At 48.1% G+C, this 144179-nt stretch overlaps 1 long non-coding RNA gene across 1 annotated transcript; it reads left to right on the forward strand.

The window, feature by feature from the left end:
- Window positions 1-79957: 79957 nt before the first annotated feature.
- Window positions 79958-81338, forward strand: LOC144168887 (uncharacterized). The gene is made up of 2 exons (XR_013322278.1): window positions 79958-80242; window positions 81186-81338. It is a non-coding gene; the product is annotated as an uncharacterized LOC144168887 (long non-coding RNA).
- Window positions 81339-144179: the final 62841 nt, after the last annotated feature.

Below are 144179 nucleotides of genomic sequence, written 5' to 3' on the forward strand. Positions count from 1 at the left end.
CGGTGAGGCAAAGTGGCAGCATGCCCTCGCCTATTTGGACGACATTGTCGTCTACTCCCGCACCTTCGAGGAGCACCTCTGCCACCTGAGAGACGTCCTGGGACGACTCAGGGCGGCTGGCATAACCATCAATCCTGCCAAGGCGCAAATATGCAGCGCTCAAGTGAGCCTGCTCGGCTATCGGATCGAACGCGGACAGGTGTCCCCCGATCCCGAGAAACTCCTGGCCATCTTGGAGTTTCCCAAGCCGAAGGATGTCGCCGGAGTTCGGCGCTTCCTAGGGATGATCGGCTACTACCGCCAGTTTATCCCCGCTTGCGTGCGCCTGCAAGCACCCTTGACAAAGTTGTTGAGGAAATCCGCCCCTTTGGAGTGGGGAGAGGAGCAGGAGAGCAGCCTACGCCAACTGGCGAAAGCTGTTGCAGACACTGCATAGCTGAAACTGCCGGATCTGAACAGGCCATTCGTGATCCAAACAGACGCGAGTGACGTCGGCGTAGGGGCAGTGCTCCTCCAGGTGGATGGAGAACAACAGCGACCCGCGGCTTTTGCGAGCCGTGCGCTGACACCGGCAGAGCGAAACTACTCGGTCACCGAGAAGGAGTGTCTGGCCATAATCTACGCACTTAGAAAGTTCGAGATGTACGTAGAGGGGGTCAAATTCACGATCGAGACTGATCACATGGCCCTCACATGGCTTTCCCGCCTCCGTGAGCCCAGCGGGAGGCTCGCGCGATGGGCCCTGACATTGCAACGCTTCGAATTCAAAGTTCGCTACCGCAAAGGTGCCACGAATGTGGTCGCGGACGCGCTGTCACAGGCGCCGGTGGACGACACCCAACCGGCCGGAGAGGCCGAGGAGGTCAGCGACCCTTCTGTAGGTCAGCGACCCTTCTCGGCGCGGGGAGAGCGCGGAACGCGGGAGGACCCAAGTTTCGGAAGGTCAGAGCACGTGCATCTCGTCGGGGGAGGAGTTCCGCTCGAGGTTGCGTTCAGTCGGGAAGAGTTAGTCGAGGCTCAGCAGGAGGACGTGTTTTGTCGGGAGGTGATCGCCAGTCTTAATGAAGAGACGGACCCTCAGGCAAATCGAACACCGGTGAATGACGGGCGCCGGGAAGCTGCTGGTATTGCGGCTGGCGCTTGCTCTAATGCAGCTGGTATTGCTGCGAGCGAGTTGGAAAGTTACCTGCTTGACGCCGATGGAGCTCTGCTGAAATACGTGCCCGGCAAAAATGACTCAAGTGAGTGTTTTAAGGCCGTTATCCCGAGCAAGCTCAGGTGTGCTGCATTGCAGCACTACCACGACGCAGAGGGCCACGGTAGCGCGCAAAAGACATGGCGGAAGCTTTGTCGGTATGCTACCTGGCCCGGCATGAAGGCACAAGTATGTAGGTACGTACGCACATGCCACGTCTTCCAAGAGCGCAAACCGCGAGGCGGTAAGGCGCCAGGCTTGCTTCAGCCTATCGTGAGCACAAAGCCATGGGAGGTCCTGGCGTGCGATCTGATGGGCCCGCTGCCGCGCAGCAAGAGAGGGTACAAGTTTGTACTCGTGGTGACATGCCACTTCAGTGGGATCGCTGAACTCTATCCGCTGCGCAAAGCGACAGCACAGGAGGTCCTGCAAAAGCTGTCTGAGGTGTTTTGTCGCTACGGATTTCCGGAGCGGCTGATTACCGACAACGCCACGCATTTCACATCAAGGTTGTTTCATGAAGCGTGCGCGGCAATGGGTGTCAGGCAGCAAACAACATCGTGCTATCACCCCCAGTCTAACGTGACGGAGCGCCGAAATCGCGACATAAAGCCACTGCTTGGGGCATATGCCCGGCGGCAACAAGACTGGGATGAGCACTTGAGCTCGATCTCCTTCGCTCTGCGCACAAGCGTGAATCTGCGCACAAGCGTGCACGGGCTTCACGCCCGCATTCCTGGTGTTCGGCAGGGAGCTGAACACACCGACGGGCACGGTTCTGGCCAGGAGGTCGACCGCTGTCCCCGCGAAAGCAGCAGATGCTGCTTACGCGCGGCACTTGCGCGAGCGTTTGGCAGAAGCCATCAAGGAGGCGAACCGCAGCCGCGGTAAGGCCAGGGTCGACCAAAAGGCGGCCTACGACCGAGCTCATCGAGACGTGGCGTACCAAATTGGCGACACTGTCTTGAAACGTAGCCACGCGCTGAGCGATGCCAGCGCCGGGTTCGCGGCCGGTCTCGCACCCAAGTGGGTAGGACCGTTCGTAGTCGCCGAGATCTCGCGGCTGAAGTACAAGCTGAAAGACCCGAGGTCTGGTCGAATAAGCGGCCCCATTCACGTGGGCGAGCTGAAGCAGTACTTTCCAAGAGGAGAAACTGCCGACGCTCCCACTTCGGACTCGCGAGGTCGCGAGCTAGAGGGAGGTCCGGAAGGAAGGTTCCCGACGCACCGCTACAACACCCGCAACCGGCGAGATCGCTGACCGGGTCACCGCCCTCCAGCGCGCAAAGTTGCGCACAGGAAGGGTTGCCAGAGGAAGCTCCTCGAGGCGCGCCAACGAAACGCGCAGCCTACGCCGTGAGGTCCGGCAATGCGTTGCACGGGGTGACTCCAGAGGCCGCCAGCCGGCAGGAAGCCACTGCTGACGCTCCCACTTCGGGCTCGCGAGGTCGCGAGCTAAAGGGAGGAGGTGCGGAGGGAAGGTTCCCGACGCACCGCCCCAACACCCGCAATCGGCGAGGTCGCTGACCAAGTGGGCCACCGTCTCCGGAGGGTTCAAGACCGCACGCCCAGGGTTCGAGCGACCCTCCAACCACGACGCCACCACACCACGCCAGGCCCGCAGCGAGCCAGCCGGGCCAGCCGCCACCGCGGGGAGAACGAGAGCCCAGCGGTAGGCCAAAACAGCAGCCCGTGCAGCGAGTGAGCTGCGCGGCGGGCCGGCTCCCGCGGTCAGCTGATCGCGCCCCTTCCTCCATGGTGGCGGAGGCGCTCGCCCGAGGTGCGCCGAGCGAAAGCCATCGCCGAGTGCTGGGCTAACTGGCCACCTGGGAGGCAGCACTACGAACGCGGCCTCCACCCCGGGTCCGGGCATCAGAGGTGGTCACTGCTGAACCCGCAAGCAGCGGAAGCCACCGGCGGTGCGGCAGGCAAGCGCCCCGTCGGCGCGGGGCGAACCGCTGCGGGAAGTGACCGCCTGGGAGCAGCCAGCTGCCCGGGCCCTGTGCTCAACCGGCCCAGCCTACTTCTGCGGCGGGGCCTGCGGACCTTGGGTCGGCCGACGAAATCAGGTCAACCGGCGTACTGTGGCGAACTATGTGGTGATTGTGGCGAACTATGTGGTGGCAGTGCGGTGCAACGCGGACGTTGGCGCAGTTGCGCATGTTCGGGATCGGACTTTCTTGGACTTGCTCAAGGAGGTGTGCCAGGCAGCGAAACGAATGGGGAGGTCATCGTTCGCCGGAGCCCCCGAGGTCGAGCGGCTTTCGTCAAAGGGGGGAGGGATGTGGGAATTGCGGAGCTCCGCACTCTTTGCTATCCCTCTCGGCCCGCCGCGGAGGCGAGAGGGGTGGTACCTCTCTCTCCGCGGTCGCGCGCTTCCCCTCCGGGAGGATGCCCGTGAGAGCGAGGGGGCGCGGCCGACCCCCTCACGTGACAGGTTTGCCCAGAAGCTCCGGCGGCCTGGTCCGAGGCGGGCGACGCAGGTAGGGCCTCTTTGGACACGAACGATCGTCGGGAGCGGCCGTAAGTACGACTCGCTCCTTTTTGGCCTGCCTTTGTCTGCCCTCGCGCCTGTCTCTCCCGCCCTGGCTAAGGTGGTCGGCGGTGTAGAACGACGCGCCCGACGTTTCCTTTATTGCATTGCAATAAGCGTCGGAGTGGGCGAATTCTGTGTCCTGTGTTCCTTGCTGTTCGCTGCCGATACGCCAAGTTGGTGATCCGTGGCGGTGTTCAGTGGAGCTAGCCTTGCGGCCGGATCTCGAGGATCGAGCTAGGCCGCCGTCAGAACCCTGGTCCCCACAAGCTCTACCAGGCTTTTAGTTGCGATAAAATACGCTAATAGCTTACTACACTAATTATTATTTTTTAGCCCAGCAGTACTTTATATAAGCACACAAACTTGAAAGGTGACATTTTACGTGATTGGAAAGGTCCCACACAAAAAAAACGTAATCGTAAAGGGCGAAACCTACTTCAGGAAATATAATGGAAACGAGAAAGTCAGCGTCTACAGGCCACTTTTTGCGATGAGAAGTGCCATTTGAGCTCTCATCATTGCCCTGAGCTTTCCCCTTTTTCAATCGCACCTTAGGTGCGCCCGCTCTCTGAAAGCGACTGCGACCGGTCGAGAGGACATCGGCATTCTTCCGAGACGTATCTCGAGCGCGCGGAGGAAACTGCTCAAATTTCCACGGCTGGAGGAAGGCGTGCGCTTTCGTTCTCGTCAGCTCCGAGGTCTGCTGAGACGCGGTGCAAAGCGTGCGCGTGGCGCTGCCACTCGGCAGGCCCGCATGGAAGACCTTGGCGCAGTTTTTTGCGACACTGTCGGTAAGCGAACACCAGAGGGTGTTTTCGCTCTTGTTTCCGGCTGTCATGGGCAATTTAGGCACGGGTGGCCCGGTCTCAACAGACGGCTCAACCCTAGGCGACACCGGAGTGGCTACGAGCGTGGCTGGCCGTTGCTCGACATCGAGTATCTGAGTTTGAGGAGGAACGCTAGCGACTCGCTCAGTGGCGGCGTCGTCGTTAAGCTTAGCTTCCCCGTGAATACCGCTCAGTGTATCGACCGCCGGCTCTGCCACGGCGTAGCTCGGTTCTGAACTCGCGTCCGAAGAAACACCTTTCGTTTCAACGGACTCGTGTTGCCTCCTTTCGCTAACGTCACGGTTTAGGCTTTCCCGCGGAACGTCGTTAGCCTGCGAACTGCGCGCGTTCGGGTCGGTAGCCGTTTTCAAGGCCTCCCGTGAACCTGAGCACTCCGATCATGATGACGCAGACACATCTCCGCTCACAGCAGGGGCCTTTAAGGTCTCTAAAATTACTAAGGTAGCCCTAACTGCTTCCTCCTTCTTCGCTGCCCTTCTTTTTTTTTCTTTCCCCTCACCCGCGCCGCCTCTGTCCCTAACTCCGCGGCGGTCCCGCCGTTTTTCTTGGCTGCTTCAGAGCAGACGTCCTCGCAACGCTTCGAACAGCTCACTGCAGTTTTTCGTGCAGTTTGCTCCTGTTTTCGCGCCACATTCACTATCTGATAGCATTTATAGGATTTCTGTAGACTCGTTTTACCAACACGCAGTGAGTGAGGCTGTTTTTTGTCTACAAGGGGATGTTTGCAATGTGGATGCCGCTGGCGCATACGCACAGCGCGGTTTTTGTTTACGTGTGCAGCATGCTGTAACATCTCAGGATAGCTCGTGAATGCGAAAGGATCGAGCGTGGACATTTCGAACTTCTCTGTTACTGTAGTTCCGTTCTTGTATTCCCGTGACTGTAATCGTGCGATCGCTGCACAGACTGCTTGCGCACGGCTCGCGGCAGTATACAGAGCGCTTCATTCGCAAATGCCGTCGTTCGAGCACTGCGCTGGCGTCCTTGCATACGCCTTTCTTGCGATGGTTGTGAATCATTAGCGGCGTTCACTCTCCACCCGCTTTTACTCACGATCGACCTACATTCTACCTTAATCCCGCGCAGTTTAGAGTGCTTTGCCGTTTTTATAGAAATGTTTCTTTCACCTTCATATCGTTATAGGCTGCTCTGAGTAGATTAAAAAATATATACACATGCTGTTGTGCGTGTGTGCATGTACAGCGACGTTACAAGTCCCTGCTTCCCCGACTTCGCAGCCGGATACACTAAACTACAATTGCGGCCGTAGGTTCATATGCAAACCGAGTTAAGAACGAAGGCTTGTAATTCTGGGAATAGGCGCCATAGAAGACTGCGATCAATCGATCGGGTAAACTGAAATCCCAGATTTGTGGCCTCTTATTTATCATAAGAACCAGAGATCGAGTCCTCTAGGTACAAATTATGTATCTTATTACTACAGTTAATTAATCATGCAATACGTTTGCTTTACTGGGCGCGGTCGTTTACAGCCGTTATTAAGGGAGGCGCCTGGACAGAATGGTTTTGTGCAGGGATATATTCTGGCATATTTGTACATTGCAGCAACCAAGGAATAGACCCGAAAGGAATTCGAAAGAGAACCAATGTCACGATGATTATCAAGAGAAAACAATAAGGTATATCACAAAAATGAATTGGTGTCACCAAATAGATATTTTATTGAAAAAAACGTCCGTAATGACGCCGTGCAGGTGACATGCGCTGCTGACGTGGCTTCCTGTGAGAAAAAATGCTGGAAGTGGCATTTGGGTTTAGTTTTTTAGCGCCAAGCTTCTACGATATCCGTTGCTCGAATTGATCCGGAAATAATCCTATTGAGAAAGGAAAAAAACGTCAAGATCGAGTTTGAGATGCGCCCCAAACACTCCGCAAATATAGGCAATAATAGAGAGTTTTAGCATAGCGTTAGCGTGTTTACGTTACCATTTACCGTGTTTGCAGTAGTCGACTGCGCAGCCTGAGAGTTACCGCAAACAGTAATTGGCACAGGCTTCACCGTCGCCAGTCCCTTCCGGTAACACGGTAACGCAAACACGGTAATGATATGCTAAAACTGCCTAATGCATTGCAAAAGAGAGTTAGTGACCGTAGCATGGTCAAATTCGTGTTCGCGCATCTGCTCAGTGCCGCGTCCACGCTCAACTCGCTTACACTAAACCCGTTTAACAAGTGCTTTGCTGGACAAAAATAGGTCTGCTGAAAATAATATAATCGCTCAGTTTGTTTTGGTTCAAACCGCAATGACTGGATACGCTGCACCATTGACTACTAAGATGAAGTAAGCGCGCACACGGCAAATGTACAGCATCAGGTGTAATGCAAACGTAAGATGTAATTAATGGTCCTCTGTGCATACACGGAAGCAAGGGCGTACAGCCGTTGCAGTGCGAATATGCATTTCAAGTGCCCATTCAAACGTGCGCGAATTTAACAAAGTGAAAACAGAAATTGCGAATCAAACTTACGTCAATGGTGCGGTGACTAGATTAGGTGGCCTTAGATTGTTTTACATAGCCGCATTTTTTTCTCGTAACAGCCTCAATTTGCGAAGCACCGACCAAGCACATATTACGCAGCAAATCACTACAATATCGTAACAACGGGATTATAATACCGCCAGGGTCGCTAACACACAAAATATGACTTCACGCCAAAAAGAGCGTACACGCACTCCGAACGCACACGCTACATGGTCAGACGCAAGCTGCCGTCGGCCAAAAACAAGCCCGAATTCAGGTGAACAATTCTCGTGTCACAAAAACCTTACGACAACCGACTGAACATGCTCCGCCGCTGATAATTATGCTGGAAGTTAAGCGCGCACATGAAAAATACATGGCCTCCTTATCCAAAGCAAAGCTTACGACGGGACGAACTCCCGCTGTGCGCAATACCTACTCGGAACAAAGGGTGGACGACAGTCACGGAAGGAATACGCATTTAAGTGACCGCTCAAGCTTGCGCAGAATTTAACAGAGCAAGAACAAGCATTTAGAAACTTACCTCGCAAAAGAGTGATGGCAGCGTCGGCCTGAAGTACGCCCGTTCAAATCTATGCAATCAAACTTTTCTCCTATCTGCGTCGGACGGAATAACGAAGTCTTTTACCCTCCTTTACGGTATTCGCGCTGCCTACGGCACAACATATCGGCACCGAGAAGCAACGTAAAGCGACACCGATGTGACATTTGTTCGGAACGAGCAGCTAATTTTTACTTTGCTATTAGCTGGCGCGTACGATAAAGCCGACACTGAAGCTCCGTGGCTCGACAGCCCGGAATGGCGCAGCAGCGGCGGGGCGACCCGGCGAGGCATCGGCGAGGCGACCCGGCGGCGGAGGCAGAAGAAAAATACCACGTGACTTTTCTGTTGGCTCTCGGCGGGCGGTGAGGGCCGGAGAAAAAGCAAATAGCAAAACACGGAGGCGGAAAGGAGCGCGGGGTAGGGCCAAAAGCGGCGGCATCATAGAAATGCGCTACCTTAGTAATTTTAGGGACCTTAGGGGCCTTGTAGTTACGGTGCCCTCTGTAGTGAGCCTCCGGAAATGCCCCATCCCCGCTATCTGTCTGAGTCTCGCCATTCCTCTCAGAGGTGGCGACACTGTCGTTACTTTAACCCTTTGCAGCGAGCCCAGCTGATTATTTCCTCGGGAGTTTCTCGAAATCGTACCCCTTGTCGTGTAACAGCTGATCCAACCTGTTCGGGAATAGGTACCTGTATTCTGGAAGTAGTTGTGGGGATACCGCCGCCTGCGTGACAATTTCACCTAACGGACCTCCGATGCTGACCTTGGCAATCGGCAGGCGCACCTTTCGTGCTGCTACGACCTGCATCTCCCAAACACACTGTCCCTTCAGCTGATCCGGTTCAATGTACCGGCGCCGCGGAGTGGCGAAGAACTCGGCATGGTTTACCGTTGACCACGAGCTCACATACGTACGGCTCTAGAAACTGCCTGCTGTCCTCACTGATCTAGCACGTGAAAGACGAGTTTGCCCTTTTTGCAACTCGCAGCGAAATGCCCCGCCTCGCCGCAATTGTAACACGCAGCCTGTCTGCGCGCTTCAAAAGCTTTCTTTCTGCGCTGCTCCTCAGCGTCTGCTCTCTTTTCGTTTTCCCGGTCGGTTTCACTACCCGAGAGAACGACTTTCCTAGCTGCATCGTCTTCCTGGGGAGCTCTGCCTTTCGGCCCTGACTTATCAGGCCTCTGCCTGAACTCTTTTTGGCCCTCTTTCGTCCCCTGCTCACCTCGTCGTACAACGAACTCGTCGGCTAGCTGAGCAGCATGATCCACAGTATTTACCCCTGGCCTATCTTGCACCGAGAGCCTCACGTTTTGTGGTAGACGGCGGTAAAACGTCTCGAGACCGAAGCACTCAACTACCTTGTCGTGCTCTCCGAAAGACGTTGCCTCTTTGAGCCCCTCTTCTATGTTAGCCCTCAGCTTATAGGCGCCCTTAGCTTTCTCGGCTTCACGGAATTTCTGGCGAAACGCTTCTGCCGACAGCCTGTACTTACGCATGAGGCTCGACTTGACTTTTCCGTAGTCATCCGCCTCCTCCTTTGGCAAGCGGGCCATTACGTCAGATGCCTCACCTGGCAAAAGCGTAAGGAGCTTTTGCGGCCATGAGTCTCGGCTAAACTGGGCCCTCTCGCACGTACGCTCGAAGTTGACCAAAAAAAGTCCGAAGTCTTCTCCTACCTTGTAGGGTCGAATTACGTCACTCATTCGTAACGTAGGTTGCTCAGTCGCCGCAGACTGCACGCTTGGCGCGCTGCTGTCACTCTCACGCCTAGATCGAGATGCCTCGATGTCAAGACGCTTCATTTCGAGCTCATGCTGCCGCTTTCTTTCCTCCTGCTCGACTAGGAGTTTCTCATGCTCTCGTCTCTTTTCCTGCTGTTGTTCCTGTTTCTGCCTCTCGAGCTCCTGTTCACGCTTTTTCTCCTCGCGTTCTGCCTCTGCAGCCTGACGTTTAGTGGTCTCCCTGCCATTCATCAGCTCAATGCACTCAGACAGCTCGTCATTGCCAGCCCCAACAGCTAGTATAGCCTGTATCAGCTCTGGCTTTTTCAGTGCGTCCGTAACATCCAAGCGCAACTCTTTTGCAAGCTCCAACAACTGCGGTTTTTTCAACGCCTTCAAATTCATGGCCGGTCTAGAGTGCTGCTTTACCACTGCTCCAAAAATGTTTTGCGCGAATAAACCACGCGACAAAAACACGCCCTACCAGCTATCCGCAGAAGCCTGGTAAACTCAGTGAAGAAAAGTCTCGCACTCACCATTGATTGCCGTGAATTCTGCGAAGTCCAAAGCCCCCTTGACGTCCGTGGTGTTGGATCTCGCACCGCTGGCTCCAGGTGTTACGAAGTTGCCATCCCACCGCTGCCAACCAGTTGTTGCAACGTTGTCATCTCACCATTACCAACAGGTGTTGCGTACGTTGTCATCCCACCGCTGACAACTCGTTGCTGCATGCGGGAAGGCCGACCCGAGCCGAGCTCCGTCGCCTCCGACATACGTGTGGTAGCGTGATTTGAAGCAAACGGCCAGTTAATGTTGCAGCCGTGAAAAAGTCCAGAAGCCGTAGGCGAAAAGTAACTCGTTTACTTCATAGCGAGAGGTGAGGCGAAGCCAAAAAACAATGCCACGATGGGCGAAGTTACAGTACAGGACTCGAGCAGAGTGGCAGCATTGATTCACTGCTCAAACAGGAATAAAATACAGCGTTTGGAGGGGTCGTATTTATACCCAAAGCGCTAACGGTCGAAACAAGCGTTCCCTCTAGATTGCGCACCCGACACGAAGGGCACAGACACACACAACACTCATTCTAGAGTTCGTGACCAGTCGGTCGTAGCGGCGCACGCTGAGTCCGAGAGAGGGGAGAGAGGACGTCTCTGCAGCGGACGCGGGGCTTTTGTGTCCTTGGGGCGGGTCTCTACGTGTTGCGTCGGCACGCCATCGAATGTTGATCGCGCCGATAGATAGGCGCCAGAAATTCAGACCAGTCGAGGCCTGCAAGCGTGAGTCACCGACAGGGGGGGGGGGGGGGGCAGCTTGAAAAGCGCACGTAGTGGAGTCTTCGGTGCACAGCCGAGGAGTGTTGAAACAAAGCCCAGCGGCGAGCTCAATGGTAACACGGAATATATGTCTGCACCGCGTCAAAAGCAGCTACCGCAACGCGGCTAGCCATAACGCCTGATCCCGCCCCTGTCCCGTTTCTCTATGATAGCCTCCACAATGTTTTCAGTTGTCAGTTCAGAGCATGGTCGTTTATCCAAACGTAACGTCAGCCGTCACAACAGATGCTGTGCTGCAACACGCGTTGTACTTGACAATAAAAACTGGCACTGACCAAGAATGTTTGAAATCCAAGAGGAGCCGAAGCGTCTTTTTTATTCTTGGTCAGTGCCAGCTTTTATTGTAATGTGTTTTCCTGACGAGAAGGATTCCCGTCCAACCGTCGATTTCACGCATTGTACTTGTTCATCGATTCCTGCAGCTCCATGGCAAAGCTGTATGACCCATGGTCGTCGGCACACCTATCAGTACTGCGTTACCACGCGTGCGGTTTGGTGTATTCGTTATCAAGCAGCCATAATTCGATGCGGGACCCATGAATTTCTTGGTTAAACAGGCGAATTTGCTGTAGTGGTCTTCTCTGTTGCGGGATTCACAATAAATAGGAAATAAAGAAATCTTGCTAGGCCGTATGACATGCTTCATTGTAGAGGCTATTTCGTAGTGCGAGCGTTCGTTGCAGTTTAGTTTGACCGTACCGGTGGGTACGCCGTACCTTTTCTCCTCTAGAAGGGCCAAAATGGGCGCAGTGGTTCGTATTTGCAGAATCGCATCAGTAAGAACGTCGTCTGTTCGGCTGTTCAAGAAAACCCGATGGATCCTTTCGTTGCTAATGACCTGGAAGGTTACAATGCCGTATGGCAAAGGAAATGTAATGTGCGCCCTGTTCACTGTTGTCTTTTCCTTATTTCCTTTATTATTGCTGTGGTATGCATTCGCTTTACGGTAATAAAAAGTAAACGGGAAAGGTTTTTCGTGTGTATGTTCCCACTTGCATGGATTCGATCTGCCACGTCCCGGATACAGGATTTTTTTATCGCTTGTTTAAATTCTTCCCAGTTTCTCTATTCCTTGCACGATATCACCACTATAGTGAAACTGTGTTTAAGTAACGAAGCGGTTGCAGGTACAGTCTTATAGTGCGCCTACCTACCGCTGTGGCTGAGTGGCTAACGCGTTGTTGGGCTGAGCACAAATACGCGGATTCGATTCCTGGCCGTGGCGGCCGCTATTCTGATGAGGCAAAAAGCAAAAATGGCCCTGTGTTTGAGGTTTCCGAATACGTTAAAGATCCTCCGCTAGACAAAATTATTTCGGAGTCATCAAATACGCCGCGCCTCATCACCTGTATAGTGTCGGCGCGTTAAATATCCCAATCAATAAAGCAATCAACCTTTTCGTCCGCCTGATATACTCGCACGTCACGGGGGTGGAATGGAGGAAGATTATAGATATATAGGAGGCGAAAGGGCCTATTGCGGTTATCGCGGGCCCGCAACCAAATAATACCACAACGAATATGGAACTGGGCAACGAATCTTCGAAGCTGGGAGAGCGAAGGACGGGGTATTTGCATGGGATAGGTGAAATGATAGCTGCCACAAATCTTGTCGGGGCTGTGCAGTGATGCAAGCGGGAAGACACGAAGAGAGGCGATTGGCGCGGGCCAAAGCTCTGGCCCGGCAGCTGGAAGAGGGCCCTCGGGTACTCTACGTCGACGCCGCGCTCCCGAAACACGGCACGAAGGCAACGGCGGTCGTCACCACCATCGGAAAGCTGGTCACCAGTGTGTCGGTGCTAACAACGGACCCGGCCGAAGCAGAAGAGGTGGCCGTGGCCCTCGCCCTGTCTACGCCGGAGGCGAAGACCGTGGGAACCGACTCCAAGGCGCCATACACGCGCTACCGGAGGGAGAGAGTCTCTCCCGCGGCACTAGCCATTTTAAAGAAACGAAGACCACACGGACAAGCGATCAAGCTCGTGTGGGTCCCGGCTCACTCGCAGGTGGAAGGCAACCTCCTCGCCGACCATCACGCCCGAGAAATGTCGATTCGCGCCGAGGACGAGCTACCGCACCCCGACACGAGCTACAAAGACATAGTCCAAATGTACCGAAGAGAGCGATGTAGGCTTCCCGGTCCGCATCCGCAGCTGGACAGACGACAGCAGACGATCGTTCGTCGCATGCAAGCGGGGTCGCTAGCCCATCCCGTGTTCCTGAACAGGATGTACCCGGCTGAGCACGACAGCTCGTGCCCGTCCAGCAAGGTGAAGAGAGGCACTCTCCGCACATCATAGGGGAGTGCACGAAACTCAAGACCTTCCCTTCCCCCCACCCCTATCCCCAACCCCCTCGAGCGATGGGCGACCTTGCTGTCTAGACCCGACCTCGCCACTCAGTACAGACTGGTGGCCAGGGGCCAGGAGCTGCTGGACACATATTGGTCCCGTGACTAGGGAACCACCCCATCTGGTGCCTGCGCGCACACACCTTCTTTAAAGGACTCAATAAAAGTTGATTCTCTCTCCCTTCTCCTGCAACAGATGCCGCCGCTTGCTCAACCTTGGCCAAAAGGGAAAATTTGGCCAAAAGGGCCGGATTATTTTTGACCACGTGCGCATCTTTAACGTGCGCCAAAATTTCTAACCTATGGATATTTTCGCTTTTCATCTCCATCAAAAAAGCGGCCGCCGCCGCCGCCTGGAATCGAACCCGCGTCCTTCGGCGCAGCAGTGCAACGCATTAGCCACTGAGCCAGCGCGGCGGGTCCAGTACAATTTTGCTAAGTTTCTTAAAAATCCAACTGCGCGCAAATTAACGAGGACGTGAACACACTGAAGACACCACAAGCGCAGACTCACAACTGGTTTATTGTTACAAAATCAGAACATTAAATACCCAGGCGCCCCACATACGTCACATTCTCAGCGCTATCGGCTGCACACACAAAAATTAAAAATAAAGAATAAATAAAAACTCAGAAGCACACGAATGACAGATAATTCCGCGACGATAACACTATCACACATGAAATATCCTCCCCCTCTTCACCACGCATGCCCTGAAGAGGCTTCAAATTCATGTTTAGTGCCCATCTATGTAGGCAACTTCGCGACTAAGCAAGGCAATAGATGGGTGACTAATACAATCTGAACCAGCTTTTAAAATGTGTCTGGCTTCGACAATTTCTCTTGTCTGCTGATTCTTATGCCTGAATAAAATGGTTGTGCGCTCAAACACAGGGGTACATTCAGGCACGCATGCGCGGCAATGGGAAGACATGTGGCTCAGGTCCCATTTTTCTTTCGAATAGTTATGTTCCTTAAGTCTTGTATTTCAACAACGCCCGATTTGGCCAATGTATACCTTGCCACATACAAGGGGTCCAGAGTGGCCCCTGTTCTCAGTAATATCTTTTTGGGAGGTGTGGATAGGTGTCTGAATGAGAAGCTTGAGGGGCTTGTTGTAAAAGTGTTCCGGTATGTGAATGATTTTCTGGTGGTGGTAGACAGGCCCTCCTGCAGAATTTGCCCCGACGTACTAAAGGTTTTCAAAGAGTGCGGTCAGGGTCTTCGATTTACCTTCGAATTACCTAGAGATAGAGTGCTCCAGTTTTTGGATTTAAGGATGACTTTCGGAGAAGGGCACATGTGCTACGCGTACGCTCCCAGGTCTGTAAAAGCCCTTTTAAGCTTTGAGTCGGCGCACTCGAAAGTGGTGAAGCAGGGTATTGCACTTTCCTGCTTGAAGTCGGCCATTTCAAAATCGTGTGAGCATTCAATGCCCGATAGTGTCTTACAGCAGGTGGAGAAGCTTAACAAATCCGGGTATCCTGATCATGTTATTTCTAGAGCAAGTGAAAAGCTGGTAAAGTGGGTAAAGTCGGATAGGGAGGCCATACCACCAAAAGAAAAGCCAAAAACTTTGCCGATAGCGCTGAGAATGTGACGTATGTGGGGCGCCTGGGTATTTAATGTTCTGATTTTGTAACAATACACCAGTTGTGAGTCTGCGCTTGTGGTGTCTTCAGTGTGTTCACGTCCTCGTTAATTTGCGCGCAGTTGGATTTTTAAGATGCGTCAATACCAACTTGCCCAACTTTCGACCCTTTTGCTAAGTTTGTCCCTTACTACTGCAGTGAAAGTTTTGTCGTTTAAAAGCTTTGCGTTTACTTCCAGAGATCCAATGTAAAACTACTGCTTTTTTTCTCTCACCCCGTTCTGCACACAACAAGACAACGATTGAATATGAGGTTTAACACGCCGACGCTACACAGGCGGTGAGGCGCGCCGCAGTGGAGGGAGTCGGATTATTCTTGACCACTTGGGGATCTTTAACGTGCGCCGAACATGCGTTACGGGCATTTTAAAGACGAAAGTCTTTCTTGGGCTACTTAAACCCAGAAATTTTGGTCTGTCTGTATGTCTGTCTGTATGTTACTCGACTCAGCCACTCGGCCAATGTAAAATAGACATTGCGCAGTAACTTATATACTCACAGCCAAATGTAAACGTCTAAGCCCGGTTTATATGTTCATACTTGTCAACCTTGTTGAACAAGAATAAGACATTACGCAAATATAAGACAGTAAATTAGTACACAAGGGATATTTACAGTGCCACTTTATTAAAAAAATAATGGATACTTGATTTTTCAATAGCAAATGATATTCTACATCTACTGCAGAAACCCACAGCCTGCTGTTGCCCGCGCCACCTCTTGGTGGCGTATGAGAAATCACTTGGCACCAGGACAAAAGGTTCCACTAGCTAGGTTCCACGTTCTGCTCGAAACGCACGTGTACCACGGCAACGCGGTTCTATAAACTTTCAAGTCGGCCGCCCTGATTCACTCGCGTCTCCACCGTACTGCAGCGCTGGCATCGAGGAACCCACCTGTAGCAGTGGAACGCGGTAAATTCAAATCGCCTTGAGCAAACGTTTAGTGTGTTTACCTTGGGATGAGCGCGACGGTACAGGAACCAAGGCGCCAAGAATACACTTATGCACTGCATACTTCGCCCCTCACCAGGTTTCACGTTAGTGGAGATGGCCCGGGATTTTTTTGCGCTTGCTTTCATCTCGCACGTACGAGAGCCTTCCCGCGCAATTTTGAACGCCTCGCTTTTTTTTTCTGACACGGCCACACTTTTTCGCTTACTATTGCAAAAAAAAAACACAATTATCACTGCCAACTAAATGGACGCTTCTACTGCCGGTTAATTACATATATTTTGCCTTAAAGGCACCAGCACATTTTTGTTGCAATAAATAATGGGGACATGGACAACAAGTACGAGCCATCCAGAAGTTTTGAATGATTCTGCCTACATAAACCTCTTGATAATGTAACGTCCTAACTCTTGGCCTGAAGTTTAAATCGAGGGACAAGCGAGTATCTTTTCCAAGCCTCTCCTTGAGAGGGCGAGTGCGCGTCGCTGCGGTGGCTATGTAGCGTGACCGCGGACGCGCTATAAGGACAGGTCAGGCCCCTCACGTGTTCTGCACTTAAAAGCAGGCCGCACAACACAAGTCTTCCCGAAAAGCTCGCTGTTACTGTTTTAACTACTAAACGCGTGGCAGCAATCCCACGAAAAGCACGGAACCTGCCGACGTATAGACTCCATGACTAACGCTCGCGCATAGTACCTCGACGTGAAATGTAGCATCATGATCTCGGTCCCTGCATTCCCCTTGAACAAGAGTTTCCTGAGCAGCCAACTCGTCAACGCCATGCCCAGCTAAGTCCGTAAACTCGCATGGTAAATCGTACTACGGATGGGACGCAGGAACAAATGCATGGCAGTACAAACGGGTACACCTATCTTACCTCCCAATATCCTGACGTTCAATGCATAAATGTTCAGTGCGGAGTGCTGAATCACTTTCCTTTATGTAGAGGCCAAGAGCACAGCGCTTACTTTTCGCGTCTCGGGACGGACTACGCGCTCCCGCCCTTCACTGCATTAGACAGCTTTGTTTGTTTGTTTGATTGAATGTTCATTTGCATTTGTCACATGAAGTTTACAAACACCGATTGGACCCTTAGCCAGAAGCTAGTGCAGGGTCCAGTAAGAAAAGTAATGGACAGAAGCGGAAAATATCAATTACACATAATACAGATGTAGCTATACAGACACTGTAAATATATACTTCCACGTAATTATGCGCATACTCATTTACAAAGTAGACAAGTCCCTCTCTCCTTAAACAATCGGGTCACAAAAAACAAAGCTACACTACGTGTGCATACAATCAAAACGTTATGACAGATCCCTTTGTGGACACACCCAGAAACACCAGTTAAAACACAAAAAACACTATAACTATCACGGGTTTTAGGAAGAGGAAAACAAGGTTAGGTTTACAAGATTCACAGTGTATAATTATACAAATATAAGCGTTTACCACCAAAAAAAAGGAGCAGGTACTGCCTGATAAATATTGATTTTTTAGTTTTACCGCAGCATTGTGTGCTCTCTTCAATTCTGTGAGCAAACTATTCCAGATCTTTATCCCTGTGAATTGCAATAATCTCTCCCCATGAACGTTATTTCTTGGTGCTAAGTTAAAGTTACCGAACGTGATACTCGTATCAGGGCGAGAAGAGGAATAAAATAACGAGATATCAAATGGATTATTGTATTTTACAATACTATTAACACATACAGTCGTCTTATATTCACGCAAAAGATCGAAGGGTAGTATTTTTAGCGATCGAAATAACGGCCGGCTTGGCTCGTTCTGGTTACTGTGACTTATTATTCTTATGGCACGCTTTTGTAACCTCCGAAGGAGATCCAGATAAGAATCATAAGTCCAGGCCCACGATTCCATGCCGTAAGTTACATGGCTATTGATGATGCGAAGTAAAGCGCCCGCAGAATGCTTTTACCGAAGTAGCCTCTTGCTTGTAAAAGCGCGTGACAGCCGGAAGCGGGCTTTACACCGACGGCATTTTTTTGACCTGCCCAGTGGAAGTGATTATCTAGTATAGTCCCTAGGAATTCAAACGCGTCCGTACGCTCCAGTATGCAGTTGTCAAATTTTAATCTGAATATCTCCGTAACTAGTTAATTTCCTGCGGGAATGAAATATAATGTACTTCGTTTTAATGGCATTCACCGTTAACCTGTTAGCAAAAAGCCACTGGGAAATTTTTTTCAATACTCAGTTCACTTTTGTTTATAATTCAAAAACATTGTCGGCCGTACAGATTAATGCTGTATCATCGGCAAACATAATAATTTCGGAAGAGATTAATACATGAGGCAGGTCGGTGATATAAAGTGGAAAGAACAGCGGCCCGAGAACCGATCCCTGCGGCACCCCTGAGTTCTGATATTGCAGTGTGGAAGTATTATCGGTCATCACTACAGCCTGCTTTCTGTTTTTGGTGTAATGAGAAAATAACTCATAGGATTGATTACGTATACCGTAGTGCTTTAATTTATGGAAAAGAATTGAATGATCTACCGTATCGAATGCTTTTTGTAAGTCAAGGAAAACAACTCCCACTAGCTTATTGTTGTTAAGGGCCGTGTTAATCGATTGAGCCAATGTCAACACTGCAGATGACGTAGAATAATTAGACCGAAATCCCTGTTGCTGAGGACAAAGAACCATGTATTTGTATAAAAACTTATTGATGCGGTTTGATAGGATTTTTTCAAAAATGTTATTTACAACGCTAAGAACAGATATCTGTCTGTAACTAGATGGATCGGAAATGTCACCGTTTTTGTAAACTGGGATTACTTTTGCAATTTTTAGTGTGGCCGGGTAAGTTTCGTTTTGTATACAATGATTAAATAGATTGCATAAATTTGGGCCTAAAATATCAACATTTTCTTAAAACAACCGTGCTGTAATTTGGTCTAGTCCAGCATATTTGTTAGTTGAAGGATTTTTAATAGTGTGAACAACTTCAGAAAGTTCGATATCATACATCACAAACGTATTGACAACTGCTTTTGACGCAATGTAGCTGTCTACAGAGCGGGTAATTTCGTCTGCTAGAGCTTTGCCTATACCAGAAAATAAGGTGTTGAACGCTTCGATTGTGCTGTTGTCAACGCTGTCAGGAGTAACGCGCTGTCATTGACGGCCCCCAGTAACCTAGTTTATGATACCCCATATTTTGCGTATATCGCGAGATGCCTCCGGGATGCAACGTGAGTAGTATTGTTTTTTACGGGCTCTGACTATCATAACTCATTTATTGCGTAGTAGCTTGTACTGGCCTAAAAAGTAAATGTTTGTCTTTTGACGTTGCCATTTATTGTACCAGAAATTCTTTGTTTTCAAAAGTTCCAAAATCTCTTCATTCATCCAAGGGCAGATTAAGAATTGTTATGAACGTGCAGGAAGTACGCGACAGCACTTAACTGCGTTTTTAAGGACTCCTATTAGGTTCGAAAACTCAGTATTAATATCATTGTCGTATATATCGTATAAACTGACTCGCAAGAGGCTCTGTCTTGGCATCGTGTAATCTGTCTTGATAATATGTCGTCGATGTCCCTTCTTATTTTGGGTTAAGTTATTAAGTACAGTAAAGATTGGAAGGTGATGCGTAGTGGGTTCATTGAAAACGCCAGCGTGAACGTCGGTATCTATATTTGTTAGGGTGTTATCTATATTTGATGAAAACACACTTGTAACACGCGTGGGGGTGGTTATAACATTTCTGAAGTTGAATGACTGAAACAGGAATCAGTAATCCTTATGAGAATCATGAGTAGTATCAAGGTTAAAGTCCCCAACTACCACAACGGGATCAGTGTACGTTGTTGATATCGTCATGAAAATCATTTCCAGTTTAGCAAGAAAAGCAGGTAGACTAGAATTGGGAGGCCGATTGATGACACCAACAATGAGAGGGAGTTCTAACATTACGAACAAGGCTTTCATAAAAGAACAACTGCACGAAAGTTATGGCAAGGATGTGAAACATAAACTTCTATGAACGAAAAGGGCGACGCCTCCACCATGATTTTGCGACTCTCTTGGCTGTTAGGTAAACCTATAGCCGGTATTCGTTAAAAAGTTTAGCGGTCAATTTCTTCGCTTGGGAACACTGGAAACGGCCACAGACATGGCCGATGCGCCACAGGCACGGCGCACCCTGGGCCACTGCAGCCGCACGCCGAAGAAAAAAAAGACACCGGCGTGCGTCATCTGCTCCGTTCCAATCCGATTCTAAACTGTGGCGACAACAGGGATGTTATTAATTGCACTCACAGTGAACTTGACGCAATTCTTTGTGTTCGACGAAGAGTTCGTAACGTGAAACACAGTCACGTGTTTCACAGTCGTGCTTAGCTGTACAAGTGCCGTCATCCCGCGGAGCCCGACGTAACGAGTGACGGCGCACTCTGGCGGACTCACACAGTTGCATGGAGGAGAAGAAGGGGGCCTGACCTGCGGGCCGTGCGCACAACGTCGCCTAGCAACAGACGCTTGGCCACAGATATGGCGGCGCACACTTGGTTGCCTGCATGCATTCCACGCAATTGAATACCCAGGATAATCAGTGATTACGACCTCCTCACTTTCTTGCAGCCATGTTTCCGTGATTGCAATGACATGAAACGGTTGCGCATGCTCAGACAACGGTGCTACAAGTATATCTAAGTTCTTTCTGATACTTCCAACATTGCAAAGAAATATTGACGAGCTCGTTTGGCCAGCAAGTTGTTGAACCTGAACATTATTCATTGTAAAGGTAATCTTTGGTGCCGTATTAAAGTGTTAGGGCTGGGTGAATGACTATTTTGACGAGGTCATCTTCACAAGTTATGTGAAGAACCTCCGCTTTTTCCGATTTTCTCATTAGGATCCTGCCGTCAGAAACCCAAGCGAATTTCCAGTTTTTGTCATGCTTTGCACTTATCGCTTTGCAAAGCAAAAATTTGTTTTCAGGGCACAGATGTTCGTTGATGTAAACTGGTTCGTCTGTTGCAAATCCGATCATCGCCGTGTATAGTGTGTTGTTTAAAGCAAAGTTTTTTAACTCTAACCCCCAAGGGTTCTTTCGCGACCGTTGGTGTCACCAGAAAACTCCAGCGAACAAATAAAAGAATTTACTGGCACCACCGGCAATCGAACGCGGAACTAATAGACTAACAAAGCGAGAGCCCGTTGTCTTACCGATTTAGCTACGAAAGACTGGGAAGACAGGTTGTCTACTCACCAAGCACATCTCCGGGTTTACCCCCTGCGTTCTCGCTGAATGCCACGTGAAAGCGTCATGCGACCACTCACGCCCATCTAGCGACCACTCACGCCCATCTAGCCCCTTGCTCATGTGCTAAGAGTTACAAAAATTAAAGGAAGCTTACACCAATGCATGGCATCTCACTTCTAGTACGCCAGTATTCTAAAGCCTCTGGCCTCCAGTGTTCACATAAACAATCACAGCTCCTTGTCGTCCGCCCTCACGCCAAGCCAAGGAATACATTCAAACTTGATGGCCAGGCCATCACTCCAAGCCCCAGCATCAAGATCCTGGACCTAAATCTCGAGGCTAACTCCAAGAGTGACGTCTCTTTGCAGCGCCTCAAAAACAACATTTATCAAATCATACACATGATCAGGCGAGTTGCCACCAAGAAGCGAGGCCTAAAGGAGTCCGGTACCTTTCGATTAATTGAAGCTTTTGACCTCTCCAGAGTTACTTACGTAAACCCCTTGTCTTCTTCTCGAAAAGGAAAGCATAGAGATGTTTTATATAATGATTAGAAAGGCGGTCGAGCCGGCCATTGGTCTTCTCCTGATTGCGTCCACACAGAGGCTGTTAAAGGGACCCAGAAAAGCCTTCTGTAAAAGTTACAAAAGGCCTGTGTTGCCGCGTAGCACCAATATAGCGATGCAATGCCATTGGAATTATTGATCTACATTCAGTATTACCTGCGCCAGAAGCAATTAAATGCACCTCTCCCCACTTTCCGATCGACTCCTCCTCCCTCTCTGCCTCCTTCAAACCAGCTAGCTACATTCCTGCGCCTAGGCTCGCGTCAATCACTGCCGACCCGCCTTTGCCGCCTTTGCCTCGGGATCGCGCAGGAAGGAGGAAGAGCAGCCGGAAGCCAATGGCAGTGACGCCGCCGGCGGCCTACCTTGCCGGCGATTGGGCGAATCAGGGGGCGCCTTCGCCGTTGCGTCAGCAGCGATCGCCGTTGCGTCACCCGCGGTCGCCGTTGCGTCAGCCGCGGGCGGCTCGCTGCGGCGTCGCGCTCATCGGCTGAGAAAGGCGGTCTTCAAAAATTGTTTACAAATTATCTGTGCAACGTATGGGGCGTCAATCACTTGGCTCAAAAATCCCCCGTTATGTGTTCTGCCACCTGAATGCATTTGATTGCCACCTTCACAAAGCTTTTCGGGGTCCCTTTAAGCACGGGGCTCCACAACACGGTGGAAGAGCTGATAGAAGGCCATCTTTCTAACCAGAAGGTCCGACTCAGAACTGCGATGGGTAACCGCATGCTTCACCAGATTTGCTGGGCAGCCCAGAATGTCACTCCGCCTGACGTACTCCCAGACTCTTCGCGACTAAAACTAAAGATGCTCCCTTTGCTTAGAAATATGAGCCCCTCACATGACGAGGGTCACCGAAAAGCACGGACTCAAGCGCTAAATACCATCCTTGGTGGGGATCACGTAGTTAGCTACACAGACGCCTCCAAACATCCAGGGCAGCAATACGCCACCATCGTGGCTACCTTCAGAACCAATCTCCTTGTGTGTACCTCGCTTAGGACTCAAGAAATGACGGCAGCAGAAGAGGCAGCCATCACCCTGGCTCTCACTCAACCAGGGATTCGGAGGGTAGTCATCGATTCCCAGCAAGCCTACTGGAATTACCAATATGGTTGAGTGTCCTGACCTGCACTGCGCGTGCTAAAAAACCACTTCTCAAACGGTTACATTCAGCTCATCTGGAAACCCCCTCACGCTTCAATGGATAGCAACAAATACGCCCACCCAACCAGCCTGCGGTTTTACCTCCCGTGCTATGGAGCTTCACGACGACAGTCAGCCCCTTGTCACGTTCAGGGAGATAACCCAGCATTATCACCTTCTGAGACAGACCGTACCTTCGCCTTACCCTGATCTTTCCAGAGAACAACAAACTACCCTACGGCTCATACAATCCGGGTTCCTTCCCACAGCCTACGCGTCTTCACTTATTGCACCCGAAAGTGCTACTACGCTGAATGTAAATTTTGCTCAGCAGTAGGAACACTCCGCCCCGTAATCGGGGTGTGCGACTTTAGCCTTGAGCACCCTCCTCTCTTTCCGTCAACTACCCAACAAGAGCGATGGGAGATGCTGCTGTCCAGGCCCTCTCTACCTACCCAGCTTCAGCGGGTGAACAGAACACAGGCCGCGCGGACTGCATATGGGCCCCACAGAAGAAGGAATCACTCCCCGGGGCTGCACTCGGGGCCGTTAAAAAATCTGAACTGAAGTATTCCTTCCTCTTCCTCCTTGGCTGCCGCAAATCTCGTCGCCTCCGTCCGCGGCGCATAGACGGAGAAGACAGACCGTCTAACACCGGGTTGAAGCTTACTTTAATTTTATATAAAGTTTCTACTCTTGTGCTACACCAATACAACTCAACCAAACACCGTTCATGCTTCATGCAATGATTTAACCTTAACAAGAATATCTCTTTGAAGAAATAAATGGTGTGGTTATGTGCATTTCACTTCTCTCTGCTCTTGCTATTTGTAGAGCGATGTGAGTGAATTTAAGTGACGTCGCATGGGTAATGGTTATGGGTGCTGTTTACAGCTTTGCTTTCCAACCACATTCACGGGGTGGATTGGCTCGATTTTTTTGGCAGCCTGCAGACACCATTTCGAGTCGATCTTGAGTTAAACTTAACAATGACGTTAGGAAGCCCCTTTGAAGCTACTCGATGCACTACGTCAATTTCCTGAGAAAGAACGTCAACACCTAAACGTGTAGTGATTTGCTTCAGCGTTTCCATTAGGTCCTCGTTTTCTGTAAACGGGACACCTATCAGCTCAAGGTTATTCTTTCTTTTGTACTGCTTCAGCTCCACAAGTTGCCTTCTGACGTCCTTCATTTCCCTGTTCAGCCTCTCATTTTCGCGGTGACACTCAAGGCCCCGATTCTTGACTTCAGTGAGCTCCTCCCGGATAGACTTTACATCACCCTTTAATTCCTCGAAACAGTCATTCATGAATTTCATTGAACTCGTGACAGAAATATTGATAAGTTAGAGCGCGTCCAAAAACGAGCAGCACGCTTTGTCACAGCCAATTACGATTTCACTGTCAGAAGCTCGAGCATTGTTGACGGGCTTGGATGGAAAACCTTAGCAAAACGTAGGAAAGTATTGAGGTTAAAATTTTTATGTAACATTCTAAGCGATAAGACAGGAATTAACAAAAACATTTATATAAAAGAACCTCATTACATCACTACTAGACGAGATAACCCAAGAAAAATTAGACCGTGTCAGTGCCGCATTGATGTCTTTAAATACTCATTTTTTCCTAAAACGATCGAAGATTGGAATGCTCTACCCAGTGAAGTAGTTGCCGCATCTGATGTTCATGCTGCCATCGATGATTTTGTGATGTAACATGTAACAGTTGTGTATTATGCTCCCCCAATGTATTTCTAACTGTTGTTGCCCTTTTGTGTATTGCCCTTTTTTGTGATTGCTTTATGCACCAAGATTGTAACCCCCCTACAATAATGCCATATCGGCGCTGTAGGTATATGTAATAAATAAATAAATAAATAGAAGTAAGTTCCGTTTTGATATCAGTGGTCGAGGAACTAAGAGCGGTTACCGTGGCTGTCAACTTATTCATGGCCTCGATGAACCTCGACATCATTTCTTCCAGGACCATCGCGATTTCTTTGTTGCTAGTTCGTGCTTTATCGCCGAAGCCCTTTTCGAACTCGGTCAAAGGATCAGTTTCCTTGCTATCTTTTGCCATCCTAATGCGTCAAGTATTCCTGGACAACAGAGTTTCAACCAACAAAACTCCCAGAACAATCCAAGGAGCCGCAGCATATCAGCTTGTATCGTGCACATAAACGTATCAACAGTACCTGCAGTGATACATAAAGCAGTTGAGCGACGTTGTCGTTCGGCTGTCCGGACCGCTCTTATGTGGCGCAGCTTTTGGCAGGGCGACGGGGGCGTCAGCGAGTCCTCTCGGCATGCGTAGAAGCCAGGCCGATGTTGCACAGAAGCCGTTGAAGCCGCGTGCCTTTGCAGCGACTACGACGGACCAGCGTGCTGACGGGATGGCGTCCCTGATTGCGGAAGGAGATGACACGCCCGGCGCGTACCGTTTGGCCGCTATCCTGCAGTGATACAGAAAGCGGTTGAGCGACGTTGTCGTTCGGCTGCCCGTACCGCTCAGAGTTGTGCGTACGCTCTCGAGTAGTAAGCAGCGCTCCCAGCCATCCCGTGCTGCTTCCGCGATGTCCATGACGGGCTCAGACGCTTATTCGGCGTTTAGCCGACCCCGTAATCGACGTGTACGAGGGCACCTGTCAATTTCGACGCTGTGCGGCCAAGTGTCGAAATCGTCGTCACTGGAAATAAGCAGGCACCTTAAAGGGGTACTGACACAAACTTTTGAAAGCGAGATAACTTCGGAGATAGATTGGTGTGAACACGTATACATCATCTGCAAAATATCAGCGGCGAATACAGCCTAGAACATATTTAAAATCCATATTAATGTCTGCGAAACGCAAACGAGCAGCCAGCCGAGGACCACGCGCAATGGACATCCCGCGGATATTTTGTAAATAAACAACATCCAAACACGTCACGAATTTGTGTTTGCCGCTTCCGCACTGCCGCTGTTTTTCGCCGGTTCGCCTGGCTAGCTGCTCTAATCGGAGGGCCGGAGGGCGGAGCTTCTGCTCTCGAGAACGAACGACCAGATCGTTGGCGGCGGATGCGCTGTGATTTCGTCAGCTCATCCTGCAGCTGGCCGCGACCAAAGTTCTACAGCGATTCCAGGCACTCTGTTTCTATTACTGTATATTTACATTAGACGCGGAAACGCGCCGGAGACATGAAAAGCCCACTGAGCGAGCCGCACGGTCGCTGCGCAGGCGGCGGCCACGGCCGCGAAGTGGCCCAGGCCGGCGCAGGTAGCTTGAGTGATAGCTTGTTACCGCTGCACAAAATTGTACCCAAGTCCCCACCATGGTAGCATATATGAGAAAGCGGTTAATGATGCGATGGCCGGTTGCATTAAAAATTGTCACCTGCACCGGTTACGAGAGCGGCAATCGAATATCCAGCGCTGTGCTAAGCCAAACACATCTGTAGGCGGACCTGTAGGCATTCCGGCCGGCTGCTCCCAGCGCGTGTCTTTCCACCCACTGTCTCGAGCGTGGCGCGTCGTTCTTTAGCCGCGGTAGCATTTGCACTCGCAGCGCCTGCGTCACGTCAACGGTCGCTTTTTAATTAAGCGGCTCACGATATCGGTACGTGAGGGCATTCGCATAAACTGCCGGCGATGCGGATTCGACAGCGCTACGGCAGCTCTGCTCAGTGATATCCCTCCGACGGTCACGTGGTCAGCTTTGTTCACACAAAATTCATCGGTTCGCGGCACCCGCTGAAACCGAAACTGCGACTGGCCGCATTGAAAATGCCTCAATTAAACAACCTCGCACAGTGAAGGAAATGAGGTTTCTACAGGTGATAAGTGCGTCACTAGCTACTCATCGCAACAAAAAAAAAACAAGATGCGAACTTTTTGTGTCAGTGCCCCTTTAATTTCTAGGCGCACGTGTCCTTTCCAGTTGCAGCGGAGGCACTGCAGAGGCCGGCCCGGCCCCACCATGAGGGCGAGCTCTCCGAAACTCTTATCTGATGTGACGGGTCGTCCATCTTGAGATCCATTTTCAGCTTCAGCAGCAACGTCTTCGTTGTTGACCCGTTGTCCGTAACGCCGTGGACACGCCAGCGCTCGCGGTTCAGTTCGGCCAGTTAGCCGTACGCCGCGACGGCGGCTGGAATATCTTCGTCCGTGACTTCCGCCCCTGAACCCGTCCCCTTCCCCTGAGCAGTGGGAGATACTGCTGTCCAGCTGTTGCGTCTGTTTACTCGCATTTGTCTATTCGTCGTGTGGAACAAAGGAGCAAGATAATACAGGAGCGCCGACTCCGCACTCTCCGACGGGCCATTAAAGGGACACTAAAGTGAATTTGTCAAGCTTCCGATTTTGCTTACATTGCGTAGACTGGCTCAAAAAACCACACTTCTCATCGTTTATCCGGTTGATAAGTCGGTAATTATTTTATAAAGCGGGAACGAAGAAAAACTACCATGCGCGGTCTGTGTCTGCCGCACCAACGAAAGGCTGTGGCGTCGGGAGGGGGGCACCGTGATTAGACGTTGTCTATTAGCATTCAAAAAAGTGTCGGTTTCGGTTCTGTAAAACAACATGCTTGACATACGACGGCATCGTTGGATGGGCATTCTAGATATCTCAGTAATCGTCGTACCGCGCTTCTGCCATGTTGTCGGCTGTAATATGCCTAAGCTAAGCCTCCCAGGATGGCTTGGCATCGTCGAAATCACTAGTCGAGGCCTACGCAGTGCATGAACGCCCTCCACATCACCGCAGACGCTCAAATGCCATGCGCTTTTCCCGTATATTCGGAGCTTGCCTTACTCATGCCCGTATCGTAAAAAGCATGTTCGCACCAGGCCAAGAGTCTGTTGATTCTGGCCTGTGCCCACTGCCCGCAAGCAGTCGGTGCTTCTGGCAACAGCACGCCAACGAGAACCGCCTAGCGCGTCAGGGTCCGTCTGCGCCCGTTCTGCGAACTCGCTTGTGGAGCAGTGAACGTTACGGCCCAAAAATGGTGAACTCAGGTTAGAAAACATCGGGCCACTATCCATTTTTTTTCTTTATTGCATGGGAACCCAGCCCGAATAGCTTAAAATCCAATTCTAAGTACAATACAGGCACATTCACTAATACATTTTAAAACTCAGGCAGGCACACACACGCTTCAAGAAGATGCAACCAGTCCGGCGGCTGCGTTTGCGCCGCGTAGACACTGTACACAAGCGCACATTGTCCGCGAAAAATTGACTTAGTTCCACGAGATTCCTCGGCATGGCGGTGAATCATGTGACTTCCATAGGCTAAACAGTCCTATCAGCACGAATAGGTCATATGGCAGGGAACAGTTCTTCATCACTGGCAGGAATCGCATAATGTAAGGGATAATGTCTATGTCCTTTTTAAGAGTCCGCTGCAGAACATCCAAAAAAACACAGCATGCCGACATAAAACAAAACAGTGATCCATTGTCTCCGGCTGGTTACACAAGTGACAGTTAACAGACCAAGGCACATATACACCTTTACTATTGAGCCATGTTTCAACAGGCAACGTTGATGTTTGCAACTTAAAAAAGAAAGTTTTTGCAGCCGCTTGGATGCACATCTTCTTGACGCGCTTCAACACACTGTCATCTAAAAACATCAGATATGGTTGACGGTAAACGGGCACTGGAAATAAACTTTCAATTAAAATACCCGTCAATTCTTTCCTGGAGAGACCGTACAAATACTCGAGCGAAAAACGCACAATAAGAAAATTGAAAGTGTCAGCAAGATCTTTCAGAAAGCCCCAAAGCGGCCTAGGATTTGCGGGGTGGGTTGGAGCAAATAAAAAAGGGAAACGAGCACTCAATTTATGCTGAATAAAGGCTTTTAAAAACGGCTGATCAGCCGTTCTGATAAAAAGAACCGCGAAACGAGCTGGTGTACAAACAAATGCACCAATCCAACACCACCAGACCTTAACCGGAGGAAGAGGTTATCGCGGCACATGGGCTCCCTTGGATCGCAATACGAAGGTAGCCAACACTCTGTGAAATGCTTGAACGTTTTTTGGTGCTCAACTAAGGACCTGCAGAGCATAAAGAAGTTTGGAGACAAGAAATACATTACACAGTTCTGCACGCGCAAATATACACAGCTCTCGCACCATCCATGCCTGCGTTTTACGTTTCACTGCAGTAAGTGCAGAAGCCCAACGAGGTCCACTGTTCCGAATCTGATGCAGAGGAACCCCAAGGTACTGTATTGTTTCAGAGTCCCATGTTATGTCTCCATGTTGACGTGGCTGCGACCCCACCAGCCCTAACAAAAACCTCTTGATTTTTCAAGGTTCACCTTAGCACAACTTACATCGCAAAACCGCTGTGTCAGCATTATTACCTCCAAAACACTTTTCTTGTCCGTACAAAAAAAAGGCAAGGTCGTCTGCATAGGATAAAGCTTTGACTTCATAGTTGTCCAGTGAGAAACCATGAATGGCACTGCTTTGGAGAATATAATGTACAAGGTCTCAAGGTACAAACCGAATAAAAGGGGTGGCAACGGGCAACCTTGCCGTAAGGAAGATCTAATGGGAATATGTCTAGAGAGCTGGCGATTTATAATCAACCGGGTCGTACAGCTTTTATAACAGAGAGATATGCCTTTATACAAGGCTTCCCCAAGCCCACCTGACTCCAGAACAGCAAAAAGAAAAGGATGGCTAACCCTGTCAAATGCTTTGGCAAGATCAATTTGAAGGAGTGCAACCTGCCCAGCACCATCGGATACGCACTCCAGGACTGAACGAACAATATGGATGTCGGTCTGATTGCTCCGCCCTTGAATACCGCAAGTCTGGTGCGAACCTATCAGACTTGTGATTACAATCTGTAACCTGCGTGCCAGCACCTTCGCGAATATCTTGTAATCCACGTTACACATAGATATCGGCCTGTAGCCATCCACGCTGTTCAACTTTTCTGCGTTGTCACGTTTTGGGATTAGCACAGTATAACCTTGGATAAATGTAGGCAGCCTTACCGAAGTAGGATATATAAGGTATATAATGTACAACCAGTTTGCACTTTTATTTAGTTTTAGCAGTTTGAGTATTTTAGGCGACTATTTGTCGTATAGCGCTCGTGCAGTAAGCGTCCCCCAAACTTCCACAATATCTTCCGTCTAGCAATTTCATTTCTCAGATGAAAAAGCGTTCGCAGATATGTCGTCGTGCTGCTGACCGCTCTGCTTGTTCACCCAGCACAAAACAGCGTGGCCGGCTGTCTAGTTTTGCGCTGTACGGAAAATGTTTCGGTTGATTTTATTTCATTAGTACCTATATTGGCTTCGCTGACTCTTCTCCCGCCTTCAAGTGGCATAAGATTTTCCTACTAGCGTAAGGTCAGCGAAGCGTCCCATGTGCACTTGTGCAGCGCTTGTGTGGAGCGACCCGGACTCGGAGATTGATACAGTGTACAAACAAACAAAGTAAAGAAAGGCACATTCTTCCATTCACAAATGTGTTGTGGCTTAGTGTCAACTGATCGAGCGAATTGCGACGACCCGTCGGCGGCCGGCAGACTAAAAACGTTGGGCGATGCGTTGGGCCGACTGACTCGGTCGCGGAAGGTCGGCGAGCCGTGCAGTAGTGCAGCCAATTGCCAGCTTTTCTCCTGCTGACGTCACACGAAAACGCCACAGAAAATGGGCGAGGGTGCGGAGAGGAGGACAGCAATTTTGAATTGATTTTTGTATAAATAAATTCGTGTAAACGTTCTCAGAGTGGTCGAAACATGGCCTATGGACTCTGGACTACAATTGGCGCTAATATTCCCGCAATGTTTGCAAATCACTTCAGTGTTCCTTTAAAGTCCCTCACTCGCGGAGCACAATGTACATGGCGCTACGAATGGCGCAGCGATCCCCGTGCTCCGGAGCTGGACAGTTCGCGGAGCGCGACAGCGAGGCGCATTCCGGCTGAATTTGTCGTATGCTTTCAAGTCGGTTTGTTCGCCGCAGCTTCGCGTCCGTTCGACAGCACCTGCTGGGTAACCGGTACCCGACGAAATTAAGTTGTCGTACAGCGAAAATACCTTAAGAATTTGTTTGCAGAACGGGAATACGAAATGTAGCTACCAGATTCAGACATCTGGCCGCTAGAGAAACGCTTCCTTTTCCGCACTTCGGGCCATGAATGGCACTACACACGAAACTCAAGTTAGCCTGAATGGGAGTTTTTTGGCTGGAATACGTCTTTTAAACTCCTCACGGCAGGCGGCCTGCTCCCAAGTGTGGTGCTATGATGGTGGGAAAACTGCCAGTTTACACCGGGGACCACAAGCCGTCGTAAATAAGCGCATTTACCACGATTGTACCTCTTCACAAAAAGCAGTATCTAGCTGTGAATACTGCGTTTGTCCCAATGGGAGTATGAAAAACTCCCACGCGTCCTCCATTTCCTTCTCCTCCTCCTTCCTCCCTTCCTCCTCTACGCCTCCTTACAAAATGGCTGCCAGTTGGTGTCGCGTGTCGTGTGAGCTCCAGCATCCCCGAAAATTTATTGTCGATGTGAACTTGCGGCCGCATGAATTGATGTTAAGTGCTTCCAAACGACCGAAGCTCGTTGCGAACATTGTGGGACCAGCCTGGACTGACGTGCGACGGATTGCAACGTCGCCTCCGTGTCACCGACTTTCGAACCAACGGAATACGCCACCGAGCCGACGCGAAGCCTAAATGCAGTGATCGCCGAGAGTGCCTCGTTGTAGCTACTTCTGGCCTTGTTACCTCGTTGTTGCCTCGTTGTCCCACTTACAGCAACAATGCCTTACCAATTCGGATAGCCGAATTGGTAAGGCACTCGAGATCTAATTTAAAGGCGTGGGTTCGGTCCCCACTCTGGGCGCGTGTTTTTCTTTCTTTCTTTCTTGCGTCCATATACTTAAAAATGTTAACTTCATTAACCGTTGTAAAAAAATAGCCTAACCACACCCCTATGCCTCGTTTGGCGTTGTATACTGCCGAGCTATTTTTCTGTATTTCCTCAACGAGCCCCTCATTTCCTTACTATATTATTCTGCGAAAGCCTAGTGAGGGTCTCGGTTGTGGCAGCGTTGATGCCTAGGTAGCATAACAAGGCTTCCCGCCAGTTACCCGCTCATGAGAGGCTGTAGACGTTCGAGTCACGCCGGGGGGGTTGAAAAGAAGGTCCCCTTCTCCCTCTGTAGTCAGAGTGGCGCTGGCTACCACCCTCAAGCGTCAGATACACTTCTAGTAAAATATAAATAGCCCAGAAAGTGAAGGAGAACACAGTCGCCCCGATAGCCGAAGTGGTAAGGCATTCGAGATCTAATCGAAAGGCGTCGGTTCGGTCCCCACTCTGGGCGTGTGTTTTTCTTTCTTTCTTTCTTCCATATACTTAAAAAAAGATGTTAACTTCTTTAACCGTAGTAAAAAAATAGCCTAACCACACCCCTATGCCTCCTTTGGCGTTGTATACTGCCGAGCTATTTTTCTGCATATAAATATATATATATATATGTAGGCGGCCCATGAGGCGGCGCGGCCGAGCCCACATTTATTGCGCTTGCGTTGGCTGTGCCATGGACAGGACGCGTAGAACGAGATTGCCGTTTCCGAGGTGTGTCGGCGGCCCAGTGTGTTCCGCTGTGCCAGCTGGCCAATCTGCCGATGATGATGGTGGCGCTTAGGAAGATGATGATGGTGGCGCTACAGGGCTCCCCCCCCCCCCTAGCGTGAAGCGCGGTGAAGTGAGAAAAGTAAATGACAATGCAGGAAAATACACTATGCACTATGTACAGGTATATACAATTTGTCCGTTGTCAGGAAGAGTCCGTGGGCAGTCAGTGGTCAAGGGGTAGGGGTTGAATAACGGCACGGTCCTGGTCGTCGGCGAGGTAGCGTCCGGGAAGTGGGGAAACCTCTGGTGGACGAGGCTGGGAGTGCGGCAGCGGACGCGTGGGTGGAAGTGGTGCAACTGGATCTTCCGTAGACGGTGTGATTAGCAAGCACAGCTTCCACGGGAGGCACATGAGCGGCCGATATGCAGTGTAAGCGGAGTTGAAATACCTGGGCGGGTGGTCTTTAGAGTGGGGATGGTGGCTGCATCGCTGTCTTTGCAACTCGCGCACACGAAACGGGAGGCGGCATCGCGGAGCCTTTGCAAGCAGGGAGGTCCCATGATGAGCTGTGGTTGCTCTGCCGTGAAGTCTCATTCCCGTTTTGCGCGCTAGTTTTTTGTGCCTTGCTCGTAGTCGCACAGTTGAGCTAATGTTATAGTGTCGACTGAAAGTTCTCTTGCAGCAGGGAATTGGTAGAGGTCTGGTGGCCAGTTTGTGAGGCGTCTCGCGATGACACGGAGACGCGTAATGCTGCTTTTGGCCACGTTTGTTGGGAGGCTTGTCCCGCAATCCTTGTTCCAGTCTTGTCATCGTAGGTAGGACGTCAGGATTGTCCGGAGCAGTCTGATCTGCTTCGACGGTAAGTTGGACTTCCGTGAATCTCGGGCTGTCGTCGGCTGCTGGAGGCTGCCGTACATCCTGAGGCGAGGAAGACGGCTGTCGTACAACGGGAGTGGAGTGGTCTCGGAGTTCACTCGTACACCTGCCCTGCGGAGGTGGTGCAGTTTCCCAGTTAGGAATATCATGGGAGTCGATGCTTGCGCGGGTCTGTGCAGCAGATGCGCCAAGCTGTGGTTCGGCGCCAGGATGTACTATCGAGTTCACGAAGCAAAAGGTCGACTCTGTCTTGCTGCAAGTCGTAGCAGGGGCTCGGTGTTTCCTGGACAGGCGATGCTGGACATTCCGACGCATTGGAATCGACAGGTGCCGTTAGAAGGCGTGGTGGTGTAGACAATGGCGTTGGTTCAGCCGCCGTTGGCGTCCGCTGGGTTCCCATACCGCAGTGGTTTAGGACAGGGGCCTTCAGATTGTCGTATGCACTAGGGCCTGGGGCCGGCAGCTGGATGCGCTCAATTAGGTCAGCAGGTAACTTCTCTAAAGTGATGAGGTACCTGATTTCCTGGGACTGGATATCGTGAACGTAAAAATGGCTCTCCAGGATGAAGAACCATGCAGCGTGGTTTCTGATGGCGTCAAACGGAATCAGTAAGGGAAGTTCTGGGAGGGCGATGGACGTTCGTCGCGTGCCGTTGTGCGCATTGTGGCTGGGGAAGCAGCGGTGTGATGCCATGGCGAAGCCGCTTGTCTGGGTCACCAAATTGTAGGCGGCCGATGAGGCGGCGCGGCCGAGCCCACATTTATTGCGCTTGCGTTGGCTGTGCCATGGACAGGACGCGTAGAACGAGGGTGCCGTTTCCGAGGTTTGTCGGGTGCCCAGTGTGTTCCGCTGTGCCAGCTGACCAATCTGCCGATGATGATGGTGGCGCTACATATATATATATATATATATATATATATATATATATATATATATATATATATATATATATATATATATATATATATATATATATATATATATATATATATATATATATATATATATATATATAAATATATATATATATATATATATATATATATACGATAGAGAAGTCAAACTGAAAAACATAACAACAGTTATTCTAACGTTTCGACCGGGGGGCGGTCTTTTTCACAGATACAAATAGTGCAGATCAGTTGGGTTTAAATACATTTCAGTTGTAGGCAGGGCAAGATGTATCAAGCAAAAACGTAGGCTCTACGCGACAAAAAAGCATACGAAGCCGCAGAACGCAAGGGGTTGGGGAGAAAAGGGGGGCCGTTGAAGTGCTGCCGGGGAACAGAGGGAAAAAGGGGCCTAATCAAGGCAGGCGAAGCTATGGGATAAGAGGAAATCATTGAAAGATACTGAAGTGACGTCGGGAAAGCAAGAAGGTGATAACTAAGGAGGGGCTCGTTTCCTGCTCGTTTGTTGACCTGTTTCTGGCGGCAGGTGCCTGGTAGGGCAACCTGCAGGGTGTGGGAGTTTCAAAACTACAGAAAATATGCAAAGAACCAGAGGAAATTGACTCGTGAGGAGAAAAGGGTGGGAGAGCCAAGAGGTAATTACGGATGCCTAGTGCAGCGCTAACATACACACACACAAACGAAAAAAAAATGAAAAAAGAAAGCGAAGGAAGGAAGAGGCCACCCTTTCCACGCATTCACAGCCACAGTGCTTCAGTCCAATTTCAAAACGCATTATGATCGTAAAGCCCGTGAATCGTACCTGATTTACGAGTTGAACACTGTCTTGAGCGGCATAAATGAAAACACGGGCCGGTTGTCTTGCTTACCCAATCAGGCACCGGAGAAGGCCGATGCAGCGAGCAACTGAGAAACTTTTCCCTGATAGAGAAGCGTTCTTACTTCTTTTCTCTTTTTTCTTTTTTTTTTAAATCTTTGTATAATGTACTATGTAGGTATTGTACTTTGTACTGTGTCAATGTATTGCTGGTGTATAGTTGCCGTATCACATAAGCATGAATGTACATAGATTTCACCATAGTACCCCTTGGTTTATTTTTTTTTATTTTTCTTTATTTGTATGATTATTATTTTGTGTCGTTTTGCACTGAACAATTGCAGACAAAACCGCTTGTCTTTTTTGTGGTGATGTTCTGTTTATAGTTTTTTCTGTGTGTCTGCATACGTGTGTGTAAAGAAATATGATGTTGCGTGAATGTTCTTCGAAAATTTCACGTGGCACTGTATATCTCCTTTTTTCTATGTGTTTTTAGCCTTACGTCCATGTAATTTTCGGTATTTATGTGATCAAGCTTAAATTAGCGTTACTTTGCAATGTGTATTGTCCTTTCATTGCATGACCTCGTGGACGCCTCGTGGACGGCTGCCACGTTTTACACAGAAAAACGTTTCCGCGATTTCACGCCATGTGAAACCACGTGTCGCTTGGGTCTTTTCTTCGCACCGCTTACATCCCCGCATTCCTCCCCTGCGGTTTCCGCGCCCCTCCCAATAATCTCAATCCCCCTCTTCCTTCGTTCGCTTTCTTTTTTCGTTTTTTTCTGTTTGTGTGTGTGTATGTTAACGCTTGCACTAGGCATCCGTATTTACCTCTGGGCTCTCCCGACCTTTTCTCCTCACGAGTCAGTTTCCTCTGGTTCTTTGAATATTTTCTGTATTTTTGAAAATCGCACATCCTGCAGGTTGCCCTACCAGGCACCTGCCGCCAGAAACAGTTCAACAAACGAGCAGGAAACGAGCGCCTCCTTAGTTCTCACCTTCTTGCTTTCCCGTCGTCACTTCAGTACGTTTCAATGATTTCCTCTTATCCTATAGCTTCGCCTGCCTTGATTAGGCCCCTTTTTTCCTCTGTTCCCCGGCAGCACTTCAACGGCCCCCCCTTTTTTCTCCCACCCCTTCCGTTCTGCGTCTTCGTATGCTTTTGTGTCGCGTAGAGCCTACGTTTTTGCTTGATATAACTTGCCCCGCCCACAACTGAAATATATTTAAACCCAACTGATGTGTACTATTTGTATCTTTGAAAAAGACCGGCCCCCGGTCGAAACGTTAAAATAAATGTTGTTATGTTTTTCAGTTTGACTTCTCTATCGTACAACTAACCTCATAGCCAGGAACCTTTTCTCTTAACTATATATATATATATATATATATATATATATATATATATATATATATATATATATATATATATATATATATATAACGGGCAATTCTCCGTATGTGGGTATGCGCAGGATGACGACGAAGAAGAGGACGCTCTCGTTCATGCTCAGCCTCGCGTAAAGCTCGTCGCTTCGGCTCGCTCCTCCTGTGTTGACGCCTCGTCCACGAACAAACGAGCCGATCCTCCTACGGGAACGTCGAGTATCTCCTTTACAATTTTTGGTGGAGGTTGCGGCCCTGCTCCGGTCCCCATCTGTCTACCCTGGAGCTGCGCAGTCGGACACTTCCCTCGACGATGTCTCACGGTAACCACCACGAGTCCACACCTCCTGTGGCACCTATCATCTTCCCCTTCTTCAACGGCACGGATGACCAGTACACTGAGGACTGGCTCACCACCTTCGAACGGGTGAGCACCCATAACAACTGAGACGATAAAATGAAGCAAAACAGTGTAAGTCTCTCCTTTACCGGTGTTGCAGAGACGTGGTATAAGACTCACGGGTCTGATCTCCGCACATGGTCAGACTTCAAGACCGAATTTACCAAAGTGTTCGGGCGCCCAGCAGTTCGGAAACTGCGCGCTGAACAGCATCTGCGCGAACGCGCTCAGCGCACGAACGAAAGCTTTACATCTTACATCGAAGACATCCTTGACCTAAGTAAAAGGGCAAATAACGCTATGGCCGAAGAGGGAAAGATCAAGCATATCCTTAAAGGCATAGACAACGACGCCTTCCAAATGTTTTTCGCGAAAAACCCTCGCACTGTTGCTGAAGTCATCAACGCTTGCCAAGAGTTCTATGAACACCGCAGAGAGTTCATAACTCACCTCTCACTCCTAAACCAGCGGTACAAGACCATTCAATTTGCAGCTTAGCCTTTGATGATAGGGGTGTCCTCTTCGCCCGGATTCAGCAGATTGTCCGCTAAGAAGTGGCTCGTCAGCTTTCCCTCGTTAGCGACGTAGCGAATCCGCCTCAGTCCGATTTAGCCCCAACCCTCAAGAGCATAACACAACAAGTCGCTGACGCGCTTACATGCACCCGGCAGCCCAACCTCGCGGTAGCTCCAGTGGCTTACGCCGACATCACGCCGCAAACGTCAATGGCCGCTCCTTTGACTTTCGCCGACCCAATGCCACATACGCCGCTAACCTATGCCGAGACCGAGGCGCGACCTTTTAGTGGAGCCGTACCGCGACTCTACATTGCGACTGCTTCAAGCTCTGGGACTCATGCCACTGCCGGAGTTCAACGAATCCGGCCCACGCATGTCGTGCGGCATCCGGCGTCTCCATTCGCAAATCCTTGGCGCACGCCCGGTAATCACCCTATCTGCTATTTGTGTGGGATTGCGGGACATGTGACACGCTACTGCCGCCGTGGCATGACGGGTACGCGCAACTCATCGTGGTCCTTTCCCTATGCGCCCTCACCGCCCATGACGCACGCTCCAGCCCCCTTTCCGACGACACCTATCTAGTCCGATGACGGTGACTTCGCCAGCCGCCGCTCGCAGTCTCCTCGACGCCGCTCACTGTCTCCGATGCGCCGTCGCCCTACGACTAGTCAGACGGAAAACTAGACGCCGCAGTTTCGGAGGCAAAAACTGCGTCACCGTCGAAATGCCAAAGTCCTCCTTCTTCGCCGCCTAATTTAATCGAATTGTATGTTGATGGTGTTTCTACCCTGGAGCTCATTGATACTGGAGCTGTGGTTTCTGTTATTGACGACAAATTTTGCCGATCGTTACGAAAGGTGACGACACCTAATATGGTGTTACTCTGCGCACCGCTAATGCGCAACCCCTGGAACCGCTGGCCGCATGCACCGCTCGGATTACAATTCAAGGGGTCGTCGATATCATCGAGCTCATTGTCCTGCCTTCGTGCTCTCACAATCTCATTATGGGATGGGACTTCTTGTCACGCCATCACGCCATCATTGACTGAGCACGCGCTGAAGTAGAGCTGTTTCCGGCACTTGAAAACTATTGTGCAAAAGGCGCCGCAAAGTTGCTTGTTGCCGACGACACAGACATTCCACCGGATGCATCTGTGCTTGTGCCGTTGTCGTGCAGCAGTGTTTCGAATGCCACAGTCATATTCGCTCCTTCTGGTCTCTTTTCGCTTCGCAAATCCTTTGCACTGCCGTTCGCTGTCCTCGACATCAAATCCGGTTGCTGTTCTGAGCCTGTCTCAAACTCTAATCCGTGCCCCATCATACTCTTTCGCCGTGAATGCGTTGGCCTTATAGAAGAAGTTGACCCTTTCGTTCTTATCGACGTAGCCGAAGACGTTTCTCCCGTCGATATTACCGCGCTTAGCTCCGGTTGCCTACGTGATATCTCGCCTGATGCGGCTATGTTGCTCAACGCCATTGACGACGCCCTTACTTCGACCCAACGTGACCAACTATTGACTGTTCTACGACGCTTCAATACATAATTCGACTGTCATCACACTCTTTTGGGCCGCACGTCGACTGTTTCGCATGAGATCGACGCTGGCGCCCACGCACCATTGCGACAGCGACCGTATCGTGTGTCCTCCACCGAGCGTCGTGTCATTGAGGAACACGTGGAGGACATGCTAAAACGCGATGTCATTCAAAGCAAATCAAATCAAATGAAAGAGAAGTTTATTTTTCGCCATATATACAACGAAAAAAAGGTGGTCGGAGAAAAAAGTCGCACTTTCGCAGCTTGACGAAGCTCCATCCACCCGTACACAGCAGTGGTAGGTGCGAGAAAAAAAAGGAGAGAAGAAGGGGAAAAAAAACAAGAAAAAAAGGAGGAAAAAGGAAATAAAGAAGGTAGACGAAAATACAGATTGTAAAATTCGTTTAAAATTTCGATTAAAAGATTCGCTTAAAAATTTCACCCAGGATACAACACGATAAAACCGCGATGATGCACGTAAATGCACATTTCACACGTCAAAATTATATGTAACTCACTCGTGAAGCGAAGCATTCTCTTCAACGCTGAAGTAAAAAGTTATATATATACATTATATATCTACATACACACATATACATACACACATGCGCATACGCACACACACATAACAGGCACACATATATGTGTATACATATACTGCAGATGCCGCAACTCACACGTCATACAAAAAAGCAATATTGGAGAATGACACAGGGCGCAAAACTCACAGCACTGCATTAAATAAGATATAACCAACCAGACAACAAACGAAACAAGGGCAGTAAGTAAGTACCGTCACAAGGCCAGGCTACTTGCGGTACAGCAAAGTATTTTGAGGCATTGTACATTCTTAGAAACATGCGATGGAAGCATAACTTGGTAAAAATAAAAAATGACATTTTGTGCTGACAAATGCCCTCACAAGAGCAATGCAAAAATACCTTTACGAGGCATGTTTAGGATGTCTATGTGACTTACATCCAGGTAGTTTAGTGTAGCGGGTAATGGGTGTCGAATTCGTTTCGTCTCGTACGTAGTATGAGAAAGTGGTATCTTCCATGGTGGTCTGTAGCGTAGGGGATATATATTATTTTGTATATTGAGATGAGCATGTTCTAGAAACATGTACATCCTTCCCTGGACGGCACTTTTGTAGGTACACAGCAGTCTGAATATGTAGATATTTTGCGCTTTCATTATTGCATGTTTTTCAAAAAGTGGCGCGGTGTGCTGTAGGTATGAAACATTTTCTATAATACGAATAGCTTTTTTCTGGAGTAAAAAAATTCTGTGTAGGTTAGATGTCGTTTTAGCCCATACTAGTGCGCAGTAACAGAGTTGTGAATAAAAAAGCGTGTTGTAGAGGAGCTTTTTAATCCTACATGGTAGCAATTGCCTGTTGCGGTTTAACATGCCGATTATTTTGCTGAGCGTTATCGACAAATTTCTAACGTGATCATTCCACGACATGTGCTGGGTAAAGGTATCGTCCAGTGTTTTTATGGATTTTTCTACCGCAATACTGAAGGGACCTAGAGTAATCGTGTCTGGGTAGATACACCGGTATTTTGGGTCCTATACAGTACGCATTTTGTTTTTGCTTCATTCAGAATTAAGCTTTTTTTTCTGCACCATTCTTGGAGATGGTGGCAGAAATTACCGGCCGTTCGTGTTATTGCTTTTATATCCTTGCCACTAGTGAACACTGCACAGTCATCTGCGTAGATAACAAATTTGCAAGTTTTATCTAACATGACAATATCATTAATATAAAAAACAAAAAGGATCGGTCCAAGAATACTGCCTTGAGGGACGCCTGATTGAATGGGTCTCAATTCTGATTTGCATTTGTTTATTTCAACAAACTAGCAACGGTTTGAGAGATAAGATTGAATTAGGTTCTGAGCTAATCCACGAAAACCGTGGTTTTCTAATTTGGCAACTAGAGTTAAATGATCCACACGATCGAATGGTTTGCTAAAATGAAGGGACACTCCTAGTGTCAGAAGTTTATTTTCGAAATTTTCCAGTATTATTTCCTTTTGGGCCAGTAGAGCGCTTTCCGTGGGGAGGCCTTTTCTAAAGCCAAATTGAGAGTCGTTTATGAGCTTATGCTTACCTAAAAAACTGTCAATGCGAACATTAATGATCTTTTCTAGACATTTCGAGAAAACTGGCAAAATTGAGACCGGACGATAGTTGCTAAACATGTTTTTGTCTCCACCTTTGTGGATAATTACGACCTTCGCAGTCTTCATTTTGTTAGAAAAGACGCCTTTTAAAAGTGCCGCGTTAAAAACGTGCGTTAGTGTGGGGGCGATCAAGTCCAACATATGCTTAATTGGTCTGATTTCCAAAGTCATCAGCATCGCAACAATGGCTGTTTTTAACTTCTGAAACAGCGTTATTATTTCATAAGGGTGGGTCGGGCAGAAAAATAAGCTTTCTCTTAAACTTGAAATGTGGGCCGCAGCTTCGGGAGAGTGTACGCCTTTTCCTATTTCGATGAAAAAGTTATTAAAACGATCTGCAAGTTCTTTACCGCCTATCTCTTCGTTGTCAATAACAAGGCTATTAATCGGATCATTGACTTTGTTGGGGTTAATAACGTTGTTTAGTTTTTTCCATACCACTTCAGAATTCCGTAAGTAAGTGCTATCAAAAACGCGGTTGTAGTATTCCATTTTAGCTTGTTTTAAAGTTTTATTTAACTTGTTTCGGGACACCTTAAACTTTTTCGATTTAGTCAGGTCAGGTGATTGAATAAAAGCTCGATAAAGTCTTAATTTCTCATTTATTAATCGGATGTGTTCCCTCGTTACCCAGGGCTTCCGGGAATTCGTGTGTTGGCGGGTTTTGATAGGGAAACAAGCGAAATAGTGGGTTTTAAATATTTCGAGAAATTTTTCATATGCCTCATTTGCATCACTTAGTGCCGTTACGGCCTGCCAGTCGACCTGCATAAGCGTATCACGGAATGTTTGCAGAGTGGATGATGATATATCGCGGTAAACGTTTCTCGTTTGTTTTTTTTTTGCTTCGAGAGATTTCTTGCGCTCTACCATTAGAAAAATAGGCAAGTGGTCACTGATGTCAGCGCATATTGTGCCTGACATGGTTTTATCTGAAGGTGCATTTGTGATAAACAGATCAAGCACAGATGACGTCATGGAAGAAACACGCTTGGGCGTAGCTATGGCGTTACGAAAATTATTGCTTTGCAAAACGATAAGAAAGTCAAGAGAAGCGGTGTTGTCTTTCGTCACATCGATGTTTAGGTCTCCCCCAATTGTTAACACATACTGATTTTCGGCAGCAAAAGAAAGCAGACTGTCAATGTAGCTTAAAAATGCTGAGAAGCTTCCGTTTGGTGGTCTGTATAGGACCGTGAAAATAGTTTTTTTGTTCCTGATTGATAGCACTTCGTAGTCATTGGTCATTGAAGTGTAATCTTTAAGAAGTTCAAAGCCTGAGACTGCGCTTTGAATGGCCACCCCTCCACCCCTCGTGCCTTTCGACGATCGATGAGTCCTTGGGCTTCTCCAGTGGTCCTTGTCAAGGAAAAAGATGGATCCATCCGGTTCTGCGTGGATTGTAGACATCTCAACAAAATAACTCGCAAGGACGTTTACCCACTGCCCCGCATGGATGATGCCCTCGACAGCTTGCAAGTGGCCGAGTACTTCTCGTTATTAGATTTGAGGTCCGGCTACTGGCAAGTGCCCATGGCCGACGCCGATCGCTCTAAAACGGCATTTGTAACACCAGATGGACTACGAGTTCAATGTCATGCCATTCGGACTGTGCAATGCGCCCGCGACGTTCGAACGAATAATGGACAACGTATTGCGCGGTCTGAAATGGAAAACCTGCCTTTGCTACTTAGATGACATCGTCGTGTTTTCAGCAGATTTTACAACCCACCTAACGCGCCTGGAACCAGTACTGAAATGCCTGACTTCCGCCTGTTTGCAGCTGAACATTAAAAAGTGCCGCTTCGCTTCTCGGAAACTCACCATTTTGGGCCATGTTCTTTCGAAAGATGGCGTACTCCCCGATCCAGCGAAAGTTCGTGCCGTGGCGGAGTTCCCAAAGCCGACTACGATGAAGGACCTGCGAAGCTTTATCGGTCTGCTCCTATTTCAGGCGCTTTCTACGGAACTTTGCCTCCATCATTGCTTCCCTCACGCAACTTCTTGGTGGACGTGGGGAAATTTCTGACTGGTCCGCTGACTGTGACAACGCTTTTCTGAGGCTACGCCGTGTTCTTACGTCGCCACTCATACTCCGACATTTCGATCCGCGCGCACCAACCGAACTCCACACCGATGCCAGCGGTGTGGGATTGGGTGCAGTCCTCGCCCAACGACAGGACGGCTATGAGGAATTAGTAGTCAGTTATGCGAGTCGTACATTGACGAAGGCGGAAGCGAACTACTCTGTAACAGAGAAGGAATGTTTGGCTATTGTTTGGGCCATCAGCAAGTTTCGCCGCTACCTGTACGGACGACCGTTCGACGTCGTGACGGATCATCATGCTCTTTGTTGGTTTTCTTCACTAAAGGGTCCCTCCGGTCGCCTCGCCCGCTGGGCCCTCCGCCTTCAAGAGTATGATATCCGTGTTGTGTACAGGTCAGGACGCAAGCATAACGACGCTGACGCCCTTTCTCGCTCTCCGCTTCCATCGGACGTCGCGAGCTTGTCGACGGCAAATAACACCCTAGCGCGTCTCGCCATAGCGGATATGGCCGCTGAGCAGCGTAAGGACCCGTGGATCACCTCGATTCTCGAATATCTCTAATGCCCGCCGGGAAACGCTGCTGCAAGATCACTGCGCCGACAAGCTGCCCACTGCACCGTTCGTGACGAACTCCTACACCGCCGCAACTACCACAACTACGGTCGAAGATGGCAGCTAGTGATTCCTCGCCACCTACGCAAGGTAATTTGCTCTTCCTTTCACGATGGCGCGCAGTGTGCTCACGCAGGAGCTCTGAAAACATACGAGCGCCTTAGACTTCGCTACTACTGGCGTGGGATGTATACCTTTGTGAAAACGTTTGTTAAATCCTGCCCAGACTGTCTACGGCGCAAGACTTCCCCGCAGCACACCAGCGCTCCACTTCAGCCGTTTCCCTTTCCAGCGAGACCCTTCGACCGAGTGGGCATTGATCTCTACGGCCCACTTCCCAGCACAGCTGCCGGTAACCGCTGGATCATCGTCGCCGTTGATCATGTAACGCGTTCCGCCGAAACAGCTGCACTACCGGCGGCCACGGCTGGAGAAGTAGCGTCATTTCTCCTTCAGCGGTTCATTCTCCACCACGGCGCTCCTCGCGAGCTACTCAGTGATCGAGGTAGCGTGTTTTTATCTGACGTCGTGGAGACCCTTCTAGCTGAATGCAACGTTGTTTACCGCGAAACCACATCATACCACCCACAGACCAATGGACTGACACAGCGGTTTAACCGCACACTGGGGGATATGATCGCAATGTACATTTCCTCGGACCATTCCAATTGGGACCTCGTTCTTCCTTTCGTGACGTATGCTTACAACGCCGCTAACCAGACAACCACAGGATTTTCGCCGTTCTTTTTGCTCTACGGTCGTGAGCCTTCATGCATGCTGGACAGTATACTTCCGTACCGACCCGACGCCTCCGAATTCATGCTAGTTTCAGACGTCGCTCGACGTGCCGAGGAATGTCGCCAGCTTGCTTGTCGCTTTACATCGGAAGACCAGCAGCGCCAGAAGGTACGTCACGATGTTTCGGTATCAGCTCCAACTTTCCCGAACGGATCCCTTGTCTTGCTCTACATACCGTGGCCGACGCCCGGACTGTCACCGAAATTTGTGTCGCAATACCACGGGCCCTACCGTGTTGTGGAGCGAACATCGCCGGTGAATTATGTTGTTGAGCCTGTAACGCCCACTTCAGATCGCCGCCGTCGGGGGCGTGAGACAGGTCATGTCGCGCGGCTCAAGCCCTACTATGACCAGCTCATGTCGTGTACACCTTAGGTCGCCAGGATGGCTTCCCCTTTTCGCCGGGGGTATTGTGCAAGTATGTGTGTAGCGCAAATGTACGAGCAGTTGTGACCAGCATCAGTCATAACGGGCAATTTCCCGTATGTGGGTATGCGGCGGATGACGACGAAGAAGAGGACGCTCTCGTTCATGCTCTGCCTCGCGTAAAGCTCGTCGTTTCGGCTCGCTCCTCCTGCGTTGACGCCTCGTCCACGAATAAACGAGCCGATCCTCCTACGGGAACGTCGAGTATCTCCATTACATTATATATATATATATATATATATATATATATATATATATATATATATATATACATATTAATATTGTGATGAGGTGTGTATGCCGCGTTTCCATAGCGGCCAATCTCGTGAATAGTATGGGTGTGACCCACGAAGAAGAAGAGGAGAAGGGGTTTGTTCTCGGAGGCAGCAAGACGGCCACCCTCGCTGTGTAGGCCCGAAGACCATCGCCGGCTCTCCCGTCTGAGCCACTGCCCGGACTGCCAACAAGACGACGGCCGACGAGACGACAAAAAGCTGTTGCGTCCGGTGGAGTGAGCGGTGTTCCGGTGGCGTGGAGCGCGGCCAGCGAGTCCTCCCCGTGGTACAGGCCTAAGCCCTACCGTCCGCCGCTAGCCATCGGCCACCGTCACGCGGTTGTCCAGTGAGACACCTCCACAACGACTCTAGTAACATGGCCCGTGGCCAGCCAGAGAAGTACTGTTCCGAGTCGTCACATCCAGACCGACTCATCTCTGCGATCCCCGTCTGTGAGCGTATGACTTGATGACTTTGTCCGCAAGGATCCGCACCTGCGCTTTCCGCGTGTAGTTCGCTGCTTTGTACATCAGTCCAGTTATTACAGTTGGTGTGTGTGCATTTGCGAAAAAGTAGTCCATGCTCGTGACTTTCTACGCGGTGCGGCCCAACATTCATTACAAAAGTGGCGAGCCTCTCTCACTGTATGCTTATCTGCTTCATAGAGGGTCAGTGACGTGGGTGACGCATAAAAAGAAGTTACATGTATAACGAACAATTATCGCTGAACGACACGCGTTGTTATAGAGGCGTTTACCTGTAGTCTACAATATTGGCTGGGTTTATAACTCGGTGCCTCAAGTGCGTCACGGTACACGTTTGAAATATTCTGGGTTGCTGGCTTGCGAGCGTTATAGAAGCCCGCAATATGTCTTTTTGAGCGGCTGCAATGTAGGAATAGTTCATTGAGGGTTTAGTGTCCACTTCCGACGTCAAATGAGAGGGGTCGGCGCAGTGCGTTCTTTCTGAGGCTTGTCAAAGAAGTATTCTCTGGACAGATTCAGCGAAATAGCGTCCATTTTTTTCGCTAGACAGACTCACAGTATTGACCAGTATGTGTGTCCGCGGAAGACTACCGGCCGTTTATTACTGCTTAGCTGTACACAAGAAACATTAATTATGTTTTTATTATTGCTCTTTTCTGCCGTAGACAAATTTCAACCGCCAGCTCCAAAGTGCGAGTGAATTTACAGGTTGTTTGCAATATCTGGGTGATATATTTCTAGACTGCTTTGAGAGAGCTTGTTAGAGATGGATTTTTATCTTTCAACAATTGTTCATGCATATCCTCCTTTGCAGATTACCCCACAGCCCCAACAGAACGCCCCCCCCCCCTATTTGCAGAAAAATGCTGAACTGCCATAGTTAACACATTAATTCGTTGTAATGACGTAAATTGAGACGGTCGCGCAGAATAAAAAAAAACGCATAATGAAAAATATATAAATTACAAAATTACAAAACCCAACTTATTAAATTGCAAACATTCACCTTATACATCCCCCTACAATAAGAAAGGCCGGAAGAGAATGGCGAAAACGAATAACAAAAATTCCGAGAACGGACCAACAATGGTTTTTCGTCTGCTGAAAAATACATAATTGGCGTTATTAAGTCACTTAATCGCTTTAATTGTGTAAGCGTACATCAGTGTCGAAACGAAACAGAAAACAAATAAAAAGCCCCAACTTATCTGGCTACTAATCGGGAAATTGGGCTGTAAAGAGCTCAATAAAGACAGGCGGTGTAAGAATGCTACGTATTATTAGTGAACAAATCTGTGAGTTCCTGCCGATTTTAAAATTTTCTTTCACCAATTCTTCGCTATACTTGTTCATAAAATACCCTATTTTGGTGTCCTCCTGTGTAGAAAGGACATCATAAGGATCTTGTGCCCGCAGGGCCGTGACCACTTCATCACAGTCGTTAACACGACTTTGGTTTGCTGAATGGAAGCGGATTTAAAAGGTTCGTGTCACTTTTAATTTTGTTTCACGTTCATTAAAGCTACGCTTTTATGGCATTAATGATTTAAGAATGTTTGAGCCACAGATCTGGAGGTCGTAACTCCGCTTTCCCTTCCTGTGTACTAGGATAACTTCGTAATTATGGAAACTGTGTGCGGCTGTGCCCGCTTCCCGTGCGCTTTTTCTGTAATAATGCTAACCATTACAACTTGCGTGCTACTGAGGCGGTTTTTTTGCGCACTCTCCTCGTGTTGATTATCTATTGGAATTCTCATATATTACCAGCGTTCCTCGAACGCCGCTGGTTTGCTTGTCACCAGCTGATCTAGAAACGTTTCGTACCTTCCCGAGCACCGACGAGTGGTGGGAGGAGAACGACAATTTCGGTGCGCAAACTTTTTGGCGAACGAATTATTGAGTGCTTATTTGTTGGAAGCAGCCGTTATATCTTTATTTTCGTAACGTGGATTATGGAGAAGAATCTAGTGATTGTATTTTTAGCTTAGGTTACGTATCATTTTTGCCGGTTATATTTAAAATTTTAACATTTGTATATATTTTTAATACTTCATTCAAGAAACACCTGTTTTGCAGCCAACTGACTAACTTTTTTGGCACACCTTAATTTTCGACAGGGCGTCCAGCTATTTTCGCTCGTTTTTGTTGCTTGTATATCGTCTAAGACAATTAGCCGGTGTTTATTATGGTGTAAAGCATTCTACAAGTAATTTTCTCGCACGAACCCACCATCCAAAGAAAGCAAATTTACATACACGTGGTAAAAATGTAGAAAATCTTACGAAGAGTTTCATGCTGTCTGCGCTGCCACGCTAAAGTGAATTTGCTAACACTGTTGTTGCGAGCATCGTTTTTTTTAGTGTGCGGACAGATCTGGGACATTCTAGTAGAGGAAGATCGGGCCTCTTTGAAAACAGCTGCAGCTTCTATATCCATTACATGTTCGTAAAGCGCGTAGGGGTTGTGCGTAGAAATACCAGTCATTCCCGTATTCGGGCAAAAAGCGCGATCTTACTCGCCCTCAGAGGGAAGAAAAGACAACAAAAATTTAACAACCTACAAAAGTATCAGCTATCAACACCCGGCTTTTGATCGTTATAGATTACAAATAATGGGTTGGTTAGAAGAGAAAAACTGCAATGGCCCTGTTGCTGGACATTGAGCTGTTCGTACCCCCGAGAACTTTTAATCTGTACAGTTACTTGTTCCTCACCTAACTTCCATTCATGCTTTTGCACTTATTTTCATTTCAATTTATTTCTTTATGCAGCTACATTCCTCTTCCAAGTTTATATAACCCCTTGTTTTTTTGTCAGTTATATTATTCTCGATTTCCTCTGAAAATCGGACAGGCCGAGTGAAGTTCAAGGTATTCGACGCTTCACGCAGACGGAAGAAAGAGCTATACATTCACCATGACCTCACACACCCTCACGTATACGCAACAAAAAGCCACTGAAGGCCGCTGCAGACACAATAACCAGTCTCGTTGGTCCCACTGTCGCCCTCCTCGAGAATACAGCATTATGCTGTATTCGGTTGGTCTGCCTGATACTCCGACCCGGATTACGCCGATGCGCCGCTTACCCCAATCCGAGCAAGAGTCACCGCTCCCCAACCGAACGCGTACCCTATATTGGAGCAGGACGAGGCCGTGGCGCCACAGTGCGGCCAACACGACAATGCAAACATCCAGGTCGGCCTGGGTGTTTGAACAAATTGCGGCTTCCAGATCGGACGCCTTAGCTTCAAGCCAAAGTTGCGGACGTATTCCTGCACTTTGAACACAGGAAGCGGTGCGGCGAACAGTTCGGCGAACTTTTTCGCGTAAATATGAAAGTAGTCGTCTGACCTGCTGTCCTCGGCGTCGATTTTGAGCTTCAAAAGCAGCGGAGACAGTTCCCCTACACTCAAGAGGCGTCTCCGTTTCAACATAATGCGGAGATGCCTTCAGTAATAGTACGAGAAGAAAAAAGCCGCCCGCATCTTCCCACGGGGGAAACTCGAGTAAATGCGTCGCATCTACTCGAGTCAAGCAAAGCGTCACGTCAAGCGAAAGCCAAGCAAAGACGCCCTTGACTGAATTCCGAACGCGCGCTCCGCCGCTTATATACGTTGAGGGGACTGCGTAAGCCGGTCCCAGTCGACGACGTTGGCGTACTTGTAAAGCGGCGTGGACTCTAGGTGTTTGAGCCAAGCGCGGATGTTGCTTCGCCGGAGAACGGCACAGCGGTTATATGCGCAGCGCGCCCGAAGGAGAGGAAACCGCGGAAGAGAGAGTACTGCAAATGCGGCGGCCCCAGAGCGTCTGCCGCGGCTATACGCAACGTGCCGGGGATATGACGCAACACAATCCAACACAATCCACTTTAATCCAATCCAATCCAATCCAAATCCAATCCAATCTAAGCTAAGCCAATCCAATCCACGCCAATCCAATCGAATCCAATCCAATGCCCCTCGGGAGAGAGTGTTCGAATCCAATCCAATGCCCCTCGCGAGAGAGTGTTCGCTATCGCCTCGACTCGACGCGCATGCGCAGTGAGCGTGCGGACTACGTACGCCAACGCGGGTGACATCGTGAGTTACTGAAATGCTCTGCATTTAAAAACGTTGAAATACTCCCACAACAAACCGCTGGCTAGGCCTCAGCGAACGCCATTGACTAGGCAGGCGAGCGGGGCGAGCCGCGGCGGCCGGGGTCACGTGAGCCGATCGCCTCCACATTTCGGCGGTGCTGGTACTGTGGAGTCAGAGCAGTCGGAGGCGCTCGGAGTGGAGGACGACGCTCTGAGACGACTAACCGAACATATGTCGAGCGCTCGATTTCGACCACCCGAATACAGCATAACTTACTCGCACACCCTTCCGTGCTCCGCCCTCATACCGAAGGCGCCCCTTCTCCAGGAATCGCCCTTCCTTCGCCTCGAGTCACTCCTTCGGCAAGTAGCTCTTCACAGAAAAAGAGAAAATGTTTACTGAACGGGTAATATTTAAAGGAGGCCTCAAAGGCGCTTTGAACACACTAAATGAACTAGCGCTATCGTTAGATTGGGTCGTCAACGTCAGCTGTGCCACGTATTACTCTTTTACGCGTAGCAGAAAGCTCACACCTTTGTTGCAAAGTTTGTAGCTTTTTCTCTCCTTTCTCTTCGTGTTTGTGGGCGCCGCCATCTTCGCATGTCTACTTCATCGATTCCCAGACGTTCCTCATGAGCTAGACATCCCGCTATTGACGGCTTTTTCACGCACTTCCCGCAGAGAGATGTGTCGTCTGCTCAGCGTCGGCTCGCCGGCTGATCTGCCAGCGGAGTGCCGGAGTGGCTGGAAATTTTACGACAAACGAAGCAAGTGTAAACAAACCCTTAACCGTTTGTATTGAATGCAACACGGCCACAACACGACATGTATATTATCTTACCTGAGTACGTTCCATAAAGAAAGCGTTGAAGCCCCGTGGCACTTCTTTCGTGCACTCGCAAGGAACGCGCTGAGTTGAATGCCCGGGTTTGACGCATACCTTTTATTCAACTTCAAAAGAATCCAGATATGCGTTTTGAACGAACACAACGTCACAACATGCGTTGCAAGTCTGAACCGCGATTGACAGACGATGGGTTGCCTCCTCCTGCCCGTCGTAAATTCGGCGCTCTCCACGCGTTCGGTTTGCGGGGACGAACAGCAAGTCACAACTCTGACGCACAAGCCGAGATGGCTTTTAGCCACGCACACTGCACTTACCCCATGCAACGTTGAGTCGTACGTCGCTCGATAAAGATAATTCAAACCATTGGAAGCACTATCCACCCGCAGAAGCACAACATTGCATGTCATCGCGAAACAAAGGCGTCCACAACACACACACCATCGCCTCCTGTAATGTCAAACGCATCTCGCACTTCCCAATAAGGGTGAGTGGTACGCCTGCAGTGCCCACATGTCGCGAGGTGGGGCCCCGAGCTGAACTGGGATCACGCAACCGTAACTGACTTCTAGAGTGGTTTGTGCCTTGTTGCCAAGGCAACCGATGTTTGAGATTGTCAAAGAAATGGCGCTCGCTCCAGCGCTAGAAAGCTCAGAGCCGCAGCGGAGCATGTTTGGCCAACTTTGCCGCTCTCCACCACGCGTCGTCTGAAGCTGAACCGGTCACATGATTGAAGCGTTTTGTGCACGAGTTGTGTATTGCTTTAAAATGTCTTTTCACATGCCGCCGGCAGGAATTCACCGCCGCAACATAACACCCGGCACCAGCGGGGCCACATCTGATACGTCGCTTTTTAGATAAACAGTGCGCAGTGCATCAAAGCGAATGAGTGCACGATCCTCCCCGTGCGGCTGCGAGTTCGCCGCCGATAGAAACTGCAGCAACGTACACCGCGAAAGGGCAAGACCAGGCCGCCACACACATGCGGCCAGATTTTTCGTTCCCTTTTCCAGCCTTGAACGGAGTGCGAGATTCATGATGTCGACAAAGCTTGCCCGTAGCAGACGGCAGTCTGAGGAGCACAATAGCGGGAGTACGTCACCGCTGAGGAGCGCAGCATCATGGGAGAGAAGGCCTGCGCGCCGTCAACAGCGAAGAATAAGTTGAAAGGAGGAGGAAACGCGGCGCGACGATAATCCGCGGTTGTTGATTTACGATTTCTCAGCTAATACTCATCGCTTTAACAAAATTCTTGCGGGAGGAGATTGGTAATACATTGCTTTATTTGGTTACATGTACATCGATGCATCGGCGGAAAGTATTCCAGGACCCATTCAAATGGCGAAGCTTTGCATCTCAGCAGAAGGCATAGGTCTCGCCGGGGAACAGTTTAGGCCGCGTATATCATCGACACCCTAGACTTGGATAAGGAATTCTCCTCACCTTCGTCCATTACAATAGGAAGATAATTTAAATATAGGCTGCTGTGGCAACACCTGCGACAGTCGTCTTGCAGGTTCCGACGTATGCTTTACGGATCAAAGAGGCACACTGGTAACCCTCCCCCTCCGGAGGAAGCTGGTACCCGGTGCCCGGACCGCCTTTCCGAGTCCCCTTAGCCACGGCCCTGCACGTGCGACCACTGGTTATTTTTCAGTAGAACCGGCACCGAACGCAAAAAAGACTACGGTTCTAGAGAAAATCACAAAAAGTGAATGTACTCGCACTTAGGCTAGCTCGATTCCCTTTCGTTTTTTCTCCGGCGGTTTGGGAGGAGAGGAGAGGAGTTTGGCTGGACTAAAACCAGCAGCGTCTTCAAAAGGTAGAATGAAGTAAAATTAAAGCCCTTACCCGCCGCGGTGGCTCAGTGGCTAAGGCGTTGCGCTGCTGAGCACGAGGTCGCGGGTTCGATTCCCGGCCGCGGCGGCCGCTTTTCTAATGGAGGCGAAAAGCAAAAACGCCCGTGTGTACGAGATTTCGGCGCACGTTAAAGATCCCCAGGTGGTCAAAATTAATCCGGAGCCCTCCACTACGGCGCGCCTCATCGCCTGCGTTGCGTCGGCGCGTTAAACCTCACGATCAATCAATCAAAATTAAAGCCCTTGAGTAACACTTATATAAATGAATTAGGGCTATTAACTTCATAACAAAATAAAGGTTGAACGGAAGCACAGTGACAGCGTTAATTTATAAAATCTGTTAAAATACACTTTCAGGCTCTGATATTGCGCCTTTGATTACTGTCCGTATCAGCGCAGTGCCGCCCACACACAACTCTCGAACGTTAAAGCATATCGGCTGGCGAAATTGAAATATTAAAGCTAAAATATTAACAGAATGTCTGGGATGCTCAGCGCAGTGGAATATCCACATCGAGACGTCCTGCAGAAATGTCAGTGCACCAAGAAATCCGTGCACCGAAATGTCCTCACCAAAATGTACGGGTACCGTTTTTGGCGAGACGTGTATTTCTGCTGTGCTCTCTCATCTGCATTTATTCTTACCAGAAGCTCTACCCCGCACCTTTCTGTGTTGGTGTTTTAAAGTAAAGCTTTTTACCTCTATCCCCCAAGGGTTCTTTCGCGACCGTTGGTGTCAACAGAAAACTCCCGCGAACAAATAAAAGAATTTCCTGGCGCTGCCAGGAAACGAACCTGGAACAAATAGATTACCAAATCGAGAGCCCGTTGTCTTACCGTTTAAGCTACGAGCCCAAGCGGAGACGGGGAAGGCAGGTGGTGTACTCACCGAGCGCATATACGGGTTTACCCCCTGCATTCTCGCTGAATGCCACGTGATTGCGTCACGCGACCTCTAGCGCCACTGTGCGCTCCGCCCACGGCACGTCTAGCGGCCCTGCGCGTGCCTTGCGGGTGTGCTAGAAAGTACAAAAATTAAAGGACGCTCACACCAACGCATGTCATCTCACTTCTAGTACGCCAATGCCCTAAGGCCTGTGGCCTCCAGTGTTCACGCAACAAATAAACAGCTTCTTGTCGTCCGCCCTCACACCAAACCAAACATCAGGGAACACATTCGAATACTCCTTGATGGCCAGCACAGACTGTAACTCCGTTTGATCTACTGCCCGACTCTTGGCGACAAGAACTAAAGATAATCCCTTTGCTTAAAAATGTGATCCCCTGCCACGACGGGGGTCGCCGACAAGGACGGGGTTAAGCGCTCTACCCCATCCTCGGTGGCGATCATGAAGTCGTCCACACAGACGCCTCCCAACATCGAGAGCAGCAAAACGCCATCATCGTGGCTACCTCCAGAACTAACCTTCTTGCGTGTACTTCCCTCAAGACCCAAGACATGACGGCAACAGAAGAGGCAGCCATCGCCTTGGCTCTCACTCAACCAGGCGTTCGGAAGGTAGTCACCACTTCCCAAAGCCAACCAAAATTACCAGTGCGGTTGGGTGTCCCGACCTGCACTGCGTGTGCTAGAAAGACACTCTCCAAACGGTTACATTCAGCTCATCTGGACAGGCGCTCACACTTCAATGGTGGACACCGAGCATGCCCACCAATGCGTTTGCGCTTTACCCGCTCCCTCTCCCCGGCTGTAAGGTCCACATATGAGATCAGCGGCCAGGCACCAGGGCTGCGCGTGAGAACCTGCCACTCTGTATGGGGGCTCAGCACTGTGGACTCTACGTCGCAGCCGTCACCAATTCATCACAGCGCGCACGGGAGACGGATTGTCTGGCCCACCGAATACCACGGCTGATAATCCCCCATTGAGAACGCAGACGGCGCCGCCGGGTTCCGAGAATCGTCGACGTGACGTGCGGAGGAAGTGGAATTACCGGCGTCGAAGCGCGCGCGGCGCGAGACACCATTTTAACGCGCCCCGGTCGGCACGGTGCACTGTCGCCGCCTTTCGCTCTCACACCGCGGGGTCGCGCGCACTTGCTTGTCCGCGAGCATGCCATTGACCCAAAGATGGCGGGGGCCTCATTGAATATTCCGTAGCGCGCTGAGTGATAGCTGTCTACGTAAATTTGGGCACTCGCTTACGCGTGTACGAACGCTACAGGGGCGTTCCCGAGAGAGTGTGATCTCTAGGTGTTAAAGGCCGAACTTGGCCATTAGAAATCGTTCTTGTCTTTGCGCTGAGCTGGGCAGTTCCCGGCGGGCAAGGAGTCTCGACTGTTAAACCTAGGTTGGGATTTGTGAGCCGCCTAGGCTAGAGGTTAAGATCGCGTCGGAAAATTAGGGTACAGAGCCGTACCGGGCAACTAGACGGATCTTGGGCGAGACAGAGTCTCGGCCGTCGTTTCTCGAGCGGTTTGTGTACGCTCCGAGGGTAGGAGAGTTAGACGAAGTTAAGCAGCTCAAGTGATTTGTGAGCACTTGGAGCTAGCGTCTAGCTGAAGTTTGAAGTTTTTCTTTTCATTACTCATGTACCCAGTTTTCCTACTGTAAATAGCTGTATATAAACTCTTCGTTTCACTTATTCAACCCCAACGCTTCGAGTTCGTCAATTCGACCGCCACCTCCAAGAACTTCATCACCATCGCTCTGCCGGCCTCCTGCCAAATCAACCGGAGCCCAGGCGATTGGGTTCCTCACACCAGACTTCGGGGAAACAAACCACAACCATCTTTACAGGCGCAGCCGACAGGATTTGGCAGAAGAAATCACCAGGCCACAGCCAGGGGCGGCAAGCGGACGCAAGCCCGCCTTCATCGGCAGCAGACGAGCTTCGCGCGGAGTGGAGCGGCAGAGCCAAGCCAGCGCGCGGGGCCAACGACGCGGCAGCCGACCATCGAAAGTGCGAGTGAGTGGGATTTCTTGCGCTTAGTTGTGGCGGTGTAGGCTGAGTATTAGGTTGCATGGTAGTCACGAGGAACATGCAGGCAAACATGGCGGAAGGAGACGGAAATGATCAGACACATGAGGCGCCACCTCAAGGAGGAACGGCGGCAGGAGGGGTGGTCCAAGCGGAGTCTGAAAAAATAATTCTTAAACAAATGGTGTTAGAGTTTCAAAAAGCGAAGCTCGAGGTGGATGAGCGAAAAGAGGAAAGAGCGCGAGAGGCGTCGGAGCGAGAGAGAAGAGAGGCGCGAGAATCGAAGGAGCGCATGCAAAAAGTGAAGCTCGAATCTGAAGAGCAGTTGCGAAGGTATGAGTTGGCGCTGGAGCGGAGAAGGCAGACGCCCTTGCACTCGGACATCCACGAGCAGAAACAATCAGGCACAGATCCAGCCAGTTGTATGGCGACAGTGAAGTGTAATCGTTCCGGCTAATGTTTGGAAGTTGAGCATTGCGATGACAAAGTAAGGAGCCCTGACTCCCTACACGAGGCTAGCATTTCCGCCGGTGTCGAACGTGTGGGGATGGACATTAGGATGAGGAGCGACGAGGTAAGCACGTCTGGTGATACCGTAGAGCGGTGTAATGAAGCAATGCTCCAACATGACGAGCAGCCTCGCGGGTGAAATTTCGGGATGGAGCTGCAGCGCATGAGACAGAACCCTTCGAACATGCCCAGTTATGCACTGACAGCAAAGTTGAATGGGGGCAGCCCGTTTTTGAATTTGAAGCCCGGCGAGAACGAGATAAGCGGCCGTGGCTGCGCACGGGAAGCGAGCGGCTCAGCCGGAAACAGATGCATGGAAAGGGAAGCGAGCTTGCGGAAAATACCAGCGAGCGCGTCCGGTATGGGAGCAGAGTCAAGGGGTAGCCCCGCTGTCTCTGGTGTAGAGCCGCCAGCTGCTTTTGCACCCTACACTGCGCTAATGCATGCTGAACTTGCTGGCACGGGCAGTACCCAAATTCTAATCGGTGGACCGGATGAGACTGGAGCAGGGAAGTCTTGGGGCCCGCCGCGCTCCCAATTACGCTCGAAAGTTGCACGAGAAAGCGAACTCCGTGTCCGGCGTTCAGGAGCTCGCCCAGAAGAGAAAGGAGATAGAAGACGAGAAAGCATGTGACGAGACGGAGCGAAAAAGGGACGGAGTTGACGATCAGGCTGAGGAAAAGCAGAAGTTAAAGGCGGGTAAGGGATCCGAGATGGTAGACTGGGTTGAACATGTAGAAAACAGAAGAGGAAGTGAGAGAGAACACGAGATGATGGAGGATGAGGAGCTCACAACGTTTGAAGAGGGTAGAAACGATACGGAGATGTCGCGTGGGTTTGGCAGTCTTGATGGTGAGAGTGTAACCGAGGAGGCCGATTGAGAACACGAAAACGCATGCGTGGAGACTGCGAAACCAAGAATGAGAGCTCCCGAGGAGGTTTCGAACGAGAGGGAAAAACTATTTGAGGAGGCAGCTACAGTTGAAACAGAGGAACGAGACGCAATCGCTGATCTCGCGAAACCTGTGTATGAGATAGAGCTTCGTAGCTTTAGTGTTGGTTGCGGCCATTACCGAGATTTAGTCGGGAGCCGCGCTGGATGGGTTAACGCACCAAGTTCTGCGACCTGGCAGTGTGTCACAGGCCCTAGTTCTGAGTTGTGCCAGGATGAGTGCGTGCTGGGACAGCCGAAAAACTGTCTTTGTCAGGCCGCTGCTCAGAATGCACCTAGCGTGCACGAGCGGTTTTTGGTAATGACAGGTGCTTGTGATGTTGTTGTTGTGGGGTAGTCTGTGCGTAAGGGAAAGAATGATCCCAAGAAGGTCGTCGCGTTCGCGGGCCGCCATTCCGCTCCAGCATCAACCCTGCGCTCACGCTGCCATCGCGCAGCATTGGCTTACGTTGGGGCATTGGAAAGGCATGGCCCCTTGCCCTATGGTACAAGAAGCGAAGTCGCAGTTTGCAATACCACTCTATCTCCCCGAAGTTGCGTTCGCCTCATGGGACTAAATTGTCGAGACTTGCGTTGACATTGCAACGCTCCACGGTCGGGGCCAGTTGCGGAGGATTTGGAAATACGCGAATGCACTACCCTGTTTTCAGAATGTTGCTTGGGGAGGCCACTATCGAATTGCCTCCCAGCCTTAACACCGCCACGACGGACGTGAACGTTCCCTTTCACCCGTCCTTTTTCGTTGGTGGTGTGTGTGTGTGTGTGCCGAGGTTGTGCACGACGAGATGCGTTGGGAGCTCGATCCGTGCACCGAATTGATCGATCAGCGCTCCGAACCGAACTTTCTGTGCACCGCAGGTGAGCGAAAGCACCACTGAACATTCTTGAAGGAACGTTATCAGGCTGCGCCGTCAAGGAGGACATTTGCGCGCGTGCGCGTAGTGCCAATCACTTTCTTAACGTTTCATTTTTGTTCACTGCAAAATTGCCAGTGTGGTTTGCCAGTCCTTATTCCTTTTGTTCTTGCTGTCTAGTGCAAGAATGTTTGTGCGTGTTTGCAGTTATAGCGCGCATCAGTGTTATAGGTTGAGTTGTCTCGTTGTTCGTGGCGTTTACGCGCCCCGGAGACACGACCCAATTTCCTTTTACTCGCACTTAGTGTTTTTAGCATTTTATTTGTGTGTTTCCGGTTTGTTAGAGTATTCCTCCCCTGTTCAACAGCTAGTGAATAGGTTGTGTTTGTAGTTTAGGTGAGAGAGGGTTCGGATCAGCTGCAGAAATGGCAGGGGGCTCATTTGTGGTCATACCTAGCTCCTTCCACGTGTTTTTTTTTTGTTTGTTTGTTCTGCTGTTATTGCTGAAGGAGAGATGAAACGAGTGGCCCTTTAAATTCTTTTCGGATTGACTGAACCAAAAGGTCCAGTAACCCTCTTAAAGGGGGGAGTTGTAAGGTCCACTTATGAGATCCGCGGCCAGGCGCCCGGGTTGCGCGTGAAAACCCGCCACTCTGTCTGGGGGCTCAGCACTGTGCACTCTACGCCGAAGCCGTCTCCAATTCGTCACGGCGCGCACGGGAGACGGGTTGTCTGGCCCACCGAATACCACGGGGGATAATCCCACATTGAGAACGGAGACGGCGCCGCCGGGTTCTGAGCATCGGCGACGTGACGCGCGGAGGAGGTGGAATTACCGGCGTCAAAGCGCGCAGTGCGGGAGACACCATTATTAACGCGCCCCGGTCGGCACGATGCACTGTCGCCGCCTTTCGCTCTCACCCCGCGGGGTCGCTCGCGGGGTCGCTCGCAGCGTGCCGTTGACCCAAAGATGGCGGCGCCTGATTTATATTCCGTAGCGCGCTGAGTGACAGCTGTCTACGTGAATTTGGGCACTCCCTTACGCGTGTACGAACGCTACAGGGCCGTTCCCGAGAGAGTGTGATCTCTAGGTGTTATAAGGCCGAACTTGGCCATTAGAAATCGTTCTTGTCTGAACGCTGAGCTGGGCAGTTCCAAGCAGGACAAGGAGTCTCGACCGTTAAACCTAGGTTGGGATTTGTGAGCCTCCTAGGCTAGAGGTGAAGATCGCGTCGGAAGTTTAGGGTACAGCGCCGAACCGGCCGCGTATTCCCACACCATATCCCGTAGGAGCCCAGGCCGACCACACCCCCTAAGCAGGGGCGCAGCCGATGAGGTTAAAAAAATGCAATTTTTTAACCTCCTTGGACGCAGCACCGTGACGTCTCTACCTATATGTGCGCGACTTCATGCGATGTGGATTTTTTTCCCCCTCCCCTCGTTTCGGCTGCTTGGCAGGCGGCCGACGGTTTCGCTCCGTGGGCGGGGCGAAATCGCCGAAAACGACCTCGATCGGCTGCTCGTGCTTGTTCATGAAGCAGAAGTTCGGCGACCATCGCGTGAATGTGCTGGAGACCGGCGTGGCGCACACAATTATGAGAACGGACCCTGTGATGGGCAGTTCTGCGCGAGTGCGAGGCACAGACGAGTAGGGCGAATAACACGCTGGCTGATGTTCTCAGCAGACGAGTGACCGACGTACGCGTGTGCTTTCGACCGAATGAGAGCAAACGTTCTGCGCTTCGGTAGGGAGTCCAAAGGACCACCAAAGACCAAAAAAAAAAAACATTTTTGCCTTCGCTTTATTGGGAGTGCTTGCCTTCCGGAACGTAAACAATAACTACATATGTACGTGCAAAAGCATCCATCCGCGTGCGCACTTTGAGCAACGCGCGGAGCGCTAGCTTAACTTGGAACAACATGGGAGACGAGCGACTGACGGCGCACAAGAGAGCGCGGAGAGCGAGCTTCATCTTCCCAGCGCGTAAGCCAGGCTTGTGCTAGGAGCGAAACCATCGGCCGCCGCGAAGCAGCGCGATCACAAAAGATCAAAACCAATTTTTGTCTTCATTTTTATGAGAGTGTTTACTTTGCGGGACTTGTATAATTGCCACACGTACGTGAAAGCGTCCATGCGCGCGCGCGCACTTCGAGCACCGAGCCGAGCGCTTATCTAGGAACACGATCGGAGGTCAGCGTCGACTTCCAGGCGCACAAGAAGAGCGCGGAGAGATCAGGGGCTCAGGTATAAAAGGTTAACTTCTATCACACGTGCGTCAGCTTCCCCAGCGCCCCAGGCCAGCCCCACCCTCGGAGCGAAACCATCGGCCGCTCGAAAAGCAGCCGAAAAGAGAGGAGGGGGAAAAAAGAAAAAATCCACCTCGCATGAAGTCGCGCAGATATAGGTGGAGACGTCACAGTGCTGCGTCCAAGGTGGTTAAAAAATTGCAATTTTTTTAACCTCATTGGCTGCGCCCCTGCTTAGGGGGTGTGGTCGGCCTGGGCACCTACGGGATATGGTTTGGGAGTACGCGTACCGGCCAACTAGACGGATCTTGCGGCGAGACAGAGTCTCGGCCGTCGTTTCTCGAGCGGTTTGTGTAGGCTTCGAGGGTAGAAGCGTTAGACAAAGTTGAGAAGCTCAAGTGATTTGTGCGCACTTGGAGCTAGCGTCTAGCTGAAGTTTGAAGTTTTTCTTTTCATTACTCATGTACCCAGTTTTCCTACTGTAAATAGGTGTATATAAACTCTTTCTTTCACTTAATCAACCCCAACGCCTCGAGTTCGTCATTTCGAACGCCACCTCAAAGAACTTCATCAGCATTGCCCTGCCAGCCTCCTGCCAACAACCGGAGCCCGGGCGATTGGGTTCCTCATCGACACCGGACTTCGGTGAAACGAACCACAACCATCTTTACTCCGGCTATGGAGGTGCGCGAGGACAGTCACCCGCGCGTCACGTTCAGGGACATAACCCAGCATTATCTCCTTCAGAAGCCGACCCTACATTCGCCTTACCCTGACCTTTCCAGAGAACAACAAACTACCCTATGGCTCATACAATCCGGCTCCTTCCCACACCCGACATGCCTTCCCTTTATGCGCCCGAATCGCTACGACGCTGAATGTAAATTTTGCTCCAAAGTAGGAACACTCCGTCACATACGCGGGGTGTGCGACTTCAGCCCTGAGAACCCTCCTCGCTTTCCGTCAACTACCCAACAAAAACAATGGGAGATGCTGCTGCTCAGCCCCTTTCCGGCTACCCAGCTTTAGCTGGTGAACAGGCGGCGGGCACTGTGGAGAAGGAAGCACTCCCCTGGGCCGCACTCAAGAACATTTATAAATCTGAATAGATGTAATGTTTCCTCCTCATGCTGCTCCTTCTTCCTGCTATGCCGCCGATCTCCTCGGCCCCGTCCGCGGCAGCAGAAACGGAGAAGTGAGATCGTCTAACACCGGGTTTGAGCTTCCTTTAATTTTGTAAAAAAGTTTCCACTCATGTGCTATACCAATACCACTCAACCAACCACCGTTCACACATCATGCATTGATTTCATACTTACCAAGAATATCACTTTGCAGTGAGAACGGCTGTGGTTGAGTGCATTGCAGTTCTCTCTGAATTCACTATTTGTAGAGCGACGTGAGGAAATTAAGGTGACGGCTCATGGGTAATCGTTGTGGGTGCGGTTTACGGCTTTGCTTTCCAACAACATTCACATGGTGGATTGGCCTGAATTTTTTTACTGTTTTTTTTCACTCTTGACGCATTGGATGACAGTGGTACAAACGAACACGCAGCGAAGCCACTGGACCAATAAACAGTTTTCTGAGAAGCGTACGCCCTTTGTACGTACTTTTTATGGCAATTCAAGACGGCCCTTCTTGCAATCAACGGGATAAAGCGCGGCGTACGTGTGGCGTGTGCAGCGCTGAGGGACGTGAGCGCGGGGACGTGGCTTTGCGGCGTTCAGGTGCCACACGGAGCCCGTCGCGCACATCTGGAGAGCTGAGGTTCTGAGCACTGCACCTCTGCACGCAATTACAATTTCGAAAATTTTTGTAATCGAAACCGGATGGACTCATGATCCTCACAATTTCCTCATAGCAACCCATTGCACTTACCTAGAATAATTAAAAAGGCAATTAACCAGTTCTAGTAATTATTTTCTTACAAGCACTTGGAACCCATTTTACAGGGCCCGCCAGGACCCTGATCAGTTGGCGCAAAAAAGTAGTTTTACCCCAGATAGCCTATTTTATAAAATTGCTTACAGCCTTCCCTGAAACACCCTGTGTACTAGAGAGGATTGTAGCAAATTTCTGACGGCAACTCAGGACGAGAAATGGCTGGTACAACTAAAAACACCATCAAAGTGAAATTTTTGTGACCATGCTATCTTGAAATTAACCTCACGTGCACCTGCTGCCCTCGGGATAGATTAACGCACCCGCAACACGACAAGACGTGTTAACCGGCAGTCTTAAACCTTAGAGCAAAAGAAGACGCGTAATAATAGCTAAGTAATGCTATTTTGGAGAAAAACAAGTCGTTGAGGAGGAGAAGGAATAGATAAATAGTTAATGGAACAGTCAAAGTTTTGCTTGGTTGATTTTCAGGTGAGGGATCTCCTTAGTCCAGGGCGCCCTGGGTCTGGGCGAGCTGTCTCGCTCGGTGTACCAGATGTGTACGATCTGAGTTTGAGCTGGTCATCCGTGCCTCCTCCACCCGCTCAAATGAGCGGTTGGGACTTGGGGCAAGGGATGGTGTGTGGCGGCACTCCCACACCGTAAGGTAGAAAGAGCATGGCTCTGGGCCGAATTTCGAAGTGTATGTGTATCGGATGTATCGAGTGTAGTAAGGTGCCATGTGGAAATGTGTCTTTCTGGAGCTCTCTGTAGATGACCGTGTCTTCGCGAGACATGTCGATATGGATGCGGAAAGGTTTTCCATCCCCCGCGGTAATGGACTAGGACCCATGGAAAGGCTGGCTGCCATCCCAAACGAAGACTCACAGTGTGTTAGCTCGGGATGCGGAATGAGCCCCCTCGTTCCCTTCCAGGATGAATGAGCCGGTGTACGGTAGATGACATTGGATAGATTACATTTATTCGGCTATTGATGAAATGCGTCCAATTCGAGCTGCAAAACTACTGAGGACCAAACTCTTAAACCGTGCTGCTTCGATGGGTCCTAGCTGCAGATATCTGAGCGTTTGAGGTGAGCACAGTAATGCAGCTTAGCTAAAGAAATAAACCGTTTGCCAGGCAAAGATTTTATTTTCAAATAACAATAAATCGGCGAACACGATGTACCAAGTCAGCTATAAATGTTGACTGACTGGAAGCAGTACCGGACGATAATGTCGTTGCTGTAAATAAGCTGACTGCGCAGGCTCAACTGGCACTCACTACTGATGAAGCGTTCGTAAACGTCGATATCCGTACAAGCATTGCATGTGATGATGATGGTGTGGTTTAATGGCGCAAGGGCTAATAGGCCAAAGAGCGCCAAGAGGAGTGCTGGTGTTTTAGTTAGAGGTGCTTGTCTAAAATTGGTGTATAGGGCCAATGGTTAGTGAACAAAAGTAAATATAAAACAGTTCAGGAAGCACGAGTACGTGAGGCCTTCAGAAACAGGGTGCCTCGGGGAGATAGTTTTGCCAAGGCAAAAAAGGCGAGGCCCCTGAGCATCACAGTAAAAGCCTTCAGCACTGTCCGCCTCATTGAGGGCAGGCTGAGGTTACACACAGTAGGAGATTTCTTTTAAAGATCAACATCCGCAAGGTAAGCTAACACATTTTTGAACTGCACAACAGCTTCGTCCGATAGAAAGTGTGCTAGGTGTTGCGGTATGTGTTTTGTGTATAAATCTGCGAAGTGTCTGCGTCTTTGTGGTTCAAGTTCTCTTCATTCAATTAGTATGCATGGTGTACAGAAAGAGCCTCTCCACATCTAGCACAATTTGGACGTGTTGTACCAGTTAAAAGATGTCCGTGTGTGCCATATGTGTGCAAAATCCTTAGTCGACAAAGTGCGACCTCAACGGATCTGTTAGCATTCCTGGAGTATGTCTGCCCATTGTTGGTTTGATTGAATAGAGCTTGTTTTCTCTTTGCTTATCCCAGCGATTCTGCCAGATTTTACGGAGTTTTCTTTTGATAAGTGGTTTGAGATCCAAGTACGGTACAGATGTAATGTTCACATCATCCCGGAGAACTGTGGTTTTGTTTCCTGTGTATCTTCATGAACATGTTCCACCATTTCGTATGTAATGTTGTCGGCCCTGGGGAACGTTTTCCACAGGTAGCAAGCGCAACAGCTAACTCGTGCTTAGCGAATGGGCTGTCGGAGCCCTTCCGTTCTGCTTTCCTCTTTCGTAGTGGCTGCCGTTCAACGATGTTTTTGTGTTTTAAGAATTGTGTGGTGTAGTGTGCGTAACTGGAAACACCTTCAAAAAATTTATCATCATCACTTTTCTAATTCCTCGCCAGTCCAGCTTGAGACTTTCAAGCCAATTGTGGCCCAGCAACACGGGAAGTCGTCTTCCTTCATCTTTAACTGAAACAACTGGCAATGTCACTCTCTGGTTGTTGTGGTGGAAGACTGCTTCGCACTGTCCCTTCATCTGCCGCTGCTCCCGCGTACACATGAGCAACGATACTTGAGACGGCGTGCACCTGACATGCGGAAAAGTCGCCTTGCACTGTATACACGCTCTCTGGAACTATCTTCACAGCTGCGCCTGTGTCAATCTGCATCTGCAGCGGCCTGCCTTCTACCACCACGCTGACCTCGTAAGAAGAATACGTCATGTTGACAAAATGATGTACTTCCTGCTCACGTTTTTCCTCCGAACATCCTACCGCGTCAGTTCGTTTGCTTCGTCTAGGCTCATTTCGACACATGTTCTGCAAATGCCCTAGCTGCTCGTACCTGCGGCACGTAAACTCTTTGTACTAGCACTTACTTGCAGAGTGGCTCCAGCAACATCGCTCGCATGGAATGTTCGGACGAAACTGAATAGGCTGACTGGAAATGTGGCAGCCTTCTCTTTTCTATCTTTGCCGACTCTTCAGCGAATGTATGTTGCCATCCGTAGCCTTCATTATTGCCGAATCTCAGGCAGCTAGATATCGGGCCAAAGCAATTTTCCATGCATTATTGAACTTCATGTTTTCCTCTGCGAATGGCGCACGCTGGGTGTCCTCATTCCTTAACCGTGCCACGACTGTGTTCTGCAAAGCATCATTCAAAAACTCGCCAAAGTCGCATTTCCTGGCTAGGTGCTTTAGTTCAACAATAAAATCATCGAATCTTTCTTGTTCGAGTTCAACACGCCTATTGAATTTGCACCGTTCAGCTATCAATGAACTACAAGCACTGTAATGCCCCTGAAGCAGCTGTTTCACCTCGGCAAAAGTTTTGTTCGCAGGCGCGAACACCGAATGTTTGAGCACCTCATACGTTTCTGTGCCAATTGCAGACAGAAACACGGGAAAATCTTTTTTCTGTTTTTAATAGCAATTATGAAAGGTTTGAAGTGCTCAAGGTACGAGTCAAAGTTCTGATTTCTGGCGTTAGGAACAGGAATCCACTTGGTAACCTTTGTCATAGTTGATTTCACCCTTTGTACGAAGGTGTCAATTTTACCCGGCGCATTTTCGAAACAATGGTTACGAAAGCAGAAAGCACCCCAGTTTGTAATGCACGCCATCCTTGGCTGCTGCGTCAGGCAAATTTGTTGGCGTTGAATGAAGACAGGAAGATGATCGCTGCCGTGAGTATCAGCATCGACACACCATGACGTCTTCGATGCAATGTCTGAAGAGCATAACATCAAATCAAGCACGCCACTGTGACCTACTCCTCTAAGATACGTTGGTGTGCCGTCATTCAAAACACATAAGTTGTTACGCTTAATAATTTCCTGCCGTAATCGGCCCCGACAGCATATCCGCTGGGATCCCCATGATGGAATATGGGAATTCAAATCACCGCATACAACAAATGGAGCTGACAGGTTTCTAAATAAAGTATTAAGCACAGATCAACTCAGAGTGGTTTGTGGCTCTAGGTTGACAATACCGACAGTGAAAATGAAAGATGCGCACCGCACTTTCACTGCAACGTAATCCGATGATGAAGAGGTCGATGAGAACAGGAGGAAAGAGGGTAAGTCTTTGCGCACACAAAGCATAACACGACTGAGTCCATTTGGTCTCTTAGCACGATACTGCACACTGTTAGCCAAGCGAAACTGGTCAGTTTCCGTGTTTCACACAAAGCTAAAACAGGAAAGTAATAATAATGCACAAATTGACGAAGCGTACTTGTCTTGTTGGCGCCTCCATTAGTATTCCATTGAAAAATAGCTGTCCGTTGGTATGTCTTAGACATACCCGAGACACGGATAGGCAATGAAAGGGCGGGCCTGTGGTAGTGATAGCAGAGCTTGGATTTCTGGAAGGAAGCTAGCTTGTGGAAGGGTACGGGTGATTGAGCGAAGCGCTAAAATGAGGATCCGTATAAGGGCCTTGTCGGATATTTTTTCATCACACTGCGGAACTGCTGTCCTCTGTGGTCGTGCCGATATGCCTTGGGACCACCGGGTATGTGTATCAAAAGGTCGCTGATGTGATGGATCCTCCATATGGGCCAAGCCTTAGGTCACCGTAGTCGAGTTGGGTTCCAAAATTCCTTGAACGAGGTGCAGGCCGGGGTGTGTGCTGTGACGAGTCAGCGGTGACTTCGGCTTATGTTCTTCGTGACATTGACAGCTGCTGTTGAAAGGAGGCATTACTCCTGGCGTTACTTGTGTTAGGCTTACTGCGCCTTGGTGTAGGCGATTTTGCGTGTAATATTATATGCCTTTCTGCTGCTGTGGCAGCTTTCTTTGGGGCATCCTGCGAAAGTTGCGGCATGATATCCGCCGCAGTTCGCACAATGTGGCTCTATCCTTGATGGTATAAACAGAGAATACGCACGGCTGCGCTGATTTCGACGTTTTCGCCGATCAGGAATGCTAGAACATTACTGCACCGCACAGAGAACGTTAATCAAAATGCGTAAGAAACTGCAGTCTTTAGGCGAACGTAGGTGGAGGTCTTTCTGTGCCACGTTATGTGCGATGACGTCAACGAGCAAAGTGTGGGATACCATTCACGCTCCTCGATCACCTGTGGCAGCAAGAATGCCTTTTCAAGGATTATGGCGCTATACAGAGGATTTTTAGAAACAGGTGTGGCGGATGAACTTTGTGCATGAATTACGTGGCCTTCAGAGGCAATGGCCTGTCATGAGATTATCACATCTCTCAATGCCGCTAGGTCATTCTTCCAGAAGTACAGGACATCATGCCTCGCAGAGCTTCACGTCGCGTTCTCGCTGACTGAGCTCGAAGAAGCACTGCGAAGGAGTCGCCGCATTGGCACCGCTGGACCAAACAATACCACTTACGCTCTCCTTTGCAATCTTCGTATCCGTATGAATATCTATCTACGACATTTATTCAACAAAATATGGAATTCTGAGGAGATCTCCTAGTCTTGGAAGTTATCGAAGTTACCAATAACCGGCGGTATTTGAGGAATGGATGTGTCACCGGCAGCCTCCGTTCTGTATTTGTTGTTCTTGTACTTTGCGTTTCGTGTGTCGAGACATTCCCTGCACCACTCATTTATTCGTGTAATTCGTAAGAAAAGTGTTTTTCAACAGCTCCCCACCCTGTCCTTTTTTTATGGATGAAGTTGTATATTGCTGGGCTTTTTAAAAAGAGTTTGTCGTCTGCGGTACCGCAAATTCTTCATTTTTATTGCTGTGGAGAGTTTGTAAGGTGCAGAACGGTGCGAAAGTTTGTACGCACACGTATAGTGCCCTCTCTTCCCTGTTTCCTCGCCCCAACCCGCCAATATTTTTAACAAGGGTGCAGTGTAGCATACCTTCTGAACCTATATAAGCGTGCGTTCTTCTACGATGTATTGTACTCAAGATAAACACTGCTCCTCCAGTCGAAACGTCAGTTCAGGCTCCTCGAGAAATTCCTTCTACTGCTTATATATACATATATTTATATATATATATATATATATATATATATATATATATATATATATATATATATATATATATATATATATATATATATGTAGCGAATCAGAAAATTGGAAATGAGGGGCTCCGTGAAAATAAGACCGAAAATAAGGGTTGGCAGTCAAGAAAACCTCGGAAAGCAAAGGGGAGGTTGTGGTGGGTCATAGAAAGAGATGAAGAATTTTTTGAGTCGAAAAGAAAGTGGTGAGAAAATGCCCGCCGGGTGGGATCCGAACCACTTTCTTTTCGACTCAAAAAATTCTTCATCTCTTTCTATGACCCACCACAACCTCCCCTTTGCTTTCCGAGGTTTTCTTGACTGCCAACCCTTATTTTCTGTCTATATATATATATATATATATATATATATATATATATATATATATATCTTGAAAGGCAAAGTCACGGGGAAGCGCAGACCGTTTATTCCAGCTTCCGAAAGGAGCAACCCGCCGAGACTCCGACGAAGATGACGGTCGCACGAGGCAGGGGATATCAGGGTGGCAGCCGGTGGCGCGTGAATGAAGATGATGCTGATGATAGGAGTGCTTCTAGATGCTATGACTGGGGAGAATGACCACTGTAGCGATCGGTATGAAAACATCGCTCACACTAATTTCCCCGGCGGTCGAAGCGGCCAACCTGGCCGAAAGTCAGAGGGATGGCGATCGGCGAAGAAAGCGTTTTAGACGTGAAACTTGCACAGTCTCAACGCCACGGCACCGACGGTCAGTGACACCACACGCAGGAGCAACTAAGTAGTTCACTGGAGAGGTACGATGAAGGACTGTGTACGGGCCAATGAATCGTGGCATAAACTTTTCACGTAGTCCTGGAGCACGTAGAGGTGTGGAAAGCAACACTTCGTCTCCTGGTTCGAAGATGACGTCCCGGCGATCTGTATCGTATCGAGACATCCGGTCATTCTGGCAGGACTCGGTGTTCAATCGGACGAGGTTCAGGCAATGCGCGACACGAGAAACAAATTGATCTGTCATGGTAACTGTTGGAGAAACCGGGCAGGAAAAGAAAGATGCGTCCAGAACAGATGGTGGATGCCGGCCATACACGAGGAAAAACGGTGAAAATCTAGTGGTACTTTAGAACAGCAGTGTTGTAGGCGTATGTTACAAAGGGAAGAATGGCGGCCCAGTTTCTGTGGTCGGGGTTGATATAGACAGAAATCATATCAGACAGAGTGCGATGAAAGCTTTCTGTCAGGCCATTTGTCTGAGGATGATAGCTTGACGTGGTCTTGTGAATGGTAGCGGCAGCCCGTAGAACTTCCGCAAGGACTGCTGAGAGGAATGTGCGTCCTTGGTCACTTAAAAGAGTGCGAGGTGGTCCGTGACGTAAAAAGATGGCTTGCAGAAAAAAATCTGCGACTTCGGAAGCGGAGCCGGTACGCAGAGGAGTAGGTTCAGCGAATCGAGCCAAATAATCTACAGCAGTCACAATCCAGCGATGGGCAGTCGAAGTTGAAGGCAAAGGTCCATATACGTCGATGCCAGTGACTTCGAATGGAGCAGGAGGGCAAGGCAGGGTCTGTAGCATCCCTTCAGGGGCTGAGGTTAAGCGTTTACGACGCTGACAGCCAGGACATGATGCAACATATTTTGCGACGCTGGTGGAAAGGCCTGGCCAAAAGAACCGGCTCCTAATGCGGTCGTAAGTTTTGTTGAACGCAAGATGGCCAGCCATGGCGTCATCGTGAAAGACTTACAGGATTTGGTTCAGAATACAGCGAGGGATGAATGGAACCCACCTGTGGCCAGTAGGGTGATAATTGTGACGGTAAAGTGCTCCACCATTCAAGAGGCGAAATTTGTTTAGTTGGTGGCGGGAGGGGCCATTAGGTGGTGAAGCAGAACCATCGAGTTGTTCCATGAGGCGTCGGCAGTACGAGTCGGTTCGTTGAAGAGATACAAGGTTTGATGGAATATCTCATTCGGCTGTGCGCAAAGGCACCATTTTCAGCGTCGGTGAAGAGATGGCAGGGGACGTGGTATCCTGGGAGGACGGCTGTGGGCAACGGGACAGGGCGTCAGCATCATTGCGAGTCTTGCCCGACTTGTAAGTCACCGTAAAGTCGTATTCCTGTAAACGGAGAACCCAGCGGCCAAGGCGTCCCGATAAATTTTTGAGCGAGGATAACCTACAAAGCGCATGGTGGTCTGTCACTACGGAGAAGTGGCGCCCGTACACATAAGGACGAAATTTTTGCACGGCCCAGACAACCGCGAGGCATTCTTTCTGAGTAATTGTGTAGGTCTGCTCAGCCGGTGTCAAAGTGCGGCTGGCGTAGGCGATGACGCGCTCCAATTAGGAATCATTGCGCTGCAGAAGGACCGCACCAAGACCATGCCCACTGGCATCAGTGTGCAGAATTGTCGGTGCCGACTCATTGAAATGGCCGAGGACAGGTCTAGATGTGAGAGCTTGTTTGAGGGTTTTGAAAGCTGTTTCGCAGTCTTCGGTCCAGAGGAATGGGGTTCCGGATGTCAATAGTTTGTTAAGGGCCGAGGCTAATGTTGCGAAATTGTGAATGAAGCGACGGAAATAAGAAGCCAATTCAAGGAAACTGCGAAGTTCCTTTTGATAGAGCGGCCGAGAGAAGTTAACAACCGCGTTGATCTTGTCCGGATCCGGGCGTACTCCATCCTTGCTTACAATGTGGCCCAGGACTTTGATGGAGGTACTGGCAAATCGACACTTTTTGGTGTTGAGCTGAAGACCAGCGTTGCGGAGGCACGTGAATACTTCGTCAACACATTGAAGGTGCTCATCGAACGTGGACGAGAAGATAACGATGTCGTCAAGGTAACAAAGATAGATCCTCCATTTTAATCTACGCAGGACGGTGTCAATCATGCGCTCAAAGGTGGCTGGAGCATTGCACAGTCCGAATGGCATAACGTTAAACTCGTAAAGGCCATCGGGTGTGGCGAAAGCTTTTTTTAATTGTCTGATTCATTCATAGGGTTTTGCCAATATCCCGATCGAAGATCAAGGCTCGAGAAGTATTCGGCGCCGTGCAAAGTGTCCACAGCGTCATCGATCCGGGTCATGGGGTAAATGTCTTTTCTAGTAATTTTGTAAAGCGCCCGATAGTCCACACAAAAGCGCACGGAGCCGTCTTTCTTGCGGACCAAAACAACCGGTGATGACCAGGAGCTTCCAGAAGGGTGAATGATGTCCCGCTGAAGCATATCGTCAACATTGTCCTGAATAATTTGGCGTTCTGAGGCCGAAACGCGGTAGGGACGACGGCGAATTATACACGAACCATCTGTTTCTATACGATTAGTTACCGCTGATGTCCGTACAAGAGTGGAAGAGTGGCAGTCGAAGAAGGCCTTGTGTTCCGTAAGCAGAGCGAGGAGCGCTTCCCTCTTTTCCAAGCTGAGCTCAGGGCTGATGGTAGAAGTAAGGCATGAGAGCGTAAGCGCTGGATTATAGGAACACTGCACTGACCCAAGAGGGCAAAGTGCTGAAGAGGTAACGTCGTCCTTGGAAATAGTGGCAACGGTAATGCCTTGTGGAAGCAGAATCGGCTCAGAGGCAACATTCAATGCGGCGATTAGAGCTGATCCCCGCGAAGAGCGAAGGAGACATGGGGGTAATATGGCTCCTTTACAAGCGAAGCTGCCAGCTGGTGTGACAAAGTCATCTCCGTCGGCGGTATTGTTGCAGGCAGCACAAAATACAGTTTATTTATTTTATTTATTTATTGATACTGTCAATCCCTTCAAGAATTTTTACAGGACCAGGCATAGTCAAAGAACACATGTCGAACAGATCTTTTTTACAATAGTTAACGAAGAAGTATAACGACGGTTGACTCGAAGTACAGAGCTTGCACTAGCACAGAAATTATTCAATACAATAGAGGCAACAAGTATAAACGGCGAAGAAAAGAAAAGGTAGCGCTTGCTCATAAGGTATCGAAACCAACGCAGGAATTATACAATAATAAAAGCAAGAAAGGTAAACGCCGAAAAAGATAGCACTTGCTCAAAAAAGTATCGAAATCACACACATTGGCGCACGTAGCATGGAAAACCTGTTATCGAGAAAGGATAGCCATTTCTGCTAGAAAAGTGAACTTGTCTACTGTTGTTTGTTGAGTGATGGAGCGATCTAATAAATTCCACTCTCTGGTGGCGCGGGGAAAGAAAGAAAAGTAGAACGTGTCGTTATTGCAATCGTATTCTTCGAGTGTGTGTGAATGTTTGTATCGCGTAGGACGGGTTTTATTGATTCGAATGTAGGTATCGGAGTTTGTCTTTAACGAATTGTGAAAGAGTAAATACAAAAGCTTGAAGCGGTTCACTTTGGCACGCTTTTCCAGTTCACTAAGGCCCGCTTGCTCTAACATTTCAGTTGGAGAGTCACTACGCCTGTACCGGTTAAAGATAAAGCGCACAGCCTTACGTTGAACTCTTTCTAATAAAGCAATGCTTGCCTTTGAGGCCGGGAACCAGGCAGCACTAGCGTATTCCAGAACTGGGCGTATGAAAGTAGTATACGCGAGAAGCTTTGTTTCATACGTGGCTTCTTTCAAAGTACGCTTCAAAAAGAAAAGCTTGTTGTAGGCTTTAGATGTAACATGCTTCACCGGGAGGCAGATGTAACCTCTTAGATGTAACCTTTTGTAACCTCTAAGATGTAACCTCTTAGATGTAACCTCAATGTAACCTCTTAGATGTAACTTCTTCACCGGGAGGCAGAACACAATCTTCGGTAGCTACCAAACGCTGTATTGGCGCATCTTACACACTCGCAATGGCTGTCTAGGTGAGGTGAATAGCCGGTTGTCGGCAGGAAATTACCGCGGACTATGCTAATAAAAAGTCCCAACCCGGAATGATTTCATAAGCACATAGAGTCCGCACCGCACACTGAATGTGATGTAGAAGCCCGTCAATCATAAGACGCACTGTACAGTATCGAGAGGGGTGAATCTTATCACCATTTGCTCCTCGTAAAGACGGACCGGCATAGGGAGTTCTAACTTTTCTTAGGCGGGAGATCAACTCTGCGCTAATACCCGAAACACTGGCTCCCGTATCCACAAGCGCATCAAACACCCCTTCCACTTCTATGGATGAAATGTTCGACGGACGGTCCGGAGGCGTTCTGGTTTCTCGGAGCAATGCAGTTTCCCCTCCAAAAAAACTGCAGGTGCTAGTTTTCCGAAGCCTGGTCAGTGGGACGGGAAGCAGGTCGAAGAGGCGACAGTGAGCAGCGATACGGCGAGGGTGATCGACGTCGTGCCGCGCGATTATAAGAAATATCGGTCGAGTCTCGAGGAGGCGAAGGAAGGCGAGGAGGCGAAAGGTGCCCAATACGACGAGGCCCGTAGACAAAGCGGGTGTCATCCCGTTCAACATGCGCGTAACCTCGTCACTCGTCCTGTTGGCGTCGCCGGCAAAAGCGAGAAATGTGGCCCCGAATACCACAGTAGTAGCAGACGGGGCGGTCCAGCGGGAAAAGCTGACGGTCGGGACGGACGTGCGAGTAGTATGGCTGAGGATACGGACCGCTTGAAATTGCTGTCAAATATCCGTGAGAAGGTGGTAGCGGGGGAGCTTCCACTCGCATGGGTGGTGTCGAAGTGGCCTCGCAGTATGACATGGCGTGGATGGCAGAAGGGGCGGGGTTAACAGATGGTACCGCCGTCATAGACGCAAGCTCCTCCTTCATGAGGTCACGCGTTCGGGCGACAGAAGTCACGTGGGGGGCACGGTGAGGTACGGTTTTCTAGCTCCTCACGGATGATACTACGTATCAGGGTACGTAAGTCCATGTCCCCATCCATGCAAGTTGATGAAGGCTGAGGTTGCAAGCGAAGAGACTGCAACTGGTCGAGACGTAGGCAGGTTGTTCGTAAATCATTTACGCATGTGGGGTTCTGAAGAGCAAGGACGCTAAATACGAAAGGAGCAATTCCCTTCAAGATGTGGCGCACCTTCTCAGCTTCGGGGATGCTTTGGTCCACCTTGCAGCATAGGGCAAGAACGTCCTCGATGTAAGAAATGTATGTTTCTTCGGGATGTTGCACGCGAGAGTTCAGCTTCTTTCTGGCACAATCTTAGTGAAGAGACGGGGTGCCGAAGGCCTGGCGTATCTCATCCGTAAAGGTGGTCCAATCAGTGAAGTGTCCTTTGTTCTTGCAGACTCACGTCTTCGCCACCTCGTTTAGAGAGAAGGGGACAATTTGCAGCTTGCAAACGTCATTCCACCTGTTAAACTGGCTGACGCGGTTGAACTCCTCATGCCAGTCGTCGACAAAAACGTTGGTCGACATCGTCCCCGCGAAGACCAGCGAAGAAACGAGGGTCACGCTGGGGGCTTGTTGGCAACCACGTCGACGCCGTTTGAGCGGCGGACTCCGACCTGGCTTCTCGATGCACAGGCGGAGCTGGTAGCAGGATGCGTCGACCGGAACGGAGCTCCAGGGGTGTAACTGGGAGCGGCGGAGGACGGGGTCAAAAGGCAACTCCACCACTTGAAAGGCAAAGTCACGGGGAAGCACAGATCGTTTATTCCGGCTTTGCGTAAGGATTAACCCGCACAGACTCCGATGAAGATGACGGTCGCACGAGGCACGGGATATTAGGGTGGCAGCCGGTGGCGCGTGAATGAAGATGATGCTGATGATGGGAGTTTTTCTAGATGCTAGGAATGGGGAGAATGACCACTGTAGCGATCGGTATGAAAACAACATCGCTCACACTATACACACACACACACATATATATATATATATATATATATATATATATATATATATATATATATATATATATAAATCTAAAGAAAGATAAACTCACAAAGCGCGCAGAAATAGTATAAGTAAAGAGTCGGATACACAGCAAGAACAATAACAAACAATGTTTACTTACGTAGCGGCAACGGGACTTGCCTTCATCAGAGTAAAGTTACATGATTTTGCTGTCGCAAACATTTTGAACACATTTCTTATATAGGTTTGCATAAAACTGTGAGAAAGAGCGGAAAATGTTTCGGAAATGGGGAGTGTGCATACAGTCAGGCTACGCCTATGTTACAACATCAACAAACAAACAAGAAAAATAAAAAAGGGGGGGGGGAGCGAGAGAGAGAAAAAGGGGTCGTGTTAACAATGCAGCGTTCAAGGTTGCACCATGACGGGTCAACGTATGCCGCGCGGGCTGCAAGTTCAGACAATGGGGGAAACTGGACAACCGCGGTTTGAAAAGAAAGGGAAGAGTATACACTGAGGTATTCAGTGACTGCTGAGACTGGTTCGGGGGGAAGCGAAGATGGGTGTGCCCCCCGCTGGGTCAAGAGAATAGATAGGGGGCACAAAAGAGCATTTCACAGAAGCTAGCAATTGAACAGGAAATAGGTAGGGTCACAAAAGGTTAAACATGAATAGATCACAAAGAGTTAAACATTCTTAAGTGGTGGTGGGAACGAGGCCTTCCTCCCCAGGACAAATGGCATTGTTGAGCCGCATTAGGCTAATAAAGCTGCTAGCCGCTAATTTTAATCGAGGGATAAGCACGTTAGTTTTCCGTAACTTTCATTAATTCCAAGCGTGGCTGACCCAAACTTATAAATGAGATAAGATTCCCAAACCTCGCGGTCGTGGTGCATTTTGAAGGCGGATTCTAAAATCGTTGCTTTAAGATGTTCAAATGCATGCCCGGGACTGTTCACATGTCTTGACAGGGGCAAATAAGGGCAGCTTTTTGCATGAGAGAGGTGATTATTGAACCGTATTCGGAAGGGCGTTTCAGTTTGGCCGATATATTGTTGCCTACAAACAATGCACTCTAGAAGATATACGACATTAGCGGAGTCACAGTTAAAGTTACCTTTTATATTTACGTAGTAGTCTGAAGCCGTGCTGGTGGCGCGCTTCTAGTGGTCATGTGTGGGCATACTTTACATCGGGGTTTATTGCAGGGCATGCAGCCAGTAGTTGCCAGTCGGTTGATACGAGAGTTAGTAAGAAAGTCACCTAAATTCTTATTACGCCGGTAGACAACGCGTGGTGGTTTGGGGAATATGCTTTTTAAGCGGTCACTTTGCATTAGGATATTGTGATGTTTTTTTAGCACGGTTGACACTCTTGGAGCGGAGGATGAGTGGGTTAAAACTAAGTTAGTTTGCGGGTTCCCGTTCGGGGCTTTTTTCTTACAGATTTCGTAACGGTCTAATTGGTTGGCTCGCACAATAGCATCGTCAATAACTTTTTCCGGGTATTTTTTATTATTCAGGAGGGCGGTCTTCAGTTCTCGACAGTTTGAGTCAAAGTCGGCTTGGTTTGAGCAAATTCTCCTAAATCGGTGGGCTTGGCTGTAAGGTATTGCTGTCTTGCAGTGACTGACATGGCTGCTTCGGAAGTGCAAATACTGCCACGTGTCTGTCGGTTTTCTATACAGTTTAGTTTGAAGCCGACCTTGGAAGGTAGTAACGGTGACGTCCAGAAAGTTTACACTGTGTTCCGAATAGGAATGAGCAAGGGAAATACTACGATGGGCTAGGTTAAATGCCTCAATGAAGGTGAGGAGCTCCGCCTCACCGTGTTGCCAGATCATGAATATGTCATCAATATACCTTTTATAGTACATTGGTTTTAAATTTTGGGTGTCAAGAAAGTTTGATTCTAGGTGAGCCATAAAGATAATAGCGTAGTTAGGTCCGATTCAAGTTCCCATTGACGTTCCGCTGACTTGCACAATTTTGAGTTCGACAGAGTTCATTACGTGTAAGTCAGCAGAACGTCAATGGGAACTCAAATCGGACCTAACTACGATAATATCTTTATGGCTCACCTCGAATCAAACTTTCTTGACACCCAAAATTTAAAGCCAATGTACTATAAAAGGTATATTGATGACTATAAAAGGTATATTGATGACACTCTGGGCGCGTGTTTTTCTTTCTTTCTTCTGTATATTTAAAAAAATGTTTACTTAATTACCCATACTGAAAAAGAAAAAGAGCCTAACCACACCCCTATGCCTCCTTTGGCATTGTAGACTGCCGACCTATCTTTCTGTATTTCCTCAACGAGCCTCTCATTTCCTTACTATATTATTCTGCGAAAGCCTAGCGAGGGTCTCGGTTCTGCAGCCTTGATGCCTAGGTAGCATAAGAGGGCTTCCCGCCAGTAACCCGCTCATGACAGGCTGTAGACGTTCGCGTCACGCCCCGGGGGCTGAAAAGAAGGTCCAACCCGCCGCGGTGGCTCAGTGGCTAAGGCGTTGCGCTGCTGAGCACGAGGTCGCGGGTTCGATTCCCGGCCGCGGCGGCCGCTTTTCTGATGGAGGCGAAAAGCAAAAACGCCCGTGTGTACGAGATTTCGGCGCACGTTAAAGATCCCCAGGTGGTCAAAATTAATCCGGAGCCCTCCACTACGGCGCGCCTCATCGCCTCCGTTGCGTCGGCGCGTTAAACCCTACAATCAAAATCAAAAGAAGGTCCCCTTCTCCCCGTGTAGTCAGAGTGGCGCTGGCTACCACCCTCAAGGGTCAGATACACTTCTAGTAAATATAAATAGCCCAGAAAGTGAAGGACAACACAGTCGCCCAGATAGCCGAATTGGTAAGGCATTCGACATGTAATCGAAAGGCGTGGGTTCGGTCCCCACTCTGGGCGCGTGTTTTTCTTTCTTTCTTCTGTATATTTAAAAAAAATGTTTACTTAATTAACCGTAGTAAAAAAGAAAAAGAGCCTAACCACACCCCTATGCCTCCTTTTGCATTGTAGACTGCCGACCTATCTTTCTGTATATATATATATATATATATATATATATATATATAGCAGAACAGAGAGATACGGGACGAGGGACTCGGTAAAGATACATATCAATGTTGCAGTCGTCATTGCCAGTGCTATTCGGCTTTTTTTCGAAATATTTAATAGGGCCGAATGACGTGTGCTTGTCACGTTTCTTTGATTCATTGATAAATAAGCGAAAATATAAGTCGAGAAAAAATCCGCCGTCCCGCTCCCGGAAAACGGCGGATTTTTTCTCGACTTATATTTTCGCTTATTTATCAATGAATCAAAGAAACGTGACAAGCACACGTCATTCGGCCCTATTAAATATTTCGAAAAAAAGCCGAATAGCACTGGCAATGACGACTGCAACATTGATATGTATATATATATATATATATATATATATATATATATATATATATATATATATATATATATATATATATATATATATATATATATGAATATATATATATATATATATATACAGAAAGAAACGCCGGCAGTCTACAACGCCAAAGAAGGCATAGGGGAATGGGTAAACTATTTTTTACCGTTAGTGACGTTACATTATTTTTTTATTAATTGCATGAGAAAGAAAGAAAGAAAAACACACGCCCAGGGTGGGGACCGAACCCACACCTTTCGATTAGATCTCGAATGCCTTACCAATTCGGCTATCTGGGCGACTGTGTTCTCCTTCACTTTCTGGGGTATTTATATTTACTACAACTGTATCTGATGCTTGAGGGTGGTAGCCAGCGCCACTCAGACTACACGTGGAGAAGAGGACCTTCTTTTCAACCCCCGGGGCGTGACGCGAACGTCTACAGCCTGTCATAAGCGGGTAACTGGCCGGAAACCCTCTTATGCTACCTTGGCATCAAGGCTGCCAGAACCGAGGCCCTCGCTAAGCTTTCGCACGATAATAGGGTTTGGAAATGAGGGGCTCGTTAGGAAATACAGAAAGAAATGCCGGCAGTCTACAACGCCAAAGAAGGCATAGGGGAATGGTTAAACTATCTTTTACCGTTAGTGACGTTACATTATTTTTTTATTAATTACATGAGAAACAAAAAAAGAAAAACACGCGCCCAGAGTGGGGACCGAACCCATGCCTTTCGATTAGATCTCGAATGCCTTACCAATTCGGTTATCTGGGCGACTGTGTTCTCCTTCACTTTCTGGGGTATTTATATTTACTACAACTGTATCTGACGCTTGAGGGTGGTAGCCAGCACCACTCAGACTACACGGGGAGAAGGGGACCTTCTTTTCAACCCCCTGGGCGTGACGCGAACGTCTACAGCCTGTCATAAGCGGGTAACTGGCGGGAAACCCTCTTATGCTACCTTGGCATCAAGGCTGCCAGAACCGAGGCCCTCGCTAAGCTTTCGCACGATAATAGGGTTTGGAAATGAGGGGCTCGTTAGGAAATACAGAAAGAAATGCCGGCAGTCTACAACACCAAAGAAGGCATAGGGGAATGGTTAAACTATTTTTTACCGTTAGTGACGATACATTATTTTTTATTAATTACATGAGAAATAAAGAAAGAAAAAAGTAGTAACGTCACTAACGGTAAAAAGAGTTTAACTATTCCCCTATGCCTTCTTTGGTGTTGTAGACTGCCGGCATTTCTTTCTGTATTTCCTAACGAGCCCCTCATTTCCAAACCCTATATATATATATATATGGTTTGGAAATGAGGGGCTCGTTAGGAAATACAGAAAGAAATGCCGGCAGTCTACAACGCCTAAGAAGGCATAGGGGAATAGTTAAACTATTTTTACCGTTAGTGACGTTACTACTTTTTTTCTTTCTTTCTTTCTCTTTCTCTTTCTTTCTATATATATATATATATATATATATATATATATATATATATATATATTTACATATATATATATATATGCTTGTGTACTACACAAAGAAAGTGTTACTGATTGTGCATGCGATCTTTCAGCCGCTGCTGTTTCAATGTACTTAATCTAACCTTGTGGTTCCTTAGGGCAACTATTGTACCTTTTGTATACTCCAAAACATGGAATAGCCACCTCCTTTTTGGGTTGGAGCTAAACGCTCTAACAAATAATTATTTGTCTCTCTGAGTTCTGGGATGAAACTCGCTTAACTTTCCTAAATGCGACATTTTGCAGATTCAAGGCACTCAAAAAGGTCTGCGTTTGACGGCGTGCGTTCCGAAGTTGCATCGTGGCGGCGTTGGGGCGTTGGGGTGACAAGGGGCGTTTCTTGACGGTCCTTCGAAGAACCTGTTGCCGGAGTGCAGGCGTAATCCCAAAGAAGGTGCAGTATTTGTCCGTCGCTATGACCCTTTGCAGTGCGTGGCTGAGCCTGCCCAGTTGTTACTGGGACACTCTCTTAGGCTTCGCGGGCTGTCGACCATCCTCGTCGCCACATGCGATAACTTCGACACCGTTAGTCATAAGGAAGAATCAGGCCTTATTCGGCGCAGACCAACTCATATATCTATAGGACCGGCTTGACGCCACCGGCTGGAATTGATAACAGCAAGGCTGCTAAACACACAGGGAAACCAACAGCGTTCGGCGGTATCACCACTCCTTGGCCGTCGCTATCACGTTACCACAGCGATATTGCTTTTTTGTGTCCCGCCAGCAATCTATCTTCCCGGACAGACGCACTCACACCAACCACCACACAAGCAAACAATTCTTCGCTTCCTCTTCTATGTCCTTTTCCGCTCCGAGCTCAGTGCGCGATAAAAAAAGAAGCTATGGGGCCAACTCTTGCCTTTATAGCAAGCAGAAACTGAGAAGAGTGTTGTTCAGGATACCTCGTCACCGAACATCATGCAGTACAACAGTGTAAGTAAATTCCACTTCTCATTCTTGTTATTACGTCACTTCCACTATGTCGTCGTGTAAGCAAAAGTCTTCCCAGTTGCAGCGAAAATCTCTCGTGTAAATATTGCGAAAGCCGTATCTTTAAGGGGTTTATGGGGCGCAAATACTGTGACTAATTCTTACGGATTCACAACATATCAGCCACATAACCGCAGCGCTGATACCTCTGTGTAAAATATACTATTTTGGGTTGTAGTTTTACTTTGTATAATACATTATGAACAAGAACAGTGTTTCTTATGCACAGAGTCAAGTATGGTAGGTTCACGTTTCGAACGGTGCTACGCCCATTCCTTACACGTTTAAAGGTGGGTTGACTTAAAAGACACTGCAGTGTTGGTGTCATTCCAATCATTCCGAAATATAGGAACGGGAGAAATAATTCACATTTAAAGACGAGATCAACGCTCAATTATTCCGTTGGAGCCTTAAGAATCTCATATGAGATTGGTGATCGTACAGATATTGCTTTATATCGTGTACTTTACTTTGTGGGACTTCACAACAAGGTGCAATACCCCAATAATACTAGAGTTTAATGTACAACTTGGATCTTCGGGAACAAACATTCAAGTACTGGGGCAATGTGTTAAGTAGCAAAGAAAAGCAAATTTCTACACGGCCCATGGTTGTTTGCTTACGGTTGAATTATTGAAGAAAATTGCGGGTCTAGAGAAACAGATGGCTGGGGTTTCAACAAAAGCGTTTAAGCAAAATCTCAGTGAAACGTAGTAAAAATCTGATCACTTTCATGGACAACGAAATGATCACTATTTTTGCCGATTGAAACGCACAGTGCTTCGACATCTGACGAGAAATAAATCGCGCCGGTTTTATATTTTATTCAGTACTCATGACGTTAAAAACATTAGTTATTTGATGCCTGCATTCGTAACTGTTCCAGAATGCCATGCGTTGGAAGGCGCTTGTGTTCTTTCTGTGGACATGGGCATGCTCAACCGATGGAATCTCGGCCTATCTGCCCTGCGAGCACACAACGAACCGGACGACACTCCCCCGTGAATTCAAGAACTGCAACATAAGCTTTGAAAACGGCCATCTTCACGCCCTTTGTCACATTCTTGTCAAGTATAACGAGTCTGATCCTGCTGATACCGAGATAATGACGATGGAGCAACTACTGGTTTCAGAAGATACCGTTCGCCCTGTGTCTCAGGGATGTGCTCAAGTCTGTTTGTCCCTCCGACGGTTGAGATTAAAGAAATGGGACGACTTTTCTGACAATTTAAATAGTACCTACGATCACTTCGACGCGGCGAAAGGGGGCAACCTCGGACTGCTTGTTTGGTTTAGATTGCAGTTACACATGCGGCAGATGACCTTTGATGTGACATTTGACAAGCCCCCGCGCGTAGCTGTCGCCACGTGTGACAGCCAGCGGGTCAACCGAAGCGGCATTTTCAGCGTTTACAGCATTGCTGACCCGTTCCTCTACGTATTCCCTGGCCCGGATTTTTTGCATCCTCCCGCAGATACCACCATGCCCTGGAACATTTCCTTCGTCTCCACCGATGCAGTTATTACGCTTTTGAAGACATCGGACGTAATCCCCACGAATCTTTTGTGGATTATCGCGACCACACCTATTAGGCATTTCGCGTTCTACAGTTGTAATTTCCACAACATCTCCTTCAACGATATTCCTCCCATGAAGACTATTCAGCATCTTGAATTTTCACGATCTCCTATTAAGACAGTTCATCTGGAGGCGTTTGACCGCATTCTGTCAGTTAAGAAAATTTCTCTGACAAGCACGATGCTCCCCGGTATACCAGAAGCAATATTTTCTTTGAAAACACTGGCATGTGTAAACATGTCTGACACAAATGTTCCTCCTGGAGTGGAGTTTAACTTTTGGCCCGGCAGCCGTAATAGAAATAGCAGTGCTGTGCAATTATTCACAAGTGGAAGCAACGTTACACTGTTACGTGATCGCGACCTATGTGGTTTTCCGAATTTGCGTGAGCTACACATGGACGGGTGCGACCTGAAGATTCTACTAGGCTCCCCATTTATATGCCTGGAGAAACTGAAGGTTCTTTCTTTGCGAGAAAACAAAATATCAGAGCTCAGTGAAGCGACGCTGGTAGGTTTGACAAGATTATTAGTGTTGAACCTGAACCGCAACCGCCTTACAGCCTTAAATGGCGCAAATGTACTTATTCCGCTGGTGTCCTTGCGAGTGCTTGATATATCCTTCAACAGCATACAACAACTCCATGTGGACAAACCTCTCAACCGTTCCCCAGAAGTGCTTTTCGCCCAGCACAATCGGATAAAGAAGTGGACGCCGCCAACCTTCTCTCGAATGACTAAACTAAAAATGTTGGATCTCAGCCATAATGAGCTCGCATGGCTGGACAACGAAATGTTTCTCGACCTGAACGGCACAAACAACGTGAGCCTCAGCTACAATCCATGGGATTGCTACAGTTGCTACCTCAGCAACCTTCACAACTTTCTTGACAAACACCAAGTGCAGTGCGCGGAGTGCATGGCCTGCAAGGTTCCAGAGGAACAGCAAGGATACCCTGTTCGGAGCGTTGCATTGAGAGAGGAAGAGTGCGTAGGTGTGGACTATTTTCGCGTGTACGCTGTTCCGGGGATACTTGGTATCATGGTTTCCGCCATGCTTGTTTATGGCGCTTACAAATGCCGCTGGTACTTCATATATATATCTTTGTACCTTAAAGTTGGCATCAAAAGCTACAGAAGGCAAGTTAACATGGGGAATTACGCATGGGACGCTTTCATATCCTACCATGACACAAACTCAGTTTGGGTTCACGATGTTCTGCTGCCCAAACTCGAATCGCCTCCCCTCAAGTTACGAATTTGCGTCGCCGATAGGGACTTCATACCGGGTATTCCAATCACCGAGAATATATGCCGAGCAGTTTCGCAGAGTCGCGTCTCCCTCTTCGTGTTGAGCCCTGCGTTCTGCCGCAGCCGCTGGTGCATGTTTGAAGTGAGCCTCGCTCAACACAGGTTGTCTAACACCGAACGTCACGACGGATTGATCTTCGTCAAAAAGGAGCATATCCACGAATCTGAAATGAGCAACATGCTGCGGTTTCTCACAAAATCGAGAACCTACATAGAAGTGCCTCCGTCAAATGCAACTGAGAGGCGGAATAACCTTTTCTGGTTGCAGCTCCAAGCAGCTTTGCAGCGATAGAATTCTAACAGAAGCTGTGATTTTAACAATAAATAGATAAAAGATTTGGAAATTTGTCTTTCTTCTTGTGTTTAGAAATTCCCCTAAAGTCCTATTTGTGCCCATGATACCGTTACGCGCTCAGTTTATTTTATAGCTCCGTATTTTCTGATATGTTTGGCTCATTTGCATACAAAACATAAAAACAATTTGCCAGTGCCGCCTCAGTCATGTCAATGTAATTTCACTCCCGTTTCAGTTTCACTACGCAATCCCCTTAGGTTCCACGAACAGAGAAGGTTGTGGATTATATGAGCCGCGTGAAACACGAAGCAAACTTTTGCCGCTTTAGTATTCGCAACAAAACCGGCCCGCGGAAAGAAAATTCTTGTAAATTCGCCCCTTCTATTATTCGACACCATGTTGAGCTGTATTAGCCTGGCGCTATTACGAAGGTCGCATACATTTGGTGTGATATGGATATACCCTACGTACCTACAGTAGGAAATTGAAGCTGGTGATGTCTTTACAACTGAGGTTATTTTAACTCCAAACAACATACAACGGAAATTACCACATTGAGGCATACCGTTTTTGTGCATGTATGTTACATATGGTTCAGAACCAATTAGTATCCTATTCTTTGTTCTGTTGAGCTTGTAGCCTGACACAGCTAAATTCCGAATAACCAGAAGGATCTTTGGATTAAGGTCCCATTTTGTCTTTTAGTTTCTCGTGTGCATCTGCAAGAAAGATAAATTGAACGTAGGGCTGTCATACGTGGACATGTATTCTGGGTGAGGGGAGGAGGGGCTAAAGGAAAGAAAAAAACACTAAAGCAAAGCATCGTTAGTCGATTGCCGCAGCATGCCGCTAGCTTTAACAAAACGCAGTGGCGTAACTACACTCGGTGACAACTTAAGAACGGCACCGGAAGTTGCCGCTGTGCCTTATCACCGTAGCCGGATGCTTCTCCGCGCGGCGCAAGTTGGGCGTTACTGGGAATATTTTGAACATGGCGTGAGCCGTTCCCGTGATTTTTTGGACTTAATATGCTAATAAACGACTCCAGTGACGACAAACAAACTGCGTGAGACAAGGCAGACGATGTCAGGCATTCATAGCAGACCCGTTTCAAAACGCCCGCGCCTTGACCTCACGGGTCCGGCGCTTTGGCGGAGTGATACACTACATGAGGTGGTGCCGTTCTTGAGTTGTAACCGAGCATAGATAGGGCGCCGCCCATGCTAAATATATTTTTGCGCCCGACGTGCTGATATTGGTTGTGATTATTATTATTATTATTATTATTATTATTATTATTATTATTATTAGGAGTTTTTTCGATGTTCTGCGTGTAAACGCCGTGCGCACGGAAAGTGCATTGTTCTTCCGGACGAGGAACTGCAGCGTTTGACCTCCGGTGAGCAGCCGTTCGTCTGTAATCTGTGTGTGGCCGCGGCGTCACCCGCTAGGCCTAGCGACCCCGGTGACCAAACCAGCGAAGACGGTGAGCCAGCGAACATTCCGGCCAAACGAGTGGCGTCCCCTGTCGGAGCATGCTTCAACCCTTCGGCGGACCTACGCGCAGAGGTAGCTGCTTTGAAGAATCTCCTGTCCGAAGCCTGCGACAGCCTCTCTTTTCTTGGGGATGTTGTCACCGAGCTGCGGGAGGAGAACCGGCTTCTGCGGCGGGATAATGTGGCTGGGCTTGCCCATCAGGCTGCAATCGTCGCGTCCCTGCGTGAGGAGGTTCGCTGCCTGCGAGGGGAGCTCGCCCGTCCGCCGCCTTCCCCGAAGCCTGCTAGCCGTTCCACGCTACCGGTGACGTCACCCCACTCCGGTCTCCCCATGAGGTCGTCGTTCGCCGCAGCTGCCGCCGGTGCAGCGGGCGAAGGCGGCCCTCTCCTGTCCTCGACGAAAGCTTCGGCATTCTTAGAACACTCCAGCGGTCAACCAGGTGCGGTGTTGAGTGATTTGAGTTCCCCATCGGACTGCCCCTTGCCTCCGCCTCTACAGTCCGACACTGCGAGTAATGACCCGCCGGTGAACTTAGTGAAGAAAAGAAGCCCTCCTCGCGTTGGTGCATCGGAAACTTCTGAGTTGGTTGTGGTGCGCCGACCGCCGAGCTCCAGGGCCATCTTTGTCTCGAAGTTGTCGGCTAACACGACATCTGGGCAACTGTTGGCCCACTTGTCGAATGTGCAAGTCAAGCCATTGTCGTGCAAACGCCTTAAAACCAAGCATGACTCCTATTCTTCTTTTTGTGTAACTGTTGACGCAGAGTGTTTCAGGCACCTGTGCGACCCGTCTATGTGGCCAAAGGGCTGCCTCTTTAAGCCGTTCCAAGGCAAGCTCCACCCTGGCATGGTGCACAGCTGTGAAACTTCTGAGAATGACCAGTAAGAACGACACTCTCGACATCTATTATCAAAATGCTCGGGGTCTACGTACTAAGTCCTCCGAATTTCTTAGAAATGTTGTGTGCTCCAAATTTTCTGCTATTGTTATTACTGAAACTTGGCTTTGCGATGATATCTCATCTTCCGACTATTTTCCTCCGACCTATGAAATTTTTAGAAGTGACAGAAAGTTAACTGGGCCTAAGCAAAAGGGTGGCGGTGTTCTCATTGCCATCGATCGCTCAGTGCAATGCGTGCGGCGTGCAGACCTCGAGACTGAGGAATCAGTCTGGCTTGAGGTAGGCCTCAAGAGGGGCGAGAAGCTGCTCATCGGTGCATTCTATATAACCCCGGATATCTTACCTGCTGAATATAATCTCAAGCTCACATCTATTGAAAATGTTTCCAATTCACACTCCAACCATAAGCTAATTATACTTGGGGACTTCAACACCCCAGGTATTCACTGGAACAGTCTTTCATTTCAGCATAAAAACCATTACGCAGCGCAGAAATGCACCATGTTATTAGATTTTCAATCATTCACCTCCTTGCAGCAGTTCTGCCACATAGAAAACTTCTGTGGTAATGTCCTAGATGTGTGCTTCTCGAACTTGAAAAACGTACAAGTGTGTGCCTCCGAAATATCTCTTGTACGCCCCGACAAGTTTCACCCCCCTCTTATTGTCTCTATCTCTGTCGCTGCCCAGCATTGCTATGGTGGTGTTGACGATTGTGCAGTCCCGCGATATGCTTTCAAGCGTGGAGATTATGTTGGGCTCTATCACTTTTATTCATCTGCTGAATGGTCTAGTGTTTTTGATGTCAATGATGTTGACGAACAGGTTCGACGTTTTACCGAAATTGTCAGGAGTGGCATGGAAAAGTACATCCCTTTTTATAAGCCTGTTCATTCCAAATTTCCCCACTGGTTCTCTAAAGAACTTCGAAGTTCGCTTAAACTTAAGGACAGTGCCCACAAAAAGGCCAAGCGGTCTGGGCTTGACAAGTGGAAAGCGGATTTTAGTCGGTATCGCTCACTTTGTAAAAGCCTCTACCGGCGTGACCACCAGCTCTATATAGAGTCGTTAGAGGCTTCTGCGTCTCAGAAACCGGCTGACTTCTGGAGGTATGTACGCGGCCGTTCTAAGGCGTCTAAAGAACACATTAGTCTGATTAATTCCGATGGGGAACAGGTTGAGGATGTCGCCACGAGCTTTGCTCAGTACTTTCATTCTGTCTTTCAACTGCCAGATGGTCCCGACGAACGCCTATCGTTTAATAATATGTCTAATTTTAGTACACTTATGTTCGATGAAAAACTTGTCAATGATAGCCTTAAACGGATGAAACCGTCATTTTCCTGTGGTGCAGACGGAATTCCAGCAGCCCTCATGAAGGCTTACGGCAACATTTTTGTGCCTGTCTTAACTTCCATTTATAATAACTGTTTGCTTTTCGGTAAATTTCCTCGTGCATGGAAGATTGCTCGAATTTTTCCAATATTTAAGTCTGGTGATAAGTCAGCCGTTACCAACTATCGCCCAATCTCACTCCTTTGTGTCGCCTCAAAACTCTTTGAGTCAGCTCTGCACAACATTCTTGCTGCCTGCGTCAAGAACGTTCTGATACCAAATCAGCACGGCTTTTTCTCGGGTCGATCGACGGTTACAAATCTTGCAAGCTTCATGACTCAGGCTTCGGCTGCAGTTTGTGAAAACGGCCAGTTGGATGTAATTTATTTTGACCTCAGTAAGGCGTTTGATGTAGTGAACCATAAATTATTAATTAACAAGCTTACTATCTCCGGTGTTGATGCAAGTCTTGTTGCCTTGTTGTCCAACTATCTCCTTGACCGGTCCTTTTACGTAGATGTAAACTTCAAAAGGTCTAGTGTTTACACTGCAACGAGTGGTGTACCTCAGGGTTCTGTGCTGGGTCCACTATTGTTTTCTATCTTTATCAATGATGTGTCAACAGTATTAGCAAAATCTTCATTTCTTCTCTATGCTGATGATGTCAAACTATTTAGGCACATTAGCAGTTTTCAGGACTGCTGTGCCTTGCAGAGGGATGTGTCGGAATTATCGGTCTGGTGCAGCAAAAACTGTCTAATTTTAAATCCAGCTAAAACAAAGGTTGTCACGTACAGCCGGAAAACCCATCGTCTACTGTTTTCCTACAGTATAGCGGGAGCTCCGTTGCAAAGGGTTGAGGAGATTAGGGACCTCGGGGTTCTTTTCGACAGTACCCTCTCTTTTTCTTCTCATATTAGGCTCATCACCCGGCGAGCACTCCGAAGTCTTGGAAATGTGTGTCGGATTACAAAGGAATTCTCTTCTCCAGATCCATTTCTAATGCTATACAATGCAATATGTATCCCCCAGTTAGAATATGCTTCTGTTGCCTGGAACGGCATCTCCAAATCTAGTAGTGAATTAATAGAACGTGTGCAGAAGAAGTTTTTATCCATATTTAAGCACCGTCATCACAATCACAGTTCGGGTCCTGATTCTGACTTACCCATAGTTCCTTCCATTCCTTCGTTGACCTGCAGACGTATGCGTGCAGACCTTACATTTCTTCACAAAATTGTTCATGGTGACCTTTCTTGCGCAGACCTGCTTAACTGTTTAGAGTTTAGTGTTCCACAGAGGCCCACCAGGTCGCATCGCCCTTTCTTGACCGCTGCGCGCAACTCCAATCATTCTCCTGTGCGCAGAATACAGAATTGCTACAACCGCTTCTCTGAACGCCTTGACATCTTTCAAAGCTCCTTTACAATTTACCGTACTGCTTTGTTGAACACAGTATGTTAAACATCTATGATATCTCTGTCGTTCGTTTTTCTTTTTTTTATTGCTGAAATTTGGTTTCTCTGTGGTTCTGTTTAACCACTATAGTTGCCTGTTTTTGAAACTGTTTACTTATCATGGTTGTCTTATCATTTGTCTCTATACTTTGTCATTGTTCTTGTCGTCTTACTGTTAAACTTTGTTCTCTGCTTGTTGTGTATTCATTATAATAAGCTGAGCCACAAAGGCATCTTCTTTTTCTTTTTTACCTGTACCCAGGCTCCGCCTGTGCTTTATTTCTGTAATTTTCGCTACTTCAATTTGTGTGTGTTGTCGCTTGTTTATTTCTTTCAATATGTTTCTTGTATTTTGTTTTCATGTAACTATCCGTGCGCCAGCACCCAGGCCTCTGGCTGTTCCTGGGCACGTAAATAAACATGATTGATTGATTGATTGATTGATTATTGTTATTATTGATCTTATTATTATTATTATCAAGTCTTTCCTGAACAGTATTCCTTCCCTTTGGTGTCGACGAATGCGAGCTGATATTATCTTTTTTTATAAACTTCTTCATGGTGATATTTTGTGTGACTACTTGGTTACACGTATCAATGTGAACTTGCTGAACAAACTTTCCCGAACATTTCGAACTTTCAGAACATTTGAACTTTCGTTAAGTAGACGACGCTCGTCCATCTGCAGAATACAATGTGCATATAATGAATATTCCTATCGTCTTGATATATTCCAGTGGTGTTTTACCTTGTTTTATGATTACAAATTGTTGTAGCTTCAGTGCTTTTATGTCATTCCAAATTTATATGCCGTATTTTTTTATGAAATCATGTTCTTGCTTGTTTGTTTTTTACTTTTCCTAGTTTTGTGTTGCTTGAATTTCTGTAAGTTTGAGTGTCTGCTTTTTTCTAATTTTGAAACTTCCCAATATTTTGTTAAAAACCTTCGTTTTTATGCGTAATAACTATCTCTGTCATGGTCATTATCTATTTGCTTGTATATTTCTTATTTTTCACGTGCCTTGAACAATTCGCAGGCCGAGTGTCGTAGCTTGCAACACTTGGCTTCCAGTTTTCCTTTCCTGTTGTTTTGCTGCTTTGCTTTCTGACATTTCTGTAACTATTTTTACTTTGTTTCTGTCATACATATGGTCTTGTGTCTTGTGTGGTGTCGATTTTAGTTTGTTTTTATGAATGTTTTGTATATGATGTACCAGTACCGAGACCCTAGGGTTGTTCCTGGGCACCAAAAATAAAGGTTGATTGTTTGATTGATTGTATGATTGATTGATTGATTGATTGATTGATTGATTGATTGATTGATTGATTGATTGATTGATTGATTGATTGATTGATTGATTGATTATGGCGCCCAGCCTGGATGCATGCTCTCTCTCCTCTTGCGCTTTTTTCCGTAAATAACAGTTCTATCTCTGCGAAAGCTGTGAAAAACGCTTGCATGCGAAGTGTGTGACCTGGCCAGATGACCAGCTGCAATTTTTGAAGGTTGGATGACGCCCATTTTGCTGCAATTTGTGCAATTCGACCCAGTCTGGCGCTATGCCTAGTGGCGAGATGGAGGCATCCCCTATGGAAACGTGTTCTCCGCAGCCCTGTTGTCCCTCGACCAGTTCCTCTCTCTCCCCTCCGGGTGACGTTTCTGGTGAGATCGACCGTCTTCGCCGCCTTCTCCTCGACGCACTTCAGAGAATTGCATTTTTGAGCGACGAAGTGTCGCAAATGCGAGAGGAAAATGAGCGCCTCCGAAAGGAACATTCTCGCGGAGCTGAACAGCAGGCTCGTATCGTCGCCTGCTTTCGCTCCGAGGCTTGTTTTTTTGCGTCAGAAACTGGCCCGCTGTGTGACCCTGGCGCCTGCGAAATCCCAGACGGTTGTTTCAATTGAGGCTTCCGTGAGCCCCTCGACCACCCACAACCCCTAGCCCTCCGACGCTCCTCGAGACACCGAGACCAGTCCTGTTTGAACTACACCGCCAACTCGTCAATCCCTTTCGGAGCAACGCGTTGACGATCCTACCCCACCTCCTGCAATGGGTGAAAAGAAGACACAGAAGGGAAACAGGCCTGCATTCCTTGGAGCCATGAAGTTGTGTGCATTGTCGGTGGTTGAGCGGCCACGGCGTCAAAGGCCACTATTTGTTTCAAATTTGAGCCCCGACACTGCCAATGGTGAGCTCAAGAAGAACATCGAATCTCTAATTATTTGTCCTCTTTCCTGACAGCGTGCGAAAACAAAATATTCGTCATACTCCTCATTCTACGTCACGGTTGACGAAGAGAACATAAAGCGACTGAACGACCCCTCAATGTGGCCGCGTGGCTGCATTTTCAAGCCTTTCCGTGGTATTCTACATGATGATATGCTCCATGCTTCAGAGTCTCTAATCGACAGTGAAGGTGTGTAATTTGGACATCTTTTACCAAAACGCTCGAGGCGTACGAACTAAGCCTACTGAATTCTTCGCTAATGTTATTTCGTCTTCGTTTCCTGTTATTGTGATTACCGAAACTTGACTGTGCAATGAGATTCCTTCATCAGACTATTTTCCATCAAGCTACAACACCTTCCGCAGTGATCGTAACTTCAGTGCAACCAAAAAAAAAGTTGGTGGCGTACTTATGGCCGCCGATAATTCTCAGAGATCTGTTCATCGAAGTAACATTGAAACTGTTCCTGAATCAATATGGGTCGACATTCACCTTGATCGCTGCGAAAAATTGTTGATTGGGTCCTTCTATGTGCCGCCTAGCATTACCCCAATGTCTTTTATTGAGGTCATCTCTTCCATTGAAAATGTCATAGCTTCAGATAGGAAGCACAGGGTTGTTGTTATTGGCGATTTTGTTACCCCTGTGATCGACTGTAGCACACTTAAATATTTTCTTTACCATCAGTACATACAGAACAAGTGCAGCCTGCTATTAGATTTCCTTGTTCTTAATTCCCTTCAACAACATCATACTATTGCCTATCCTTGCGGTAACATCTTAGATCTGTGTATTTCGAAAAATCAGCCTATGGAAGTGTGACTCTCTGACGTCTCTCTTGTTCGTCCCGATAAATTTCACCCACCACTTAAACTAACACTCTCTCTGTCAGGGAAAAAACAGAGCTTTCAAAATAACATCAACAAATCGCCCACATTTGCTTTCAAATAGAGGTGACTACGTTGGCTTACACCTTGACTTGTCCTCCATTGCCTGGTCAATGGTAACCCAAAAAACAATGTTGATGACCAAGTACATCAGCTTACGGAACTTATCGTAAGCAGTATGGGCAAATATATTCCACATTATCCTACTAAACTCCATAAGTATCCCTCCTGGTTCTCTTCTGAACTCATAAGTGCTCTAAAGCATAAAGATCGCGCACGCAAAAAGCTTAAAATCACTCCATCTCTTGAGCGCAAGAAAGATTTCCGGTGCTTTCGAACTCTCTGTAAACGCCAATATAAACGGGATCACAGTTTATATATTGCACACTAAGAAAAAAGTGACTCTAACAGGTCGGATGCGTTCTGGAAGTATGTACGCAAACGGTCTAACGAAAGTGTAGAGTCTAATACTACTGGACTAAAATGGAACAGAACTACAGGCCATCGCTCTCTTGAGTTCGCTTCCGTTTATAAAGCTTCTTTTATTTCAGTTCATTTAATTTATTGAAGCCGTAAGGTCCCGGAGGCATTACATAAGGCGGGGGCAAACAATATGTGATGGACTCTTCATCACACAAATAGCCGAAAAAAGAAAGAAAGGACGAAGAAAGGGAAGAAAAAACATAGGTCAGAAAGGAAACAAGTAAGCAGAAAAATATTCAAAATCGTAGACTAGAAATAAAAAAACAATATACATAAGTAATAGGCATCAGAGTGCAAGGTCACTAAAAGTTTGTCACTAACAAGATTCAACTACCAAGTCTTTTTAACAAAAGCCATCTAGGTCAAATGTACTGTTAATTTCTCGCGAAAAGTCGTGCGGTCAGTGGACGAAACAATACTGTCGGGCAGGGTTATTGTGTGAGGAAAAAAAGAATCTTTCATCGATGATGTGCGGCACTGAATGTGTGCGATTGCTTTGCTATGGTTGAGGCGCGGCGAGATTCTGGGCGGGGGTTGAAGTCGAGGGTGGCTGGCTAGTGGGTGATAGTAAAACGAGTGAAGCAAGCAGAGATGCGAGATACTTCGACGTGATTGGAGACATGGAAGGTCAAGTGTGCGTTTGAGTTCAGTGATGCTAGATTTACGCGAGTAGTTTGACATGATGAAGCGAGCAGCGCGATTCTGGATGGATTCTAGTTCGTAGGTGAGATATGCTTGTGAGGGGTGCCAAATAGATGAAGCTTATTCCAATTTAGGCCGAACGTATGTCTGATATGCAAGTTTGTTAAGAGCTCGTGATGCAGATCTGAGATTTCGGCGCAAAAAGCCAAGTGTGCGTGAGGCGTGTGCGCATATTGTTTCAATGTGAGTGACCCATCATAATGACGATGTCAAGTGAGCGCCTAGATACTTGTAGCAGTCTGCTCGAGTTATTTCATTTGAACTGATATGGTATGCGTGATTTCTGATGCTGCTTTTACGAGAGAAGGACATGGAGTGGCACTTAATAAGGTTAAGAGGCATGAGCCATTTTTCACACCATGCAACGATAGTGTCAATGTCTTCCTGAAGATCACTGGAATCACTAGGGTTACGCATGGCATTGTAGATGACGCAGTCATCCGCTAAAATTCGAAGTCTCATTTTTGTGTGAGATGGCAGGTCATTGATGTAGGTTAACAAAAATAGGGGGGATAAGCCTGCTCCCTGGGGGACACCGGATGTAACACTAGAAATTTGCGAGTCATGAGAGTTAGCAGTTGTCTATTTTACGCGTCCTTTTAAAAAAATGTTCTATCCAAGTAATCAGTGTCGGGGGGATTCCAAGAGTAGATAATTTTGCAAGCAGGTGATTGTGTGGGACACGGTCGAAGGCCTTCGAGAAGTCGAGGAAGATGGCGTCAATTTGTAGATGATCGTCCATATGTTGCAAGATATCGTCGGTGAATGCTGATAGCTGAGTTTTGCATGATAGTAGTTTTCTAAAACCATGCTGGTGCGCATAAAAGAAGTTAATTGATTCGAGATATTTCATTAAATTGGTTGCTATAATGTGCTCTAGCACTTTGTGCTCTAGCATTACTATCGAACAACTTTGGCAGTCAACACACCCAGTGCTCTGTCGCTAGATGAAAATCTCTTCAGCGAATGCCAATAAGCGCTTGAAACCATGCTGATCATGTGGTCCACATGGTATCCCCTGTCATACTAAAAGCTTATAGCAGTATATTGATCCCAGTACTGACTAACATATTTATTTACTCTCTGATTACTTCCACATTTCCTAGCTTGTGGAAAATTGCTCGTGTTTTTCTAGTATTTAAGTCTGTCTCTAAAACCGTTGTGTCGAATTATCGCCAGAGTGCTTTTCTGTGTGCTCTGTCAAAGAATTTTGAGCTGGCCCTTCACCACATACTGTCTTTGAATGTGAAAAACTCATTGATAATTAACCAACATGGGTTTGTCCCTGGCCGCTCAACCGTCACTAATCTTGCCAGTTTAATGACGCAAATATCTACACCTGTATTCCAGAGAGGAGAGGTAGACACCATTTATTGTGACCTCAGCTAAGCATTAGATGTAGTTAGTCACTCAATGCTAATGGTTAAACTTGCTCACATTGATGTTGACACCGCTGTTGTGAATCTATTGCACAGCTATCTTCGTGACTGATCACGTTATGTTGCCGTCAATGGTCAAACGTCCTCCTTTTACAAAGCGACCAGTGGTGTACCTCAGGGTTCGGTAATAGGCCCACTCCTCTTTTTAATGTATGTTAATGACGTTTCTTATGCCATTCCCAATTCTTCTTCCCTTTTGTATGCGGATGATGTAAAGATAGTTAGGGAAATTCGTTAATTTAATGACTGTCGGTTGTTGGAGTCTGACTTGTGTTCTTTTTCAGTATGGTGCAAAAACAATAACCTTTCTCTCATTATTTCAAAGACGAAAGTCATGAGTTTCACTCGCAAATAGTCTAGCGTGTCTTTTTTATCCTCTGTCAGTTCTGTGTCTTTATGTAGGGTTTGTGAGATCAATTATCGCGGAGTTCTCTTTGATAGCACCTTGCATTTTTCAGCTCATACTAAGGGCGTTGCTATGCGGGGTCTTCGTTCTATCGGCTATATTTGTAGAATATCGAGATAATTCAATTCTTCCATGCCCCTCCGCAAATTGTACACCGCAGTATGTCTTCCTCAACTTGAGTATGCATCAGTGATCTGGAATGGCATCTCTAATTCCTTAAGTAACGTCATTGAGCTAGTCCAGAAAAAAATTCCTAAGCGTATACAGCCATCCCTTCGCTAAAAATGACTCTGGAACTTGTTCTAACATCGTGGAACTACTGTCACTGCCTTCACTTCGCTGCCGGCGAAATCGCGCTGATCTCTTCTTTCTATTCAAGCTCGTTCACAGTACTATACCCTGTCCTATATTGCTCAATAGTATCAATTTTCGGATCTGGCGTAAGCTAACAAGAGAGATAAGGCAGTTACTTGCAACTACCCGCCTCTGTCAGCAGTCAACACTCAACAGGATACAAAGTATTTATAATTTTTATTTTGTTAGCTCGATGTTTTTGATGGGTCACAGTTATCGTTTTCCTCCGAGGTTTGTACCGTTATAACATAACATCACATGTACAATTTGTTCCATCTTTTTCTTTCAGTTTGTCTCTTGCATTGTTGTATGTATGTATGTATGTATATATATAAATATATACATATGTATATATATATATATATATATATATATATATATATATATATATATATATATATATATATATATATATATATATATATATATATATATTGTAAAGGAGATAGCCGACGCCTGGGTAGTGGCGTGCACACGCAAGAGCCGAGAGCAGGGTTTCGCGAGACCAGACGCCGAGCGTTCCTCTGCTTCTTCGTCTTATTACACCTGATTCACCGCATACCCGCATAGGCGGATAGCGCTGCGTTAGTTCTACTTGCTCTGAGGCGTGCGCTCATACTCTTCGTTACAATCACCCCCCCGTCAAAGAGGAGCCATCCTGGCGTCTCACGGAGACGATACGATGAGTGGTTCGACGTAAGCTTTGAGGCGCTGAATGTGAACGAGCTCACGGCCGCGACAGCGCTGGTCGGCAGAAGGGGTGACCGGCTCGACAACGTAATTTACTGGAGACGTGCGTTCAACAACGCGGTAGGGGCCGTGGTATCTCGAAAGCAGTTTAGTGGATAGCCCAGGTGACTTATTCGGGACCCACAGCCAGACGAGAGAGCCGGGCGAAAAGCTGCAGGCAGGTGTGGACTCATCATGGCGAGTCTTCTGGCGAGCTTGTTCTTCGGTCGTGAAGGATCGCGCTAGCTGACGGCACTCCTCGGCGTGTTTCACAACGTCAGAAATCGGCCTGGTTTAGGAAGCATCGGCGTGGTATGGAAGAATCGTGTCGATGGGGCAGGAGGGCTCACGCCCATACAAAAGAAAAAAGGGAGAAAAGCCGGTTGTGGACTGTGTGGCGGTGTTATAAGCGTATGTGACGAATGGAAGCAGGACATCCCAGTCAGAGTGATCCGACGCCACATACATAGCCAGCATGTCGCCCAGTGTACGGTTGAAGCGCTCGGTTAGGCCGTTGCACTGCGGATGGTAGGCCGTAGTGGTGCGATGGACGGTACGGCATGCTGTCAAAAGCGCCTCGATGACTTCCGATAGGAAAACCTTACCGCGGTCACTGAGGAGTTCGCGGGGCGCTCCATGACGCAGAATAAAATGGCGAAGAAGGAAGGACGCAACGTCGCGGGCCGTAGCAGCAGGTAACGCAGCAGTCTCGGCGTACCGGGTAAGATGGTCAACAGCTACGATGACCCAGCGGTTGCCAGCCGCGGTGCAAGGGAGAGGGCCATACAGATCAATTCCGATGCGGTCGAATGGTCTCATTGGACAAGGTAACGGTTGCATGGGGCCGGACGAACGCTGAGGCGGGGATTTACGGCGCTGACAGTGTGTGCAAGAGCGAACGTACTGGTGCACAAAGCTGTACATGCCCCGCCAGTAGTAGCGGAGCCGAAGACGTCGGTAGGTCTTCAGGGCACTGGCGTGGGCACAATGAGGCTCACTGTGAAAGGAACCACATATTTCTGAGCGCAAGTGGCGGGGGATGACGAGAAGCCACTTGCGCCCGTCGGAGTGATAGTTGCGTCGATACAACACGTTGTTATGAATGGCAAAGTGAGATGCCCGGCGCCTAAGTGCCCGAGACGCTGCAGTTGGGGTGGCACTGGACAGATGGTCGTAAAGGGCAGCGATCCACGGGTCTTTGCGTTGCTCGGTTGGCATGGAGTCAGCGTCCAGGGGAGCTACATAGCAGCTTGCGCTGGAAACGCTGTCAGCATCAGATGTCAAAGGAGAACGCGAAAGGGCATCAGCGTCGTTGTGCTTGCGTCCTGAGCGATATACAACACGAATATTGTAGTCCTGCAGACGGAGAGCCCACCGCGCAAGACGACCTGCTGGGTCTTTTAGCGAGGACAACCAGCAAAGCGCGTGGTGATCGGTTACAACGTCGAAGGGGCGGCCATATAGGTAGGGTCTGAACTTCGTAAGCGCCCAAACGATGGCTAGACATTCTTTCTCAGTGACTGAATAGTTTGTCTCTGCTTTTGTGAGGGTGCGACTGGCGTAGGCGACTACGTATTCATCAAATCCGTGCTTCCTCTGAGCTAGGACTGCTCCCAACCCGATGCCGCTGGCGTCAGTGTGGATTTCCGTCGGGGCCGTGGGGTCGAAATGCCTCAAGATGGGCGGAGATGTCAACAGACGGCGTAGTGTGGCAAACGCGTCGTCGGAAGCCGGTGACCATGCTGAGAGGCCATTGTCGCCACCGAGGAGCTGAGTTAGCGGAGCGCTGATGGATGCAAAGTTGCGTATGAAGCGGCGGAAATAAGAGCACAGGCCGAGGAAGCTGCGAAGAGCCTTCTGCGTGGTAGGTTTCGGGAATTCCGCCACCGCACGGAGCTTAGCTGGATCGGGAAGGATTCCATCCTTGCTAACGATGTGGCCGAGGATCATCAGCTGCCGAGCACCAAAGTGACATTTTTTTAAATTCAGTTGGAGTCCCGCTGCCGACATGCACGTCAGTATTTGGTCTAGGCGAACGAGATGCGTCGAGAAATCCCGAGAAAATACCACGACGTCGTCAAGGTAGCACAAACAAGTCTTCCACTTCAGGCCACGAAGAATGTTGTCCATCATTCTTTCGAATGTTGCGGGCGCGTTACATAGACCGAACGGCATGACGTTAAATTCGTACAAGCCGTCGGGAGTAACGAACGCCGTTTTAGGTCGATCTGCGTCTGCCATGGGGACTTGCCAATAACCTGAGCGTAAGTCGAGGGAGGAGAAAAATTCAGCTCCCTGCAAGCAGTCGAGGGCATCATCTATTCGTGGCAGAGGGTAGACATCCTTGCGAGTAATCTTGTTTAGACGTCGGTAGTCACCACAAAAGCGGATGGAGCCATCTTTCTTCTTCACAAGGACAACAGGGGAGGCCCATGGACTGTTTGATGGGCGGATAACACCGCGCTGCAGCATGTCGTCTACCTGATCGTCAATAATGTGGCGTTCGGTGGTGGACACGCGGTAGGGTCGCTGCCGTACAGGTGCGTGGGATCCGGTGTCGATGTGGTGTGTTACAGTTGACGTTCGGCCGAGTGATGTCGTTGCAGAATCGAAGGACGACTGAAATCGACGTAGTAACTCCAGAAGTTGGTCTCGTTCTTGTGGAGTGAGATTTGCGTCGATAGCATGACGGAAAACTTCCGAGGGAGGCGGCGAAGTTGGACATGGAGAAGAGAGTGCGTCGATCTCAACATGCGGCAAATCGTCGGACACATCTACGACGACGGCAGATCCTGTCGGCTCAATGGTGCCGAGACATTCACCGCGGAGCAGGGAACGGGGGCAGGAGTCGGGATTAGCGACAACGATTCTGGTGCGGCCGTCCGTAACAGTCAACATGGCGAAGGGCAACGGAATAGACCGGCGATAAACGAACAGGGAGGACGGCGTAAAGAGAACGTTTCCCTCAGAGACAGCGCTGCAGGATAAACTCACGAGGACGGCAGCAGATGGTGGAATGGTGGTATCCTCGGCAACGACAAGTTTTTGAAAAGGGGAACTGGTAGCAGGAAGGTCCAGGAAGGGAGAGAATTCAACTTCAGCGCGGCCGCAATTGATAACAGCTCTGTTCCGTGACAGGAAATCCCAACCCAAGATGACTTGATGTGAGCACGATGAGAGAACAATGAACTCGATGACGTACAGAATGTCCTGAATGACGACTCGTGCGGTGCATGCGCCCAAGGGATAAATGTGTTCTGCGGTAGCGGTGCGTAATGATAGTCCCGAATGTGGCGTCGTCACCTTCTTTAAACGGCGGCATAATTTTGCGTCTATAACCGAAACGGCGGCACCAGTGTCGATGAGTGCGACCGTAGCGACACCTTCGACAGTGACATCAATTACATTAGATCGGGAAAAGTTAGGTCTTCGGCTGTTTGATGACGACGCAGTTCTTGCCTCCGGAACTGCGGCCTCTAGTTTTCCGCGTTGCTGGAGGCAGGACGGCGGCGCATAGGAGACAGAGAGCGTCGCCGTGGGGACATGGAACGACGATTGTTGAAGTCGCGCAGGTCAGACGGGTCAGACTCGAGCAGGGGACGAGTGGGCGGCACATTGAAAGGCGGCGACGAACGGTAACTATTCGGGGGAATTCCTCGCGGGGGTACAATGTTGCGACGGCAGTACCGGGCCACGTGTCCCGGAACGCAACACGAAAAACAGATGGGACGGTTGTCGGCCGTGCGCCAGGGATTGCCAGCTTGATATCCTGAACGCGGCGATGGCCTCACAGTGGTGATGGGAGGGGCGGCCATGGGAAAGCTGACCCTGGGCCTCGCTGCGACCTCAGCATATGGTGTCGGCGTGGCGTCGTGGAAAATCCTGGGCGCAGCGACGTCGGCAAATGGTCTAGCGGTGTTATCGGCGTAGGTCAAAGGAGCGGCCACAGGAGGATGCGGGCGTACACAAGGGAGTCCTTCGGCAACCTGCTCTTGGATGACGTGACGAACAGTAGCGGCAAGTGGGGAGCGCGGCGGCTCCGTGTACGGCAGCAGGGACAGCTGGCGAGCGACCTCTTCTCGCACCAATTGCTGGATGTGCTGGAGCATGGCGGGATTCTCATTGGCATCAGTGGCTAGGCTTGCCAAGGGCTCATGCATGACTTTGCGCCTCGTGAGTGCCCGCTCTTTGCGCAGCTCCTCGTAAGACAGGCAATTACTGATGATGTCGCTAACCGTTTGCGGGTTTTTAGCCAGCAACATCTGAAAAGCGTCGTCGTCAATGCCTTTCAGTATGTGCTTGACTTTGTCGTGTTCAGTCATATTGCTGTTTATCCGTTTGCAGAGGTCGACAACATCTTCAATATAGCTTGTGAAAGTTTCACCCGCACGCTGTGCACGTTCGCGCAAGCGCTGTTCTGCGTGAAGCTTTCGGACTGCTGGGCGGCCAAAAGTAAACAAAAAATCAGCCTTGAAATCAGCCCACGTCTTGAAGCGATGCGCGTTGTTCCCGTACCAAAGTTCAGCGACGGCGTGCAGGGAGAAGCTAACTTTGCTTAGTTTCATAGCTTCGTTCCATTGATTATGCGTACTCACTCGCTCGAATGATGCCAGCCAATCTTCCGCGTCATTTTCATCGGCGCCGTTGAAGCCCGGTGGATCTCGCTCACGTATGCCACCGGAGCACATCACAGTCGGCGGCGATGGCGTAGCGCTCTGGCTGCCTCCGATGTTCATGGCTGCGGGGAGTTTGCGGCTCCGGAATTCCAGGACTGGATCGATACCCCGGCTCCTCCACCACTTGTAAAGGAGATAGCCGACGCCTGGGTAGTCGCTCAGAGAGGGGTTTATTCACGGACGAGGCGTGCACACGCAAGAGCCGAGAGCAGGGTTTCGCGAGACCAGACGCCGAGCGTTCCTCTGCTTCTTCGTCTTATTACACCTGATTCACCGCATACCCGCATAGGCGGATAGCGCTGCGTTAGTTCTACTTGCTCTGAGGCGTCCGCTCATACTCTTCGTTACAATATATATATATATATATATATATATATATATATATATATATATATATATATATATATATATATATATATATATATATATATATATATATATATATATATATATGTTATATATAAATATATATATATATATATATATAAATATATACATTGTCTGACTTTCTGCCATTGTCATTAGCTATCTCATACTCTGTTAACCCACTTTTCTGCTGCCGTCCTAATATATCTGTACTCATTGGGCCTCATAGTTTTTTCTGAACACTGTCGTCTTATTCTATTGTGGTATTGTACTTAGTTTATTGTTTCTTTTTTTGTGCGCCAGCATCAAGACCCCTCGGTTGTTCATTGGTACGCTAAATAAATGACTGATTGATTGATTTATTGATTATTGTTATTATTGTTGATGACAACAGGGCTTTCTTTTTTACATATTCCCCTTATTCAATGTCTCGTTTTCTCTACATGTACATTCCTTTCATGCTCCTTTTCTTATATATTGCCGCGAACCACGTATGGGTTTGTTTATTTATTGTGTGTTTTTACTCCAGGTGATGTCTCAAGCGATGCGCGTCTTTCATTGCTTATATTTTATGCCGGAAGGGCTATCTCATTCAGATAAGCACACTGTTTTATCTTAACGTCACTCGTCGAGAATAATCTTCTCTGATCTACAAAGTTCTGGATGTAAATCGACGGTTCCAGAAACACGCGCGCCGAAATGTAAAAGCTTGCAGAGCAGACGTCACAGCATTCCTTTCTACGATCCTCGCCTGCGTAAGTCAATTTGTTGACCGCTGCTTCGCGGCCTCTGTTTTCTTTTGAGTTGTTATAGGAGCACAAGTTCGCTCCAATAAACTTGTTTTCCTTGAAGACAACTGCGTCGTCTTTGGCCACGAGACATCTGGTAGAGGTGCGGGGTAGATGCACTCTACGCCCTCGTCAAGCCGACAAGAAAGTCCCACTCGTGCGAGCCGCCGAGAGCAAGGTCTTCAGCCCGAGTTTGGGCTCCTTCTGGATAAAGTGAAGAAAGAAGACGTCGTGACCACCACCATGACCAACGCAGGCACCATGACCAGCACTAGCCTCGTTCATCAAAAGCCCCAGGAACCACAATCGTTCCGCGGATCCCCCGGAGAAGACCCTGAGGAGTGGTTCGAGAATGTGGAGCGCATCCGCATCTTTAACAGGTGGGATGACGAAGAAACTTTCCGCCATGTCTTCTTTTACTTCGAAGATACGGCCCGAAAGTGGTTTGAAAACCATGAAAGCTCCCTAACCGACTGGACACTCTTTAAGAGGGAGTTCCTCCAACATTCGCCACCGTTGTGCGGAAAGAACGAGCCGCCCTTTTGTTGGAAACGCGGACGCAATGCCCCAACGAAGGGTTGTTATCTTCGTTGAGCAGATGAAGCAACCATTTTGCCGCGCGGACCCCGAAATGAGGGAAGAAAAGAAGTTACGCTTTTTGATGCTCGGTGTGAAGGACGAACTGTTTGCTGGACTTGCTGGACGCAACCCGCCCAAACCATCTCCCAATTCGTCACCAAAGCCAGCACGATTGAGAAGGCTCTCGAAATGCGTGCTAAGCAGTATGACCGCTACTTCGTTGGCGCGGCCAATGCGAACTACATCGACAACATGCGGATTCCGGCTTACAGCCTACGCGAAACCATCCGCGCAGTAGTGACGGAGGAGCTGCAAAAGCTTCTCCCAACGCCGCCGCAACCCCATGTCGCTTCCCTTACCGACATCATCAGGGAAGAAAATCAGCAAGCCCTGGGTACATCGACAACGCCAGAAGCACCCCACGAGCCCCAAGCCATGGCCTACGCGGCTTGTCTCCGTCGACCTCGCCCACCTGCACCCTATCGTCACGAGACTCCATACCGTCGTCCCCTGTCACCGGCCCGACCATCTGTGGTGCAAACCCCCGCCCCGAGGAAGACCGACGTGTGGCGAAAGCCACATAATCGTCCGATGTGCTGCCACTGCGGAGAGGCCGACCACATCTACCCTTGGTGCCCAGAAGAGGCTCGGTTTTCGAGGGTTCTCCGTCGACGTATCCCGTACCTCAACCAGATGTCACGTGGCCAAAGATGACGCAGTTGTTTTCAAGGAAAACAAGTTTATTGTAGCGAACTTGTTCTCCCCCAACAACTCAAAAGAATACAGAGGCGGCGAAGCAGCGGTCAACAAATTGAATTGCGCAGGCGAGGATCGTAGAAAGGAATGACGCGACGTCTGCTCTGCAGGCTTTTATCTTTGGGCGCGAGTATTTCTTGAACCGTCGATTTACATCCAGAACATTGTAGATCAGAGAAGATTATTCTGAGCGAGTGACGTTAAGATGAAAAAGTCTGCTTGTCTGGATGAAATAGCCCTTGCGGCATAATGTATAAACAATGAAAGACACGCTTCGCTTGGAACACAGATAACACAGCAGGGTGTGGCCGGGCAGTAAAAACAAACAATAAATAAACAAACCCATACGTGGTTCGCGGCATTCTGGATGTAAATCGAGGGTTCCAGAAACCCACTCGCGCCGAAAGATAAAAGCCCGCAGGACAGACGTCGCGGTATTCCTTTCAACGATCCCCGCCTCCGCAAGTCAATTTGTTGACCATTGCTTCGCCGCCTCTGTATTCGTTTGAGTTAGGGAAGCACAAGTTGGCTCCAATACACTTGTTTTCCTTGAAGACAACTGCGTCGTCTTTGGCCACGTGACAATATAAGCTATCTTGATTCACTCCGTTTTCGTGCAACAAAACTTCGTTAATATTTGTGTATATTTTTGAAATTATCTGTTTATGACGATCACTGGCGTGGTGTCACACGCGTTACTGCAAGGCACTGCACTTGTTTTTGTGTGTATGTGTTTGTTTGTGTTTTCTGTGGGTGCATGTACATTCTGGTGTACGACTGTGTGTAATTTTTGTGCGCGTGTGTCAGTAACGCTGTCCTTTAATTGCATTACTTGGGAGGTGGACATCTTACATTGCCTGTTTTTTGGGCGCCAGCGCAAAGGCCCTCCGGCTGTTCCTGGCACGTTAATAAACGATTGATTATTATAATTATTATTATTAGTAGCAGTAATAGTAGTAGTAGTGTTCCTATTAATATTATTAACGGTACCACGATTAATCTCCAGGCGAAACAGGCCGGATCTTCTCTACCTATTCAAAATTATTCACGGCTCATTGTCTTGTCTAGTGCTGCTACAAGTTCCACTCTATTGGACGCAGAAATTGAGCAGGAAACAGGATGTTTTTCCTAATCCGAACTGTCTACGTGGCGTGTGCCCTCTGTTCCGAATGCAGTCTTTGTAGAGCTGGTACTCTGAATACTTAGTTATATATATTCATTCCCCGACTCTCTATCGCAAGTACGTCCGTGAGCTTGTCATGCCATAACTTTGCGCTTTTTCATTCTTGTCCTCATGATGTACAGGCTAACTTTTGTGCTGTTACTTCGGCGTGAAGCGCGAGCAACTCAAACCTTTGTTCTTCTTTCTTTTTGCTTTTTTATATTCTCTTGTTTTTAATGTATACATTCCTTTGATGCTATTTGTGTCGTGTGGAAGGCATCTAAGATCGCTCCGTTTTATGAGACTTACACTATTCCATCTGCATATTTCTCTTGCCGTTTATGTGCATGCGCAACAACCATTCGCGCGCATGGCCCTATGGCTCTACGCACTACACTTTGTATATATTGAAAGGGGTTCAGTTTCTGGTAGACACAGATGGTCACAGAGCTACAGAACCTCAGAGGGAGCCGACAAACGATCACACCCAAAGCCGCGCAGACCGAACTTCTTCGTTCCCTTACAAAAATGGATTCTGAGTCAATTCTTTTCCTGTTTAGTTTTTATTGAATCAACAGAAACTTAATTCAAACTCAATTGGCTATTGAGATGTGTCAGTACAAACTCAAAAGAATTTTTATTGGGAAAACGCAACACAAAACCAATTGACACCAGTCAATTGAAACTCTTTGGAGAACCAATGGACAAAACTCACTAGGCTCAAACATACACTTTGAAGGGTTATTTTTTCAGCGCTGCCCACTGTATCTACGGAATTAAGACTACTAGGTTACTTATATGCTTTTTTTATTTTACATTGACATTTCTATTGAGTGCAGTCAATAAAAAGTCAACAAGGTTTTAATAGACAAACCTAACAGAATGTCAAATGACTTCCTTTAATTGAAACTTAATAGAGTTTCTACTGACAAAACTAAGTAGGATTGAGAGTCGAACTAGTTGGTGAACATACATTGTTGAAAATTATACCGGTGTCCTTCTTTCTTTTCCATGTTTTATGGTTCGCGCTTAATTTTCAACACTGACGAAACTCCGTAGGGTAATCCAGTAGCCTTTACCAGCAGCATATCTTTGCACAAATATTAATTATACCTGCTAAGTGGGGAAATCAATTGTATTGGACAATTTTTGAATGCATTTCCTCAAATACTGCCGCAACATGATTTGCACAAAACAATGGAGGAAATAAACATTGACAAAACTCCAGTGACTCATCTCTTCTGGCACGTGACTGCCGCGGAAACGTTTCCTTGCTATAGCAGCTGATTTTCTTCTTTATACCTTAGCACACATTGACATAATGGGTGAGCAATCTTCAGTACTGCTAATGTTCCGCTTTGGGGCGCTTTAGCGGCAGTGGAGATAATCGAAGACAGTCTTCCGGGAAGGTTGGTGCGGAATCATGAAGCATGCATATCTCGGCCGGGAAAAAACGGGCGGGGGGGGGGGGGGCTACACACAAAAAAACATCATAACTCCTCCTACCTCTTTTCACACATACAATGCTGTGATACGTTGTGTTACGGGGGGGCGGGGGGAAGGAGGTAGATTTAAAAAGTCATTTCATCTGCTACATCTACAAAAGTCATATGTGACATCGCATCCTATTGCGATGATTCAGTGTTTTTCTGTGGAGGCACGATAATAACAGCGCTGTTTTGCAGAAATGCATACTTATCTCACAAACCCAAACGCGAACGAATATTACAGTAACGAAAATGCGTCTATACATACTCAAAAAAAAATAGCAAAACGTTGGTGTAAATCACTACACGTCGAAAAAAGAACAATTAAATTTTTGTATACAGCGAACTTGTAAAACAAGCCTTCAAATCAAGCGAACGCAAGCTTGGCCTCATCGTCGTTCACTCGTGAACTTCATTAGGGTTGCCAGAACTACACCCCGCCGTGGTCTGAGCCCAAGGACGCGAGTTCAGTTCCCCATCGCGGAGACCGCTTTTCTCTTGGAGGCAAAAAGCGGAAACGCCAATGTGTTCGAGATTTAGGCGGACGTTAAGACCCCGGGCTTGGGCTGTGAATCCGGGGCCCTCCACTGCTGCGGGCCTTATCGCCAGTGTAGTGTCGGCGCCTTAAATTTCGTAGTCAAACAAATCAATATCCCTCGCATACATAAGTTTCCTTGAGGATACCGTGAACTGTCTACGATAACAACTGTAGAACTGCAGTGTGGAATACAGAAAATCGCGCAAGGAGCAAACGCGCATCTATGTTGAAAACAGTTCTTTCACGGCAAAAGAAATCTGTACTCGTAAGCGGAAGAGACTCACAAGGCGCCCCCGCTCACACGAACTAAACGAACAAACGAAGAAAAAAGAGAAGAAAGACAAACTGAAGCGCTGATTAACAACTCATCTCTACTGCACAGGGACACAAAAAGAAAGAACGAGCCTGACACTGCTGCACGTCACTACAAAAAAAGAAAACAAAATAGAGAAACCGAACAAATTAGTGAGCTGGCGTGCCGCTTGTTACACTCCGAACCGCTCTCTCGCTAACAAAAGTATTTTAAAGATGTCAACGCGTCCGCGGAATGTTTCTCAAACACAAGCGCCTCGCAAATATCCTGCGCCCGCAAGCAGACCACGAACTTCAAAGCTGTTTTGAAGGATTCTCTGTTCTGCTGCCATTCGCCGAGGCGGGGAACTTGGAAGGGCGCGGGCGCCCGGACACAAAAGACGTACCATGGTACCATCCACCTCCACACCCGCCGATAACCAGTTCTTCTGGTTCCTCTGGCATCCTCCCACGCTAAGCTAAAGTGACCGCGCTGTCGCATCATGGCCTCCGAGATTCCCCGCGAATGTCTAGTACGCTGAGTTCCCACTGCCGCCAGTGGCGCTAACAGCCAACATCGCGACCTCGGCGGAGTTCGGTTATCTGCAAAATAATATTACTGCTGCTCGACGGGTTGGTAATAATTCTATAAACAATGATCGTAAATATTAACATAGGACTCACAAGCCACCGTCGGTTTTTTTTAATATCTCGTGTCAAAGTTTTCACGCTCAATTTTCACAAGAATGCGTAGCCGCGGCATAGCCATCGCAAACCGACTCCAAGCCAAGCCAAAGTGGCTTGTTCGCAGTCCCGGATGTGCGGGCACCAACGCTGTGCGGTCGTTCTCACTGTTCTGTGCAAATTTACAGCTTTGCTCGTGTTGTTGACGATTTATGTGCCGTGTGCGAATCTTTTCAACGAGCATCGAAGGTCAGACATTGCAGTGCAGCTGGCGATACATCGAATTTATTGAAGGAAAAGCCATCGTATGCGCTTTTCTACCGCCGGTGAACATCCTTTGTGTCCGTGTTGTGTCTGTGCGCTGTGATCGTACGGTGAAGAAGCTTGCGAAGTGAGGTGTTACCTTCCCTGTTAGCAACGCTTTGGAATCCGTCAAATTCACCACGCTGGGAGCGCCGCTGGGAGCGACGTTGTTATAAGGTAAGTTTATTCTTTCCGAGCGCTCCTGTGCAGTGCGCGTCAGGCTCGTCAAGGGCAAGTGAGCGCGCGGCTTCGGAGCATGCTGGCGACATCTGCTGATAGCTGCTGGGTTAGAGATAGCTTGCCATTGCGCGTGCGTGGATCTCGGACAGGCCCTGGCCGGTCGTCGTTCAGCTTTGGCCTCTAAAATTTGGAGACACCACCACCCGCAACGGGTGCTTGTTTTCTTCGTGCCAGCCGTGAGCGGTGACGCCGGAGATCAGTGCGTAATTTGACGCGGTGCATTATCACCCCAGGGACTTACGTAATCGCACAACAGGTTCGACCGAAAGCCCTGCAGTGAATTCTTGTTGCGTGCTTTCCGTTTGGTGCGCTTGAGATTCAGAAGATTGGCGCTCGTTGCTTTATGCGATTACGTAACTGCCTGCGATAAACGCGTCAAACGGCGCGTCTATCTGGCCTGTCACCGCTCATGGCTGGCACTGGGGAAGACCAGTGCCCCTCGTGGGTGGTGGCGTCTGCAAATAAGAGTGGCCCATGCGAAATGACGACCGGCCCGATCCTGTCCGAGATCCGCGCACGCGCAATGGCAAGCTATCTCTAACCCAGCAGTTATCAGCAGATGTCGCCAGCACGCTCCGGAGCCGTGCGCTCGCTTGCCCTAGACAAGCCTGACGCACACTGTACATTTCATCATGACAAATGTTGTGCAGACCTACCTGAATGGCGATACTCACGACTTGGTTATTTGTCGGTGTATGAACAGTGTTTTTATTCCCGCCGTCTCCAGATCGACCTTAAAGGAGTACTGACACGAAATTTCAAAGCTGAGATAACTATGTAAGACGCTTCCTTTTTATCAGGAGATATCTCCCAGCAAGTTTCAACAGCAACCGTTCAGCGAAACATATTTAAAATCCATTTTAATCTTCGCCCGCACGAGAAAGGCCAGAGCGGGTCGACGTGACATCATCTGCTACGTGCCCCAAACTGTCGACGTCGGGGCTCCCGTGACGAAGCCGACGCGCTGGCTGTGGTTGGCGCGCGCTGCTCGGGCGTGTGTATACGTCATGGTTTTGGGACAGACGTCATGCTGCCCGGGCCTGTGGGGACGGCGAAGGCCTCGGCCGGTCTGGGCGCGCGCGTGCGCTCGCTCGCGCGCGCTTCCAGAGAGGCAGCGATACGGCAAGAATGGTGACGCCATGTGATACATGCTTTCATGGCGGCCGCTCGGCGTTTTTTTGTCGAAACCGAAATTGGCACGAATAAACGACGCCGTAAATGAACGTTTACGCTGCGCTCGACCGTCTAATCTGTCATTCTATGATTAGTGGGCTGGTAGGCACGCATAGCAGCGAAAAAAACGTAACATAAAAACTTCGTGTCAATACTCCTTTAAGGGTATGATTTCACTTCCGCCTTTCAAAAATACTGTACGTAAGTGTAACAAATTGAAGGGGGAGGCTATTCTACCGGCACACAACATTTTGACATCAATTAGTGTTTTACTGTCTTCCGCGCTGCTGTATTGCTTTCGCGTGTTCTATATTTGTATGTATCTTAGGCTAAAGATCTAACAAAACCTTTGAAGGGAATTGACGAATGAATAAAATCCGAGATGCAGTGCCGCTACAGAACGGAGCAGCAGCCATGAATTACCTAGTACGAAGTGTCATAAAACAAGAAAGAACACCATGATGAAGATAAATAAAATGTTTGACGAACGAAGTTAACGAAAATGAAAAAAAAAATGAAGGAGGTTGAATCGATCAAGTGCCTGTCGGATCAATAACAGACGCACGAATACTGCGCCATGCAAGCACACCTGACAACGCTAGGCTGAGAGGCAGATCTACCAGTCACAAATAGGATAGTGTGTTCGACCAGTTAGGAGACATGGCGGTAAAATATACTTGCAAGCTAAAGTGCTGGCAGCCAGCAATATATTTGCGTATTAATTTGAACGATTGCTTGGAGAAAGAGCGTTCCCTGCGTGCAGAGCAGTGACAAATGTGGCCTAAACCGTACTTCATTCCAGCTAAAAAAATAATGCCCAAGAATATAACAAATTCATTGATTGCTTTTGGAAAATAGAGACTATGTATCCGCAGAAGGTAGGGTTTGAACCCAAAACATCTTTACACAAGTCTGATGTGTTACCTCGGCACCCTAAAGGCAAGCAGACACTTTGGCTTTAAAACCAATGCAGAAAAAAACCTGCTGCGTTAGTAGTATTTGGAAACAGACTCCACACTGTTGTCATATATTAGTCTTTTACCACGAAGTGCCAATTCTCTCCATGTATCTTTCCGTGAATTTCTCATTTGCCAATTTTTGTCACAGGTGCTAGGCAGCTTGCGCTAGAACATGCACAGGCGTCAAACTTTCAAACTGATGAATACCAGTTTTGACTTAAGCACTTGCTCGACTTGCTAGCATAAATTGAAATTTGCCATTGCTTCTGATCACAACCTGCTGAGTGCCTTTCTCGGAGCAGTTTTGAATAAGTTGGGCTGGATGTGGTGTGAGTAATAGCAAAATCACTGAATAACATTTTGGCTGAATGTAGCATCAGACGTGCCACTGACTGATGCTACACCGGCATTGCGCGAGGGCTTAGTCAATCTGTTTTGACAGATGTTCTGCCTCTAGGAATTACCCAAATGATTGGTCGGCATGGTGTCACTATACTGTTTAGTGCTGCTAGTGTATAGAAAATCTCGCCAAGCAAAGGGATACAAGCTTTTAAATTTTTTCTCATTTACAGAAACTGATGTTTTTCCCCTCACGAAACAAAACTGTTTCGTGTTCTCCTTGTGTGTAAACTGGCATTAGACGGCCTTGTTATACTGGTATACCCCTCTGGCATTGTTATGATGAAGGCAAAAATGTGGATATACCCATGTCTCATATGATCCCTTTAAGCTGCTGCTTAGTGCTACTTGTTTGGTAAACGTACTGCAAGGCACACACCATACTTCAGCGTTATAAAAGTGTAAAAGACTGCGAAATTTAAGTTATGTATTTTTCCTGTCACGTTCTTTTCCATCACGGTTCATGTATTTTTTTCCACTAGTCGGTAAGCACAAAGTATTATGTGCGCATCCATTCATAAAGCCATTTGCGATGATTGCCTGATATAGTAACTTTAGATTACAGTACCATCTGACCCTAGTTTTTTTTTAATCAAGGCTAGTTTTGTAAACAAGTTCATGCAAGTTGACAATTTTCTAATTTTGTTTTACGAGATTTCAAGCATTAAAATTTCAAAAAACAAAATCCACAGGTTGACAGGTATGCTTTTGCACAGGTTTGGGGTTTCTCCTGTCAGGTAGTGGCTCAACCAGTCTTGATAGGCCTATTTGGATTTCTTTTGGGCCTGAAAGATGTGGAAGACACGATTACGGACCCATGCGGATGATTTTTTGGCTCCCTGCCGCGTTGAAACATAGTCGTTCCTGTAGATTTCAGGCGCCTTAATGCGGAAGGCATTCAACTAAAGGCATTCCACTCCCTACCAATTGTAGAATTAATTGATGCGGCTAGCTTGGCTTACGGAATTAAAATCTGAGGAAAGCTTATACATTTGTTGAACTGCTATCTCCCTGCTTTCCAAACATACAAGCCAGGTAACTTTTAAAATAGCCAGGTACTTAAACCAGCATGCTTAATGAGAAGGGATGCAATCATCATTTCGTACTTGACTGGTGCAAACAAAACAAGTCTGTTTCTTGTATTTTGCAGGCTACACAGTCAAGTAGGCAAGTCGACCCTGCGAGGCTCCAGCCCTCCCGTGATGCTTTCGTGAGCAATAAAGGAAGCTTTGCCATGGAACACCTCACTATTTCGCCTGCTTATTGCACACCTCGACGACAGTTTTTAGAATGTTTTTGCAATATTGAAGCAGACTTAGTATATATTTAGTACAGTTAACTGAACTTTACTATGCAATTGTTGAAATAACTTGACAAAAAACTAACAGGAAATCAAACGGGCTGTCTTGAATATGCTCAGTAGGTTTTCATTTGACATTTCTCAACAGGAACTCAACAGGAGAATGAATAGAGAGTCAACACAGACTCAACTGGAACTCAACTGACTTTTCTCAATAGACTTTCAATTGACACGTCACAACAGGAACTCAACAGGAAAAGTGTATTGAGACTCAACAGAAAGTCAATTGGAAATCAACAGACATGTTGACTATAGTCAATAGACTTTCAATTGAAACTCAGTGTTGAGTTTCAATTGAAACGCGGCGGCCAATTTTCAACGAGAACTCAATACAAAATTTCTATTCAAAGTCAATTGACTGTCAACACAACGTACTGAGTAAAGTCAATTGACTTTCAATTCAATCTCAATAACCATTTTTGTAAGGGTTCACACGTGCGGCTGGTTGCCTGCCAGCAACATGGCGATGTCTGCGGGGCACATAGCCATTACAAGGGATTCTCCGCAGTTCCCAATTGATGCAGCCAGCGTTCCCTCATTACACTATATTGCAGCAGCCTCATGGCACAGTGTGAACGTCCCTCCAGGTCCATAGTGGTGTTCCTTCCCGTTTGGCTGTCAGGCGGTGCTCAAAATCAAGGAAGAGGACCAGGAGTGTGCTCCGAACGAAGAGAAAGAGGAAGAAGACCGTTAAACGGTTGAGGCTAGCCAGAGCTCGTCGCTTGTGGGCACCAGTTCGCCTTGTTTAATAAACACAGTTTGCCTTTTAATTGTAATCATCGTTACATAAGTGGTGGAGGGTGCGGGGTAGTACATGATACCCAAATCGTCCCGGCCAGTTCACGTCGAAGTGTCGCCCGTTCACCAGCGGACCAGCCGTCGCCTACTCGGACTGCCGGTGGAGTGCGGCCTACTATCTTATCGGGCAACCAAAAAGACTGGAGTAAACACCGGCACTGTGAAAACAAACATGACTGACGCCCCTCTCCAGTACGTGGTGCAACAGCCGCGTACATCGAAAGTCTTCTACGGCAAGCCTTATGAAGACGTTGAAGACTGGCTGGACCACTTCGAACGGGTCGCCACGTTCAACGACTGGGACAATAACCCTTAGCGGCGACAGGTGTACTACTCTCTTGAGGAAGGCGCGCGAACGTGGTTTGAGAACCATGAATCCACACTTTCGTCGCGGGAGGAGATTCGTCAGCGCTTACTAGCCACTTTCACGAGCAGTGACCGCAAAGAAAAGGCCGAGGCTGCCCTTCAAGCACAAAACCAGCGCCAGAACGAGAGTGTTACCATGTACACCGAGGATATGGTCCGTCTTTGTAGGCGCGCAGATCCCGCCATGACGGACGACAAGAAGGTGCGACACCTCATGCACGGCGTCAAGCAGGACATCTTCGCCGGGCTGATGCGGAATCCCCCAAGAACGGTTGCCGAATTCGTCAGCGAGGCAACGACAATTGAAGGCGCGCTGCAGCGTAGAGCGAAGCGGTACTGCCAAACTGAAGCCATGGTCTCCAATGCAAGCTGCATGACAGGGTTGGAGAACTGCCTCGATTTGCGGGAACTGGTGAGGAAAATCGTGCGAGATGAGCTCCAGGCATTCCTCCAACAGCAGTCTTCAGCACCGACGGTGTCTATCGCCGAAATGATACGCGAAGAAGTCAGGCAAGCGGCGCGTATCCCTAAGCCAACAGAGGAGCCACAGCGGGAGGAACCAAAATTCTCATACGCAGCTGCTGTTCAGCAATACCACCACCGCTTGCCGCCGACCGTCGCCACCCCTGCGCCGACACCACCGTTCAAACCCAGGCCTCGCAGACGCCTGCCCTATGCGCCGGAAACACCCTCGGAAAAGTGATCTGTGGCGCACTCCTGACCGCAGACCACTCTGTTTCCACTGTGGAGAAGAAGGACATTTCTACCGCGGATGCCCCTATCGCGTATCGGCTTGCGGGGATTTGCACCAAATGCTCCGCGTCCAAGAAATGGTGAGCGCCCACAAGAGATCGAATTCTGCCTCGCCAAACGCCGAAACGTTTTTGCACCGCGACGCTCAGAGTCCCGTTCGCCGTCGCCCATGCAACGCCGGTCATCGAGTCCACGCTTCGCCCCCAGTTCTTCTGACCGTCCATCGCGCAGCCCTGAAAGCCGGGGAAACTGAACTCAGCGACCCCGGGAGGTGAGGCCGCTGGCGTCGACTTTTACGAAGAACCTCCACTGCGACGACAACGATTACGGCGAGAGGCAAGCGACCAAGCGGAGACGAGGAGCTGTACTACCCAACATGTAGCGTGCGATGTTTTCGTGGAAATCGATGGGCGCGAAATGACTGCGTTGGCCGACACCGGGGCGGACCATTCCGTCATAAGTAAGTCTTTCGCCACCGCACTGAAGAAGGTGCTGGCGCCTTGGACTAGCCTCTAGATTCGCACAGCCGGAGGTCATCTGATTAGTCCTGTGGGTATGTGCACTGCTCCAATTAAAATCAAAGGGTTCACGTACATCGGCACCTTCGTCGTCCTACCCGAATGCTCAAAAGACTTAATCCTTGGGATGGACTTTTTACAGGCAAATGGCGCAGTTATTGACTTGCCGAAATCGACGATCAGATTTTCGACAAAGCGAGCCATCGAAATACGGAAGCACTATATGCTTCCAGAGTCAAAAAATTCCCGCGCCTTCCCGCGAGGGGAACACCAGTAAATGCAGAGCATTGGGGGTCGTTAACGCCGCGTAAAGTCGCGTTAGCGTGGGTAGTTGGGTCGTAGTTGCGTTGGTGTTGGTTTGGGGTAGAAAGAGGAGAGTAAAGTCGCGTTAGGGTGGAGCGAGCGTCAACCAAGGAAGGAAGGAGCAACGCAGTGACTGAAGCACGAGCGACCGCTAGCCGCTTTATATTTGCAGCGCGCGCAGTAGAGGGAGAGCAGTACGGGGGGAGAGCGCGCATGCGCGAGCAGCGCGCGCCCTTCCACGTCCCACCGCGCTGCTATCACGCACCTGTTACGCCGAGACTGGGACGGAGCGAACGGGCTGACTACGACGCATGCGCGCGCCAGCTGCTGTTGAGAGAGAGGAGGGAAGGAGGAAAGGCGCACCTGCTGCGGACGCGGAGCTGTGGACGCCGTCCGACGCAGGAAGAGGCGAGGCTAAGAAATGCTCTGCATTTAAAATAAAATGTGCAGCGCTTTTTAGCCTCCGCGGACTTTGCGGGCAGTGCAGGGAGGAATTGTCGCGAATCATTGCCACGGCCACCGACGCGCACAGCAGCTCCTGTGCATATGCCGGGCGTTCGGCGTTCCGGGGCTGATGTTTTGATCCGAGCCCGCGAACTTGCGTCTTTCGGGTTCACGGCGGCACCGGACGGCGTGCTCGTTCTTGGCGTCGCCGCCGTCACGCGAGTGCGTGGCCGCGAGCGCCACGTTCTATGCGTACTCCGTCCGCGAATGTCTCGAGTCGAGCGTGGCGCCCTTGACGGCGCCGCTTCACTTTCGCCGCCTGGGAAAAACAGAGGTAGCGTCGAACATCCCCCTCGCGAGGGGCACGATCAAATGCAGAGCATTTCCGGGGGCGCACGACGTTAAGTAGTTTGCGTTACGTTAATGTTGTTGCACTTGTGGCAACTGCTGACGAGAGAGCGCTCGTCAGCAGTAATTTGAATGAGTCAACGATATAAGGCGCGTTCATAGCGTCCCATTCTGTGTCGGCTCTTTGGCGCAGTGGGTAGAGCACCATGTACATAGCGTTCCTCCCGCAGGGTCGAGGGATCGAAACCTGGCTCCGGATAGTATTTTCTTTTATATAGTGTAGGGGGAGGGGTGCGGACAACGACGGTGCGGACTATGACGGGACAACGCGGGTGACATCGTGAGTTACTGAAATGCTCTGCATTTAAAGGGGCCCTGAAGGGCGTTTTGAGCACACTAAATGAAGTAGCGCAATCGTTAGATAGGGTCGTCAAGGTTGTCTGGGCCAAGTATTACTCTTTTACGCGCAGCGGAAAGCTCACACTTTTGTTGCAAAGTTTGTCGCTTTTTTCTCACCCTTTCCTTCGTGTTTTTGGACGCCGCCATCTTCACATGTCTACATCATCGATTCCCAGATGTTCCTCATGAGCTAGACATCCTGCTATTGGGCGGCTTTTTCACGCACTTCCGGCCAAGAGATGAGTCGTCTGCTCAGCGTCGGCTCGCCGGCTGATCGGCCAGCGGAGTGTCGGAGTGCTTGGACATTTTACGACAAACGAAACAAGTGTAAAAAAACGCTTAACCGTTCGTATTGAATGCAACACGGCCATAACACGACATGGATATTCTCTTACCTGAGTGCGTTTCATAAAGAAAGCGTTGAAGCCCCGTGGCACTTCTTTCGTGCAATCGCTGAGGACGCCCTGAGCCGAAATGCCCGGGTTTGACGGATACATTTTATTCCACTTCAAAACAATCCAGAGATGCGTTTCGAACGAACACAACGTCACAACATGCGTTGCAAGTCTTAACCGCGATTGACAGACGATGGGTTGCCTCCTCCTGCCCGTCATAAATTCGGCACTCACCTCGCGCGCGGTTGCTGCGGTTGCGGGGACGACCAGCAAGTCACTGAACTCTGGCGCGCAAGCCGAGATGGCTTTTAGCCACGCACACTGCGCATACCCCATGCGAGGTTGAGTGGTACGTCGCTCGAGAAAGATAATCCAGACCATGGGAAGCACTATGCACCCGCAGAAGCCCAACGTCGCATTTCATCGCGAAACAAAGGCGTCCACAACACACACACCATCGCCTCCTGTAATGTCAAACGCATCTCACACTTCCCAATGGGAGTGAGTGGTACGCCTGCAGTGCCCACATGTCGCGACATGGGGCCCCGAGCTGAACCGGGATCACGCAACCGTAACTGACTTATGGGGCGGTTTGTGCCTCGTTGCCAAGGCAACCGATGTTTGAGATTGTCAAAGAAATGGCGCTCTCTCCAGCGCTAGAAAGCTCAGAGCCGCGCCGGAGCATGTTTGGCAACGTTGCCACTCTCCACCACGCGTCGCCCCAAGCTGAACTGGTCACATGATTGAAGCGTTTTGTGCACGGGTTCTGTATCGGTTTAAAATGTATTTTTCACATGCAGCCGGCAGGAATTACCCCCACCGCAAAATAAGACCCGGCACCAGCGGGGCCACATCTGATACGGCGCTTTTTGGATAAACAGTGCGCGGTGCATGAGGGGCATGAGGGACCGAGCGCATGATCATCCCCGAGCGGCTGCGAGTTCGCCGCCGATTAGAAGTCGCGTGCTGCCCTGCAGCAACGCACACCGCGAAAGGGCAAGGCCAGGCCGCTGCACAAATGCGGCCAGATTTTTAGTTCGCCTTTCCAGCCTTGAGCGGAGTGAGGGATTCAAGGTGTCAACAAAGCTTGCCCGTAGCAGACGGCAGTATGAGCAGCGCGATAGCGGAAGTACGTCACCGCCGAGGAGCGCAGCATCACGGGAGGGAAGGCTGGCACGCCGTCAACAGCGGAGAGTAACTTGAAAGGAGGAGGAAACGCGACGCGACGATAATGCGCGGTTTTTGATTAACGATTTCTCAGCTAATACTCATCGCTTTAACGAAATTCTTGCGGGAGGAGATTGCTAATACATTGTCTGTTTTGGTTACATGTACATCCGTGCATCCGCGGAAGGTATTTCAGGACCCCTTTAAAAAAAATTGAACACCGACGCGACACGGCTCTGCGCCTCATTGACGACGACGGTGTCACACTTCCCGCTCGCACAAGTGTATTCGGGAACGTCATGAACGATACATTTCAGGACTACGAACGGATAGCAGAAGGCAACATGCGGTTACTTCTGGACAAAGGCATCTGGATCGCAAGAGAATTTGTAAAGCTTGAAATTGGGTGCACGCCCGTCTTGCTTACCAATTTTTACAACGAGCGCCGACATCTCGCGAAAGATAACGCCATTTGAATTCATCGAACAGGTCTCCGACGTAACGCATCTGACCACACTAGGCACGACAGCGGCAGATTCTAATACGCAAGGCGTCACTCTACCTGTCGACGTTGACAAGAACCTTTCCGCCACACAGAAGAAGGCTTTAGTGAGTCTCGTGCAGGAATTTTCTGACTGGTTCGCCACGACGTCCAAAGTCCGCCAGACTCATGTGACGAAGCACAGCATCCTAACAGACGAATCCGCCCGACCTGTTCGCCAGCACCCTTACAGAGTGTCCCCGAAGGAGCGTGAAGCAATAAAACAGCAAGTCAAAGAAATGCTAAGCGATGATATCATCCAGCCCTCGAAGAGCGCATGGGCCTCTCCCGTCGTACTTGTGCGGAAGAAAGACAACACGCTTCGCTTGTGCGTTGACTACCGACGATTAAACAGTATGAGGAAACGCGATGTTTATCCGCTCCCAAGGATTGACGACACGTTGGGCCGGTTGCGCGATGCCAAATTCTTCTCGTCCCTAGATTTGAAATCGGGATATCGGCAGATCGAAGTCGACGAGCGCGAGCGCGAGAAGACGGCATTCGTGACACCGGACGGTCTCTACGAATTCAAGGTTCTACCCTTCGGCCTATGCTCTGCGCCGGCTACATTCCAGGGCATGATGGATACTGTCCTCGCTGTGCTGAAATGGCAGACCTGTCTTGTGTACCTGGACGACGTGGTCGTTTTCTCCAGTTCATTTGACGAGCACTTGTCACGGCTCAGAAGTGTCCTGGAGGCTATTTGCTCTGCAGAGTTGACCATTAAGCCAGAAAAGTGTCATCTGGGATTTGAAGAACTCAAATTTCTTCGTCATATTGTAAGTGCTGCTGGGCTTAGTCCGGACCCCGAGAAAACGACTGCCATCGCGCCATTTTCACGCCCAAACGACAACAAGGCTGTGCGACGCTTTGTGGGCCTCTGTGCCTATTACAGACGATTTGTGGAGGGATTTTCGAATATCGCCGATCCACTGACACGACTTATGAAAGAAGATGTGCCGTTCTCCTGGGGCAATGACCAACGACAGTCCTTCGAAACATTGCGTAGACGCCTGCAAAGTGCTCCAGTTCTAGCCCACTTCGATGACGCCGCCGACACAGAAATCCGCACGGATGCCAGCAATGTGGGACTTGGCGCTATTCCTGTAGAACGGCAGGCTGGGGTGGAAAAAGTTATAGCCTACGCTAGTCGCACCTTTTCCAAAGCGGAAAGGAATTATTCGGCGACAGAAAAAGAATGCCTTGCCGTCATCTGGGCTATCAGCAAATTCCGTCCATACCTGAATGGTAAGCCATTCAGAGTGGTCAGTGACCACCATGCCCTCTGCTGGCTCGCGAACCTCAAGGACCGTTCTGGACGGCTTGCTCGATGGAGTTTAGGGCTACAAGAGTACGACGTTACAGTCATGTACAAGTCGGGCAGCAAGCATAGCGATGCTGACTGTTTGTCCCGGGCACCGATTTCCACTGATTCCCCTGAAGCCGAGTAGGAGGACTTTCCCTTTATCGGGATGATCCAAGCTGCAGATATGGCTGCCCGCCAACTGGCCGACATGGAGCTCAGACCACTCATTGAATACCTGCGGGATAAATACGCTGGGCCTCCCCGTGCTTTCCTTAGAGGAATCAACTCGGTCTGCCTACGCGACAACCTACTTTACAAGCGAAATTACGATCAGAGTAAAGAGAAATTTCTTCTTGACGTACCGGCAGAATTACGCACGGAAATTGTACAAGCATGCCATGACGAGCGTGCAGCTTGGCATCTAGGTGTCACCTGCACATTCGCAAGAGTTCATAAGAAGTATTACTGGCCAAACCTCTTAGCCTCGGTGCAGCAGTGCGTGAAGACCTGTCGGGACTGCCAGCGCTGGAAGACCCCCCGGGAAACCTGCAAGGCTACTGCACCCACTAGACCCTCCTGACGCACCGTTTAAGCAAATCGGCATGGATATACTGGGTTCGTTCCCCAAGTCAGCCTCAGGGAACAAGTGGATCATTGTGGCAACGGATTACTTGACGCGATATGCAGAGACGCACGCTCTTCCTCGGGGAACCACCGGTGAGGTAGCGAAGTTCTTTCTTCACAAACTTGTCCTCCGACATGGAGCGCCCGCTGTAGTACTGGCTGACCGGGGGACACCTTTCACATCTGACTTCATACATGAAGTTCTGCGCTTGACGCACAGTACTCACCACAGGACTACTGCTTACCACCCACAAACAAACGGCCTCACGGAAAGACTTAATAGAACCTTGGCTGACATGTTGTCTATGTACATCGACCTCAACTACAAGACATGGGATGAAATTCTCCCTTATGCCACTTTCGCCTATAATACAGTCATGCAGGAAACGACTCGGTACACACCTTTTGAGCTGGTTTTTGCCCGCCCAGTGACGACACCTCGACGCAATGCTCCCTGTGGATAACGACGAGGTAGCTGGCACTGAAGTTGGCGAATTCACGCAAACCGCTGAAGAAGCTCGGCAGCTTTCAAGATTTCGCATCCGCAGGCGACAAGAAATAGACGCCCGGCAATATAACCTGAGACGACGGAATGTGGAGCATCGTCCCGGCTACCTTGCTTGGGTATGGACGCCTATCCGCCCCCGTGGACTGTCGGAGAAGCTGCTTCGCCGCCTACTTCGGTCCCTACAAGGTTATCCGACGTACCTCCAACGTGACCTACGAGGTGTTACCTGAGAGCAACTCCAACGTTTCTTCTCGATGTTTACCGAGCTCTGAAGTTGTGCACGTGGTGCGCCTAAAGCCTTATTACGGCTGGCCATTGGACACTCCCGTTTGACCTACTGTGCTTTTATTTTTTTCCCCAGTTACTGCTGCCCTCTTGCTGCCTTGTGTTTCGTCTGATTGTTATTTTGTTTTGTGTATTCCTTTCTTTTCGTTGCCCCTTTGCGTACGCGTTCTAGTGGCATCGGGTCGATGCCACCACGGAAGGGGGAGCAATGCAGCAGCCCCGTGGTACAGTGTGAACTTCCCGCCAGGTCCATAGTAGTGTACCTTCCCGTTTGGCCGTTAGGCGGTGCTCGAAAGCAAGCAAGAGGACGAGGAGTGTGCTCCGAACGAAGAGAAAGAGCAAGAAGACCGTGAAACGGTGGAGGCTAGCCAGAGCTCGTTGCTTGTGGGCACAAGTTCGCCTTGTTTATTAAACACAGTTTGCCTTTTAATTGTAACCATCGTTACAATATATACGTGTGTGTGTGTGTTTGTCAAAGCGGGTAATTTTTGTTCAGTGCAAGAGATGTACACATCTTGCGTCGCCTGTTTTTTTTTTGTTTTTGTTTTTTGTTTGTTTTGCTTTTTCTCGTGCGCCAGCACAAAGGCCCCGGCTGTTCCTGGGCACGCTAATAAACATTGATTGATTGATTGATATTATTATTACTATCGGTTTACGATAACGGCCATTTGGATGTTTTGGGCAAGGGAATGAGCGATTACTTGATTGGTTGTACCCTACAGCGCATCCATGCATCGTACAATACACTAGATGTCCGCAAGGTTAGAAAAACCGCAGTGTCTAGAGTTACGTCCGTAAAAACTAAAATTAAAAACTAAAGTAACGTCCTACGTAACTTTAGCGTGTAACTGCAAAAGGGTTGAGAGTTGGGCGAGTTGGTAATGATGCATCTCAAAAAAACAAACTGCGCGATAATTCACGGGGACAAGAACACATGAAGACCGCACAAGCGCAGACTCGCAACTAGCCTAATATTGCACACTTCAAAGCCTTAAATGCCCAAGCGCCCAATTGTCCCGCCCCCCATGCGTCACAGTTCTCGGCGCACTCACCCGAATGAATGGCGAAAAAAACTGCAAAGATAACCGTATCATATATGGGTTAAGATCCCCCTCCCACCCCCAACATGCCCGCACAAAAGAGGCACCGAAATTGTGCTCAATGTGCATCTAAATATGCGACTTCTTGATTAAGAAGGGCGATCGACAGAAGACTGGTGCAATCGGAACCATCTTTTATGATGTGGCTGGCTTCTAGAATTTCTCGCGTTTGCTGGTTCTTATGTCGGAAAAGAATGGCTGTGCGCTCAAACACAAGGACACAATCAGAAACGCGTGCACGGCAATGAGAAGACAAGTGGCTGAGGTCACTTTTTTTTATAGTTATGTTTTTTTAAGCCTGACATTGAAACACCGTCCCGTTTGGCAAATGTATACTTTGTCACAGGCAAGTGGTATCGAATAAACGACCCCTGCAGCACACGGTACGAACGTCTTTTGGTGATTAATGCCACATGTCCCCTGATGGTTTTTTGCCTGTTTGTTCACTCTTGGACAGATCTTACCCAACTTATTAGGAGAATAACCCGCAGTGGGCCGCACCTGTCGGCAGGCTGCACTTGGTGCGCATGGCCTTGTCACAACGGTGGGTGTAGACGCCAATGAGACACGAGCATTGGTGCCCCTTGAAATGGCGCCGTAGGAATATATGTGAAACACGAATGCCGGATTGCGGCTGTGAAAAACTCCCGTGAGTTCAGGACTGCCTGCCGTCTTAGCAATCGAAGGTTAGTTACCTAGATGACCCGGCAGAAACAGTTAAAAATGTCGCTATCGCATCCAGTGCATACAAAACAATCAATACAATCAATCAATCAATCAGTATGGTGTGTGTGAAATCACAGCAAGTCAATATGAAAGACCCGGATGTCCTCCTCCGACATTATTTACTTTAGAACGCGTCCGCACGCGACACTTTATTAACAAGGCGTGATGCGAAAGCGTTGGACAGGTGTGGACGACCACTTTGTCGGCATGTTCATCTGCGCGTCTCGGATTTACAAGCCGCTTGCGTCCCCGCACACGGAATTGAAGTGGCATGTACGTACGCGGCGCGTATTTTACAATTAGGATTGGCGACCACTTGAGGCGCGAAAAACTACTTCCGCTTGCCTGTCACGTGACTACAGTGCGTTTTTTTGTGTGAGTTCTCTGTTATATTTTTTTATGACTAGGCAACACAACACAGAGCTGGGTAGGCTTCAATCTTGTCCCGTGACAGACCCTCCTGTAGTTTCCTTCCCCCATACCGGCATCGGAAGTTGCAGTTAGACATGTCTGGAGTATGTCGGGTGCTCCCTCAAAAAATTCGTGAGGGAGCGTTGATTTTGGTTATATTATCAACAGATAATCTGCTTCCGGTGGTGTTCATATTCGCATAATATACGTAGTTCGATGTGAGGTTCAAATTGCTCACTTTATCCCGCCTCGGTATTATCCGGCAGTATATTTTAACAAAGGAAAATCAAATGTAACGTTAATGTAGCTACAATTTTTAATGTTGGAAATATAACTGGAACGCGTTCCTTTCGTAATGAACTTGGAACGGGAACTCGTTTCGGGGCGCAACAATTTTATAAAGCAACCTTTCTAGTGCGAGAAAATCCAGTAAACAACATCAACAATACATGCAACCAATTTCGCGACATAATATAAACCAAAAGTTACTCATAAAAGAGTATCAAACAGCGGTAACAAAACTACACGCATTTTGTAATGCCACACTGCGAAACCATGCAAATGTATACAACTGTGTACACTGTGCACAGCAATATTATTTACAAAAATATAGAAACAATTCGAAATCCCAGCCATATCATATAAACAAAAAATATAAGCAGCTTAAATAGGTGTAGTACAAATATACTCACGTCAACATAGTTTAACGCATTGCTTAAACGCACGTATCAATAGTATTAAGTCTATCTTACAGTTCATATCCACCTCACTTCATTGAGCACTCAGTGGACCATCCGGCCCCCGGTACCACTGCAGGAGAGGCGACTGTTGCTGGCTCACCCGTGCTGCAACTGTTTGTGAGCAAGATAATATGTCCTACAGCGGCCCGAAGAAGCCACATGGCACACGGAGCAGCACCCGCGCCGGTACTACGATAACTGATGCGGAATTCTATAAAGACCTTCACGCGGTCACAGTTAATGTATGTTTCAAAAATGCTCGCTGAACATAGCTTTTTTGGTGCGTGCAGGACAGGATTTCTGTAGTTCAACATTCATACGTACAGCTTGGCGTATTTCAATGACGTCCCTCCAGGCCTCCCTTAGAGTTTAAAACTTTGGGAATAAGCCTTGCGTGTGTAGGAAACGTGAGGCAGTGAGATGAACATGCATGCGTTACGGCAGCCTTAGCAGTTCATGTTAGGATAATGTTGACCTTTTTCTTTAGGAAGGGAAAAGGTTGAGCGTGGGTTCATGACGTTGGTGATGAAGTAGCAGGTGCTAAGTCAACAGACTGGTACACCACGTTTTACGATATCGTCGGCTACATATGAACGTGCTTACATGTATTACGTCAGCGCGTAATAATGCGAAGATTTCTGCGCTTGGCTTGTGTCCACGTCAACCCAAAGAACATTGCAGGAGAAAGATCACTTTCTGTGATGATGATAATGATGTTTGTTGGTGAAGTGAGAGATGGTTGAAAGGCGAGGCTTGCTCCTATTAATGAGTGTGTGTCTTCAAACTAAAACGTTCACTATCAATATCGTCAAATAAAAGCAGTTTGGATTTTGGACAGTGACTTTAATTCAAGTTGCATGGGAGAAGGCTCCGCCTTTTTACCATTTTTCTCTTAGAAAAGGTCGGTCGATTGTTTAGCTACTGTTGCGTTTTTCTGGAATAACTATACGTGAGTGTACAGGGCTGTGGCAAATAAGGCAGCCCTATAATACAACTTTTCCATCGGCCAAGCTTCAACATAGCCGTTGTAAAATCACGTGGAAAAATATAGGATAAAGGAAATGCGTTGAACTGAACGAAAACCGCAACCGCATCACAGGCACCGGAAACGAAGAAAATGTTAAGTGTGTCATCGTGAAACGGGCCATGTTACCTCACTGTGTTCAGACATAAGGCGAACTCAGATAGTCCTTTCGCCCGCCAGCGAGATAATCGAGTGCGGTGTTGCAAAAAGCACTCTTGGCTGTAGCATGTCAGGAGCCACTCTTTCCGCTAAAGATGCTCCGCCTATTAGAGAGTTATAGCAGATCGGAAGAACGGTTCCGGTGCGGCAACGTCTGCCGTCTGGACGCCACCGTGCATGCTAAGAACCCTACCGTATACCGGATCGACTTGGCCGCACGGTACCGAGACGTACCGTTTCCGTCGTTCGAAAGCGGGCGGGCGCTTTGGAAGAGCTTCGGCGACGTACGTTTGGTTCACACCTAGTCGAACGGATTGTGAATATGAGATCGTTTAGGAAAAATGAGGTTGCAACTACTGAAATCCTCGCGATTCGGACAGCTCAAGCAGCAAGCGAAACACGGTCCCAGCCCAACTGCCGTGGCTTGTGTCGTCGAGCGACGCATGTCCGATAGCTTCTTTTAGGTTAAATAAAGGCGATACGGCTACATTACTAGTATTAACAGCAACATGGGGCCCTTCTACAAATCAGCGAGTGAAGAACAGGCGGTATCAGTGCGAGGGAGTCTCAAATACAACGAAAAACTAGAAACAGCCAGCCGTATGTTCTGAGAGCTCAGCTTGACCTGCTTGCGCCATCTATTGAAAGGGCGTAGAGGTAAAATGCTCGCTTCATGTTCACGCAGCCGCAGTTCGAATCTCCGTAGGGGCGTTGGATGTTTTTTTTTTCTGTCTTTAGCGCTTTTGAGAACTGAAAACTAATATTACAGCACTACAAACGCCAGAGACCCACGAAAAATTGCAAAACGACGTACAACACAAGTCGCTCCCAGTCATGGTAGCATGGCCGGTATTTACGGTCTGCTATAACTCTTAAAACGAGCTTTCCCGGTACGGTCCGGTAACGGGTACCGTGCACCGAACCGGAACCGTTTTTCCGATCTGCTATAACTTTCTATTTCGATGCAGCTTGAAGAGCTTCGATTTCCGCTTATTGCCATGGGGCCGTTAAAGCCGTTGCGACTACGTTTTCAGAAATGTTCTTTTTCGGAGCCTTTGTTTGATTTTGACGTTCAGCTTAGACTTAAGCTTTAACGGTAAGCATTGTTTAAGCCAGAGATTGTAGCCAGCGATTTTATGAAAACGGGGATACCATGCTTACCCAACTGTGAAAACAAGCCCTTTTATCACTATCTTGAGAATGACTGTTACAGCTTCAATGTTCGTTATATTTTTTAAGTCTAGTTCGTCCTATTTTAAGGCGACTCAGATTACTCTGCACACGTTTCCCCCCCTGTTCTTAAGCCACTGAGTTTATTTTATCTTAACCCACGTTTTTGAAGCTGCATTGACTAGATGAATAAACAATGCATTTATTTTCGCGGGCACACATATCGATAAAGCTGGAAATCTACAGCGCCAGTCGGCACTCTACACCCTGTTGAACCGCTATCGGAGACGTTTACAACACATTACTCTGTCGCCACTTCTGCACATTGCGAATCGGCGAGGAGAAAGTTCCTGCGCAATCAAAAGCTGTGGGACTGGTCCTACCACTCTCATCGTCGGCCTATTCCATGTAGTCATGGTACAAGGAAGACGCTCAAGAAATTTTATTCTGGTTGCCAGATGAAGTCGACATTTACACGGACGCCAGCCTTTCGCCTTCCGATATGGGTCTGGCCTGGCGCTGCCCAGCTCGGCCGGACTTGGATGGCTCTGTCATTCGGCCAGGATACCACTCATCTCCTTTGGAAGCAGAACTTCAGAGCATCCTCTGCGCATTGGATCACCTGACCTACAATATTGCAACGCCGCCCCCTCCACATTTTCGGATCCTCACGGACTCCCATCAGGCACTTCAAGAACTCCGCAAGCCCTTCAGTGATCACCCAACTGTTCACGAAATCCAACACGTGACCGCCATTGTAGCTCGCCATGGGACCACTGCCCGATTGGCATGGGTGCCGGGCAACACGGACTCGGATGGGGCAACCAGGCTGCACACGATGCAGCAAGGGAGTGTCTCACTAGTACCCCTCCCATGGACGGCGACGCGTCGCGCCCCTCTTCTCACCCTCGCCTTCAACTTGACCACGCACGCCATGCTCGGAAGGTACGCCTTGCGTCCGTTACTCCCGCTGGCTACCTGGCTCTGGCTACTCCGATGCCTCGCTCTGCGGAAATCGTCATCGACAAAACTATTGCTAACGCAGCCCTCACACCCCACATCATGAGAAAATCGATTCACTCGGCAAAATCTCCACCTCCTTACTGCCCCTGCTGTCAAACGTTAGTGTTCGCCACCCTCAACCACTTAATCTGGCACTGCGCCGCATTTTCTTTGTACCGCCCCATACTCGTCAACGCGTTGCCACGTGATTCCTCTCAAGACGAGCTCCCCTTCGAAGACGCTAGTTTTCTCTCAGCCCTCGGGGTGTTCGGCCTAGAGAGTGGTCTCTCGAGATTAGTGTAAACCGCGGCCTACCCCGGTCGTAAAAGTTGACTTGACTGCACTCACATGATGATCCCAGTAACCCTAGCCTGGCTCTGCTGACGGCAGTGATCTCTTCTAAGGCGTTCAAGGACCCACCATTTGTGCTACTCGGCTACTCCTCCCTTATTATGGCCGCATGGCCTTCCCTTTGAAATAAAGGATTACAACAACAACAACAATTCTGAGTAGTGGCGCCCTATATCGGTGACTGCCACCTTATGACGGAGAGTACAAGCAGCAAAATTTCAAAGCTAAAAAAGCGGCGAATGCGAGCTACTCACGTTCTACTTGTCTTTGGAATGGGTCATGAACAAGGTGGAAAATTGCCGCTGGGAGCAAAAAAAAGAAGAATGCACAATATTAAGGCGATAGCATTTTTATGCTCATTTTAGAAATTTTCCATCGGCGTTAGCCGCGCGCTGAAAACCATGCTCATTAGGCGCCCATAGAAGTACGCCGTCACTGCCAACCGTAAGCTACTGCTGAAGCCGCCAAATACGATGGCTCGCCTGTATCTCCAATGCGGCGTAGCGGCAACTGAAATGTGGTAAGGAGCGCAGAGATACTACGACAGGCAGCAAAGAAAAGACGCGGTTTCAGCAGGCGCCAAGCCGCGCCGTGAAGGGAAGTTTGTTCTGCACACCGCTGTTGCTTGCCTTATCTGCGCTTATGGTCATTACCGTTGCGGCAACGTACCTCATTCCACCAATGCTCCTTTACCACATGAACTGATGACTGCACTAACATTGTGTCAGGTAACTAAAAAAGGGGAAGAACATTAACGCCAGGTTCTCAAAAACCAAAGAACGCCTATATCAGAAATACGAAAAGAAAATAAAATACGTCCTCAGGAGAACTAAAACCGAGCATGATGAAACGAAGCCAAAGACGATGCAGTTGTCTTCAAGGAAAACAAGTTTGTTGGAGCAAACTTGTGCTCCCCTAACAACTCAAAGAATACACAGGCGGCAAGCAGCAGACAACAAAGTGACGTGCGAGAACGAGCCTGCACCGGAAGAACTTCGCTTTCGACGCACTTTTTTCTCGAAACGTCGAAAACAAACCCAACAAAAGAGACAAGATTATTCTAGGCATGTGACGTCACACCAAACATGCTTCCTATCAAAATAAGTTGGCCCGTGCGGCATTAAAACAAACGAATGGACGGTTACATGCACTTTTCTTGAAACACTGATAACACAGCCGGGTGCCGGCGGATGGCAAGAACAAAAAGGAAGTATAAAAGCCGAATGCATTCTTCGTGGCACTGTCCCTTGTCTTAGAGTGCATCAACCTCATGCTAAAATAAAACGACTGTTCCAACAAAAAAACAAAGGGTGTTCCCTTGCACAGTATGGCTTGAAGCGAACCACGTGGACTACTTCGCGCGGCGTGCATCGTTGTCGTGTGCCGGAATCACTGCCGGGGACAACCTCGTAGGTAAGTTGGCCAACATATTATTGGGATCTGTAGGGGCTGAAATACCATCGCAGGAGCTTCCCACTCTGACCGCGTTCTCGAGTGGGAGTTAAAACAAACACAAGACATTTAAAGGTGCGTTGACCTAAAAGACACTATAGTGTTGGTGTCAATCTAATCATTCCGAACTATAGGTATGGGAGAAATAATTCACGTTTAAAAATGAGATCAAAGCTCATTATTTTATTAGAACCTAAAAATCCTACATGAAAATTGTTAGCTTACGGATATTGCTGAAAATCGGGTACTTCACTATGTCGGTCTTCACAACAAGGTGCAGTACTCCAATAATACTACAGTTCAATGTACCAGTTAGATCTTGGGGAATATGCAACTACTGGGGCAATCTGTTCAGTAGCACAGAACGGCAAGTTTCTACACGCCAAATACCCATGGTTGTTTGCTAACGGTTGAAATATTCAAAAAATTGAAGGTCTAGAGAAACAGAGGGCTGCGCTTTCAACAAACGCGTTTAAGGAAAATCACAGTTAAATGTAGTAAAATTAGTAAGCACTTTCATGCAAAACGAAATCACCACTTTTTTGCGATTGAAAGGCACAGTGCTTCGACATCTGACGAGAAAGAAATCCCGCCGGTTTTTATTTCATTCAGCACTCGTGACGTTAAAAAATTTTAGTTATTTGATATCTGCATTCGTAACTGTTCCAGAATGTCATGCGTTGGAAGACGATTGTGTTCTTTCTGTGGACCTGGGTATGCTCAACCGAAGGCATCTCGGCCTATCTGCCCTGCCAAAAAAACACGAACCTGACAACACTCCCTGTCAATTCAAGAACTGCAACCTGAGCTTTGAAAACGGCCATCTTCACGCTCTTTGTCACATTATTTTCAAGTGCCCTCTTCATAACGCGTCTGATCCTGCTGATACCGAGATAAAGACAATGGAGCAGCTACTGGTTTCAGAAGATACCCTTCGCCATGTGTCTGAGGGATGTGCTCCAGTCTGCTTGTCCCTCCGACGGTAGAGATTAAAGAAATGGGACAACTTTTCTGACAATTTAGATAGTAGCTACGATCACTTCGACACGGAGGAGAGGTGCTACTTCGGACTGTTCAGTTTGTATACACCCCTGATGTACTATTACGAGCAATATGAAAGGGAACACAGGAACGCGTGGCAAACAGCCTCGAGACAGACTCGGAGCGATACGCGGATGGCGCTGTGAAAAACAGAGGGGGAAAGGAGGACGCTCTCCAGCTAAGTGTTGGCACTCCCACCACGCTGGGATTTCTAAAAAGCAGCAACTTACGTCATTTCACCGATGATATAGTATCGTCCGAAAGCCGATAAGACGCACGGCAGGAATGGGAACAGTTCTTAGAAAAGCGTCTCCCTTTCCACTTTGTTTCCGACGGCGGCCGCTGCGTATCACTCATAGCTGAGTCTGAGGGTGTTTTCAACGCGTTCCTGTGTTCCCTTTCATATTGCTCATAATAGTACATTCGGCAGATGACATATGACGTAATATTCCATACGCCCCCGCCGGTAGCTGTCGCGAAGTGTGACAGCAAGCGCGCCAACCATAGCGGCATTTTCAGGGTTTACGGTTTTGTTGAGCGGTACCACGACCCATTCATGGTCTCGCACAACATAAGTGGTTTCACAGATTTCATCAGGCTCTGGAACATTGCCTTCGTTTCCACCAATTCTGTAAATATTACGTTTACAGAGACTGTGAAGGAATTCCCAAGATGTGTCTTGAGCTTGCCGCCTTCACACATATTAAGCATTTCGCGTTCTACATATGTACGTTTCGACATATTTTATTCACGTTATTCCTCACATGAAGAGTAACTAAGTAAGGTTGACGTCTGGGCTAGTTGGTTCAACATGTTAAATTTACAGCGCAATAAAGACACACACAAGTACGAGTAAGGGACAAACACAGCGCTGGCTTCCAACGGATGGTTTATTGACATGAGAAAAACTTTTATGCACTCAAGATATAGTGACACTACAGCATAAAAGTACATAAACCAGATATCAAATACACTGCACTTAATCTGCCCGCCGTTGCCGTCCTGTGCCAACACGTGCTTCGTGTAAGCGACTTCCTTTGCAGTTAGTGAGATTGAAGCACCACGAAGCACCACAATCGTTATGTGAAGTGTGTCGGAGATATCGTGTACCGTATTCCTCTTTCATGTGGAAAGTGCTACGTAGGCGAGAGCGGCCGATGCCTAAATGACCGCTTGCGGGAACACGATAGCAATGTGAAAGGGGGCTGACAGGGCATATGGCGGCTCATTGTCAGAATCACAAGTACGTACCGAAGTTTGAAGGGGGTGCGGTGTTGCGTAGGAGTGGCACTCAGACCACAAGGGAGATAATCGAAGCAGAAGAGATTGTACGGTTGGGGGACGACTGCATCAGTGTTCCTTCAATCTCACTAACTGCAAAGAAAATGGCTTACTTACACGAAGCACGTGTTGGCACTGGACGGCAATGGCGGGAAGATTAAGTGTAGTGCATTTGATGTCTTGTAGTGCATTTGATGTCTACTTTTATGCTGTAGTGATATATCGTGCATGTATAAATGTTTTCACATGTCAATAAACTTCCCATGTCATGTCATGTCACGTCAATAAGGAAGTCATATTCGTACGTGTGTGTGTCTTTATTGCTCTGTAAATTTAACATGAAGAGTATTTAGCATCTTGAATTTTCACAATCTCCTTTTGAGACCATTCATCCGGAGGCTTTTGACATCATTCCGTCTGTTAAGAAAATTTCTCTCACGAGCACGACGCTCCCCGGTATACCAGACGCAACATTTTTTTAAACAATAGCATGTTTAAACATGTCTAATACAAATGTTCCTCCTGGCGCGTAGTTTAACTTTTGAGCCGGAAGCCATAATAGAAATAGCACTGTTGTGCAATTAATCCCAAGTGGAAGCAACGTGAGGTGGTTACGTGATCAGGACCCTATCGGGTTTCCCGAATTCGCATGAGCTACACATCAACAGGTGCCACCAGAACATGCTGCTGGGCTCTCCATTTATGTACCTGAAAAATCTGCAGATGCTTTCTTTGCAGTCAAACAAAATACCAGAGCTCAATGAAGCGACGCTGGCATGTTTGACAAGCTTATTAGTGTTGAACCTGAACCGCAACCACCTCACTCTCTTAAATGGCACAAATACAGTTACTCCGCTGGAGTGCTTGCCAGTGCTTGACATATCCTTCAACAGCATACAACAACTGTGCGGAGAAACCTCTCAACAGTTTCCCAGAAGTGCTTTTCGCCCAGCAAATTGGGATAAAGAAGTGCACGCGACCAATCTTTGGGACGCGAGAGAACTAAAAGTGTTGGATCTTAGCCATAACGATCTTGCAGGACTGGACAACGAACGAAATGTTTCGCGACCTGAACGGCCAAAAGATCGTGAACCTCAGCTTCAATCCCTGGGATTGCTACAGTTGCTACCTCAACAACCTTCACAACTTCATTGACAATCAACATATGCAGTGCGTGGAGCGCGTAGCCTGCCATGTTCCTAAGGAACAAAGGGGATATCATGTTGCAAGCATTGCATGGAGAGAGGACGAGTGCAGACCTCTGGACTATTCTCGTGTGTACGCTGTCCCGGCGATACTATGTATCATGCTACCCGCTATGCTTGTTTATGGCACTTACAAATCAGGATGGTATTTCATGTATGTGTTTTTGTACCTTAAAGTTGGCATCCAAGGCTACAGGAGGAACAGGAACGTGGAGAATTATGCATGGGACGGTTTCGTATCCTACCATGCCTCTGACTCTGATTGGGATCACGGCGTGCTGCTCCTCAAACTCGAATCGCTTCCCCTCAAGTTCCTACTCTGCTACGCGGAGAGGGACTTCATACTGGGTATTCCAATCACCGAGAATATATGCCGAGTCATTTCGCAGAGTCGCGTCTCCCTCTTCGTGTTGAGCCCTGCGTTTTGCCGCAGCCGCTGGTGCATGTTTGAACTGAGCCTCGCTCAACACAGGTTGTCTAACAGCGAACGTCACGACAGATTGATCTTCGTCAAAAAGGAGCATATCCACGAATGTGAAATGAGCAACATGCTGCTGTTTCTCACAAAATCGAGAACCTACATAGAAGTGCCCTCGTCAAATGTAATTGAGAGGCGGAATAACCTTTTCTGCTTGCAGTTCGAAGCGGCTCTCAGCGATATAATTCTAACAGTGTCTTACTAATTTAAACAGTAAAGATATGGCAGATATGCAGATGTGTCTGCTTTTATTGTCATAAAAATTACACTATAGTCATCATGGTTGTTGCGTATTATGCTGTTAGTACTGGGCTTAGTGTAGGGTACCATAGTTCGCTGATAAATTTGGCTAATTTGCATAGAAAACGTAGCAGCGATTTGACAGTACCGCCTGACTTTCTAATCTCATTTCATTCACGTTTGAAATTCTCAAAGCAATCCCCGTGAGTTCAGAAAATCTGAGAAGGTACTACGTTATTGGAGCCGCTCAAAAACGAGCCAACGTTTGCCAATTTTAAGCTTTTGCGGAAGCAAACCAGCCTGTTAAAAATATCCTTGTGAAATGGCCCCTTCTATTCAGTTCATGTTATTTATAGAAGGTTTTTTTCGAACGTACGCAAAGCTGTAGCTACCCTGCGCAATACCGAAGGTCGCATAACTTTGGAATAATAGGTCATCGTCTACGTACCTGCTGTAGTATTTGACGCTGGTAACGGTTTACAAGTGAGGTTGTTTTAGCTCTAAAAACACACAACAGAAAATGCCCCATTGAGGCGGAGCCTTTTTATGCATATATGTTTCTTATGGTTCGCCACCTATTGGTACCCTAACCTTTGTTCTGCTGAGTTTGAAGCGAGATAAAGCTAAATCGGTAAAAACCTGAGGGATATTTTATTTAAGGGCCCATTTGTCATCAAGGCTACAGTGTGCGTCTGCAAGAGAGATAAATTGAATATAAGACTCTGATACGCAGACATTTTTTTCTGCGAAGGGGAGGGGGTTAAGAAAAAAAACCATAATGCTACTACTGGTTATCTACTAACAATGTTCACATTGTTTGTAGATAACCTCATCATGCCGCTAGTCTTAAAGGAACACAAATGTGGCTTGTAAATATTGTATGAATATTTCGATCAATAAAATATACGATTCATGGCTGTGCCCTGCTTAATCACCGCGATTTTTGAGCACTTGGATGATGAAAAGCTTTGGAAAGGGCAGGTTCTCTTGCATTAACTTCCCCGCCAATTTTTACGTCGGCTAATATGATACCCTTGTAAGACGGCCGGGCCAAGAAAAGATACCAAGCCTATCTAACCTGAGCACCCTGTATGTGAACAAATAAAACGCATGCATACCTATTTCGCATATTCTTGTTTATATACAGACGTTTCAATCGATATTTCGAAAAACAAACAACCTCAAACGACCCTGTGAACCAGCGGGTTATTACTGCGGTGCTTGATGGGGTGAACGGGAGCAGCGCATTTTGTTTACTGTTCTGCTAGAGATTACCCATAAACAAAGTGTATATTCTCTCACTAAACAATCATACACAAATTGAAAATAAAGTACAAACTGCGTCCACACATTGTATTTCAATAAACAAGCTGTTCTACCTTTTAGAGCGCTTGTTCAGAGGGAGCGGTATTGATTGACCCTCTCAGAAAAGCGCCCTTTTGATAAGTGCCTGGATTCCTTATTGTGGTGTTTCGCGATATCACTGGCAGGTGTGCTAGTTTCATGAAACAACTTCACGACTTGACAGACTTGAAAGGATCCCTCTGAAGCAGCTGCGCATGTATTAAATATACTTAAATATGTATATGACATTAGACATACGATAAAAAAGGCCAAAATTGTGCACAAACCTCCGAGCAGATTTAGATTAGATTATGTCCGTATAACAATGTTTAGCATTTAGCGAATAGTGTACCATCAGAGCTTATGCCTATTTACCAGAATCGCATGCAGTTATAGTAATTATTTAATTTTTAAACAGAAACTCTGCTTGATGTAGAAATGTAGAGCAACTTCCATTAACCTTTCGAAAGTGACCTGTCTTGTGACGCATCATTGTACCCTTATTAAACGCACGTCTAACGCGGCGTCGACAGCTTCCACTTGTCCGACACGTTGCGGTGCCAGAAACAGATATAGGATTGCTAAAATAGGTGCCCGGTACCAGCTTTGGAAAGGCAACAGAAAACAATGTGGCACACGACAAAAGCGCACGATACAGTTGTTTTGAAGAGTGAACGTTCCGTCGCGTTATGCTGGACCTTAGCCGGAACACCTGTTTATTTGGATATCGTTGTTTTTTTGGGTTTTTTTCTGTTTTTATGCATGGGTGTAATCTCTTTATAACCCCCTGTGACAGCTCAATCGCCCTGAAACACGTTGGAGCAACCAGTTTCCTTCCGGTTCCAAGGTTTCTGTTGCCCATGCCAATTTGTACTACTGCTCCAGGCTGAGATGAACATCCGCCGCGTCTGCTGCGTGAAGCCGCCTTCGTGCTTGAAAAAGTCTGGAAATGGGAGAGTTCCAGCTTGTTGAACCAGTTATAAAGCCCTATTCCTCGTGCGTAGCACTGCAGTATTACTAAGCGGCCTTAAGAGTACGATGTACCCACCGGAACGCTGGAGGTATTAGGTTCGCTATGGAAGTTTCAAAACAGAATTGTCTTGTCCACATTGTTTTTCGTGATACCAATCAACTTGCTGCTTCCCCTCTCTTTGTAAGAGTGAGTAAGTGAACAAGAATGAAGCTCAGGTTTGCTGTTGTCACTTCTGTTGAATCGAATCATGCGTAGACAGAGAGACAAAAATGATTTTGATAATTATTTACGAACAAACAAGGTGACCTTAAAAAGACCATCTCTTCAACTACAATTTCCCAGTTCGAGCTTCGTTTTACAAATTAACTTGCTCTTAATAAATAATTAAATAGAAATTTCCCTTCACTGCTTGTTTCATTTGCACTTGAAGAGGTACATGAGACCAATTCTGTGGCATTTTTACGGATTGTGAAGAGGAACGATGACACCGGCATCGGCACTACAGCGGAACCTGGAATTAAGGCCCCACCAACATGACCGGCGGAATTTCTGGCCCTCACCATGCACAGCACGCAATAAAGGAGGTTGTGGCGAAGCAGAAGGCTAATTATTGCACAAGTGTATTAATTTGTCAATTGAGGTACGCAAACCAAAAATTTCGGATTCATGTCTGTTGCGAAAATACCAAGGGTCGCTCCTTAAAATTTATTGTACTTTTAAAGCCTTTGAGTATAATAATCTAGGATTCTTCGGAAACGCGTTTCCCCCATTACGGAAAAGTGTGCCCCCGCAGTTCTGCTTTATTCTTTGACATAAACGTTTCTCAACTTTCACGCGTAAGGTATATATGGCTAGCACGTTTCGTCATCATAACCCTTTGATGTGACCCGATTCACACTTTTTCAGCGCTCCAAATGATAAGACATCATATAAATATTGCAGGGTGTTTTCAGGAGATGGAACGGGCAGGTCCGCTCGACATCTTTATTTATGAAGAACATTTTATGTTCGGCCCCATATGCACATGGTATACTTTATGGGAAAATAGGTTTTGGAAAAAAATTTCCCCTATACAAAAATAAAATTCCAAAAGCGCCTCGGCAGCCTGGTGCAATAAACGGTCGCGCAAAGTTTGAACCTTTTCCAGCTACAAAACATTAAAGATTGCAGCTGTTTCCGGTGTTTATTTCTCCGAAGTCTTTGTACACATAATTCAGTGAATATGGTTCATTTTTATTTTCAAAAAAGTATTTTTATCAAAGATTCAATATTGACATATCTCCAAAAAATCTCAAAATGTCCCCCCACCGGTCGGGTGCCCTAACATCTGCACCAGCTTGACAAATAAAGATTTATTCATCATCATCATCATCATCTGGAACACATATCTGCCTCTAGAAAAGCTAGGGTGCTCAATTGTTTTTTCATATTTCTCTATCTTTTTCTATTGTTCTCGCAAATTTTAGTTTGTATAGCAACAATGGTTAGTTATTAAAAATGCCCTGCATTGCTCACCAGTCTTGCGTTTTCGTCTAATTTGAAAACCAATCTGAAGAAGTCAATCGTCGATTTTTCTTTAACTTTCGCAAATCTAAGGAAAAGTGTTTTTCTAACAACGGCTTGAAACGTTTTTTGCCTCGTTGTTTGCCCCGAATTCTTGCCTGGAAGCCGCAATATCAACCGCCCAGGACTCGCCAGACGTAAACTGCCACAGATGACCCAAAGCCGAATACATTGTTTATAAAAAAGCTTATGAGGCAGCACAACAACATCTTTAGGTCAGGAATACTGACCACGTGCACTTCGGTCGCGGCATATTATGACCAAAATGTACAACGAGCTTTCTTTATTTCCCGATAATTCTGTATTTTATGCTGAAAAAAATGCTTTTCAAAAATTCTCTTCTACAACATCCAGCCGCTGTAAGCGAAATTTCAGTTGCAAAGCGCTGTTAGCTTTTCACATATGGTAAACGCTCGTTTCTTTTACACCTCTGCGGGCTCTTCGGAACAAAATAGGACCACGTGTTTTTTTTATTGAAACAAAAACCATACATACACATAAACTAGGCTATATTGCAATTCGTCATCCTCTGTTTGTGGATAAAACGTTCTTAATAATCATTTTATTTTTGTACTTTTGCCTAAAGAACTCGTTCTAATGACTTACAAGACCATTAGTTCGAGTCTTCTGGAATAGAAAAAACTTAGTTCACTAAAAACGGCTCTCTAGAGACTATACTGTTATAATGAAACCTGCTTAAAGACACCGCTTAACTTCATCGAAGCTCAAAAAAAGGACATCGCGAAGCTCTGTAGTGGGCTAACAATATATTAAAAACTGTAAGCACTAGAATGGCTATATCAATAAACAACAAGAATCGTGGAAGGCAGGAACGCCGATGACGGCACCAAGCTCTTTCATACTCCGGTTCTGGAATCAATCACGTGTGCTGCGCTAAACTTCCTTGTCGATAGGTTGCAATGATTCCGGTGACCTCAGAAGTTCCGGCCATATGGCAATCTCTGGAACGTCTGCTTCCCCACTAGTCGGGTAGTAATAAGCTCCATGTTCTGGCTCCTCTGTCGCAAGCACAGAGTAGAGCAGGAGACTTATCGCCCGCAATTTTCTTACTTTTTCTATAGCGCGTTCTTGAAGTGACACGGGAATTTCATTTCGCGTTGAATGCGCAAAAGCATGCATTTTATTGCTTGGCGAAGTTTATTGCGACGCGCTGAACAACACAGGAAATATTGGCAGAAATATTGTGCGTTTGCTACACATTGTATTCTTTGAGATAAAGTTACATTCGATGCATAGAAGAATATGTGTTTTTTAATTCCGAAACAGAATTTTGTTCGGGAGAGCATGAAGAGAAAAAATAACTCTGAAGCCAGAATGTTCAACAGTAGACCTCGGCTTTGAACTATAAAATGCATTTCTGTGCATCTGTTCCCTTTTAAGCGAAGTTAGATCCTACTAAAGGTACCTTGAGAAGTGTGTTCATTATGAATTGTTATCTTATAAGCCCCGTACCTCGCCAATAGCCCCACTCAACAACAACCTGCGCGTCTTTTGTTGAATGTTCTGCTCTGCGAGAGTAATTTGCGTCTTAGAAACATTTTGAGGAAATACGAGCCTAAGTAATTTTACATGTTTCCATGCCGGGCTGCACACTTTGCCCTACCGCATGCGTTGCAGCTTGTTCGATGTGTTTTTAGTTATTTTAGATTACAACACAAGCTGCACCCTAAACACGTTTTTTAGACTGTGAACGGCGCTTCCCTATATTTGGCCGAAAACATAGAAGCACTTTAAAGACGCGAAACCACCGGAATGGCTCACTTTCTATGGCGTTGTCCTGCTTATCCCAAGGACGCAGGTTCGATCACAGCGGCGGTGGCTGCTTTTCTGATGGGGGCGAAAAGGGAAAACTCCCGTGTTTGGAGATTTTGGCGCACGGTAAATATCCCCCGGTGGTAAAAATCAAACAGGAGCCCTCCACTGCCGCTCGCCTCTTAGCCGACGTGTAGACTCGGAGCGTTAAACACCACAATCATCATCAGTCGCACAAACACGTAGCTGGCCGATGTTGTTTCTGCGTAAACAAGCGCGATGATTACACCGCGATCACTAAAACGCGCAAGTGTGGTTGCTAGCGATTCTATGCTGATGAAAAAAGGCACAAAGTACAGACTGCTCTTTTCTGTGACGCGTAATTTTAAGGTAGCGCTACTTATTTCTGCGTTACAAATCATCGACAGATGCGTAGTTGAGAGAAACACGAATGCCGAATGAAGGTTTGAGTCTGTTTTTCAATTCCGCAATTTTTGTCCTCCATCAGCTGCTTTACCACCATGATAGAATATACGCGCTGGAAATTATTCGGGACAAAAATGGCACACAACTTTATTTTAATACATGACCCACTTAAACATCTTCACAGGAATTATCTTCCCGATGAAAGTGGAAAAAGTTTAACGTTCAAGTTTGGCGCTGACACTGGATCCAGATTTAATAGGTATTTTTGTTACATTTTTTAGCAACGTGTGTAATTAAGTAGAGGAAGCACCCCATGCAGTTTCACAAAAAACATTTTTGCTGTACAGGATGTTGAAGTCCTGTGTTTTGGTAGTGTGGTCGCGCAAAATTTAAAAACAACTTTAGAGAACTTTCTCTTCGGATTTTTGGATGGTCAGTTCGGACAATTTGATAACCCAACAGTCGCTTCCAAGCAAGCTTATAATGTGCTAAAATAAAATGCCAGAAACAGTGTTTTCCGAGCGAAAGTGTATAGGCATTACATGAATTTTTGTTTTACTTGTCCTAGTGACACTGTTACCAATTGCAAGCGTAAAATTAGTATTTCATTCATTTAGTTCATTCATGCAGCTTTTATTACAACCGACCTTAACACATGGCCTCGTCAAGCGGCAGAGACTGCAGGCACAATCCCCTGATGAGCACTCTGCCCCTCTGCAATTCAACAGCCGTACCCATTAATTTCACCCATAACAAAAATGACATTGTCTTATTTCGTATGTGATGAGAAAACGTTCACAACGTAATATAAAGCAGCCGTTCTGGTGAGAGAACGTCCAGAAAACAACATCACTAATACATACGACCAAGTTTGAAACACAATGTAATTCAAAAGTTTCTAATACAAGAGTATCAAAGAGCTACAGCAAACATAAACGCATTTTCTGAGGCACGCTGTAAATCCGTTCAAATGCCAACAACATTTCGCTACGCAGGATTTATTTAGAAATATATATATATACAAAGAAAAATCTCATCAAGGTCATGTAAGCAAAAAATTATAAGCAGCCTAAATTACTTCAGTGTAAATATACTGACGTAAATATTTTTTAACGTCTAGCTTCAACACGCATTTCGAAGTCGGGGAGTTTATCTTGAGGCGTTGCATATTAAAGGGACACTGAAGTGAATTTGTCAAGACCCCGGTTTTGCTTGCATTGCGTATACTGGCTCAAATTACCACACTTTTCATCGTTTATCCGGTTGAGAAGTAGGTAAATATTTTATGAAGCGGGAAAGAAGAAAAAGAAAGGGCCCATCTCCCCGCGAGGGGGACTCGAGTAAATGCGTCGCATAGGGGGTGGGTGTATTGCGTTAACGTTTAGTGTTTGGGGAGTTGGTGGTAGGGAATGCGTTGTATCAGCAGCTTCTTGACGTAGCTTGAATGAGTCAAGGATATAGGGCGCGGTCGTAGCCTTTCATTCTGTGTCGGTTTTGTGGCGCAGTGGGAAGAGCACCATGTACCTCGCGTTCCGCCCACAGGCAGTGAACACGTTGTATCAGCAGCTTCTTGACGTAGTTTGAATGAGTCAAGGATATAAGGCGCGTTCGTAGCCATCCATTCTGTGTCGGCTTTGTGGCGCAGTGGGTAGAGCACCATGTACCTTGCGTTCCGCCCGCGGGGTCGTGGGATCGAAACCAGGCGCCGGTAAGTATTATTTTTTTATATAGTTTAGGGGGAGGGGTGCGGACCTGTTGTTGAGAGCGAGGAGGGTAGCGTGATGGGGGAGAGGAGAAGTGGGGGAGAGGGCACACCTGGAACGGCTGTTGCGGACGCCGAGGCACGCCGACAACGCCCGGTGACATCGTGAGTTAAAGAAATGCTCTGCATTTAAAACTACCTTGCGCGGTCTGTGGCGGCCCCACCAACTAAAGGCTCTTACGTCGGGAAGAGGTGGCACCGTGATTAGACGATGTCCAAGGTTAGCATTCAAACAAGTTTCGGTTTCGATTCTGTAAAACATCATGCTTGACATCCGACGGCATCATTTGATGGGCATTCTCGATATCTCAGTAATCGCCGTACCGCGCTTCTTCCATGTTGTCGGCTATAAAACGCCTGAGATAAGCCTCCCACGACGGCTTGGAGTCGTAGAAATCACTAGCCGAGATCTACGCAGTGGATGAACGCCCTCCGCGTCACCGCAGACGCTCAAATGCAATGCGCTTTTCCCGCATATTCAGAGCTTGCCTACCTCATGCCTGTATCGTAAAAACATTGTTCGCCTCAGGCCAAGGGTGTTCTGATTCTGGAACGTGCCCACTGCCCGCAAGCAGACGGTGCTTGTGGCAACAGCACGCCAACGAGAACTGGGTAGCGCGTCAGGGTCCGTCTGCGCGCGTTCTGTGAACTCGCTCGTGGAGCAGTGAACATTACGGCCCAAAAAGGGTAAACTCAGGTTAGAAAACATCGCGCGCAAACGAAAAAATTACTTACAAAAACAGACCATGCACCCTCGGGGATTCGAACTTGCGACTTCCAAGACGATAATCCTAGCGCCTCCGACCATTCCGCCAAGAGCCAACGCTGCAAAAATTGGATATATAAGGTATATAATGTACAACCAGTTTACACTTTTATTTCGTTTTAGCATTTCAAGTAATTTAGGTGACTATTTGTTGTACATCACTCCTGCAGAAAGCGTCCCCCAAATTTTCATAATATCTCACGTTCAGCAATTGCATTTCTTAGATGGAAAAGCGTTCGCAGATGTGTGATCGTGCTGCTGACCGCTGTTCTTGTTCACCCAGCGCAAAACAAGTGCTTCCTGCTTTCTAGTTTCGCGCTGTACGGTAAACGTTTCAGTGGATTTTATTTCCTTAGTACTTATATTGACTTCGCTGACTCTCCTCCCACCTTCAAGTGGCCTTAGATTTTCCTACTAGCGTAAAGTCAGCAAAGTGTTGCATGTGCACTTGTGCAGCGCTTGTGGGGAGCGACCCGAACTCGGAGCTTGATACAGTGTAAAAGCTAACAAAGTAAACAAAGGCACATTCTTTCATTCACAAACATGTTGTGGCTTCGTTCCAACTGATCGAGCGAATTGCGACGACCCGTCGGCGGCCGGCGAACTAAACGTTGGGCCGACTGACTCGGTCGTGGAAGGTCGGCGAGCCGTGCAGTATCGCAGCCAATTGCCAGCTCATCTCCTGCTTACGTCACACGAAAACATCACAGAAAATGGGCGAGGGTGCAGAGAGGAGGACAACAATTTCGAATTTATTTTTCTACTAAATACATTCGCGTAAACGCGCTCAGAGTAATCGAAACATGGCCTATACACTCCGGACTACAATTTGCGCTAGTAATCCCGCAATGTTTACAAATCATTTCAGTGTTCTTTTAGGAATGAAAATTGTCTCCTATGCAGTTGTGTGCACCACATAATTTGTCTTTGTTTTCGCCTATCCGCTGTTTTGTCGCATATATACAGGCGAATCATCATCCCCGCAATGCCTGTTCAGTGTACAGTGAACAGTGAAGCCACTTCACTCGACACCGCTTTGCTGCTATTCCTCGCCATGGCCGACACGTTTTTCGAGTGTTTTACATACCTCCCCTCCACCAATCCATCTTTTACGAGCTCTGCTTTGCCTTAAAACGGCCTTATCCAGTTATCAGCCGTTGCACTACTATCTCGCTACGGAACTCACGCTTTCCAGTCGATCAGAGAAGAAGAGAGGGAATTAAGGACCCTCGGTGCGCAAAGAAGCACAAATGTGCACAAACACGACATGTTTTAATTTCTGCAGAACCTGCAGCCGCCGCCGTGCCCGCCTTCTGTTCCACCTCGTCGAGTAGCTGCGACTCCATTCCGGATGAAGAGTACATCCCGGTTTCAAACGCCCACTTGAGGCGATCTTGTTTGTTTAGCGTGAAAGGTTTCCGGTGCGACATTTGTGTAGGTGTCGCTTATGTCTAAGCACATCACCAGTATCCGGTTTATAAGTGCAGTGTTAAGAGGTGGAGGGAAGGCGTGTGAGGACGCAACTAGGTTTCTAGTCGTCATCAATGACAAACACCTTGTGCTTGTGGGAGAAGCGAGCGAGAGTGTTTCAAGAGCTTCTGCTGTCCTGCTTTGGTGTACTGCATACAGAGACGTTGGTTACAACGCTGGAGACTTAAAGGCAGCCCCGCGTTTACCCGCTAAAATACAGCTCGAGTCTTTCATAGTTACCTTCTTTTATTGGCTAGGAAGTCGGCTCAAACGCAAATTACAAACAAACCTGGGGTTGTTTCGTGCACTCCATGAACTGCGCCTAGCTTAGCTGGTCATTCTCTCCCCTGAGTGGAAGGACAATGGATTTTATAGTGTATATATAATTTGTACTCGTCTTGTACGCGAGCTGGGTTCCCCGTTGCACGCCTTTTGCGGACGCCAGCGAAGTTCGTGCTATCGCCAACTGGAGAAGCAACGCTGCGTGTACTAGACCAAGGTCGTGAGCTCTGAATAAATGAAGAGCTAAGGGAGAGGCTTCGATTTAGGTTCGCTAGAAAATTGTAGCTGGGAGACTTCATGAAAACTCCTAAATACTAGAGCAGCATTTACCTGATGAGGTACTACTCTCAGCCAGTTGGTTTTAACCCTAGAGTTTCTTACAATATGCACTTGATAGACATGTGATGCCAGCGTCTGTGCGGTTGACACCACGGCCGTCTGCGTCGTCATGGGCCTCAATTATTCCGCAGGATCGCCTAATTTTCGTTATAACCTCGAAATAAAACAATTTAGCGGCCATAAATTCAAAGACACTGTCACAAAAATGCCAAGAATTGCGTTTTATGCTATATGAAGGAGAATAAAACCCGCAATTTTAATGCTAAGAAAAAAGGTAGTAAAGCATAGTACTTTTAATAGGAGTCTATCGGAACGGTTGTCTCGGTGCGCATGACATATCAATGCGTAGTGAAGAAAGAAAATAAGGAAATCCACAAAAACGCTTAAGAATGCAAATGTCATGCCTAGCATGAGCCAGAAGCTGTACTCTTCCCATAATCCTCCACTACGCAAGCACTCCCAAGCAGTTTCCTCTCTACTATACATACTAAGAAATTGTATGGTTTCCAACAACACACTAGAAACAGCCCGAAAACGGGGATCTCAGTGTGTGGCCCTTCACTTTCTGTATGCTTTACAGTAAAATATCTGCGTATCTACATACGGCTATGGTTTCATTCAACATGCTGTGTTCACAACTCAAAACTCCAAGCCCTTTATAACTGGGCAAGAGAAACCAATAGG

This window comes from Haemaphysalis longicornis, unplaced genomic scaffold (genome assembly GCF_048455015.1).
Source record: "Haemaphysalis longicornis isolate Haplotype H1 unplaced genomic scaffold, Haemaphysalis longicornis Haplotype H1 scaffold_2, whole genome shotgun sequence".
NCBI lineage: Eukaryota > Metazoa > Arthropoda > Arachnida > Ixodida > Ixodidae > Haemaphysalis > Haemaphysalis longicornis.